Below are 123,661 nucleotides of genomic sequence, written 5' to 3' on the forward strand. Positions count from 1 at the left end.
AGCACCTTGTTGTATCTATGTCACCAAGAATTGGGGCAGTTCTGAGGGCAAAAGGAGGTCCAACCCGTTACTAGCATGGTGTACCTAATAAAGTGGCCGGAGAGTGTATATCGCACTCTGTATATATCACCAGTATATATCGGCACACTGTATGTATCACCAGTATATATATTGCACACTGTATATATCACCAGTGTAAATCCAAAACAAAAGGAGAGATAGAGGCGCTTTCTAGTGTAGTATCCAAGCACAGGTTAGTAGAGGCTACAAAAGGTGAACAGCAATATGCTCACCTGGGCGAGTTGTGCTAAGCATATGCACAACTCTATTGTAGGCTTAGAGAAGCTCACCGCTGCCAGCTATAGGTGTCTCGAGGTAAAACCAGGAGATGCAGGATAATGTAGAGGTTTCCCAGCAGTAGCAGTCTGGGACAGGAAGACCTTGGATGAGTCCGGCGCAGGTGACATGCACAGTGGTAGCAAATGCTGCTTAGTATATAACCATAGGCGGTATATTACAGTGAAGATTTATTACAAGCAACACGTTTTGGCTCTATAATAAGGCAGAGCCTTTCTCAGAGTATATGTAGTGTCCCACCACGGGTGTTACTAGTATGTTAACCCCTCGCAAAAGCCTGTACTTCAAGTAACTGGTAATGAAGTACTATCTAAGTTTTACCACAAGATGTCGATATTGTATGTAACTGTACTTGTATTTTGCATAGCTGCAGGTAACTGAAGGGCTATTGTTTGTTGTAATCTGTACACCAATGAGGACCTTCCCTTCTCTGCCTATCTCTATGCTTCTTTCTTTTTATTCTTTCTTCTCCACCACTCACAGGGGACATTACACCTCCTGTAGGAAGTTGTCAAATGGGGGAAGGAAGTATACACCCACTCTTAGTCAATCTTAGTCTGGTTGTTGAGCAGAGAAGACAAGTTGTTCCCTGCTGAACTAGCCTGCAGTCTTAGTCAGTGTCCGTGGTGCAGTCTAGTCGGTGGTAGTGAACAGATGCACATGGGAGACGCAGACACTAGTTTCTTGAAAACAGCACTTCCACACACTATGCAGTGTTAAGCTACTCCAAGGAGAGGACAAGTCAGAGAAAACCCCAACCCATGGCGGGGACAAGTCCAAAAGTGCAGGGCAGTATCCTGATAACAAGAGGAACTGATCCGGATAGAGCAAAGTTGCTAAAAGCCTACGTACTTTATCTCATAGCGCAGGTGTAATTGCCACTCTGCTCAACCCAGGTAACAAGATCTGGGGCTTGTGTCATCCTCATAGGACGGGTCACTCGACATTGGTGGGCAAAAGGTGGTATAGCGACAAAGGTCGAAACATGAGCACAAGTAAACTCGTATTTTTAAGTCTTCAGTAGTCTTCTTCTTCTAAATTTCCAGCAGAGCACATTACTGCTTGGGTTGGGACTCTCACGACCTACTCCTCTCTACTACTCCGAACCTGCAGTGCAAACTTCTCTTTACAACTCGGGACTCTCAGTACAAACTCCTCTCTGCTACTCTCAGCTCTAATACCCTAAAGGTTCTCAGCATCCTCCTAACAGCATCTAACAGTGTCAGCAGTTTGAAATGTGAATTACAGCTGACAGATTCACTTTAAAGGGGTACTCCAGCAAAAAAAAATAATCAACTGGTGTCAAAACGTTATACAGATTTGTAATTTACTTCTGAATAAAAATGTCCAGTCTCCAAGTACTTATCAGCTGCTGTATGTCCTGCAGGAAGTGGTGCATGTCAGGAGCTGTCCAGAACAGCAGCAAATCCTCATAGAAAACCTCTCCTGCTCTGGACAGTTCCTGACATGGACAGAGGTGGCAGCAGAAAGCACTGTGTCAGACTGAAGAGAATACATTTCCTGCAGGACATACAGCAGCTGATAAGTACTGGAAGACTGGTTGTCGGCCTAGCGGGCTTTCTTCAGCTCCATTGACTTAGACAACAACCTTCATTCACTTCATTGGTTGGGGGGGGTCCCACCTGTCCCCCCCACCTCTCAGCTAGTTATCTCCTATCCTGGGGATCAGGGAATAGCTTATACCGCTGGGATCATCTGCTAAACTATATTTTTGGTTGGAGTTTCCCTTTAAGCACAAAGGAAAAAACACAATAAGGAGGATTATTTCAGAGGTGTAGAGCGGGATGCCTCCATACATATTCATTGCGGGACGTGCGGTTTTCTGTAGGAGAAGCAGAATGTGGCGTTGCGCAGGGTTTGCAGCCGCTCTCATCTGCGGCGTTGCTGCTGTTTGGGAACATTGAATAATGGATTTGTTTTGTGCCGGGATTTGATTGGACGCGGTAAACACCGTCCGGAGGTTTCTGCTGCATCAGACTAAAACACATCACTAATCGCTTCTGTGTTATTTCATTTCTACATTTTTCTACTGCGCATAAAACACCTCCATTCATTTCCTTCTATAGAACGTGGCTGGCTATAAGAGTCGCTGGCTATGAGTCGCTGGCTATAAGAGTCGCTGGCTATGAATGTGGCTGGCTATGAACGTGGCTGGCTATGAACGTGGCTGGCTATGAATGTGGCTGGCTATGAATGTGGCTGGCTATGAATGTGGCTGGCTATGCGGGCAGCTGGCTATAAGAGTCGCTGGCTATGAATGTGGCTGGCTATGAACGTGGCTGGCTATGAATGTGGCTGGCTATGCGGGCAGCTGGCTATAAGAGCTGCTGGCTATGAATGTGGCTGGCTATGCGGGCAGCTGGCTATAAGAGTTGCTGGCTATGAACGTGGCTGGCTATGCGGGCAGCTGGCTATAAGAGTTGCTGGCTATGAGTCGCTGGCTATAAGAGTCGCTGGCTATGAATGTGGCTGGCTATGAATGTGGCTGGCTATGCGGGCAGCTGGCTATAAGAGTCGCTGGCTATGAATGTGGCTGGCTATGAACGTGGCTGGCTATGCGGGCAGCTGGCTATAAGAGTCGCTGGCTATGAATGTGGCTGGCTATGAACGTGGCTGGCTATGCGGGCAGCTGGCTATAAGAGTTGCTGGCTATGAATGTGGCTGGCTATGCGGGCAGCTGGCTATAAGAGTTGCTGGCTATGAACGTGGCTGGCTATGCGGGCAGCTGGCTATAAGAGTTGCTGGCTATGAGTCGCTGGCTATAAGAGTCGCTGGCTATGAATGTGGCTGGCTATGAATGTGGCTGGCTATGCGGGCAGCTGGCTATAAGAGTCGCTGGCTATGAATGTGGCTGGCTATGAATGTGGCTGGCTATAAACGTGGCTGGCTATGCGGGCAGCTGGCTATAAGAGTCGCTGGCTATGAATGTGGCTGGCTATGAACGTGGCTGGCTATGCGGGCAGCTGGCTATAAGAGTCGCTGGCTATGAATGTGGCTGGCTATGAGTGGGGCTGACTATGAGTGTTGCTGGCTATGAACGTGGCTGACTATGAGTGTGGCTGGCTATAGGAGTCACAGGCTATGAAAGTGGCTTGGTATGAGCGTTGTTTGCTATGAACGTGGCTGTCATGATTGATGTGTGGAGTGGAGAACGCTGCCACTCTATCTATAATCCTAGTAGCCCTTCTCCTATAGTCTCAGTCGGGATACCCGGCCATGACCTGCAGGATCTGTGCGATACGTTCCCGGTTTCTGTGCACACCGGAAGTCTCGGTCTGTGGCGGGAGCTGAGCAGCAGATGTCTCTGAGAGGGAAGGGGTGGAGAAGAGACAGACCCTGCCAAGCCAGCCATGTTCCAGGAGAAAACAGTAGGGTGCTCCATATGTCTCCTCCGCTTCACTTCCCACTGGAAGCCTCGATCCCTGCCAGGAGATGAGCAGCGCAGGCCTCGGAGTGCCGAGGAGATAGACAATGGCCATAAAGACTGCCAGGAGAGCCAGAAGAGTCATTGTCAGACTGTGATTCCTCGGGCTAGTCAGAAGAGATCCTAAGACCCCCCCTCCCCCTCCCCTATATACAGAACATATTGCATAGTCACCATAAGGGTCGCGCATTATAGACTGACGAAGGAGCAAAACCGTTTTATCGGCTGGCAGTGTCCTTTCAGCTGGATACCAAGCTGTTACTCATTGGCCGCAAATGTGTAATAAGGGAAGATGCGGCCAACAACGATGGGAGTGAACGGCCGCACAATCCAATGACTATTCATAGGGCCCGGCCCACATGAGAGTCGAGCCATGTCATTGACTCCTTAAATCATGGATGCAAACCTTTGGCCCTCAGGTTGCCTTCAGCTGTCCGGGCATGATGGGAGTTTTGAACAGCAGGAGGGTCGAAGGTTCCCCACTGCTGCCCTACACAATCCCCACCCCCTGGCCTACACAATCCCCACCCCCTTCCCTACACAAACCCCACCCCTGCCCTACACAAACCCCACCCCTGCCCTACACAATCCCCACCCCTGCCCTACACAATCCCCACCCCCTACCCTACACAAATCCCACCACCCTACACAATCCCCACCCCTGCTCTACACAATCCCCACCCCTGCCCTACACAATCCCCACCCCTGCCCTACACAATCCCCACCCCCTGCCCTACACAATCCCCACCCCTGCCCTACACAATCCCCACCCCTGCCCTACACAATCCCCACCCCCTGCCCTACACAAACCCCACCCCTGCCCTACACAATCCCCACCACCACCCTACACAATCCCCACCCCTGCTCTACACAATCCCCACCCCTGCCCTACACAATCCCCACCCCCTGCCCTACACAATCCCCACCCCCTGCCCTACACAAACCCCACCCCTGCCCTACACAATCCCCACCCCTGCCCTACACAATCCCCACCCCCTGCCCTACACAAACCCCACCCCTGCCCTACACAATCCCCACCCTCTGCCCTACACAAACCCCACCCCTGCCCTACACAATCCCCACCACCACCCTACACAATCCCCACCCCTGCCCTACACAATCCCCAATCCCCTGCCCTACACAATCCCCACCCCCTGCCCTACACAAACCCCACCCCTGCCCTACACAATCCCCACCCCTGCCCTACACAATCCCCACCCCCTGCCCTACACAAACCCCACCCCTGCCCTACACAATCCCCACCCCTGCCTTACACAATCCCCACCCCCTGCCCTACACAAACCCCTCCACCACCCTACACAAACCCCACCCCTGCCCTACACAAACCCCCACCCCCTGCCCTACACAAACCCCACCACCACCCTACACAATCCCCACCCCTGCCCTACACAATCCCCAATTCCCTGCTCTACACTATCACCACCCCTGCCCTACACAATCCCCACCACAACCCTACATAATCCCCACTCCTGCCCTACACAATCCCCACCCCTGCTTTACACAAGCCCCACCCCTACCCTACACAAACCCCACTCCTGCCCTACACAATCCCCAATCTACTGCCCTACACAATTCCCAACTTAGCCCTACACAATCCCCACCCCTGTCCTACACAATCCCCACCCCTACCCTACACAAACCCCACTCCTGCCCTACACAATCCCCACCCCTGTCCTACACAATCCCCACCCCTACCCTACACAAACCTCACTCCTGCCCTACACAATCCCCACCCCTGCCCTACACAATCCCCACCACTACCTCACACAAACCCCACTCCTGCCCTACACAATCCCCAATCTACTGCCCTACACAATTCCCAACCTAGCCCTACACAAACCCCACCCCTGCCATACACAATCCCCACCCCTGCCATACACAATCCCCACCCCTGCCCTACACAAACCCTGCCCTACACAGTCCCCACCCCTGCCCTACACAATCTCCACCCCTGTCCTACACAAACCCTACCCCTGACCAACACAATCCCCACCCCTGCCTTCCTCAAACCCCACCCCTGCCCTACACAAACCCTACTCCTGTCCTACACAAACCCCACCCCTGCCCTACACAATCACCACCCCTGCCCTACACAATCACCACCCCTGCCCTACACAAACCACACTCTAGCCCTAGACAATCCCCACTCCTGCCCCACACAATCCCCATCCCTGCCCTACACAATCCCCAATCTACTACCCTGCACAAAACCCACCCCTGCCCTACACAACCCCCACACCTGCCCTACACAATCCCCAATCTACTGCCCTAAAAAATCCCCCCCTGTCCTACACAATCCACACCCCTTCCCTACACAGTCCCCACCACTGCCCTACACAATCCCCACCCCTGCCATACACAAACCCTGCCCTACACAATCCCCACCCCTGTGCTACACAATCCCCACCCCTACCCTACACGAACACCACCCCTGCCCTAAACAAACCCCACCCCTGCCCTACACAATCCCCACCCCTGCCCTACACAATCCCCACCCCTACCCTACACAAACCCCACCCCTGCCCTACACAATCCCCAATCCCCTGCCCTACACAAACCCCACCACCACCCTACACAATCCCCACCCCTGCCCTGCACAAACCCCACCCCTGCCCTACACAATCCCCTGCCCTACACAAAACCCACCCTTGCCCTACACAATTCTTACCCCTGCCCTACACAAACCCCACCACCACCCTACACAATCCCCACCCCTGCCCTACACAATCCCCAATCCCCTGCCCTACACAATCACCACCCCTGCCCTACACAAACCCCACCCCTGCCCTACACAATCCCCACCACAGCCCTACATAATCCCCACTCCTGCCCTACACAATCTTCACCCCTGCCCTACACAAGCCCCACCCCTACCCTACACAAACCCCACTCCTGCCCTACACAATCCCCAATCTACTGCCCTACACAATTCCCAACTTAGCCCTACACAAACCCCACCCCTGCCATACACAATCCCCACCCCTGTCCTACACAATCCCCTACCCTACACAAACCCCACTCCTGCCCTACACAATCCCCACCCCTGTCCTACACAATCCCCACCCCTACCCTACACAAACCCCACTCCTGCCCTACACAATCCCCACCCCTGCCCTACACAATCCCCACCACTACCTCACACAAACCCCACTCCTGCCCTACACAAACCCCAATCTACTGCCCTACACAATTCCCAACCTAGCCCTACACAAACCCCACCCCTGCCATACACAATCCCCACCCCTGTCCTACACAATCCCCACCCCTGCCCTACACAAACCCTGCCCTACACAATCCCCACCCCCTGCCCTACACAATCTCCACCCCTGTCCTACACAAACCCTACCCCTGACCAACACAATCCCCACCCCTGCCCTACTCAATCCCCACCCCTGCCCCACACAAACCCTACTCCTGTCCTACACAAACCCCACCCCTGCCATACACAATCCCCACCCCTGCCCTACTCAATCCCCACCCCTGCCCTACACAAACCCTACTCCTGTCCTACACAAACCCTACTCCTGTCCTACACAATCCCCACCCCTGCCCTACACAAACCACACTCCAGCCCTAGACAATCCCCACTCCTGCCCTACACAATACCCACCCCTGCCCTACACAATCCCCAATCTACTACCCTGCACAAAACCCAACCCTGCCCTACACAATCCCCACCCCTGCCCTACACAACCCCCACACCTGCCCTACACAATCCCCAATCTACTGTCCTACAAAATCCCCCCTGCCCTACACAGTCCCCACCCCTGCCATACACAAACCCCACACCTGCCCTACACAATCCCCAATCTACTGTCCTACAAAATCCCCCCTGCCCTACACAGTCCCCACCCCTGCCATACACAAACCCTGCCCCACACAATCCCCACCCCTACCCTACACAAACACCACTCCTGCCCTACACAATCCCCACCCCTGCCCTACACAATCCCCACCCCTGCCCTACACAATCCCCATCCCAGCCCTACACAATCCCCAATCCACTGCCATACACAAACCCTGCCCTACACAATCCCCACCCCTGTAACTATAAGTATATCTAATAAGATGGTTATAGTTACAGACACTCAGACTGACGGACATATGAGCAGCACCCACTGTACGGACGGCCGTTCTCATGGCAGGATCATGGTACACGTCTCTAATCTCCTCCAGATTCTGTCATTCAATATAAAGATAACGGCTGCTAATGTTCCTGCCCCGGCCGTGTGAACAGATGGTGAAAACGCTTCATATAGATAGGAAGGATCATTTACATTTACAATACTGTAAACATAGCGACACGTCAGGAAACGGTTTCCAGAAAGAAAGAAATCAATGAACGTGGACGGACGGGTGTACATGATCAATGGTCACCGGGAGGTATATAATGTCCCTGCCAGCAAAAAAGGCTCAATATATCCCGAGTAGAGGTAAGAAACCAAAGCCCCCCCCTCCCCATCACTACAACCAGACGGGAGAAGAGCCTGACTAAGTGCTTCTCTCCTCTGCATACCCCAGGAGATAGAACCCATCGAATCCACCATCTGCAGACAGGGATGGAAGCGCTCAGCCGGGGACTTCTCTAAGCTTCTCCTAGAGATCAGAGGGGCCTCAGCAACCAGACCTGAGAACCCAGCCCAAAACCCACAAAGTTTAGACATGTCTCTACATGTTACAAGTCTTTTCAAGTGACAGGGAAACGTTCAGGGGTTAATGTTTCCTTATTATATACAGGCAGAATGTTTTCAGACTTGGCCCCTGGGGGTCTTTATTTTATTCAGTATTTGTCAATATAATATTCCGTGCCGGCTCCCTGTTAGTATAAATATCCAAGTAACGGAAATAAGGGTGCCGTCTCCCACGAATGAGGTCAAGACCAGTGGTCAAAAAGACAATATTGTTCTCACCGGTGTACAGGGACCACTTAGGGGCTGATTAATACTTAACTTTTAATAATTCATTAAAAACATGGTCCACACAAACAAACATAAACACCCAATAGTGTACTCTATGTACAGTGTAGTTTCCTGAAGGGCGCTTAATAATTAGTCTCACCTACACGGAGAATACTGATAAATGGGACTGCAGGCAGGACACTAGGAAAGAGGAGACAAAATAGGAAGAAGGGGAAGGGGGGGGGGGGAAGGGTTATGGTGCACCCTGCTTTTAACCCAGATATCCTCTTACCTTGCCTTTTGGGGAACCCACCTCCATAGCAGGGGGGCCCCAACCACGATGACAGTCCCTCTCCTGTTGTAAGTGCCCAGGAGGAAACCAAGAGGAAGAGACAGAAAACAGAAAAGAGGGCAAAAACGTGACAACTCAAACCACCTATAATGAAAATAAATATAACAGCAAGATATACAATTATATATACACAACCGTTCAAAAGTTTGGGGTCCTTATGTCCTTATTTTTGAAGGAGAATCACTGTACTTTTCAATGAAGATAACTTTAAACTAGTCCTAACTTTAAACCAATCCACTCTATACATTGCTAATGTGGTAACTGACTATTCTAGCTGCAAATGTCTGGTTTTTGGTGCAATATCTACATAGGTGTATAGAGGCCCATTTCCAGCAACTATCACTCCAGTCTTCTAATGGTACAAGGTGTTTGCTCATTGGCTCTGAAGGCTAATTGATGATTAGAAAACCCTTGTGCAATCATGTTCACACATCTGAAAACAGTCTAGCTCGTTACAGAAGCTACAAAACTGACCTTCCTTTGAGCAGATTGTGTTTCTGGAGCATCACATTTGTGGGGTCAATTAAACGCTCAAAATGGCCAGAAAAAGAGAACTTTCATCTGAAACTCCACAGTCTATTCTTGTTCTTAGAAATGAAGGCTATTCCATGCCAGAAATTGCTAAGAAATTGAAGTTTTCCTACAACGGTGTGTACTACTCCCTTCAGAAGACAGCACAAACAGGCTCTAACCAGAGTAGAAAAAGAAGTGGGAGGCCGCGTTGCACAACTAAGCAAGAAGATAAGCACATTAGAGTCTCTAGTTTGAGAAACAGACGCCTCACAGGTCCCCAACTGGCATCTTCATTACATAGTACCCGCAAAACACCAGTGTCACCATCTACAGGGAAGAGGCGCCTGCAGGATTTTGGGCTTCAGGGCAGAGTGGCAAAGAAAAAGCCGTATCTGAGACCGGCCAATAAAAGAAAAAGATTAAGATGGGCAAAAGAACACAGAGATTGGACAGAGGAAGACTGGAAAAAAGTGTTGTGGACGGATGAATCCAAGTTTGAGGTGTTTGGATGACAAAGAAGAAGGTTTGTGAGACGCAGAAGAAATGAGAAGATGCTGGAAGAATGCCTGACGCCATCTGTTATACATGGCGGAGGTCATGTGATGGTCTGGGGTTGGTGCTGGTAAGGTGGGAGATTTGTACAGGGTAAAAGGGATTGTGAATAAGGAAGGCCATCACTCTGCACCGCCATGCCATACCCAGTGGGCAGCGCTTGGTTGGAACCAATTTCATCCTACAACAGGACAATGACCCTAAACACACCTCCAAATTGTGCAAGAACTATTTCCAGCAGAAGTGGCAGCTGGTATTCTATCATAGGTAATGGAGTGGCCAGCGCAGTCACCAGATCACCACCCCATTGTGGGAGCAGCTGGACCGTATGGTACGCCAGAAGTGCCCATCCAACCAATCCAACTTGTGGGAGCTGCTTCTAGAAGCGTGGGGGCAATTTCTCCAGCTTACCCCAACAGATTAATAGCTAGAATGCCAAAGGTGTGCAATGCTGGAATTGCTGCACAAGGAGGATTCTGGGACGGAAGCAAAGTGTGATGGAAGAACAATGTTATTTCACATACAAATCAGTATTTCTAACCTTGTCAATGTCTTGTCTCTATTTTCTATTCATTTCACAACGTATGGGGGTGAAGAAGTGGGACTATTCATGGAAAACACTAAATTGTTTGGGTGACCCCAAACTTTTGAACGGTAGTGTATATACAGTACGTGTTCCATAAACACTACTTGTTCCAACGTGTTTCTACCGTCCCAATAGTGGACGGATTCATCAGGGAACACACATAGCACTCCAAAGGATGTGCTTAAACAGATTCCTGCTGTGAAGATCTCCTCTTATCAAAATAGTGGACCTTTTTAAAAAAAATGTGGTACAAGACTCGATACTGCAACAAATAGCTCGTGATATATACGGTGATGGAGACCAGGTATACTATCCCACAAATATCTTTAGATAGTCATCCGCAACATATGAACCAATATAACAAGATATAGGTATAGCCAACTCAGTAAAGTAAAATATATGCCATTGGTTTTACTTAGCTTAGTAGATGCTGGGTGGAGTAGTAGTGCCGGTTTGTATGTAGGTTTCCACAGGAGTCCATGATCCCCCCACGATAAGAGGGAGATGACTGTATATAGCACATTGCCCCTGGTGACCTGGTGCTAGGTAAGTCTAGGAGTATTATACATACTGTATATAGTACATTGCCCCTGGTGCTAGGTAAGTCTAGGAGTATTATACATACTGTATATAGCACATTGCCCCTGGTGACCTGGTGCTAGGTAAGTCTAGGAGTATCATACATACTGTATAGAGCAGTTATTTTCAACCTTTTTTGAGCCGCGGCACACATTTTATACTTAAAAAATCCCGGGGCACACCACCAACCAAAATGGCACAAAATGACACTAAAACAGTAGATATTATACATATAGTTAATAATATAGATTCTAAATGTATTTATACTCACTCAGTGTGAAACCTGGGCCTGTTTTCTTCTCCCCCCCTGTGCTTCTCTCCACCATACTTCTCCTCCCTACTTCTCTCCTGTGCTTCTATCCCCCCTGCTTCTCTCCCCCCTGCGTCTCTCCCCCATACTTCTCCCCCCTGCTTCTCTCCACCATACTTCTCTCCTGTGCTTCTCTCCCCCATGCTTCTCTCCTGTGCTTCTCTCCACCATACTTCTCTCCCCTGCTTCTCTCCACCATACTTCTCTCCTGTGCTTCTCTCCCCCATGCTTCTCTCCTGTGCTTCTCTCCACCATACTTCTCTCCCCTGCTTCTCTCCGCTGTTTCTCTCCCCCATCCCCATGCTTCTCTCCCCCATGCTTCTCTCCCTGTCTCTCCCCCATCCCCAGGTTTCTCTCCCCCATGCTTCTCTCCTTGTCTCTCCCCCTCTGTTTCTCCCCCATGTTTCTCTCCCCCATCCCCAGGTTTCTCTCCCCCATTGTTTTCTCCTGTTTCCCTCCCCCATCCCCAGGTTTCTCTCCCCCCCCCCCCTTCCTCCTCACCTCCTCCGAGATGGTCGCCGCTGCTGTCCGCCTCACCTATTGGCCGCCCGTAGGGCCCGGACGTGGTCCTCCAATCAGCGGACACCGGGAGCGTGGTGGGCTGCGGCGGGCCGTAGCGCAAACGTTGATTGGATGCGTGCATCACAGCCCACCGCAGCGCACCGCGCTCCACTGATTGGATAGAAGGAGCACGCCCGGGCGCTACAGGCGGCCAGTAGGTGAGGCGGACAGCAGCCCACAGTATAATCCGCCACTGATCGCTGTGCATTGCCGGGGAACAAAACACAGGGGCACCATAGTTTGGGGAACTTTCCCCGCGGCACACCGGACCATATGTCGCGGCACACTGGTTGAAAATCACTGGTATAGAGTACATTGCCCCTGGTGCTAGGTAAGTCTAGGAGTATTATACATACTGTATATAGTACATTTCCCCTGGTTCTAGGTAAGTCTAGGAGTATTATATATACTGTATATAGTACATTTCCCCTGGTGCTAGGTAAGTCTAGGAGCATTATATATACTGTATATAGTACATTTCCCCTGGTGCTAGTGCTAGGTAAGTCTAGGAGCATTATATATACTGTATATAGTACATTTCCCCTGGTGCTAGGTAAGTCTAGGAGCATTATATATACTGTATATAGTACATTTCCCCTGGTGCTAGGTAAGTCTAGGAGCATTATATATACTGTATATAGTACATTTCCCCTGGTGCTAGGTAAGTCTAGGAGTATTATACATACTGTATATAGTACATTTCCCCTGGTGCTAGGTAAGTCTAGGAGTATTATACATACTGTATATAGTACATTGCCCCTGGTGCTAGGTAAGTCTAGGAGTGTTTTACATACTGTATATATATATATATATCATAGCAGTAGGGAGAAGGAAGCTCTAGCACAGCGCACAGTGCATCTATACCTTATACAGTTTGGCAAGAAAAGATTCTTTAGTATTAGGGCGACCTCTAGTGGAAACTGGGAAGAATTACCTGTATAGTGGACAAGATAATAAACATTATATATACAGTGGTACCTTGGTTTAAGAGTAACTTGGTTTAAGAGCATTTTGGTTTAAGAGCTCACAGTTTTTTTAAAATTGTGACTTGGTTTAAGAGCATTGCTTTGGTGTAAGAGCTCCCTGTACTGGGTGGGAGGGGGAATGGGGGAGGGGCATGGTCTGCATAGCGGGGTCTACAGCCCTGTACTCTGACCCAGGAAGTCTCCCTCATCTTCCAAATCATAGCAGATCCACTTCAGGCTGGGGCTTACATCAGGGGACAGGACTGTGGAGGTAATCTCTCCATAGCTGTAACCCCTCTCTCCCCGGACAGAGAGCGCTGCATGTATGTGCCCACATCTGTCCTGCTCATTCCTTCCTGCTCCCTGCAGTCTCTGTCCGCCCTTGTGTTTCCCATCCTCTCCATTACTGTACAGTAACTTATAATATCACAGATTCTGCTGTTTCTGAATGTTTGTTTCATCTGTTTTACATGTTATTCAGAATAATAAATCATTATTTTTGGTGTACGAAACCAATTGTCTGCATTTCTATGATTTCCTATGGGAAAATTTGCTTTGGTTTAAGAGTTGATTTGGATTACAAGCACGGTCCTGGAGCGAATTATGCTCGTAATCCAAGGCACCACTGTGTATATATATATATATATATATACTGTAATAAATGACTTATAATGCACAAGATAACAATATAATGTAGCATAAGAGAGAGCCTAATAAATCAATGTTATATAGACAGGAAATATATATATATATATATATATATATATATATATATATATATATATATAGTGATACATTACTTGTAGTGCACATGATGGGTGTATTATCCCAGGGAATGTACCTGTACTACAGGATGGGAGGGAGCTGTGCGGTCGGTGGGCCGCAGATCTACGTTCGGTTATCCCCAGCGTCATTCATTGTGCAGACATTTTCCTCAGGTTGTGTTCACACTCTGTTTTTCTGTACATTTATCATATATATATATATATATATATATATATTTACCAAGTCCAAATAACAGCAGTTTTTTTTTCTATTTTTATTGCAGCATCCCAAAGCTCAGTGGGTGACATTTGTCCAGACTGGTGTATAGGTGCAGCCGGCCGGCCCTGGCGCAGGCATTGTGCAGCACATCTTCACCTGCCCGGGAGGGGCAAAACTTATAATAAATCAGGCGCTCCTTGCCCTAACAACACCCCCCGTCTATCAGGCAAGCGGGGGACACGGCTGGCAAACGCATCTTGATAACTCTTCCCCAAAGAGTCATAGGCCCCAATACAGAAGCTCAGCTCCCCCTCCAATCTATACATTGTCTTATAGATTTGCTGTCTCCAACATATATTTATGTATATATATATATATATATATATATATATACAAAAAAGGGGTCCGTGGAGCCTCAGTTACGAGTCTCAAAACATGGGAATAGCCAGATATCCCTACCTCCAGAGAAGGAAGCCCATTGCCAAGGGGTGCCTCCTAGTGGGGAGAGCACCAAACCACCCTGATACGTAGTCCCTCAGGTCCTCACTCTGTAGCGAGCTTTGGGACCTAAATAGGGAAACACCAGGGTGGCCCCTGTGAGTCAAAGTCTAACTCTGTGGCGAGTATAACGACATAAGACAAGGGTTACCAAGGCCGGGCATCCATCCACAGACTGCAGTTTCGGGGTATTTGCCCCTCGTCAGTGTGGAGCAGGATTCTGGCTACCGGGGGCAATGATAAATAGACCAACAAAACAAAACAATCATTCCATGGAATTTTTCACTGTTCTCCCTGATTGTTGTGTTTTATATATATATATATATATATATATATATATATATATATAAAAATCCTAATTACACCAGTGGTATCTGGCGAGACTACGGGGGAGGGCTGGCTACTATTTGAGACTATGGAGCAGGGCTGGCTACTATATAAGAAACTATGAGGGAGGGCTGGCTACTATAAAAGAGACTATGGGGGAGGACCGGCTATTATATGAGACTACTGGGGAGGGCTGGCTACTATATAAGAGACTATGGGGGAGGGCTGGCTACTATATAAGAGACTATGGGGATGGCTGGCTACTATATAAGAGACTATGGGGGAGGGCTGGCTTCTATATAAGAGACTATGTGGGGGGGCTGGCTACTATATAAGAGACTATGGGGAGGGCTGGCTACTATATAAGAGACTATGGGGAGGGCTGGCTACTATATAAGAGACTATGGGGGAGGCCTGGCCACTATATAAGAGACTATGGGGGAGGGATGGCTACTATATAAGAGACTATGGGGGAGGCCTGGCCACTATATGAGATTACTGGGGAGGGCTGGCTACTATATAAGAGACTATGGGGAGGGCTGGCTACTATATAAGAGACTATAGGGAGGGCTGGCTACTATATAAGAGACTATGGGGGAGGGCTGGCTACTATATAAGAGACTATGGGGGAGGGATGGCTACTATATAAGAGACTATGGGGAGGGCTGGCTACTATATAAGAGACTATGGGGGAGGGCTGGCTTCTATGTAAGAGACTATAGGGAGGGCTGGCTACTATATAAGGGACTATGGGGGAGGGCTGGCTACTATATAAGAGACTATGGGGATGGCTGGCTACTATATAAGAGACTATGGGGAGGGCTGGCTACTATATGAGCCTATGGGGAGGGTTGGCTACTATATAAGAGACTATGAGGGAGGGCTGGCTACTATATAAGAGACTATGGGGGAGGGCTGGCTACTATGTAAGAGACTATGGGGGAGGACTGGCTACTATAGAAGAGACTACTGGGGAGGGCTGGCTACTTTATAAGAGACTATGGGGGAGGGCTGGCTACTATATAAGAGGCTATGGGGGAGGGCTGGCTACTATATATGAGACTATGGGGAGGGATGACTACTATATAAGGGACTATGGAGGAGGGCTGGCTACTATATAAGAGACTATGGGGGAGAGCTGGCTTCTATATAAGAGACTATGTGGGGGGGCTGGCTACTATATAAGAGACTATGGGGAGGGCTGGCTACTATATATGAGACTATGGGGAGGGATGACTACTATATAAGGGACTATGGAGGAGGGCTGGCTACTATATAAGAGACTACAGGGGAGGGCTGGCTACTTTATAAGAGACTATGGGGGAGGGCTGGCTACTATATAAGAGGCTATGGGGGAGGGCTGGCTACTATATATGAGACTATGGGGAGGCATGACTACTATATAAGGGACTATGGAGGAGGGCTGGCTACTATATAAGAGACTATGGGGAGGGCTGGCTACTATATAAGAGACTATGGGGAGGGCTGGCTACTATATAAGAGGCTATGGGGGAGGGCTGGCTACTATATAAGAGACTACAGGGGAGGGCTGGCTACTTTATAAGAGACTATGGGGGAGGGCTGGCTACTATATAAGAGACTACAGGGGAGGGCTGGCTACTATAAAAGAGACTATGGGGGAGGGCTGGCTACTATATAAGAGACTACAGGGGAGGGCTGGCTACTATAAAAGAGACTATGGGGAAGGGCTGGCTACTATATGAGACTATTAGGGAGGGCTGGCTACTATATGGGACACGTGGGGGGGGGGCTGGCTACTATTTGGACACTATTGGGAGGGCTGGCTAACATGTGGGGCAATTTTGGTTGGGTTGGCTACTACATTGGGCAATATTGGGGGCGGGCTTTTACATTGATTGGCGTTTAATCATATCATAGCAATTTATCACGTCATTTATCTTAGTGCGCAGCGCTGGGAGACTCACACCACTGACAGTGCCAGGAACGCCGCATTCACGCTTCAATAATTATCATGGTTGGCTCACGACTTTGTCCAATTTTTTAATTTTGGCCCATTGTGTATTTGAGTTTGACACCACTGTACTAGATGTATGCCTATAAGGGAAGAACATGTGTATAGTGCAATAGACCTTATAGGCATTGTATACAGCTCTGAGCCTATATAGGAGCGTACGGGTGATGTATGGCACATACATCTATACATCACAGCATTACTTTCACTGCGTGCGGCGGGAGACTTCTCCGTCATTTGCATATATACACCACAATGGGTTATGGTCTGTGACCGAGGGAAATGGAAACAGCTCAGACTTTCTATATGGGGAGCGAGATGTTAGTTGTGGTTAAAGGTGTTGTGTATAGCGACCCATATAGAAGAGCAGGTGCACCATGTAACGTCAGGGCTAGGGATAGGATAACCGTGTAAATTATTACCGCGCTATTAGCAGAAGGTTGGTATTATATTACTGAGTAGCACTGTCGGTGCAACTATAAGCCAACCCCCCCTAAACCATCATGGGGGCGCCAATAGATAGAATGCGAGATGTCTCCCCAGTCAGTTGTCTTGATAGTCGGGATAAGTCACTTTTCTTGGTAAAGACAGCGGTAGCGGTGGTCCCACATAGAAGATGCAGGGACCCTCTATCCCTATCATACCCTAACCAGCATTAAAATGTCAGCCATACTACCCCTACTCGGAACATCAGAGTGCTCGCTCTAATACGGGCGACCCCTGCCCTGGTCCACCCCTCTGTGATAATCCCTACGCGTTCCCTACTTAGTGTGCAGGTCCCCCACCCTCTGATGCGTTTCTACCAGGTTACCGGGGTCCTGAAGGAGGTGAGGCCCACTACCAAGCAGCAAAAAATAGTAGGGGTGCAAATAAAGAGGCAGGGATGTAAAATAATACAAAACATAAGGGCCCCAGTGTGGTGTCCGTGCCCTATGGGGTAATACTGACAATCTGCCCCGCAGTGATGGTGGTGTCCGTGCCCTATGGGGTAATACTGACAATCTGCCCCGCAGCGATGGTGGTGTCCGTGCTCTATGGGGTAATACTGACAATCTGCCCCGCAGCGATGGTGGTGTCCGTGCTCTATGGGGTAATACTGACCACCTGCCCCGCAGCGATGGTGGTGTCCATGCTCTATGGGGTAATACTGACAATCTGCCCCGCAGTGATGGTGGTGTCCGTGCTCTATGGGGTAATACTGACAATCTGCCCCGCAGTGATGGTGGTGTCCGTGCCCTATGGGGTAATACTGACAATCTGCCCCGCAGCGATGGTGGTGTCCGTGCTCTATGGGGTAATACTGACCACCTGCCCCGCAGCGATGGTGGTGTCCATGCTCTATGGGGTAATACTGACAATCTGCCCCGCAGCGATGGTGGTGTCTGTGCCCTATGGGGTAATACTGACAATATGCCCTGCAGCGATGGTGGTGTCCGTGCCCTATGGGGTAATACTGACAATATGCCCTGCAGCGATGGTGGTGTCCGTGCCCTATGGGGTAATACTGACAATATGCCCTGCAGCGATGGTGGTGTCCGTGCTCTATGGGGTAATACTGACCACCCGCCCCGCAGCGATGGTGGTGTCCGTGCCCTATGGGGTAATACTGACAATCTGCCCCGCAGCGATGGTGGTGTCTGTGCCCTATGGGGTAATACTGACAATCTGCCCCGCAGCGATGGTGGTGGCCGTGCTCTATGGGGTAATACTGACAATCTGCCCCGCAGTGATGGTGGTGTCCGTGCCCTATGGGGTAATACTGACAATCTGCCCCGCAGCGATGGTGGTGTCCGTGCTCTATGGGGTAATACTGACCACCTGCCCCGCAGCGATGGTGGTGTCCGTGCTCTATGGGGTAATACTGACAATCTGCCCCGCAGCGATGGTGGTGTCTGTGCCCTATGGGGTAATACTGACAATATGCCCTGCAGCGATGGTGGTGTCCGTGCCCTATGGGGTAATACTGACAATATGCCCTGCAGCGATGGTGGTGTCCGTGCCCTATGGGGTAATACTGACAATATGCCCTGCAGCGATGGTGGTGTCCGTGCTCTATGGGGTAATACTGACCACCCGCCCCGCAGCGATGGTGGTGTCCGTGCCCTATGGGGTAATACTGACAATCTGCCCCGCAGCGATGGTGGTGTCTGTGCCCTATGGGGTAATACTGACAATCTGCCCCGCAGCGATGGTGGTGTCCGTGCTCTATGGGGTAATACTGACCACCCGCCCCGCAGCGATGGTGGTGTCCGTGCCCTATGGGGTAATACTGACAATCTGCCCCGCAGCGATGGTGGTGTCTGTGCCCTATGGGGTAATACTGACAATCTGCCCCGCAGCGATGGTGGTGTCCGTGCCCTATAGGGTAATACTGACCACCCGCCCCGCAGCGATGGCCCAGGGGCCGTAGGACACAGAATCCCCCATAGAGTGGGGCCCCGGGCTGCTCTTCTCCGCGTTGTGGGGTCCCCAGGATCGGAGCCCCAGGATTAGCCCCTCTCCGGTGGATAGATTGCCTCCTGTACACCTGTATACATATTGTTTACTGGGGAGACTGCAGGAATATAGGAGAACGTCTTGTCTTTTCTCTCATAGATCTCTGTAAGCTCTCCCTCCTGTGTGACAGGATCTGCACACTGACTGACTGACTCTCCTGGTAGCAGCTCTCCCTCCTGTGTGACAGGATCTGCACACTGACTGACTGACTCTCCTGGTGGCAGCTCTCCCTCCTGTGACAGGATCTGCACACTGACTGACTGACTCTCCTGGCAGCAGCTCTCCCTCCTGTGTGACAGGATCTGCACATTGACTGACTGACTCTCCTGGTGGCAGCTCTCCCTCCTGTGTGACAGGATCCGCACACTGACTGACTGACTCTCCTGGTAGCAGCTCTCCCTCCTGTGTGACAGGATCTGCACACTGACTGACTCTCCTGGTGGCAGCTCTCCCTTCTGTGTGACAGGATCTGCACACTGACTGACTGACTCTCCTGGTAGCAGCTCTCCCTCCTGTGTGACAGGATCTGCACACTGACTGACTCTCCTGGTAGCAGCTCTCCCTCCTGTGTGACAGGATCCGCACACTGACTGACTGACTCTCCTGGCAGCAGCTCTCCCTCCTGTGACAGGATCCGCACACTGACTGACTGACTCTCCTGGTAGCAGCTCTCCCTCCTGTGACAGGATCTGCACACTGACTGACTGACTCTCCTGGTGGCAGCTCTCCCTCCTGTGTGACAGGATCCGCACACTGACTGACTGACTCTCCTGGCAGCAGCTCTCCCTCCTGTGACAGGATCCGCACACTGACTGACTGACTCTCCTGGTAGCAGCTCTCCCTCCTGTGACAGGATCTGCACACTGACTGACTGACTCTCCTGGTGGCAGCTCTCCCTCCTGTGTGACAGGATCTGCACACTGACTGACTCTCCTGGTAGCAGCTCTCCCTCCTGTGACAGGATCTGCACACTGACTGACTGACTCTCCTGGCGGCAGCTCTCCCTCCTGTGACAGGATCTGCACACTGACTGACTGACTCTCCTGGTGGCAGCTCTCCCTCCTGTGACAGGATCTGCACACTGACTGACTGACTCTCCTGGTGGCAGCTCTCCCTCCTGTGTGACAGGATCTGCACACTGACTGACTGACTCTCCTGGCAGCAGCTCTCCCTCCTGTGTGACAGGATCTGCACACTGACTGACTGACTCTCCTGGCAGCATGAGGCAGGACTATGACTGAAGAGAAGGGATACGAGGGTAGTCACGTGATTGCCGCCCGCCATTACTACCATAACAAGCCTCCCCGGTCACCATGACTACAGCCCGAGCTCCACACGTGCTCTCCCAGTGGCCCCGCCCCTCCGCTGTCCCGCTCGCTCATTGGCTGTGCGCGCGCCGCCCACTTCCGGTCGGTGACGTTTCTCGCCGCTGAAGGCTTTTCCCGCCAGCCGGTGGTCCCGCGTTGCTGAGGCGGTGGGCTGAGCGGCGCCATCACCATGTCCAAGCAGAGCACCCTGTTCAGCTTCTTCACCAAGTCTCCTCCCGCCGTCAGCAGGAAGGCCGCCATCTCCTCGTCCCCCACCGAGGCCGACCTGCCCTCTGCCACCGGCAAGAAGTCCTGCTCCTATCCCAAAGAGTCAGCGGGGGCCCCGAAGCATGGAAACAAGACCCCCAGAGCCTCCACCCCGAGGTAACGCTCCTGAGTGGCGGGCTCTTGGCGCTGTTCACACCATGCGTCATCCATGCGGTTTTCGGAGAACAAGTAGCAGCAGATCCCGTGGGAGGGGGCGCAGTGATGCATTGTATGACGGCCCCGGGGCATGCTGGGACTTGTAGTGATCTGAAGGGGGGAGCTGCATGTGGGCTTAGTAAACTCTCTGATCCTGGGAAAGCTGGGTGGGGGGGGGGGAGAGAGAGAGAGGGGTGGGTGACTGGGGGGGAGAGAGAGAGAGGGGGTGACTGGGGGGGGGAGAGAGAGAGAGAGGGGGGGTGACTGGGGGGGGGGGAGAGAGAGAGAGGGGGGGTGACTGGGGGGGGGGAGAGAGAGGGGGGGTGACTGGGGGGGAGAGAGGGGGGGGGGTGACTGGGGGGGAGAGAGAGGGGGGGGGGGGTGACTGGGGGGGGAGAGAGAGGGGGGGGGGGGTGACGGGGGGGAGAGAGAGGGGGGGGGGGGGTGACTGGGGGGGGAGAGAGAGAGGGGGGGGGGGTGACTGGGGGGGAGAGAGAGGGGGGGGGGGTGACGGGGGGGGAGAGAGAGGGGGGGGGGTGACTGGGGGGGAGAGAGAGGGGGGGGGGTGACGGGGGGGGAGAGAGAGGGGGGGGGGGTGACTGGGGGGGGAGAGAGAGGGGGGGGGGGGTGACTGGGGGGGGAGAGAGAGGGGGGGGGGTGACTGGGGGGAGAGAGAGGGGGGGGGGTGACTGGGGGGGGAGAGAGAGGGGGGGGGGGTGACGGGGGGGGAGAGAGAGGGGGGGGGGTGACTGGGGGGGGAGAGAGAGGGGGGGGGGAGAGAGAGGGGGGGGGGGTGACTGGGGGGGGAGAGAGAGGGGGGGGGTGACTGGGGGGGAGAGAGAGGGGGGGGGGTGACTGGGGGGGGGAGAGAGAGGGGGGGGGTGACGGGGGGGAGAGAGAGGGGGGGGGGTGACTGGGGGGGGAGAGAGAGGGGGGGGGGAGAGAGAGGGGGGGGGGTGACTGGGGGGGGAGAGAGAGGGGGGGGGGTGACTGGGGGGGGAGAGAGAGGGGGGGGGGTGACTGGGGGGGGAGAGAGAGGGGGGGGGTGACTGGGGGGGGAGAGAGGGAGGGGGGGTGACTGGGGGGGGGGAGAGAGGGGGGGTGACTGGGGGGGGGGGAGAGAGGGGGGGTGGACTGGGGGGGGGGGAGAGGGGGGGGGTGACGGGGGGGGGAGAGAGGGGGGGTGACTGGGGGGGGGGGAGAGAGGGGGGGTGACTGGGGGGGGGGTGACTGGGGGGGGGAGAGGGAGGGGGGGTGACTGGGGGGGGGAGAGAGGGGGGGTGACTGGGGGGGGAGGGAGGGGGGGTGACTGGGGGGGGAGAGGGAGGGGGGGTGACTGGGGGGGGGAGAGAGGGGGGGTGACTGGGGGGGGGAGAGAGGGGGGGTGACTGGGGGGGGAGGGAGGGGGGGTGACTGGGGGGGGGAGAGAGGGGGGGTGACTGGGGGGGGAGAGAGGGGGGGTGACTGGGGGGGGGTGACTGGGGGGGGGAGAGAGGGGGGGTGACTGGGGGGGGGAGAGAGGGGGGGGTGACTGGGGGGGGGGAGAGAGAGGTGGGGGGGGTGACTGGGGGGGGGGAGAGAGAGGTGGGTGGGTGACTGTGGGGGGGGGTGACGCGGGGGGAGAGAGACGGGTGATGGGGAGAGAGGCGGGTGACTGCGGGGGGGGGGGAGAGGCGGGTGACTGCGGGGGGGGGGGGGAGAGGTGGGTGACTGCGGGGGGGGGGGGGAGAGGTGGGTGACTGCGGGGGGGGGGGGGAGAGGTGGGTGACTGCGGGGGGGGGGGGGAGAGGTGGGTGACTGCGGGGGAAAGAGCAGGATGAAAAACTCCAGCGCTCTTCTTTCCCTTTTATCATTGTTAGTAGAAGCCAGAAGCTTAGTCCCAGGTCTGAGTGCGGAGAGTCCTACTGATCTGTACATAGAGCAGGGAGAAGAGTGTGTCTGGCGCTTCATGCTGCATTATCCATCACTAAAGAAGCCACTTCCTGCATTGTATCGGATCAGGCAGCGTGTATCGGATCAGGCAGCGTGTATCGGATCAGGCAGCGTGCTGTGAAGCGCTCGGTCCCAGGCTTCTCCCGGCTTGTAGACGATGCAGATGTCCTCGGCTCGCTGATCCCTGCAGCCGCCATAGCAGATCACCGGGGTTACATCTTATGCCTTTCCAGGTGATGTGCTTAGGAAAGTTGGGTAAAATATAAAACTAAGGATTTTTTAGGTGAGACCCTGAGGCCGCCCTGGACCCATGTGACCTAATGGTGGTCGCAATGGGACCTTCTCCATGGAGGGTTATGGGGAGGGGCGGCAGCGGTACGGGTGACTGCTCAGGCCTGTCCATAGTGATCAGCACGGCCGGATGGCTGAGGTTACATGGCCGCCCTATGCAGGGGGATGTGCAGGAAGTTACAGCGGGATCATCAGGGGGATGTGCAGGAAGTTACAGCGGGATCATCAGGGGATGTGCAGGAAGTTACAGCGGGATCATCAGGGGGATGTGCAGGAAGTTACAGCGGGATCATCAGGGGGATGTGCAGGAAGTTACAGCGGGATCATCAGGGGGATGTGCAGGAAGTTACAGCGGGATCATCAGGGGGATGTGCAGGAAGTTACAGCGGGATCATCAGGGGGATGTGCAGGAAGTTACAGCGGATCATCAGGGGGATGTGCAGGAAGTTACAGCGGGATCATCAGGGGGATGTGCAGGAAGTTACAGCGGATCATCAGGGGGATGTGCAGGAAGTTACAGCGGGATCATCAGGGGGATGTGCAGGAAGTTACAGCGGGATCATCAGGGGATGTGCAGGAAGTTACAGCGGGATCATCAGGGGGATGTGCAGGAAGTTACAGCGGGATCATCAGGGGGATGTGCAGGAAGTTACAGCGGGATCATCAGGGGGAAGAGCTGGATCAGGTTGTTTTTATTCAGTTTAAGACTACGTAAAATAACGGCCGTTTTCAACGGCCGTTATTTTGAGGCCAAAGCAACAGCCGTAGAATTACTATCGTACGGGCTAGTCGTGAAACTACGACCGTTGTTTAATTTTGATTCCTAGCATGATTATAAACGGGATGAAACGGGTCATTTACTTTAAATACTGCGCCCAGCCCGAGAAACCACTCAGAAAATTTTTTACATCAAAACCAAGTTCGGCAGATATAAGTTTTACGTTCGCGGCCGCATTGAAATCCACGGCCGTTGTTGCAGTATTACCGGCCGGAAATGAGATGTTCATTTTACACGGGGCCGTATAAACAACGGCAGTTATCTGATACGTAGTGTGAATATAACGGCCGTAGTTACATTGCATTGCAGTCATTATAGGAAACCTTAAAAACGGCCATGGTTTTGCGGCGCGGACAACGGCCGTTATTTTACGTAGTGTAAACATAGCCGAAAAATAATAATCAGTGACAGTCTCAGACTTCTATATTGTATGTACAGACGGGATTGAGACTCCATCGTTCCTGGAAGGATTAGCGGGCTCTTGTGTAGTAGCTTGTGCCCTGCGGCCCCTTGTGGTGATGGTCCCAGAGCCCCCATGATTATGTGGTGGCTCCTTTATTCCTCCAGGATAGACGCCCCCTTAGATGCTGCAGCGTTCCTGCTCTGTACTTACATTGTTTCTCTTCCAGTGTGGACTGTGACTTCACTCCGGGAGATCTTGTCTGGGCCAAGATGCCGGGTCACCCGTGGTGGCCGTCCTTAGTGTACGACCATCCCAGAGAAGAGACGCATCTCAGAGGAAAAGGGAAGTCTCTCCATGTCCATGTGCAGTTTTTTGATGACCCCCCGAGCAGAGGATGGGTGGGAGCAAAGTATATAAAGACTTATTCAGGTATGTGCCGAGCTCTGAGTGTCACACCTGGTGAACGGCCTGATCCTGTCTTATCTGTATATTGGGGCCATCTTATATTGTAATCCCACCTGTGTTGGATGGAGAGCGGCCGAAGCGGAGGCGCACGGGCCGTCCCATTGGAACAGACGTCGATATTACGGCCCTTAGACTTCGATCTTTCCAGTGCTTAGGACTGATGTGTAATTCTCAGTTGTCCCTTCTTGGTGTTCAGGTTCGGGAGGCTCCGAATCCCAGAAGGGCGGCACCTTCTTCAGCACCAGACTGGAGATCGGAAGAGCAATGAAAATGGCAGATGAAGCGATGAAGACCGACAAAGAAAAGAGACTGTCTCTGGCGGTGTGCACCGAGCCTTCTGACTCTGAGGAGGAGATGGAGGTGAGTGTAAGGGGGTCTCATTCTGTATGGGAGACCTTGCTGATAACAATGTGTAGGATCCCTGGTGAATTGGCTCAGATTAGATGCAGGTTCTCTACAGCCATGTGTGTTCTCCCTCAGCGGAGATGTGGAGTGTTTGAGCCCTTCCCATACTGTCACATAGTACAAGGTCACTCATGGTAAGTGACAGCAGCCTGTCAGACATGGACAAGTGCTGCCCTGAGACTTGTGGTCGTGCAGAATAAAGCTGCCCCGCTCCAATCCCAGTCATTGTCAGTGATTGTGGTTGCACAGGAATCCAGCAGGTTTGGGTGTCTGCCTGCTGTCACGGTAAGCCGCGGGACACAACCGCACTCGCTTTCATTAGATACCGTGTAGCCGCCGCGCGCCCTTCAGTTTCATGTTCTCTCCGTAGTTCTGTCCTTACTGACAGGCAGAAAACCAGGCAATACAGCAGTGTTAGCTGATCACACGGTCGTCCTCCCTAGGACATGTCAATTCTAATGCATCTATTGTATAACTAATGTTTTTATGTTGAACAGATTTTTTTCTATTTATATTATACAATAATCCTGGGATCTTGCAGTTCTCAACCTAAAACTAAGCTGAGACTTCCTGTTTGTGGTAATAAGAGGAGGCTGCAGTAAAGTGATCTGTACAGCATTGCAGCGTCATGTGACACCAGTAGATAGAGGAGACAATAGCAGCTCCCTGTGGAATGACCTCTTCACAGGTCACAGAGCGCGCTCAGTAATGTCTCACATTCATCTCCAGGGGGCAGAGTCTTGTCTATTGTTCTCTATGTCCATAAAGCATGTCAGTGAATGCTGTGAGGAACAGCCCAGGCAAGATGGACGCCCCTATAGCAATGTACAGAAAGCGACCTAATACATTTCAGAAAATAGAAACAGATTAGAATAAAGAAGTTTTAGTATCTGAATCAGTAACAGAAAATGTAGGTGTCACATCCCCTTTAACTCCGCTATCAATCAGTAAAATGTTAATTTGTGTTGCAGATTTACACCATTAAAATCAATGATAAAATCTGCAGCAAACTGGCATGGTGACTCGGATTCTGCTGTGATAAATCCCTCTATTGAACTTCTTATTTTTAATTCTAAAAGGTCCTGTTACTCCATGCAGGGATGTCAGCGGGCACTGATCAGTGAGATCAGCAATCGTTCCCAATCCCCTTTAGAAGATGTGATCAGTCTCGCTGCCTGGCTCTATGAACACGCTAACATCTGTGCGACAATTTAAATGATATCAGTCACCCGTCCCGTTTACACAGGAAGACGCGCAGTTGATAGCGATAAATCTTGAAGCAGCGCAGAAGATGCTCACAGCCGAGGATCAAGCGATTTTCTTCTCCTGTTTCTAGTAACATCCCTTACCAATAATCGGATTGTGTAAAAGGGGCTTAACCCCTTAAGGTCAAAGCCAATTTTTGTTTTTGCGCTTTTGCTTATTCCATTTTAAGTTTAAAAAGTCAACAGCGCTTGCATTTTTTCACCTAGAGACGTATATGAGCGCTTATTTTTTGCGAAACCAATTGTACTTTGCAATGACCAGCATTATTTTTCCATAACATATGCTGCGAAACCGGAAAAAAATAATTTGCGCTGTCAAATTGAAAAAAAACGAATTTGTTTTGATTTCGGGGAGTTTTGCATTTACGCCGTCCGTCCTATGGTAAAACTGACTTGTTATGCATGTTCCTCAAGTCGTTACGATTACTATGATATATAACATGTATAACTTATATTGTATCTGATGGCCGGTAAAAAATTCAAACCGTTGTTAACAAATATATGTCACTTAAAATCGCTCCATTCCCGGCTTATAGCACTTTTATCCTTTGGTCTATGGGGCTGTGCGAGGTGTCATTTTTTGCGCCATGATGCGTTCTTTCTATCGGTACCTTGATTGCGCATATACGACTTTTTGATCACTTTTTATTACATTTTTTCTGGATTTGATGCGACCAAAAATGCGCAAATTTGCACTTTGGAATTTTTTTGCGCTGACGCCGTTTACCGTGCGAGATCAGGAATGTGATTAATAGTTCGGGCGATTACGTGTGCGGTGATACTAAATATGTTTATTTATTTATTAATTTATATTTATAAAATGGGAAAAGGGGGGTGATTTGGACTTTTATTAGGGGAGGGGATTTTTTATTAATAAACACTTTTTTACTTTTTTTTTTTAACATGGACTAGAAGCCCCCCTGGGGGGCTTGTATATACACATCAAAGATCCATCAGATCGGTCATAGATTACTATGGCCTGCTGCAGGCCATAGCAATCTATTGCCGAGCCGGGATCAGCGTCATTCCGACGCTGAGGCCCGGCACGTGCAGAAAAACGGATCTCCCCCCCGCGATCGCATCGCGGGGGGGAGATCCGACCCACTAGACACCAGGGATAGTGTGCATAAAGCACTTCAATGCAGCTGTCAGGTTTGACAGCTGCATTGAAGTTCTTAATTAGCCGGCGCAGCAACGGGACCCGCGCCAGCTAACAGAGGCACTGCCCGGCTGCACGTGTCAGCCGGGATCAGCGCCGTTCAGAGCGGGGTCCCGCCGGGACCCCGCTCTGATCACCCCCCGCGGCGCCATGACATATCAGATACGTCATGGGTCGCTAAGGGGTTAAAGGGAATCTGTAAGCTTTAGTTCAAGTTCCAAACTGCTGACACTGTTAGATGCTGTTAGGACAAGGGACACAGGGTACCTGCCATATATCTGTCTGTGCTCCCAGAGTATAAGGCTAATAGCTGCAAGCTGGGATGTCCCCTCTCTCCCCCACCCTGCATGATTGACACCTGGATGCTGAGCTCCAAGCAGGTTTAGGTATGAGAGAGGGACTTAGGCCTTAATCACACATCTGTAGTCTGCAGAACATAGGACTAATACATTTCACTGGCCCTGACTACGTCTGCCCATGGCCATGGTCCATGCCGCAAAAAAGACAGGTGCTAGTGCAGACCAACAATTGTGGCACGGATCACGGATCTTCTATGAACTGCAGATGCACATCCATAGTGAAGTCCACTGTTACGGATGTTTGAATGAGGCTTAAAGGGAATCTGTCAGGTCCCTACCAGGTGGGGTGGAGCTGATTTACAGGTTTGGCACTTGAGCTCCAATGAAAATACTGTAGCACTTTAGCACTTCATAAGCTTAGGATCGCCTCTGACTCTTACTATAGAATAAAAGCATGTTCTGGAAGCACAGATGGATATATGAAAGGGACCATGTGTCTCCTTGTCCTGACCGCATCTAACAAGTGTCAGCAGTTTGGAACGTGACTTGCAGCTGACTGATTCCTTGTAAGGGTAGATGCTCATTAACGATTGGATACATAAAAATCCATAAAAATGTTTGGTATAATAGCAGAAAGATAACACAGTGATAATGTGCGGTTACACTGCTGTACACAATCATTGCACTGATATGTAATGTATGCACCAGTATCTGGCTGCATCTATTATAACTGCACGTCCGAGCTGCTGAGCGCCAGGTCTCCCCACCGAATATGGAGGGACCTTCCCGTCATATCCCAATAGCATCATAGACTTGCATAGCCCTGAGTCTCTCACTGGAGATAGTGGAAAGCTCCATCTCATAGTTTATAATTGTTTACAGCGGAAAGAACAGAAAAGTGATCTGTACAGCATTGCAGCGTCATGTGACGCCAGTAGATTGAGGAGACAATAGCAGCTCCCGGTGGAATGACCTCTTCACAGGTCACAGAGCGTGCTCAGTAATGTCTCACATTCATCTCAAGGGGACTGTCTGTTGTCTATGTCCATGAGTCTTGCTGTAAAGCATGCCAGGCAATATGGCCGCCCCCATAACAATGTACAAAAAGTGAAAAAAAAAAGGCAGAAAATAGTTTTAGTATGGGACTCTAATCAGTAAGAAAATGTAGGTGATACTCTCCCTTTAAGGTATTATGAGCTCAAACTTACAACCTGATGTCTCTTTGTTTCATTACCCAGGTAGAAGAAAGTGTGGGAAGTGATGAACCAACTCCTGAGCGTAGAAATGGGAGGCCGGTACGTCAGGCCAGAAGTAGCGGAAAGGCCAAAAGGAGAAGGATTATGGTGGCGTCAGACAGTGAGGAGGGGTCCGAGGATGAGTTTAAGCCGGACGCTAAGGATTCTGCAAGCAGTGATGAGGACAGCAGCGGCATTGATGAGGCTGAGGTGTCTGCCCCCGACACCGAAGAAGACAGTCCGGTCAAGGTCCCCGTCAAACGCAAGAGAGGAAGCGCACCAAAGGCGCCTGCTAAGAAACTGCAGAATGATCTACCAGAAACTCCAAAGAGAGCAGTCGCTGTGTCCACAGAAGCCAAGCTAAAGCTGTCGTCCTTCTCTGCCCCAGAAGCCTTCGAGTCGCAGTCAAACACTGGAGGTGCCGGCGGCGTCTCTGTCTGGGATCACGATAAGTTAGAATGGCTTCAAGATGGGAGAAGGAAAGACGCAAAACGAAGGAGACAGAATGATGAAGATTATGACCCGGGAACGCTGTACGTTCCGGATGATTTCCTAAATAAATGCACGCCAGGCATGAGAAAATGGTGGCAGCTGAAATCTCAGCATTTTGACACCGTCATATTCTATAAGGTGGGAAAGTTTTATGAACTTTACCACATGGATGCGGTGATTGGGGTAAATGAGTTGGGCCTCATGTTCATGAAAGGCACGTGGGCTCACTCCGGCTTCCCAGAGATTGCATTCGGACGTTTCTCAGATGTTCTGGTTCAGAAGGGATATAAAGTCGCCAGGGTAGAGCAGACCGAAACGCCAGAGATGATGGAAACGCGCTGCAAGTCCATGTCCCACCCTACTAAGTTTGATAAGGTGGTGAGAAGAGAAATTTGCAGGATTATTACCAAAGGAACCCAGACCTACAGCGTGCTAGACGGGAACCCCTCCGAGAGTCACAGTAAATACCTGCTGTGTGTAAAGGAAAAAATGACCGATTCATCCGGTCAGCAGAGAATATACGGCGTCTGCTTTGTGGACACTTCTGTGGGAAAGTTCTTTGTGGGCCAGTTTCATGATGACCGCCATTGTTCTAGATTTAGGACCTTAGTTGCCCACTATCCCCCAGTACAGATTCTGTATGAGAAGAGTAACCCATCACTGGATACAAAGAAGGTTCTTAAAAGCTGTGTCTCCACTTCTATTCAAGAAGGGTTAAATCCTTCCTCCCAATTCTGGGATCCCTCAAAAACACTAAAGGTCTTGTCTGAAGAAGGATATTTTGTGAAAGACACTAAGGACCATGAGACCGGCCCCCTGCCCCCAGTTCTGAAAGCCATGACGTCAGACAGTGACTCCTTAGCGCTTACCCCGGGTGAGAAACATGAGCTCGCTCTCTCTGCGCTCGGAGCCTGTATCTTCTATCTTAAGAAATGTCTCATCGATCAAGAACTGCTCTCTATGGCAAATTTCGAAGAGTACGTTCCTGTTGATCTCAACATTGAGAGAGCCCAAACAGTAACCAGTTTTTTTGCTAAAACAAGCCAACGAATGGTTCTCGATGGCGTTACACTAACTAACCTAGAGATTCTGCAGAATGGAACAAACGGGTCTATGGAGGGGACGCTGCTGGAGAAGATGGACACCTGTTTCACTCCTTTCGGCAAACGTCTCTTGAAGCAATGGCTCTGTGCTCCGCTGTGCAACCCGTTCTCCATCAATGACCGACTTAATGCAGTTGAAGATCTCATGGCTATTCCGGGCAAAGTGGCTGAGGTTGGAGAACTGCTGAAAAAACTTCCAGATCTGGAAAGACTACTGAGCAAAATTCATAGTATTGGCTCACCGCTGAAAAGCCAAAACCACCCAGACAGCAGAGCGGTCATGTACGAGGAGACCACCTACAGCAAGAAGAAGATAGCAGACTTCCTTTCTGCCCTGGAAGGCTTTAAGGTCATGCGGGAAGTCATAATGATCATGGGAGACGCTATCGATGACTTCAAATCCAATATTCTCAAGCAGGTGGTCGGTCTGAAAGACAAAAACTCCAAAGGACGCTTTCCTGACCTGTCCACGGAGTTAAAGCGTTGGGATACATCATTCGACCACGAGAAAGCCAGAAAAACGGGTGTGATCACCCCTAAAGCCGGCTTTGATCCGGACTATGATGAAGCTCTCAGAGACATTAAGACGGCTGAACAGAGTCTGAACGACTACTTGGAGAAGCAACGTAAGAGACTGGGGTGCAAGAGTATTGTTTATTGGGGGACCGCAAAGAACCGCTACCAGATGGAAATCCCAGAGAGCGTCACAGAACGCAACTTACCCGAGGAGTACGAGCTAAAGTCTACAAAGAAGGGCTTCAAGCGTTATTGGACAAAAGCCATAGAGAACATGTTTGGTGACCTGGTAAATGCAGAAGAGCGCAGAGATGCCGCCCTTAAGGACTGTATGAGGAGACTCTTCTATAACTTTGATAAAAACTACAAAGAGTGGCAAACAGCGGTGGAGTGCTTTGCTGTATTGGGTAGGTACCTGGCTATGGTCTGTCTTCTAGCTATGATACGGGGCTGTACGTGCAGGAGGGTTGTAGCTGTATGACTGATACATGCCGTACATCTACATCACAGACGCACATCATGCCGTATCGGTACACCCGCCCTGCTGTTATAACATAAGCAACTTGATTAATTCTGGAGCTGCAAAGACTTTATTCCTGATTTCTTCACAAAGTGCTGATGTGCGGCTGTAGATGGGGGCTCACGAAATATAGAGGACTGAAGTTCAGGTTCGGCCCTCCTTTCTCATAGTGGTTGTGTGGCCGTGGAATGTTAGCCGGACAAAGGTCGCCCTTGGCAATATTCTAATTGGGGAAACCATTTCTAATCTATATCCCTATAGCAGTTGTATGAATGCAGCGTTACCCTGTAATGTCGTGCCCTTTAGCTTTTGTGTAACAGCTGCAATGCCTCCCCTTTCTGCTGATCACTCGTGGTCCCTTGTTCCACAGATGTCCTTATATGCCTGGCGCAGTACAGCCGCGGAGGTGATGGACCAGTTTGCAGGCCTGACATCTTGTTGCCCGATGACAAAGCACCATTTCTGGAGCTCCGCGGATCTCGTCACCCCTGTATCACAAAAACCTTTTTTGGAGATGACTTCATCCCAAATGATATTGTGATCGGCTGCAAGGACGAGGATGATGATGAGGGCAGTACTGCCCACTGTGTGCTGGTCACCGGTCCAAACATGGGTGGCAAGTCAACTCTGCTGAGACAGGTGAGCTGTGTGTTAGGGTACTATTACATAGGCCGATGGGGGCCCAATTATAACTAGATCTGCTAGATCGGCGCTAGTTTACTGGGCCTATTACACGGCCCGATCGTTTAACAAAGGCTGCACTGACATCGTTACCTATGTCCTTGCAGCCCTGGCTTAAACTGTATACATCACCTGTCCGTGCTCCAGGGCTCCTCTTGCGCTCTGCTTCTTCCCGGGTTCCATGCGCTGCAGCTTCACCGCAGCCTGTCTGAGCTGACAGGCCGCTCAGCCAATCACTGTCCACAGCAGTCCTGGCCAGTGATTGGCTGTGCGGCCGGGAAGAAGCAGAGCGCAGGAGGAGCCCTGGAGCATGGACAGGTGATGTATACAGTTTGCAACTCGTCAGCCGCCGGCCACACATCGCTGTTACAGGTAGCGATGCGCGGTCGATGCCCAACTATTATAGGCCCAAACCTAAATCTGCGATGATCGTTGTCATCGGCTGAACGTAGTGTCTATTACACAGAACGATAATCGTCCGCTTCGGGCCGATGCGGCCGTTTATCGTTCTGTGTAATAGGGCCCTTACTTTAATAGCCCATCTAGGTCTCTTGAGACGTCCTTCAATTGTGACAAGTATAACCTATTGTGACAAGTATAACCTATCTGAGAGAGTGCACAATGCAAGAGTTTAAAGGGGACCGGTCACCCAGACAATGCTATGTAATCTGTAGACATCATGTTATAGAGCAGGAGGAGCTGAGCGGATTGATATATCTTTGTGGGAAAAGATTCAGTATAACTTGTAACATGTATTTTGAAATCTCTGCTCATTCTGTGGTAAGGAGTCCAGTGGGCGGAGTCACTCAATGGACTGAACTCCTTAGCGGAAAAAGATCAGAGATTTCTATCAAATTACAAGTTATACTGAGTCTTTTCCCATAATGATACACAGTGGTACCTTGGGTTAGGAGCATAATTCGCTCCAGGACGGCTCTTGTAATCCAAATCCACTCTTAATGCAAAGCAAATTTTCCCATAAGAAATTATTGAAATGCAGTAAAATGGTTCCACCAAAAATGATTTTTTTTTTTTTTTTCTGAATAACATGTTAAAGTGACACTGTCACCCCTTTTTGCATTCTGACTTCTCTACACAGGTGTAAAGGGTAAATTTAGCATTTTTCATACCTTATTTCATATCATACGTCATGGTATAGCAATCAGCATGTGGTATATAATGTATAGTAACTGTATAACCCTGATAACACTGCAGAAGCTGGATATGTGATATATAAGTTACTGTACAGTATAGCAATCAGCATGTGGTATATAATGTATAGTAACTGTATAACCCTGATAACACTGCAGCTGGATATGTGATATATAAGTTACTGTACAGTATAGCAGCATGTGGTGTATAATGTATAGTAACTGTATAACCCTGGTAACACAGCAGCAGCTGGATATGTGATATATAAGTTACTGTACAGTATAGCAGCATGTGGTATATAATGTATAGTAACTGTATAACCCTGATAACACTGCAGCTGGATATGTGATATATAAGTTACTGTACAGTATAGCAATCAGCATGTGGTATATAATGTATAGTAACTGTATAACCCTGATAACACTGCAGCAGCTGGATATGTGATATATAAGTTACTGTACAGTATAGCAATCAGCATGTGGTATATAATGTATAGTAACTGTATAACCCTGATAACACTGCAGCAGCTGGATATGTGATATATGTTACTGTACAGTATAGCAATCAGCATGTGGTATATAATGTATAGTAACTGTATAACCCTGCAGCAGCTGGATATGTGATGTTACTGTACAGTATAGCAATCAGCATGTGTTGTAGATTCAGGATGGAGATGCAGACATCCATAATGCAGTAACGTAGTACAACAGGCTAGAATAGAGAAGCAGGGCTGCTGTCAGAGGTCTGTGTGGTCACATGACAGCAATGGGGAAGGGGGGGGTGTTCAGCATTGACCAATTTTGGAAGTGAGAATCAGAGCTGTGCAGAACAGTGACCGAAACCTTTCTATACAGCAGTGTGTATAGCTGAGTGTAAGTGCAGGGGGGTTGGGGGGTGTGCAGGCAAAACAACGCTGCATTTGCAATGTTCACATGAGGCACCTAACCCCTAAACTCTTGTGCACAATACAACTCTTCAAGCATTGTTTTGTCTTTCATTTGTTTTGTCTTTCATTACATCAGAAGACTTCTGACATGTTGGTGACCGAAGGGGCCGGAGTGCTTTACAGTGCGCGCTCTGCCCCTTCATCTCCATTGTCACTGGTAAAGTATCACTGGACGGAATTATAGTGGCGCCTTTGCTGGAATTTCCATAGACTCCATTATAATTCCGTCCACTGATACTTTACCAGTGAGAGTGAAGATGAAGGGACAGAGCGTACTGTAAATCACCCCGGTCCCTCTGTTCTAGTGATCAGCGAAGGTCTCCGCACCCGCACCCCCACCGATACAAACCTGACATGTTGCTATGACCTGGTAAGAAGTTACTGGTTTTATTAAATGATTTTCTGTACAAATCAGAGGGCGGCGCTTGTTGTTTCAGGCCGGTCTCCTGGTGGTCATGGCTCAGCTGGGATGTTATGTACCTGCAGAGCTGTGCAAGCTGACTCCTGTGGACAGAGTATTCACAAGACTGGGAGCATCAGACAGGATCATGGCAGGTAAGAGCTGTATACTACACGTGGGTGTTCTAGTATATAAGAGGCAGTCGGTGTCATGCACAGGCTCATGCTGTGGTTCATTGCGGAAGATTCTGACTCTAGAGATTGGATTGAAGGCCTGTCTGTCTTATAATCCCCTAGTAGGTTATTTGCTTTACCTGTAACCACCGTAAGATTAAAACCAAGGATTTCTTGCTTAAAATTGAAGTGTTAGATGCATGTAAACGTTTATTGCATTATTTTATATTTAGTTTAACCTCTTCATAGGCGAGAGCACCTTCTTTGTGGAACTGAGTGAAACATCAAGTATATTACAGCACGCGACTGAGCATTCCCTTGTGCTCCTGGATGAACTCGGTATGTTATAGACACAGATTTGTCTATCCAAGATGGTGCTGGCCAGGAAATGACCTTTCCCATCATACATCTGCCTGATTGGTCGGTTTGTGTACTCGCTCCCTTAGCTTTCTTTCCTGCCCACTGCTGTCATTACTATTGCACAGGAAACACAGGACTGTTTTTTTTTTCCACTGATTTTGCATCACATCACCCCAATATGTAATCCACCCCCGCCCTTCCCCCTTGCAGCAAACTGCTAAGAACAGGTAATTATTTTGAGTAATATATGGAGCTAAGGGTGGGCTGGTTAACAATGCAAAATGCAAAGAGACTTTGGGTGGAATAGCCCTTTAAGTTTTATCTGAGAGATGAGCCAGCCTGAGCGTGCAGCATTTGATTCTCATTGGATGCATCTGGAAGGCTGCCAGGAAAGCAGTGATACAGCTATAGGCTACAGCCATGTTTTCCAGGGCTGCGTCAAACTTCAGCCACCGGTCATCAAATGCCGCACGCTCAGGTTCACTCCTCTCTAATCAGATAGTAGAATCCCATAGAGAGTAAATGGACTGACTGCTGTCCATCATCATCATTGCTGGGGATCTCGGGAGTTGGACCTCCATCAATCTTTATGGTAAATGATGAAACATCTGGAGCAGCTTTACTGCTGTGGCTTCTCCTCTTTCTTGTGGAGGGTCTCCGGCCTGACATTTCTGATCTCCCTTTACTTCTAGGCAGGGGCACGGCTACATTTGATGGGACGGCTATAGCCAGTGCGGTGGTGAAAGAGCTCTCCGAAAGGATTCAGTGCCGTACCTTGTTCTCAACACATTACCATTCCCTGGTGGAGGATTACTCTCACACCACTGCTGTACGCCTGGGCCATATGGTAAGTTCTGACTGTCAGCTGGGGCAGATTGTACAACAGGGAACCTTCAGCTGTTCAAAAACGACATCATGCCTGGAGAGCCTAAGCTTTGGGTGTAGAGACATGATTGGAATTGTAGTTTTGCTGCAGTTTTCCCCATCACTTTAGTCTTTGTCCTAACTCTCATTGTTTCTTCTAGGCTTGTATGGTGGAGAATGAATGTGAGGATCCCAGCCAGGAAACGATCACTTTTCTTTACAAGTTTATTAAGGGTGCTTGCCCAAAAAGTTATGGATTCAATGCAGCAAGACTTGCCAACATTCCTGAAGATATTATTCAGATGGGTCACAAGAAAGCTCGGGAGTTTGAAAGAGTTTTACTGTCTGTAAAGATATTCAGGTAGGTGTACTCTGACTTTCATCCAATGTTGGGGACTTGTTGATGGGCTAGTGAGCAAGGCTAAGCATTCAGCTGGGAGAGGGGAGTATAGTCTCTTCCTTTTAACCCACCCCTATCAATGGTTTTAATTATTCTTGGACAATCCCTTTAAGCGGACACTATAGTATTTGATGGGAGGGTTTGCGCTGCCTCTTTACCATTAGTTGATGGTGTGTACGTTCAGCTGACCTGTCGGTACAATATGCTGACAGAACTGGTCTGTTCTATACAGTGCCAACTCTCACCTGAAGACATGGCTGATGGTGTATCTACATACATGATTATTGGAGAAATTTATGAAGCCAAAGCCAGGAATGGGTTTGAAGAGGGGCGGGGGGAATTTGTCTGACCTCTTTGGTTTAGTTTGTTCCTGGCTTTGGCTTCAAAAATCATAACAAGCATCCTCTTAGAAAGCCTGTCTTACTCTGATGCCTTTTACTAGGGAATAACATTGGTTTCAGGCGGCCAGGTGACGGATTCCCTTTAATACCAGTTTTTGGTACATAACAAATGTCTCACAACAGAAAGTAGTGGCGGTTTCCATAGATTTGTTGGAAATGCACAGGAGGAGCGTTGTGAAACCACTGACTGTCATACAGCGATATCACAGGTTTCTTGCGCTCCCGTCTTACAGACACTGTCAGGCCGTGTTCTCATGTGGCATATATCTGGGAGAATGTCGGTGCAGATTTGGCAACATTTTACAGAGACGCTCAAACTAAGTCATATAGCAACTGTATATACAACTACTGAGTTATAGGCACAGCGGGCGCTTATGTAGATGAGATTTTTCATGAAGGAAAACCACTGCCATGGACTTGCAGATTACATGTCAGTCTTCCTCACATACTGGGAGTGGACAGAACATGGCTTTGCCTGGATTGTCTTTTTTTGGGCTGTAAATAGTGCCAAGGAGGTGGAGCCTATCATTCCCACACATCAAGGTGCTGCTATATACCTGCCCCAGTACATAAACCAACAATGGCTCCCGCAGTATGGGGAGGGGGGTATCACTAGTGCACCAAATAGCGTGGATGTGTCAGATTGTAGCTTTTGTTCTATTTTAAAGGACTAAATCAGCAACAAATGGTAATTTTATAGGGTGTGGATGAAGTTTTCAATATCACATCCACTTTTCTGTACTGTACAGCAGTTTCATGTACCTGTTGCCCCCATTATTTTTCCCCTAATTGGTGCAGTTTCTGGATCTGTTAGGCTGTATGTACATGATCGGTGCTGGCTCTGAACCCCTGTACTGGACTGTCTCCCCGCACGGCCTGATGTATCAGTATTGTGCTGGCGGGGAAACCAACTCCACTGCAGTGTAGGGACAGCCGCAGAGATTCATAGTGTTTCCCTGCTCCCGGCATGAGACAGATATATCACGCTGTGCTGGGAAATGGTCTGGCATAAGGTGTTCCTGCTCCACGGAACGTGTGAATTCAGCCTTACAGAAGATGTCACCTTGTGCTTTGGCTGAGAGAAATGGTCAGGTACTTAGTCTAATTGTACTTGCTCCATCTTTAAAACTGGCTAGGTGATGTTTTAGGCCACTGTCCCTTTTTACCAAAGCTTTGCCTACTTGTTCAGCATTATACAATTTTCTTAAACACGCCATTTCATTCAATGGCAAACAGCACTACACTTCTGGTGCTGCACGCCTCCCGCTTTATGTGCGACCTCATTAGGCAGCGTCTCTCCAGCCATGTGCAGTCACTCCTGTCGTTGGAAGATTATGGCTGTGTCCATGCACAAGCTTTACTATAGTCTAACAGCGCTTGTGTGCAGGACTTACCCATAACTATCTGAACTCCCAGGGCAGAAGCAAATGCCCAACAACGGCCACACAAAGAAAATGGTTCTTTAATCAACTGGTCTGGCAAATTCTATTGAAAATAAATTATCTTCAAGTCTGTATCAGCTGCTGTATGTCCTGCAGGAAGTGGTGTATTCTTTCCAGTCTGATACTCTGCTGCCACCACCTCTGTCCATGTCAGAAACTCCCCATAGAAAACCTCTCCTGCTCTGGACAGTTCCTGACATGGACAGAGGTGGCAGCAGAGAGCACTGTGTCAGACTGGAGAGATTACATGACTTCCTGCAGGACATACAGCAGCTGATAAGTACTGGAAGACCCCTTTTAATCCTGCAGTTCTAGAGAGATGAAAATTTAAGCTCAGCATGGAATTAGCTATAGAATAAATCTTACATACACTGAATAGAGAAGATTATAGCTTTAATGTGATCACCATTTCTTGTGTAATGACACTTGTGCCTTATTTTCCCCTCCGCAGAGAACTATACGGGTTACTGGAGACAGAAACCTTGGACCATCAAGCAGTCAGGAAGCTCCTGGCGATGGTGTAATAACATATAAAGTACAACGGTGGATTTTGGTGTTTATTCACAAGGCTGGTTTTCACACATTATGATCTAATAAACTTTATTTTTTAAAAATGACCATATTTCCATTTTTCTTTCCTAGGAAATTAAACCCTTTTTTATTCATACCTACCCTCTACATAATGGTTATTGAATACTCCACAATATATTAAGTCTAGATGTTATGGTACATGCATACACTTTCAGGCTGTTTGATTACCCACTGTCACCAATACATATAAATGGGGAGAGAAACAAAAAATAAAAATAAAACAAAAAGCTATGAAACTTTATATATACTTGTCTCAGCTTCATAAAGCAGGAAATCTTTCAATTTCCAGCAGTGTACAAGTTCCAGGCTGTTCAAACAAAAAATGAACAGTAACATACAGGAGCGCTCGGAGGAGACTACGGTAACTTTATAAACCAAAGTCAACAGCCGCCACTTCCCGGGGAGCTTCAGAGACTCCTCACACAACTGTCCTCTGCTGGGGGAGATATGGAAACGGCTGCAGGGAAGATACGAGAGGAAAGGAAACAACATTCTAACTTTTTCAAAAGGATACCAGAAAAATTGCTGGATTAAGATTAGTGTTTTCCTCTTTCATAGAAAGAACATAGATACTGGGACATGAGTACAGTTTACAGCGATGCTATGGTGTGCTAACAAAACAGGACACTTTCAAGTACAATAAAGTTTGCTTGAAATTTAAAATAAAAAAAACTACATGAGATTAAAGCATTAAAATATCTCAATCTGAATACGTGTTAAAAAAAAATCAAAAAGAAATGCAGAAGTGCTAGCTCACATTTTACCATGTTACAAAAGCAATTGGTACCCATGTCCGTGTGTACGGCGGCAGCAGCGACGACGTCTGCTGCCGGTCTACAGAATAGGACTACTGCACATTAGGCAGCCCGCCTGCCGCGAGTAAAAACACCAGCAGGACATGGTCTCTATACAAAACAGTAGCTTCTCTCTTCACTTCTGTTCTTCTGAAAGTCTTTGAGTAATGCTTAAAAAAAATGCCCAGTTCTTCCTTATATCCTGAGTCAACATATTGCCTCGTCCAGCTCTGCTTCCTTTTTGGCAGGTTGAATATCATCACATCAACTGTTTTCCAGAAATGGGCAAATTTTTTTGTTTAGCTTTTTTTTTTTTATTTTTCCAAAAGAAAAAAAAAAAAAACTTTAAACAGTTATGTTAGAATGGCAGGACTTCCCCTTCTTAAGTTCAGTTGTGTTGCAAAGTATTAGATTCTATAGGAGGAGCAGAGTCATATAATGTATCTGTGTCGTGTGTGGGCTCTCCGGCTAATGTGCAAGGATTAGACAGTGTTCCGGCACCGCAGTCACAGAAGAACCTGACGGGGAAAGAGGAGAGCGGTCAGTGGGCGTCCATTACACCTCATGATATTCCACCAAGTGACAGCAACGTGCACTCACCTATCGTGTCTAATAAACTCTACATCATGGCCTTGATGACACTTCTTAATGCAGTTCACGCAGATGGCGTTGCGGTCTGTGGTGTTACAGGTGTGACATCTAAGAAGCAAGAAAAGTCCACAATAGTTTTATACTAAAGTCTGACAATAACCCAGACCCCATCATCATATTCACAGCGGTCTCCACATCGATTGTACAACCAGAATTATCAATATAAATGTCCCTCTTTGTTTGCAGGATCACCTGATGGCAGAATATCTTACAGCACCACCTCAGGGGATGTAAAGCATTACATGCTGCCTGGACTCTGCTGAGAATCTTCCAGATTGAGACACTTTATAGTGACCCCCCCAGGAGCTCAGAAACTATTAGTATAAAGACAGGTTCTATATTAGGCTCAGGCGGCAGCATGCATGTCTCCTCCCTCCTCTGCATGAGTGGTGTACAGAACTCCGTATAGCAGTCAGTGCTGGGAGAAGCCATGCATGCTGTAGCTCAGCCGCCTCCTTGCCATGATAAGAGTTGATCAAGCACCTTACAGTAAACTCATCTATAGACCATCACGTTTTGGGCTCTTGTATTATTAAAATGGGTTATCCAGGATTAGAAACACTTAACTAATTCTAAGAAAAAACAACAGTGCCACTCCTGGCCTCAGGTTGTTTGCTGTATTACCACTCAGCTCTATTAAAGGGGTTGGCCACCTTTTAGTAAAATAGGTCAGTACAAAGTATTAGTAAGTGTGCTCACTGTATATACTGACAGTAGCTCCCTGTGTACCTCATAGAGCTAAAATCAGACTCCCCTTCACCCGGCGGGGCAGCCCTGCTCTGTTTTGTTTCAGTCCACAAAATGGCTGACATGGAGGAGCATGTGACCAGGCCCTGTCCCCTGTGTCCTCCATAGACATATACAGGCTCAGTGGTGGACACTGGGGGCGGGGCCTGGTCACATGCTCCTCCATGTCAGCCATTTTGTGGACTAAAACACCACAGAGCCAGACAGCACAGCCTGGAGGAGGGGAGTCTGATATTAGCTCTATGAGGTACACAGGGAGCTACTGTCAGTATATACAGTGAGTACACAGGGAGCTACTGTCAGTATATACAGTGAGTACACAGGGAGCTACTGTCAGTATATACAGTGAGAACACTTACTAATACTGTACACTGAGCAATTTTACTATAAAGTGGCCAACCCCTTTAACTTCAACGGAACTAAGCTGCAAAGCCCAAACTGAGGACAGGAGTGGCGCTGTTTTTGGAAGAAAGCAGCTGTTCTTGTTATCCTAGATGAGGCTTTTGTTATTCGTGGCATCCTCAAAACAGATAGCGGAAGATGGAAAACATTTCCCAAATAAACTGCAACTAAAGAATTACAGGCCCCTAGCTGATTCATTACATTATCCATTACTAATCTGAATTTCTAGCAGATAATAGGCCTTAAAATACAAAAAGAAAAAAACACAACATGGCTGCTTCTAAGACAGATGAGGGCGATCTCTGCACAGCGGAAATTGTATTGTTCAATAATGAGAAAAGCGGGACGGTGACAAACATCCATTCTGTATAGAAGACAATAGCAGAATACGGTTCTATAACAGAATAGCCCAGCTCTACAGGAATCTGACCACCACTGATCCCCAAAAACTGAAAGTTACCTGTAAAAGTCATGCATGGGGTAGCTGGTGTAACTGGATATCTTATATAGACACTGGCCTCTATTGACTGCTTTCTCTATGGCATCTTGATTGTTCATTATTTTATTATCTGTAAGAAATACAAAGATAGGACGGGAATACTTCATGTTACTTCTCGCCTAATGCAGACAAGATATCGTGTAAGTGGCCAGAAATGTCGGGGTGAGACTATTTTATGCCAAATCTGGGACTTAAACCTGTCAAAATAAGCACAGGAATATTCTCCAAACTTCTCCTGTAGAATAGGTTTCTCTTTCATGTACAGTGAATGTCACTGCCCCACAAAGTTGCACAACTGACATTTTTACTATTTTATTTTGGCCCATGTATAAAATAAAAAATAAAAAAATTCTGGCCTCGTGACATTATAGGGTAATCTTATATCTGGGCTGAATAGGAATTCACTGGGTATATTATTTGGGAAAACCTGCAACCCCAAAACATATGTCCCTTTAGTGTCTGATGGGGACAGATGAAACTAGAGAAGAAATATCTAATGTCCACAAGATACAATTCTTATTTATATAGAAGGAAATAAAATAAAAACTTACATAAAAGTCCTGGTCACCTATTAGCCCCCCCTGAGGTACAACATAGTATAACCCAATAGTCATCAGTAATGAGTGTAAGGGCCCAAATGCCTCGCAGTAAGCACCGCTGCATCTGAGCTGCATCACCATATCGTTGCCTCCATAGGTTGTCACTGCCCCCCAAAAAAGCCCCCACTTTTGCCATATGTATTGCGTATCAGGGCCTATTAGGTCAGTACTGCAAAGTATCATATAGTATGCAAATCACATAGTATGACCAAAAAAAGGTAATTTCATTTGGCATTTTCCATATTGTGCAAAAATAGTGAAAAGGGAGGAAAACGCGACAGATGGATATAGAATATTGCTGCTTCTAAGTATCCTATAGATAACATGCTGCCATCCGGTTTCATCCCTTTATGATAAACTGAGAAGAGAACATAAAAACGTTGCGTCCGGACCCCCTTATCCATCCATCTGTACTCCAGCCTCCTCCCGCTCTCCGTACCAGACCCCAGGAGCGGCACATACCTTTCATAGTAACATTAACACCAGATGCCAGAAATAGCCCTCCAAATCGGTTGTTGAATATCTGATTGCCTTCTAGGGTGGCAGTCGCGTGGTTTGTAATCTCAATACCTGCAAACAGATAAGACAGGAAGGAAACTTAAATGGTTAATGTACTGACAGAACAATGAACATCTGGGCCAGCAGCTGCCAATAAGCTATTGTACTGTGTAACACACAGACCGTGTACCGTCTTAGCACAGAACATGGGCCACCCTCTACAGCAGCCTGTACTCTGTCTAATGCAGATGCAAGAAGTGGTGAAATAGTCTTGACTAGCTAGGCCGCCATCTTGTGTTCAGCAAATGTGAGCCAATGCTATAACAACGTTTCAATAAAGGGGATGATTTAAAGGGAAAGTGTCACCTAGATTTTGTTTACTGATGGGCTGCCAAATAACCCAGGCTGTTCTTAACAGCATTTAGTGACATGCTTTACAGCAAGACTCAGAAGACAATAGACAGACTCTGTCCCCTTGAGATAAATGTGAGACATTACTGAGCGCGCTCTGTGACCTGTGATGAGGTCATCCCACTGGAAGCTGCTATTGTCTCCTCCATCTACTGGTGTCACATGACGCTGCAATGCTGTACAGATCACTTTACTGCAGCCTCCTCTTATCACCACAGACACAACAGGAAGTCTCAGCTTAGTTTTAGCCCCAGTGGTGAGAATGAGAACTGCAGGATATCAGGATTATTTTATAATATAGATTAAAAAAAATGGGATATTAGAGAAAAGAAGAAAATCACCAAAAATCTGTAACATAAAACCATTATTTGTACAATTAATCATTTTCTGATGACACTGTCCCTTTAAGAATTGTTCTCACCAACATCATGGCTACTATGTACAAGATTCAATGATTATTCCAACCTGCAGCAAATCCATCGAATATCCTGTTTTTCCGCAGGACGGGGTGGCTGTTTGTACTGATGAGCACGCCGGCCTGAGCGTTCCTGAAGATGTCATTTTCTTCAAGTAAACCTGCCACACAAACCAACACAAGGTTATCATCATCTGCAGTTTGTAGGCGCTGACAGTAATAATATCTATTTTCTCTGCTGCACAGAGCGGAGCATAAATCTCCTCCACCACTAGGGGGCACAATAAAGAGAGAACGGCTGAACATAGCTGCTTTCTCTCTGATCAGCCTCTCTAGCACTGGCATGTATATCGCCTATGTGCACTACATGTTACCTCTGCCGCCATTAAATATACAGATGCCACCGTCTCTCCCATCGTGGATTTTGTTTCGTCGTAACGTCGGGTTGCTGTCTGTTTTGATCCAGACTCCGGCCATTGCATTGTCAAAGATCTCATTGTCCTCGATGAAGCCAAGCCCTGTGCAAAATGAGTTATGGTTAAGAACCACACAGAAACACCGCCAGCAACGGGCACAGCGACATCGGTGTAACTCACCAGAATTGTAGACAAGTATTCCACCGTTCTGACCCCCCCAGATCTTGTTGCGTCTAATTTTGGGGTTACTTCCAGTTCTAGACAATGAAGGATAATGAGGGTGAATTTAGCACTGTAATAGCGGTCTATACATTAGGAATAAGTCCACTCACCGCCACGGTCCGCTTACCGTATCTGAACGCCGGAATACATGTGGTTATAGATGTCGTTGTCTTCTAGTACTCCGTGACCATTGTCATAGAAGTAAACCCCGACCTACCAAACAAAGAAGAAACACAATTCAATTATATTTTTACAATACTCTTCTGTAGATATTCTGAACATTATATATAACTGCAGATAAAAGATGGCGCAGATGGCACAGGCTTCCCTCATTATCAATGCTGCAATGGAAAAACCAAAGCTGCCCCAAATGTTTATACATCAGGTCCGCCAGCGTCTGCAGAACATCGCATCAGTCCCGTGTACACAGGATTGTAGATTCCCCTCACTCCCCAGTGTTACACGTTGGCTTCCATGTGAACATGACCCAAGAGCATTGTGTGTGAGTTACCTAATGGAGATCTGACAGATGTCAATGAGCCCGTATACAGCGTACGCTCTTATAATACGGAAAGGATTTAGTGTAATTTCATGATAAATGGAAGAAGATACCAGCACAAAACCATGTAGGTCGGCTGAGTGTGTGGCAGAAAGTTCTCACTCCACATCGCAGCACTGCAGTCAAATCCTAAATACTGTAGAAGTGCTTTGTTATCTCTGCAATCTGCTCATTAGCTATAACTGACTGCCGCTCCTCCCCGGGTGCTGGGTAAAAAGCTGGATCCGATCCTGGAAAACCCCTCCCAGGACTGAATCCAGCTTTTTCCAGCACCTGGAGAGGAGCAGCATGAAGCGGCAGTCAGTTATAAGGCACCCGGGAAGGTGAGGAGCGGCAGTCAGTTATAAGGCGCCCGGGGAGAAGTGGCATGGAGCGCAGTCAATTATAAGGCGCCCGGGGAGGTGAGGAGCGGCAGTCAGTTATAAGGCGCCCGGGGAGAAGTGGCATGGACCGCAGTCAATTATAAGGCGCCCGGGGAGGAGCGGCAGTCCGTTATAAGGCGCCCAGGGAGGAGCGGCACAGAGCGGCAGTCCGTTATAAGGCGACCGGCGAGGAGCGGCACAGAGCGGCAGTCCGTTATAAGGCGACCGGGGAGGAGCGGCACAGAGCGGCAGTCCGTTATAAGGCGCCCGGGGAGGAGCGGCAGTCCGTTATAAGGCGCCCGGGGAGGAGCGGCAGTCCGTTATAAGGCGCCCGGGGAGGAGCGGCAGTCCGTTATAAGGCGCCCGGGGAGGAGCGGCAGTCCGTTATAAGGCGCCCGGGGAGGAGCGGCATGGAGCAGCAGTCAGTTATAAGGTGACCGGGGAGGAGCGGCATGGAGCAGCAGTCAGTTATAAGGCGACCGGGGAGGAGCGGCAGTCAGTTATAAGGCATCCGGGGAGGTGAGGAGCGGCAGTCAGTTATAAGGCGCCCGGGGAGGAGCGGCAGTCCGTTATAAGGCACCCGGGGAGGAGCGCCATGGAGCAGCAGTCAGTTATAAGGCGACCAGAGAGGAGCGGCACGAAGTGGCAGTCAGTTATAAGGCACCGGGGAGGAGCAGCACGGAGCGGCAGTCCGTTATAAGGCGCCCGGGGAGGAGCGGCATGGAGCAGCAGTCAGTAATAAGGCGACCGGGGAGGAGCGGCACGGAGTGGTAGTCAGTTATAAGGCGACCGGGGAGGAGTGGCACAGAGCGGCAGTCAGTTATAAGGCGCCCGGGGAGGAGCGGCAGTCCGTTATAAGGCGCCCGGGGAGGAGCGGCAGTCCGTTATAAGGCGCCCGGGGAGGAGCGGCATGGAGCAGCAGTCAGTTATAAGGCGACCGGGGAGGAGCGGCAGTCAGTTATAAGGCTCCTGGTGAGGAGTGGCACAGAGCGGCAGTCAGTTATAAGGCGCCCGAGGAGGAGCAGCAGTCAGTTATAAAGGTGCCCAGGGAGGAGCAGCAGTCAGTTTTAAGGTGCCCGGGGAGGAGCTGCACGGAGTGGCAGTCAGTTAGGAGGCAGCGGCTGATGAGCGGAGTGCAGAGATAACAAAAAACTTCTATTCCTTATTACTAAATTTGCTCTTTCATTAAGAGTCCAACAAAGCTGCAGTTAGGTCCAATGTACGGAAACTCGCCATCAGCTTTAATATAGATCTCTGTAATTCAAAGGGGAAAATCCACAACATTCCACCAGGTGTGGATTTAGTCACTGAGGTAGAGAGCGGGTTAGTAAGTACCTGTTTCCCGCTGTGTATTCGGTTCCTTCGTAGCACCGGAGTGCTTCCTGTTGTCACCCAAACGCCAGCCAATGTGTTGCTATAAACTTCATTTTCCTCAATTACCCCCTGCCCTTTTTCATGCTGTGGGAAAAAGATAGAATCATAAAACCCCATTCAGCTGTGACGCACTGAGCAGGATTAAACATTAGTACAGATTCAATAGGCCACAAGTTTCTGAACTAATTTTTTTTTTAGGTCGTCTAGTAGAGAAAGTGGCCCAAATATATCAATAGGTTTTTGTAACAGAATTCAGTATCACACACAACCTGAGGACAGGGGTGGCGCTGTGTTCTAACCCTGAGGTGTAGGGGTTGTGCACACTATCACTTCTCCATAGCGTTCCTGGGAATGTCTGTACTCACACTCAGATTACAGATTTATACCACACTCACCACATAAATGCCACCATGCTGACCATCATGGATTTTGTTGTGTCTGACAATAGGGCAGCTGTTTGTGCGGATCTGGATGCCCGCTAGAGCATTGCCTGTGGACGAAGACGGGACAGGTCAACAACAAGATGGTCACAAAATGCCAAACAGGTGAATGAGCAAAAAATAAATCAAAACCGTACCATAAATGTCATTTTCTTCAATAAGGCCTCTTCCATCACCAAATATATACACACCACCTTGGTTTCCATTAAAAATTGCATTTCCCCTGTAAAAAACAGGGATAAAAAAAACTCAGTATGGTATCGACAGCATAAAACGTACATGTGTAAGCACAACAACACAAGTAAATCAATGACGGGTATCAGATCTACAGCGAGGGCTACAGAGGGGGTTATTACAGTCTCCTGACGGCGAGGGAACATGACGGGGATATCTACATCCCGGGCTACAGAGGGGGTTATTACAGTCTCAGCACTGATGGCGAGGGAACATGATGTGTATCGGATCTACAGCGAGGGCTACAGAGGGGGTTATTACAGTCTCAGCACTGATGGCGAGGGAACATGACGGGGTTATCTACATCCCGGGCTACAGAGGGGGTTATTACAGTCTCCTGACTGCGAGGGAACATGACGGGGATATCTACATCCCGGACTACAGAGGGGGTTATTACAGTCTCAGCACTGATGGCGAGTGAACATGACAGGTATCGGACCTACATCCCGGGCTACAGAGGGGGTTATTACAGTCTACTGACGGTGGGTGAACATTGTGCAGCTTCATTTTGGAAAAGCCTTTTGATTTACTGTGTCTTGTGGTTGTTTACATGTAGAGTGTCCAGGGACGAGCGGTGTTCCCTACAGTCCTGAGTCCTGAGCAGCTGCTTACAGCTGTCATAATCGCTATGTATATGATGTGAGCTCTGCATATCTCTGTATCTCTCTATATCTCGGCTTCCATGTATTCTCCCTGATGCACAATCCGTCTCCTTCCCCCTCTGGCCAGCTGAAAGTTTCGTCCCACCTGGAAGGGCCGAAGGTCACGGATGTCTATAGCCAGACCCTCCCATCCTGCACAGGTGTATATTACACAGACCTGGATATACTCCTGCACAGGGAAGGTGTATATAACACAGACCTGGATACACTCCTGCACAGGGAAGGTGTATATAACACAGACCTGGATATACTCCTGCACAGGGAAGGTGTATATAACACAGACCTGGATATACTCCTGCACAGGGAAGGTGTATATAACACAGACCTGGATACACTCCTGCACAGGGAAGGTGTATACAACAGAGACCTGGATATACTCTTGCACAGGTGTATATAACACAGACCTGGATACACTCCTACACAGGTGTATACAACATAGACCTGGATATACTCCTGCACAGGGAAGGTGTATACAACATAGACCTGGATATACTCTTGCACAGGGAAGGTGTATACAACACAGACCTGGATATACTCCTGCATAGGTGTATACAACATAGACCTGGATATACTCCTGCACAGGGAAGGTGTATACAACATAGACCTGGATATACTCCTGCACAGGTAAGGTGTATACAACACAGACCTGGATATACTCCTGCACAGGTAAGGTGTATATAACAGACCTGGATATACTCTTGCACAGGGAAGGTGTATACAACACAGACTTTGATATAGTCCTGCACAGGGAAGGTGTATATAACAGACCTGGATATACTTACCGTATGGTTGGGTCACTATTTGAGGTAATCCAAACACCAGCAAAGTTGTTTGCATAGATTTTATTCTCCAGGAACTGCCCTCTCCCTTTTTCATGGACATAAATGCCTCCTGTTTGGCCGTGGTGGATTTCACATCTGACCACTGTGGGGTTGGCGTAGGCTTTCACCTCAAAGCCGGCTATTCGATTTCTATGTATGTTGCAGCTTTCAAAGTAGCCCTGTAATGATAATGTTATTTTTTCAGCATCAGAATCTTACAGCATTTACTCAACTTCCACCCAGAGAATGGTTTATTTAAGACATGTGCGTATGTCAGCATAGTACACGGGAACCCACTGGTCTGACCACTTATACATGGAATTACATGAAGTAACTGAATACAAAAATTTCCTTCTACAAGATTAAGCAATACCAATATGGCTGTCCTATAGGCGGCATCAGCAGAATACAGACGCCATTAATACTAACCACACTGTATGAATGACATGGTTACTATACTTGGCTGTATATTAGGCTGTCCCATCAAGCTGTTAACCCCCTTAAGCCACCATGACGTACCGGTATGTCATGGCGTCCCTGGGGGGGTACAGAGAGGGCTTATGTCATTACCCCTGTCTGTACCGCATCACTTCTGGTGACTGTGGCTTATAGCCAGCTATTCAGCGCAGTCCAATCGTCTATGATGGCTATTTAACCATTTATAAGCTGCTGTCAGTATTGACATTATGTTAAAATGACTTCATTGTTGGCCCAGGGTGGGAATTGGGTTCAGCAGTCTGTAGCAATCGAGTGCACAGAGGTGATCAATGCAAAACAGTATGTGTTATAATATTTTTAAAAAAAGAAAGAAAAGAAAAAAGCACATTTATTCCTTGAATCCTAAATATCTCTGTAACCAGATCCAAGTTTAGTCCAGCAACGTTGCACTGGGACAGGAGAGTTTCGGGTGTTGCAGCAGTACAATATGGCTGCCTGATACAGTAGAAGTGCTCCACAAGCACATTTTACATCTGTATTATGTATCCCAGCTCAACCACAGGTCTAAATACCCAAACTGACAGCATGGTAGATCATTAGATCTGCAGTCAGGCCAGGACATGAATGTTCCAATGTTACGGAAAACCAGACTAAGTGTGTACAAGCTGTGTGAGGAACAAGTATATTGTGAAAGTATAGTAACTGGTGGAACACAGGAGAAAGTCTAAGCAGCCAACACTAGAGGACGGGCTGATCTGATATATAATAATCTGGTCAAGCAGGGCCTCATTTTCTAGGGACTACTTGTGATTCACTTGCTCTAGTTTCACACCAAAGTGTATTTTTCTTTCATACACACAAACTGGGTTGTAAAACAGCACAGCTTATGCTAATCCATTATAAGGGTGTGCTCCCGGATAAATATTAGCTATATAGGAGTAGTTAATCCCACAATAACAAGGTAATAAAGAGTTTAAGCTGCAGAGACAGACATTTCTGGAACAGTAGCGAATATCCATTATACATAGGTGTGCAAACCAGTAATAACCTATAATGGGACCAAAGCAGAAACAACTTACCATGCCATGGTCAAACGTGAAGACGCCAACATCCCGGCCGTGATGGATATGGTTTCGCCTGATGATGGGATTGCCGTGATTTTTCACCCATATGCCAGCTAGAGCATTATTGGAGATCTCATTGTCCTCATAAATTCCCTTAAAAATTAATTAACAATTTGTAAGAAATCAGTAAAACAAATAGGAATAAGATTCTCTGAACCGTGGTTACCTCTGCATGGTCCGTGATGTACAGGCCGACATTTTCGCAGTCACTGATGTTACAGTGTTTTATGGTGGGACAGGCCCCCTGACCACTTACACAGACCGCTGAGCCAACTGCAACACAAGAGGAGGATAAAAGCAACAAGATCATTACCACTAACAATGACACCGATGCTGTTTCTTGGCATTGCCAGCAAAGATTTCAGCACAGGTTTCATATCAAAACCCTCAACAAGGCGCCATCCAATGTGAATTGGCTTCGCGTAAAATTACACACACACACACCGTATTTTTCGCTTTATAAGACGCGCTTTTTTTCCTCCTAAAGTGGGTGCCCCTCACTCCCGGCACCCGACCCCGTCACCAGAAAAACTGACATGAAGCAAGCGACCAACCTGTGCAAGTGCTGCGAATGATACAGTGATCGATGACCGGACTGCAATTCACCGTGATCTCTAAACAATGATGGGCGTTATGGTGCTGGGCAGATTTGTCATCAGGATTAAACTGTGCAGAGAAAGAAAAAATCATAAATTATAAAACATTCTATAAATAAATTGTATACTCTGACCTTAAAGGGTTATCCAGCAAAAATCTTTCTTTTTTTTTTTCAAAATCAACTGGTGTCAGCAAGTTATATAGATTTGTAATTTACTTCTATTAAAAAATCTCAGGTCTTCTCGTACTTATCAGCTGCTGTATGTTCTGCAGGAAATGTTTTATTTTCAATCTGACACTGTGCTCTCTGCTGCCACCTCTGGCCAAGAGCAGAAGAGGCTTTCATTATACCATGTACACATCTGGATAGAACCCCTCCATGTTCTGTAGCTGCTATATTCAGGAATGAACGTCCTACTCCCCACCCCCACCCCCACCCCCAATGTCTGCAACCAAAACCTATAAAATTTGACTTACAAATCAAAACACGACTTGTCTGAATGCCGCCATCCAGGCTGAGCAGTCACAGCATGGGCGGCCAGCTTTAGATGCAATACAATCTTTGTACAATTCGTGTCGTTTTGGGAAATTATAAAAGTATGATATCCCCATGAAGTTTCATTTAGTTTACCGCAGTTGTACAATCATATATCTATGCTACACTAGTAAGCATCACTGCAGCCACTAACCTCGTAGGCAGCCAAACCCTTGTACCTGACTTTGGGGGAATGTACAGTAGTTCACATGCGGTACTAGGTACCAGCATAGTCCAATACAATAAAAGGCCAAAATACGTTACATACGTAACACAAATGCAATGACTTCATTATGGGACAGCGCCATTCTGCTTTATAGGTTGTCCCCCTGTCAAAATCCGTCACATCACTTCCTGCCTATGACTTTAGAGTTTTGTCTCCTCACAGGGGTCTGAAGGAAAATGTAAAACAGTCTATATAAAAAAAAATATATATATATACACACACATATATCTTACCCTAATTGTCATATACCCAACATAAGCATCTTCTGAACCTTCCATGAAAACAAATGTGGAGTCTCTAGTGTTTTCAATGATCACCTTGTCAGCAACTTTTCCTGGGGCTGGAGACCAAAAAAAAAAAAGAAAGAAAAAAAAAAAAAAAGAGGGACTTTCATTAAAGAACAACTCCGGCAATTTTTTTTTTCTGGTAACACATTACAAAAGTTACATAGAACTCTTTATTGTGTTTTAATCACCTTTCTGGCCACGTTCCTTATAAACCCCCATACTTATCCGATCACTGTCGACCACAGGTTCTTCAGCCGGCGCCATCTTTTGTCAATGTCCCCCTAGTTAGGCCAGCCCCCCTCTACTACATCAACAGATGACTCACAGTTTGCTTAGCTCTGATTGGTCAAACAAGCCTTCAGCCATCTGACCCTCTCCAGCCAATAAAGTAACAGAGATTAAGACTTAGCCTGGAGCTCTGGGGGTCAGCGAACAGCGGGAATTTCAAACAGAGAATGAAGTAGGAAAACTATGATTGTGATGTTTTTTCGTTTTTAAATGAGCAACTGAGTTGTACTTTAACTCCTTCACTGGAAACAAAAGGGACAAAAGCGCTGAGTCTGTTATTCTCTGCTTGGCTCCACTTGGAAAGGTGAACGTGTGATGTAAAGATCTATAGAAAGACTCTCACGCCCGGCTCACGAGGAAGCTGCACAGAAAACAGGCACATTGCTACCACCCCTTCATTATGTGCCTGGTTCACATTACGATTGTGCCCTCCACGGCATGTAAATACTGGCAACCTGTCAAAAAGGGATGCCAATGCATACATGCACAGACAGGCCCCACTGACTTTAATGGCCCTACCATAGTCCACTAATGACTACATACAGATCAATTTCCAAACACATAGATAGATAGGAGATAGATAGATAGGAGATAGATAGATAGGAGATAGATAGATAGGAGATAGATAGATAGGAGATAGATAGATAGGAGATAGATAGATAGGAGATAGATAGGAGATAGATAGGAGATAGATAGGAGATAGATAGATAGGAGATAGATAGATAGGAGATAGATAGATAGATAGATAGATAGATAGATAGATAGGAGATAGATAGATAGATAGATGATAGATAGATAGAGGATAGATAGATACTGAGAAAAACACCTGAACACAGTCACTCGTTGACTACATATGAGACATTTAAGTCAAAAGGAGCCAACATGTAATTTCCCCGGAGAGAACCAACATGATGGGAAAGAGCGCTAATGGATCAATGGAGAGATTAGAAGTTTGTTAAAATAAGTATCTGATAATAAGAACTGACATGTTCCTCTGCACGGCCTGTTACGGAGACTTCCTCAGGAAAAATTGCATTTAAAAAATTAAAATGGATTTTTGGGCAAAACTGACCAATAAGCAATCTCCAGGCTACCTGATCAGTCACCGATAGACGTGGTGCCGGGACCTAGCAATGCAGTCAGTCTCAGGTCTCGGTGTAGTGGTGGCTGCAGCTCGGCTATACACTTGAACAGGATCTGAGCTACAGTTACAAGTCACCACCACTTCACAGTGACCAGAGACAAACTGTGCACAATGTAATGCAGGTGCTAGACTGATGGGAGCGCGGTGTCTGCACCGCCGCCAACCAGTGACTGGTGAGCTCGCCTATGGGCAGCTTGTCAGCTTTGCCCAGAGATATCCTTTGAACCTTGTAGAGGCACCATACAGTGGCACACGGTCCTTCCAGGCCACATATATCGGGGACTGTGTAAACAGATATGTAGTGGAATATAGAAAGAATATGTATACGTAGTATTGTCCCAAAAAAATAAATAATAAATCACCTGCACCGATCATGGTAATTGGAGACTCTATGTAGATCCATTCATCTGTGTAGATGCCAGAATGGACAAAAATGAGTCCATCAAAGTGAGCCTCCTGTACCCCACCTAACGCATCTTCAATCGTGTCGTAATACTAGGTAAAAAGAAACACAAAAACAAAACATATAATTACTTAACCACCATCCAAACACAACAGGTGTACATGCTCAGACAAATACTCACCAACATATTTTCCCTGCCTTTATATCTGGTTGGGTTGCTGTAAAAATGTTCTGCAAAACCTGGTTTAACATGTGCTCCTTTATACTGTAACAGAAATCCACACTTTAGTCATCCTAAAAAACCCAATACACATTTAGCAACATGTCCCTAATCCAAACTAATGTGATCTATAGGAGAGACCATCGATATCGGATGAGAGGTCAGGATCCCAGCGAGCGTCACCTCCTCTTTATACTTCACCAGGCACATATACTGCCATATATCTGGTAGTGGATGCCACTGGTACTGCAGTTTAATTCCACTGAATCTCAGAATATATACTGAGAATTAGATCTTTCTAATTCTGAATAAGTTCACACCTTTCAGACAGAGGAACCTGTTTTTCCCAAGATCAGCCCCTCCAGTACTCCAATACAATGTATAACATAGCCGTCCATCCATCCATCATATGAGACAGATGCAAACTGGGCAGTTTTATAAACTACTGGTGCAAGAAGGATTTTAGTAGTAAACAATGAACCCAGTCTACAAGTTTCTGTGTGTTAGGAAAGAGGTGAGGACTAATCCCAGCCTGTATACATACTGATTCCTATTGCTACGCAGGGAGAATGACGGCCACTAGGGGTCTTCCTCAATGAGGTAGATATAGATATGACACAGCTACAAAAGAATTAAAGGTGCAAACACTGCCACAGTCACACGGGATGGCGGCGTAGTCCTACCAGCTGCTGGAAGCTCTCCTTCCATGGGTTTGGATGCTCATATTCCTCAGGGTTAATCTGATAGAATTTTCCCGGTTCAGGGTGCATCATGGGGCGTGTATATTCAAACACTTCCATATATAAACGTTTCCTGCAAATAACACCGCTACATTAGTACAGGCCCAGACATCAGAGAAGATAAATCATGTCTGGTATAAAGGATTATGAGGTATAAAAAAAAAAATAGATTAATAATTCTACATCTTGGGAAACCAAGCCAACACAGCCAATGTCAGTGGGAGTACTTCATTAAAGAGGTCTCACAGGCTTAGAAAAACATGGCCGCTTTCTTCCAGAAACAGCGCCTCTCCTGTCCTCAGGCTGGGTGTGGTGTTGCAGCACAGTTGCTCTAAAGTGAATGGAGCCGAATTGTAATACCACACACAACCTGAGGACAGGGTTGGCGCTGTTTTAAAGGCCCTATTTCACCAACAGATCTGACGACAGATTATCTGCCAAAGATTTGAAGCCAAACCCAGGAGTGGATTTGAAAAGAGGAGAAATCCAGTCTTTCCTTTATGACCTGTTCTCTGTTTATAGTCCGTTCCTGGGTTTGGCTTCAAATCTTTGGCAGATAATCTGTCGTCAGATCTGTTGGTGGAATAGGGCCTTAAAAGAACGTAGTTGTGTTTTTCATAATCCTGGATAACCCCTTTAAAGGGGTAGTGCAGCGGTAGAGAATTATTCACAGAATAACACACATATACAACTTTGTAATGTATGTTATGTCTGTGAATGGCCCCCTTCTTCGTGTCCCACCACCCCCACCCGTGTACCCGGAAATGTGGAGCGCTATACATACCTGTCACGTGCCGACACCCGTCTCCGATCTTCAGTCAGTGACATCTTCTTCGGACGGACAGCGAACAGCGCCAACTGTCCCGAATGCCGGCCGCCCTCTGCAGCGTCACACGATGCTCAGCCGCGATTGGCTGAGCACAGTTATGGGGGCCATTCACAGACATAACATACATTATAAAGTTGTATGACTTTGTAATGTGTGTTATTCTGTGAATAATTCTTTACCGCCGCACTACCCCTTTAAGGCTTATTTCAGATTTTTGGGCCCTTTTTTTGTCTTCTAAAACACAATGAATTTCATGTTTTTTTTTCTGTTTTTACGGTACAGTTTAATTTAGACAGAGCAGGTTTTCTGGCACTTTTTCCCCAATAAGTCGATACAACAATCTCTAGTGCATGCTGCTTTATGAAAAAAATATTTTCCCCTTTTTTTAAGCAGTTTTGTTTGAAGCCATTAAAATCCGAGCCAAATCCACACTGTAGGATTCTGAATCCCACGCTTTACCGTAAAAGCAGCCGACGTTTACCCACCTCATCCAACACTAACCTGTTAGGGTTTACCGTGCTGAAGCAGAGGTCCTTAGCCAAACATACAGATCACTTACCCATGTATCATATAGGTGCAAAAGAAAGCATAGGCACAGTAAACACACATCCTGGTGGCAGCAAACAAACAAGACTAACACCTTACAAGCGACGGAAACACAGATGCACCATATACGCTGAATATTCAGCAATAAGCTCTAATGGTTACGCTCAGATTTTTCATTGTACTGTTTATTCTGGGTTCGGTTACCATTGAAAATTAAGGGTTTGAGGGATTTAGAAAAAAAACTTGTGACAGACAGTCACGTCAGACATTTTTAATTGCTCAGTCTTTAACCCTTTCACGACCTGGGGTCATTGATGCCTCAATGCCCATGTCGTTGTAGGATATCAGCTTATGGGATCATCAGAGTTTACATGGCTACCATCGGGGCTCTGCGATCACTTTGCAGAGCCCTGATGGACACCGGCAGAGAATTCTCCCTCTGTAGAAGGAGAATTCGCTCTCAGAAGCCCTATAGATGCTGTGGTCGTGCTGACCGCAGTATCTATAGGGTTAACTCTCAGCACCGGAGCAAGGCTCCTGCGTCTGTCATCCTGGATCTTAAATTAACGTCGCTGCAGAATCAGGCAAAGGCTGCAGCGACGTTAATTTACTGTGGGGCAGCGGGAGGGGGTTAGCTGATCCTCAAATATCACCAGAAGTGAACGGTAGGACGGATCTGGCGCTAACTGCGTTCTGCATCTGACTCCATAAATTCATAATGGAGCCTGCCCAGTGCAGCTGGTTGGAGATTGTGGCTGGACAGGAAGTGAAGTGCGTTCTGCGCGCTTGTCCTGGTCATATCTAGAAGTCAGTTTGGGCAGGAATACTCAGACCACAAGCAATGAAAACTTTTGGCATGTGAAATGTCTGCACTTTGCTCCCCTGTCTCATCCAAGAATGGAGGTGGAGATACATGTGACACACAATGGGTGGCACCGTTCCTGAAAAAACACAAAGGACTGTGGAACATTGTATGGGGGCCTCGGTATCTTTATACCATCATGAGATAAGGTGTGAGAATGGAAGATATTTCAGTTACGCTATCCTCCTCTATCAGACGGCTCGCTAGATATTGTTAGATCAATGTCACCACAGAGGCCGGACTTTACACAATCCAATGTACTAAGAATGGTGCGGCTGCAGATAGTAAGGAATTATAATAAATGCTTTGCGCCAGTTTTATCAGTTTCGCCCACTGGCTATAGAGAAACAGACAGACAGACACAGACAGACAGACACAGACACAGAGAGACAGACAGACAAATTCTCCATGTCTAGTTGCCAAGCTCTGCAGCTCTGAAGAGGAGCACAATCTCCCCAAATCTAACATCCTCCTACAGTAGTCTTCTGAGAGACGTTCCTGTTTGCACACCGCTCCTATCCATATAAGCAGCCATCATTCTGTTTCTTTACTTACCATAAAATAGGATCATTAGCAAGTTCACTAAAGCGCTTGCAGACACAGGCGGCTCTGCAGAGGTCCTGCTCCAGGAGGTAAGAGAAGATCTTCAATACCACCTCATCTGGCAGCTTTTCTTGAAGATACTGTTCTGCTGGCGCTGCTGCAGGGGAATAAACAAAAACCATGTCAGTACTTTACTCCACGTACAAGATACTAAGAAAGCCCAAAAGACACAAGTAGAAGAATATTACAGTTGCTGTGAACCAATCACATTGTTCTGTGTTTCAAAAACAAAAAGCTCTTTTTGAATGAATTGGTCTCAGTTCCCTTTTTTTTGGTAATATTTTTGTCCTCCCTCCCACACTGTGATCTTCAGACAAGCCTCCAATATACTGATCTCTGCCGCTTATCCCTACTGTCACAAAAGAGAGGGGGGAAGAGGGAGAGAAAGAGGGGGGGGGAGAGGGAGAGAGAGAGAGAGGGGGGAAAGGGAGAAGGGATAAGCAGCAGAGATCAGTGTATTGGAGGCTTGTCTGGAGATCGCACTGTGGAAGAGAGGACAATAATAGAAGGATGGCCAAAAGGCACAAACCACCACCACAGCACTCTTGGAAAATAAATTCAAGTGAACGTGTTTATTTTGCCCAGATACTGCGACGTTTCACTCTCTCACTGAGTCACTGCTTGAGAAAACTCAACTCTCAAAGCCAGAGAGTGAAACATCGAATATCTGGGCAAAATAAACACGTTCACTTGAATTAATTTTCCAAGTTGTGACCGGTCGCTGGGGCAGGTCATACTGGGTTCCGTCACAGTTCTGCACAGTCTGAGAGTCACATCTACCGATATTTACTTTCATACTAATTCACAGGTGTCTGGGATTTGTTGCACACACTTTTTTTTTTTTTTTTACTTGCAATACGAGCAAAAGATCTTTGCTATAAAAGCTTTATATAAACATATGAATGTACAGCTCCATGGGTATACAAAGCCACATTAGTGAACTCCTAGACTTAAAGGAGAAGTCCAGCAACATTTTTTATTAAAGTATTGTATTGCCCCCCAAAAGTTATACAAATCACCAATTTAGACTTATTACGGGAAATGCTTATAAATGGCTTTTCCCTGCACTTACTACAGCATCAAGGCTTCACTTCCTGGATAACACGGTGACGTCACTTCCTGGATAACATGGCGATGTCACTTCCTGGATAACATGGTGATGTCACTTCCTGGATAACATGGTGATGTCACTTCCTGGATAACATGGTGATGTCACTTCCTGGATAACATGGTGATGTCACTTCCTGGATAACATGGTGATGTCACTTCCTGGATAACATGGTGATGTCACTTCCTGGATAACACGGCGACGTCACGACTCCCAGAGCTGTGTGGGCTGTGGCTGCTGGAGAGGATGATGGCAGGGGGATGCTCAGTGTCCCTCCAGTGTCCTGTGTCCCTCAGCCATCATTCTCTCCAGCAGCCGCAGCCCGCACAGCTCTGGGAATCGTGACATCACCGTGTTATCCAGGAAGGGACATCACCGTGTTATCCAGGAAGGGATGTCCCCACATTATCCAGGAAGGGACATCCCCACGTTATCCAGGAAGTGACATTACCATGTTATCCAGGAAGTGACATCACCATGTTATCCAGGAAGTGACGTCCCCACGTTATCCAGGAAGTGACATCACCATGTTATCCAGGAAGTGAAGCTTTAATGCAGTAGTAAGTGCAGGGAAAAAGCCCTTTATAAGCATTACCCGTAATAAGTGTATATTGGTAGTTTGTATAACTTTTGGGGGCAATATTTTAATAAAAAATTTCGCTGGACTTTAAAGTGACACTTTCCCCCGCTTTTTTCTGACTTCTCTACACAGGTGTAAATTTTGCAGTTTTCATACCTTATATTATACGTCATGGTGTTTCTTCCAGTAAAAAGTGATCTTTTATCATCTGGGATTGGGATACCTGGGCGGGGCTTCACAGCCGAAGCCCCACTTAGCTCGCCCCCAGCGCCACTTAGCCACGACCCATGAAGTCATCGCAGTATTGGCCCCGCCCCCTCAGTGGCCATTGGATGGGCGGCCTAAAGGTCTATGTTGTGATGACGTCATGGTGGTGGCGCTTCGGCCGTGAAGCCCTGCCCAGGTATCCCAATCCCAGATGATAAAAGATCACTATTAACTGGAACAAGCACCATGATGTAGGATATAAAATAAGGTACGAAAACGGCTAAATTTACCCATTACACCTGTGTAGAGATGTTAAAATGCAAAAAGGGGGACAGTGTCACTTTCAAGGGGCCTTACGAGCCTCTGACCTGATACAAGGGATTTTCTGTCAGAAAGTACTGAGTGGATGTGTTCACATACTTCAACTGGTGCCAATTTAACCTATATAAATAAATAGCTACATGTGAAGATTTCCTAATGTCCTATCCGATTCTATATAACATAGTCCTAGAAGGAATAAACCTTAAGGAGAAGCACTATCACTGCGCCATAGAGGGAGCCGGACCTGACCAGCATCAATGTTCAGGTCATTTCCTGGGGTTTTATGTATTTCAGATAAGACACAAAATGCAGCAAGTGTTTAATCATTATATGAGGACACTGTCCTTTTAAATGGCTCAATTTCCCATATTTCTATCTATATCATAAAATAATCCTGATATCTTGCAGTTCTAATTCTCACCACTGGGGATAAAACTAAGCTGAGACTTCATGTTGTGTCTGTGGTGATAAGAGGAGGCTGCAGTAAAGTGATCTGTACAGCATTGCAGCATCATGTGACACCAGTAGATAGAGGAGACAATAGCAGCTCCCTGTGGAATTACCTCTTCACAGGTCACAGGGCACGCTCAGTAATGTCTCACATTCATCTAAAGGGGGCAGAGTGTGTCTATTGTAGTCTATGTCCATGAAGCTTGCTGTAAAGCATTTCACTAAATGCTGTTAACAGCAGCCTAGGCAATATGGCCACCCTCAATGTAAAAAAAGGGAAATAAAAAAAATTAGTCAGAAAATATAAACAAATTAAAATAAAAGAAGTTTTAGTATCTGACTCTAAACAGTAAAAGAAAAACTAAGTGACACATTCCCTTTAACCCCTTCCCGCATCAGTCAGTACATTTATGTCCTCATGCGGGAGACGGGGGTCGCATGGCGCTACAGTTTTGACAGCTGCATTTAAAAAGTATAATTAGAGGGTGATCGAAACACGCCGGCAAATTATACATTAAAATGCAGCTGTCAAAACTGACAGCTGCATTTAAATGTATTATATACCCCTTTCTGGTGTCTAGTGGAAGGATTGTATATATGCAAGTAAGGTACCAATAGAAAGTACGGATCATGGTGCAAAAAATGACACCTCACACAGCTCCATAGACCAACCAAAGGATAAAAGCGTTATTAGGCTGGGAATAGAGACATTTGAAACACACTTTTTTTTTTTTTAAGTTTTAATTTTTTAAAAGCGGTCAGATAAAATAAAAGTCACATCAATTACATATTGTCGTAATCGTACCGACTTGAGGAACATATATAACATGTAACTTTTACTATAGAATGAATGGCGTAAACACGAAAATCCCCAAAATGAAAACAAATTTCTTTTTTTTTTTTTTTTCCAATTTCACTGCACAATTTCTTTTTTCTGGTTTGGCAGCATAATTTTTGGAAAAATTACTATTACAAAGTACAATTAGTGGCACAAAAAATAAGGGCTCATGTGGGTCTCTAGGTGAAATAGATGCAAGCACTATGGCCTTTTAAACACGAGGGGAAAAACACGAAAAAATTTGCCTGGTCCTGAAGGGGGTTCCCAGCGCTACAAAAACATGGCCACTTTCTTCCAGAGACAGCACCTCTCTGGAAGTTTTGTTGCATTGAAGTGAATGGAGCTTAATTGCAAACCACACCTGACCTAGAGCAATAAGCGCTGCTGTCTCTGGAAGAAAGTGGCCGTGTTTCTGTAGCGCTGGAGTCCATTTTGACAGAATTCCAAAGTATATGTGCAACATCTTCATCATCAGCACCTACTCTAAAGAAATACAGAATCTAAACAAGTTAAAGAAAAAAAATCTATATATATCTATATCCTTGTGCAAAACCACACGCAGTTTACATACAGTGAATCGATGTGGTTTTACAATGATTTTTCATAGGGAAAGACTGGCACACTGCTGCAAGGTGTGCATGGAGTCTATTGTTTACAGCCAAATATTCATTACAGAGTCACAAAAAAAAAAAAAAAAATTTAGGCCGGCTGCAGAGTGAAGATGTGCAGCAAGATGGTAACCCGCACTGCACAAAACGTGCTCAGATCGATAGGTGCTTATATCCTACCATACAACAGCAATAGCGAAAAAGGATCTCACCATGGCGGAAGAGCTGCCCAGGATAGAAGGAAATAGATGCAATCTGTAACCATAAAGCAGCCTGACCTCAAGCGACCACGACAAGACATTTAAAGGGGCATCAAACCGAAGATTTATAACGCGTGTATAGTATATAGTATAAAGTATAGCGAGCTTAGATGCATCTTTATATCAGCTGTGTGAGTGATATAAAGACTGATACTCAGAGGTTGTACAGTCCTATCTGGTCACATACAGCACAGTACATGTATAACAGCACAAAGCTGGAAAACAAACCGGCAGCCATGGCTCCATGCTCAAACAGATGGGAATGAGAATATAAAGCCTCCTTACCAGGCAAGTCTTGGGATTTCCCAGATACTCTTGCACGTTTTGCTCTGTGGCCAAAGTTTTCAGTTGTCGACGTTGAAGCACCCTGGGAAAGAAATGGGAAAAGAGTATTAATATGATCCAATAAGTGACAATACCTGCAGCGAGGACGCGAGGCTACACAGCAAGACAACAGCCTCGGCCTATGGCAGCAAAGTCACATATCCCAGAAACTACCTAATAACTACATCAAGTCTTTCGCTTAAACAATTAAACATTTTTGATGTTTTGATCAAACTAAACTTTCTACATGATAAAATAAGGCCAGAATCCCAAAACCTCGAAATTACAGCCGTATTGTGGTATTTTACTGTCTGCGAAGAGTATTAAGGTGCCCACATCTGGTCATCAATTATCTACCCCTGTCCTCCCCATACACAGGCCACGGCAGAGCGTTCCTGTGTTCTCTATGGGAAGGGTTAAGACAGTCAGAAAGCTCTGGCTTTTCTCTCCAAGAAGAAAGTGGTTTGGTGATGATTTTTCATCACGTACACCTCCTATTTCCACTGACCTCATCTATCGGTGGTCAGTCAAGAGACCTCCCTACACCTTATACTGAAGGCCATAGCTGCGGCAAGGGCGGCCAACAAGATGGTGGCCTCTCTGCCTGTCAATCTTTCCCACGCTGACAAGCAGAGAGCAGTGACTAGTCACAGGTGACTCTCAGCCCAGATGACTAGTTGCCTTGCCTCTTCCAGCCTCATGCGATCCAATAAAAGTCGGCACACACAGCTGGTAGCCTCAGGGAGCCGAACAGTAGATCTATACTAGGAGTCATATCAGCACAATCGTATTGATGATTATGGTTACAGCCAAGGAACATAAATAGTAATAATGCCAGCAGTCCTGGATTCCATCCAAAAGCTTTATTTGACGATAAGGCAGCTGACACGTTCGGCCGGATGGTCTTACTCAAGGAAAACTCAAGATTCATCATCTCCGAAAATTAGGCTATTATATGAGAATTCTATTAGATTATTATAATTTTGTATAAAACCAAATGTAAAAAAAAAAAAAAAAAAAGCGTGCGGCAATGTGGCATGGAGGCAATCAGACTGGGGCACTGCCGGGGGGGTTATAGGAGCCCAGGTTGCTGTGATAGCCGCCTTCAGCCCGCCTGTATTGTTGGTTCTGGTATCTCATCTTTCACTATAGATTCTTTATGGGGTTATGCTCAGGTAAGTTTGCTGGCCAAGCGAGCCCAGCAATACTGTGGCTATTACAGGTGCAAGTCCTGCTCACAATTCCATCGCCATAAAGCGTGTGCGCAGAGGGAAGTATGAACAGCTGTAATATTTCCTGCTAGACAGCTGCACTGATAGAACCCAGTGGAGCTACCCCAGCATATGCCATGGCTCCCCGAACCATCATGGATTGTGGAAACTTCACACTAGACCTCAAACAGCTGGGGCCGGGGCCTCCCCGCTCTTCCTCCGGCGGCTGGGGCCTCCCCGCTCTTCCTCCGGCGGCTGGGGCCTCCCCGCTCTTCCTCCGGCGGCTGGGGCCTCCCCGCTCTTCCTCCGGCGGCTGGGGCCTCCCCGCTCTTCCTCCGGCGGCTGGGGCCGGGGCCTCCCCGCTCCGTCTGTGTGTGCGGCTCTTAAAGCAATGACTCCAGCTCAGCCCACTCTTGCCAGTCTCCCCTAAATTTTGAATGTCCTTTTCTTAACAATCCAATCAAGGCTGCAGTTCTCCGGGTTGTTTTTTCACCTTTTTGGCCACACTTTTTCCTTCCACTCACCTTTCCATTAACCTGCTGTGATGCATCACTCTGTGAGCAGTCGCTTCTATAGCCATGACCTTTTGGGGTCTGTCAGGTCAGTGGACACAATGAGTTTTGGTATTTTCGGTTAATTATTCAAATTTTCTGGGATAATGAATTTGGGGGTTTTCTTGTCTGTAACCATAATTATCAACATTACCAGAATGAAACACCAGAAAAAGGTCACTCTGTTTGTAATCTGTGTATAATTACTTATACACACACACACATATATATTTATAGATGACTTTTAAACGGAATTACAGGGAAAAAAAAACCTGATTATATTCAAATTTTTTTGAGATGCTCTTGTACATATACACAGTATATATTCTCCCACTGACTTAGGCTATATCCACACGTCTGTAAAATCTGTCCACCACTGCAAAGAGACTACTGACCCAACCACACGAACATGTTGTGGGGCTGTGATCTAAGCTGCATAAATAACTATCAGGTCCTAGTACAGACCCACAATTGCAGCACGGATCACCATTCACCAGAGAACGGGTCAGTGTATTGTGCACGGCTACAGAGGCACATCCACTGTGCTGACCGTAGTTACAGAGAACTCCACACATAGGCCCTGAGGTTTGGAGCATACTACACACTTCTGTAGGTTTAACATATATTTGTAACATGGGCTTAGTGTTTAGTCCTAATCAATATAGGACCCTACACTACATGAGAGAAGCCAACTACTGAAAATTATTTTATTAATTTAAGGCATGAGTCTCCGAATTGCGGCCCTCCAGCTGTTGCAAAACTACATTTCCCATCATGCCTGGACAGCGAAATCCAAAGCTTTAGCTGTCCAGGCATCATGGGAGTTGTAGTTTTGCAACAGCTGGAGGGCCGCAGTTTGGAGACCCATGATTTAAGGTTATTACTCAACAAGGTCAATGTCACAATAATCAAGGATAATCTAACCCACTCCGAGCCCAGCCCAGCATCACTGACTGACAAGCATCATCATCACCACCTCCACCCAGGCATTCCAGAGCGGCCATCATCCTCCTACCACAGGTGCTCAATCTCCTCAATGGAAAGTGGCCATTCTGGAACACTAACGCACAATGCTGATATTTTGCATATTCTATGGAAAAATTTGTCAAGGAAGGGAAACAAATAAAATATAATGGCTACAAGTAAAGTGTTCGATCCCAGGAGGGCTCAACAAAATCTAAAGCAAAAAACTGTCAAGTATCTGCAAACTTTATAAACTTTTTACTTGCAATTCAACTGGGAGAGTGAGTGAAGAAGCAGAATTCTGTTTTAAAGGAAAGTCATCACCGGGGCTTTCCCCAGCACCTTCCGTCTGCCCCCCCCCCCCCCCCCCCCCCCCAGGGTTAGGCTGCTGACTATTGTGGGGGCACATAGTTCTGTAGTCCTGTCTACGACTGCTGATCCACAGCGGTGGGACTTTTTTTGGATGGATATAACACACTCCCCTCCATGTGGATGGGTATAACACACTCCCCTCCATGTGGATGGGTATAACACACTCCCCTCCATGTGGATGGGTATAACACACTCCCCTCCATGTGGATGGGTATAACACACTCCCCTCCATGTGGATGGGTATAACACACTCCCCTCCATGTGGATGGGTATAACACACTCCCCTCCATGTGGATGGGTATAACACTCCCCTCCATGTGGATGGGTATAACACACTCCACGTCATGTGGATGGGTATAACACACTCCCCGTCATGTGGATGGGTATAACACACTCCCCGTCATGTGGATGGGTATAACACACTCCCCGTCATGTGGATGGGTATAACACTCCCCTCCATGTGGATGGGTATAACACACTCCCCTTCATGTGGATGGGTCTAACGATTCTCCAATCACCACAAAAATCTCCTAACATGTAAAGTGAGAATTTAACATACATAACTTACCCTATTCCTGCTGTGCTGATCCCTGGTCACGGCCCTATTACACGGCCCCATCATAAAGTGTAACCGAGTGAAGATCTGCTAGATTGGCGCTCATTTACTGAGCAATTACACGGGCCGACTATTGGGCAGCAAGGAGCTTCTGGTCCAGTCTCTGCACTTACTGTCTTGGCCAGTGATTGGCTGAGCGGGCTGTAAGTGCAATGACTGGACCAGAAGGGAACAGGGAAATACAAAAGTATCAGTTTATAAGTTTATGCTACAAACATCAGCTGTCAGACTTGCACAGCTATTACACGTAGCAATGCGTGCCCATCGGCCAATGATTTTAGGTCCTGGCCTTTAGGTCATTGGCTGATCGTTGTATTAATTACAGTGAGCGATAATTGGCCCGATTCAGCTGATTATCGCTCCGTATAATGAGGCCCTTAAATTGTCTAAAGCACAGCTTTCCATTTTTGGTCCAGAGTCACATCTCGTGGTTCACCAAGTTGCATGCAGCCATTCCTCGGTGGCTCCACAATTACATAAGGAAAGTCAGACCCTTGTAGGATGGAGTCACACACAGATTTTGGTTGCAGTTTATGAGGGACATCGTCATAATGTTTTGTGTGTGTGTAAAAGACAGACGTGGATTTAAAGGAATGGGAAAGGAATGACATCTAGTGAAGATTCCAGTATATTGCTCCCCTCCCAGAACTGTCTCATGACATGAATGTTGAACATCTAGAGTTATACCCGAAAAACTATTAAGAAGTGAGGAACAACATACGGCTGCACTTTCACTGTAACTCACAAGTACACATAAATGTCTGGCTCATTTCCATACCTCCATACTGTTTTTAGTTGGACAAGCTGTTCTTTTAGGGACGAGAGTTTTTCTGCGAAGTTGATATGGACTATTCTGTGCACCAGGACCTGATTCTTCTGCAACCATGTCTGCAGGCACTTCATCTGAAACAAAGACAAACCGTGTGTTATTACATGCAAAAAGGATATACATATACACTGTACAACATCCACGGAGCCAGATAAACACAGCACAACTATGCCGGCTATGTCTGTCAGTGATGGGCAGAAGGTGTCCTACCAAGGTCTAATGAAAAATCCCAGCCCAATGGCTCACTTTACAAGCAGGATCCGCTCCGACTACAGAACAGGGAACTGAGGGGAGAACAAAGGTCCTGCTGCTTCCCTGTCTGTCAGCAATGCTTCTGACAGCCCATAGTCCCTGAATGCTGCAGGCGCCTGTATAGTACTCGGCTATAACAGAGCAGGTGAAAGCATAGGAAGAAGCCTTTAACCTAAAGCTTGTAAGGACGCTTTCACACCAGCAGATTTTGTGGCCATGTTACATCTGTTTGCAGATTGAGGGTACGTGCACACAATGGAATAGGGATGGAATGTCGCAACCCGCCAAGCATTCCACAGCTCACACCCGCTCGCGGACTGTGGCGGGCTTGCATGTCTCTGCCCATGTCAGACTCCATTCTATGCACGGGCGGATTCCGTCGTCCGTCCAAAGAATGACCACTTTTTTTGTCACCATTCCATAGTGTGCACGTACCCTAATACAGTGCCAATCTATACTGCGTGATGTACATAAGCAGCATAGGCTACTTCTATTTGGTGGATGTCTATGGAGCTGGATTAGAATATGGAAGCACACATACAATACTGATGGATATACAATACTATATCCCCTTTTTGTTGATCAGGTGAGGGTGTGTCCACTGAAATGAGCAAACATGCCAGAAGTTCAGCTTCACATGAACCCGAACAATGGGCATTAGCCTCCTGCTGCCTGGGGACGGTGGATGGAGCCCGAGGACGGCCAACATAGACCTGTCCGCTCAGCTCTGATGATTTCCCCGCCACCCTCACAGCGACAGGGAAGATCCTTCATTTTAAGAACTTATAGACGCTGCTGGACGCCTCTGCTCATGTCGAAAACCATAACTGATTGGGTCAAGTCTGCTCTTTTAATTATTAAATCTGAAAGACTGTGCGCTCATGAATACACAATTTAGTGCCGCTTCACTTCTGAGTAGATAATAATCCGGGGAGTTACTGAGCTCTTGTCTCCGCCTCATAGCAAAGAGCAGCGTTACATGATGAAGTTCTGCCTCACTGCCAGCGCCACTAGGGGGAGCTCACAGGGCACCTATCTATGACGCTCACGTTACTGTATTCTATGTGGATTTGCATAGGTAAAATCCACAGCGAGTTACAGAACCATCCAGCCCGAGTCATCCACACGATGAAGATTCAATCTGTGTTGATTGCTGCGAGAATTATCCAAGGATTTGTTGAGGATCACCCTCACTATGTGGGGATGTAAGGGCTCGTTTACACAGATTTATCTGACAGATTTTTGAAGCCAAAGTCAGAAAAACTAAACAGGAAACAGGTCATTAAGAAAAGAATGAGATTTCTCCTCTTTTCAAGTCCATTAATGGCTTTGGCTTCAAAAATCTGTCAGATAACTCTAAACACACCATTAGAGAACATGCACACATGGTGTATTGTCTGCAGATTTAATAGGGAGGGAACCAATCAGCACAGTGCACTCCAAGAACGGCTGCACAGACCTCACAGCCGGGTCTCCAATGGTGTCAGGGGTTCCAGGCTCCATGGGCTTCATGTCCGGTTAACCCGCAAAGCACTGTGACAGGACAGAGAGCTGTGACTAGTCACGGCTCTCCCAGTCCTGCGCCCTGGATCAACATGCATGCCTGGAACCCCCAACACCACAAGGAGCCCCTGCTGTGAGGTCTGTGACAAACGTGCTGATTGGTTTGCATTAAACATATGAATTTATGCTACAGATAACGCTGCACATTTATTGAGCATTTTCCCCACCGAAAAGAAAGTCGAAACTGGTGGTGTGGATTTTGCTGCAGATCTGTGTTAAAATCTACATCTGGTTTATAAATACACAGACACCACAATGTCCAGCATGGTTAGTGCGGATTAGAATTGGATAAAGCTGCAGTATTTACTGCTGGCTGAATGTGAGGACAGGTGATACATTGTGTGAGGCTGGATGACGGGGTGTTCTATGGAGTACGGGTACAGACAAATGCATCCAACACCATACCCCCATGATGGGACACATCCGGATGGGTTTGGACACACACACTCGTCTTTTAAGTTTGTCACAAATCCTGAGGTTCCAGGTGATTCTGAGGGACGCAGTCTGTAATCTAACATAGAAATACTGACAGAGGAAGGAGCGGAGGAATAACACTGAGCAGTCAGGTCTCCACATTTACATATATCTAATAAAAACCTTCTACAAAATGGGATACAAGCAGGCGCACACCCTCGTGAACTCACATCACACCCAGGTGCAACACAACCTCCCACACTTTCCTAGAGCTTTTACGTCACTGACGGCTTCCATACATTGTCCTACCCTGAACTGCGTTACCTCACATCATCTTTACTGCAGCCGCAATCCACCAAAAACGCTGATGAAAAAAGAAATAAGATGTTCCCACCCGTACAACGCGGCAAATAAGCGGCTGTAGAGGTTGTGAATAAAGCAGAGCGCTCAGGAAGACGTCGGTACATAGAAAACAGGACAACAAAGGCGTCATAAGAGACGCAGAGCCTGAGAGACGGCCGCAGAATAGAGCCCATCACCATGCCAGCCAACTTATACACATCCCAAGATTCTCCAGTCTTCCCGTAATTATCAGCCGCTGTATGTCCTGCAGGAAGTGGTGTATTCTCTTTAGACTGACAGTGAGTTATTTTTTCCACAGGAGTACCCCTTTAAGTTAGGCAACACAGCAATTCTTCTGAACACATGCCAAACATCTACAATGATTGTTGGTATAATACGCCTTTAGGGTACGTTCACACGTAACAGATCTGCAGCGGATTTCTCGCTGCGGATCCCTGCCCTGTACACTCTATGGGTTACCTCTAAAAGGTATCAATCCTAAAATACTTTAATTACAAGTATTTACCACGATATACAAAATAAAACTATTATACTAATAAAAAAGGCTGCGTGCTGAATAGATCGGTGTATTACTGACATCATTCAGCTCAGCCGTTTTCCTAATATGCAGAAGAATAGGATTCTTGCCACACCCCTCCCCCGCCCTCCAGCTGCAGATAATGGAGAGGACAAATGCTACGTTTACACAGAGCGATAATTCGCCCGATCATACGATTAACAATTTCGAAGTAACAATTTTTTTTTTTTTATAACGATCAGCGTTTAGATGGAACGATATATCGTACAGAAAATTCGTTTTGCGATCGCTTAAGCCTATCTCGCACATAGGTAAAATCAGTGGACGACTGTTTACACGGAACGATCGGCAAATTTTTTGCGAACAATCAACGACGATTTATTAACATGTTCAAAGATCAAAATGAACGATTTTTAGCTAATCGCTTGATCGTTCACTGCGTTTACACGGAACTATTATCGTTAAATGCGATCGTTATCGTGAAAATTCGCCCGATAATCGTTCCGTGTAAACGTAGCATTATGGTGCGTTTACACAGACAGATTTATCTGAAAGATCTTTGAAGCCAAAACCAGGAACAGACTATAAACAGGGATTAGGTTATAAAGCAAAGACTGGGATCTATCCTCTTTTCAAATCCATTCCTGGCTTTGGCTTCCAATATCTGTCAGATATATCTCTGTAAATGCACCCTTATTGTCCATGTTATTCAGGATCAGCTGCACAGAACAGTGTAAGTGATATATCATCCTGCTCAGCTTCTCCGTCACTAGTTTATGCTACCCTGAGATAGGACACCATAACCCTGCTGAGAGTCTCTGTAACTGATCATAATTATCTAGATTAAAGTGTCACTGTCGTGAAATTATTTTTGTTGCAGAAATCAATGGTCGAGGCGATTTAAGAAACTTGGTAATTGGGTTTATTAGCCGAAAAATGCATTTTTATCATGAAAAAGCAGTTTGAAGCTCTCCCCCGTCTTCATTGTTCTCCTATGGAGAGAGCTAAATAAAAAACAAACAGGACAACAAAGAGTTAATCTACAAATACCTCACCCCTTATCTCCTCTGACAGTCAGCACTGACCTCTCTGAACTCTGATTACAGCTGTCACCCAGCTCTGTGCCTGTAATCCTCTGTTATCTGCTTTCAGCTGTGGGCTAAAACCATCTCCCCCCTCCCCTCTCCCTAGAACAGACCGGGGACGTCTGATGCAACAAGTCACAATTTCCAGATTTTTGGCAGTGGATGGAAAAGAGGAGGGATGGGGGGGACCTGGGAAATGGCTTTTTAAATGCAGATAATGGCATATTCGGCTAATAAACCCAATTACAAAGTTTCTCAAAATCGCCTGGACTATTGATTTCTGCAAAAAAAACAAAAAAACACGACAATGACTCTTTAACCTCTTAAGGACATATGACGTACCCCTACGTCATATGTCCTCACTTGCACTTCAAAGAAGTGCCGCAATCCCGGGTGCCGCGAGTAGCCCGGGACCGCTGCTATTAGCGGGCACGGTCTGATCGCCGTGCCCGCTAATTAGCTAATCGGAGGCAACGTTTCCCTGGGGTCTAGTGGGGGAGATCGCTCCTCCGGGACCTTGTCCCGGAGGAGCGATCTCCGTTACTGATGCCGGCCGGGGACGCGTCCAAGATGGCGCCGTCCTCGGCTCGGCACTCGTTCGTTTTCGGCTGCAGCAGCCGAAAGCAAACGAGTGCCGATCTCATGGATCTCTGCAGCATATCTATGCTGCAGAGATCTCAATGAGAGATCACAGTGTATATACTAGAAGTCCCCCAGGGGGGCTTCTAGTATATGTGTAAAAAAAATAAATAAAGTGTTGTTAATAGTAAAAAGCCCCCTCCCCTAATAAAAGTCTGAATCACCCCCCTTTTCCCAGGTTTTAAATAAAAGTAAACAAATAAATAAATAAACATGTTTGCTATCGCCGCGTGCGTAATCGCCCGAACTATTAATTAATCACATTCCTGATCTCGTACAGTAAACGGCGTCAGCGCAAAAAAATCCCAAAGTGCAAAATTGTGCATTTTTGGTCGCATCAAATCCAGAAAAAATGTAATAAAAAGCGATCAAAAAGACGTATATGGGCAATCAAGGTACCGATAGAAAGATCACATCATGGCGCAAAAAATGACACCTCGCACAGCCCCATAGACCAAAGGATAAAAGCGCTATAAGCCTGGGAATGGAGCGATTTCAAGGAACCTATATTGGTTAACAACGGTTTGAATTTTTTACAGGCCATCAGATACAATATAAGTTATACATGTTACATATCGTTTTAATCGTAACAACTTGAGGAACATGCATAACAAGTCAGTTTTACCCCAGGGCGAATGGCGTAAAAACACATTTCCCCCAAATAAAAGAAATGCGTTTTTTTTTTTCAATTTCACCACACTTTGAATTTTTTTCTGGTTTCGCAGTGTACTTTATGCAAAAATTCAGCCTGTAATTGCAAAGTACAATTAGTGACGCAAAAAATAAGGGGTCATGTGGGTTTCTAGGTGGAAAAATGCAAGTGCTATGACCTTTTAAACACAAGGAGGAAAAACCGAAAACGTAAAAACGAAAATGGGCCCCGTCCTTAAAGGGTTAAAGGTCTACCCAATAAATAATAGATCAATCGCTGTTGATGACGTTTCAAAGGTTATTACAGAGTCTTCTCCCATCATCTAATTATACCAACAAGTAAATCTATGTCTAGAGGAAAGGTGATTTGTACATCAATGTAGGTAGGGATTCTTTGCTGTAAGAGCAGTGGTCATGGAGAAGCCTTATAAGCCATGTTACTATGTTAGTAATATCTGTTAGGACAAGACTGGTGAGGCACATGCAGAAAAACTGGTGCATAAAATGTCAGTAAAATCCGTTCCATTCATAGGAAAGGGGATAATCCAGGTAAACGGGGCATAGGCAGAAATCTGTACAAACCTGCGGTGTATATATGTAACCATGCAAGAAAGGCCAGCAGGTATTTAGCAGGTACGCAATGACCTTGCCGAAGGAAACGTCCACTGGATACTCGGTTGTTAGAGAAGTGTAAACATATTGCAATGTTATGGGATATTACTAGGATATGATCGGTGCAGGCTGACCCCCTGAGACAGACGAGGTCCCTTCAGCCTCTGATGCAGTCATCCACCTGCTGTGCACACAACCAAACACAGTCCCATTCACTCAGATGTCTGGATGCTATGGCGGACTGCAGAGGAGGGGAAGCAAACCAAAGAGTAGTATAACATGTCCTGAATATGGAACCATCATGGACACATTCCTCTACATCTGCACCCCCACTGCTCAGCTTTTTAACTATTTTGGCAATATATATTGGAGAGGGGAGTCTGATTTTAGCTCTATGAGGTACACAGGGATCTGCTGTCAGTAAGTGCAGTGAGTACACCAACTAATACTGTAAATTGGGCAATTTTACTATAAAGTGGCCAACCCCTTTAAGTTTGACCATTAGTATGTCATTTCACTGCCCGACCCCCTTTGTTCTTGAAGAGGTAAGCTGCCACCAGACCAGTCTGGCGGCTGCTTACCCCTTCCCATAGAGAAAACAGGAATGTTAAGCCAAGGCTAGCATCGGTGTGTATGGGGAGGATCGGCTGAAAGTTATTGAAGGGGTACAGCCAAGTGTTGATGCCAGAGTGATGGAGGACTCAACAATTGCGTCGTCTGACAAAGGAATTTGCAGTTAATTTTGTAATCCAGAATAAAGATGGCCGCACACACTGGACTGAAAGAGATGGCTAACGGACCAAGCAGTGACAACTCTATGACTTATTCAGCCATTGATATATTGGTCAGTCATGGTCCCATACATGATCAGTAACATCACATGAAGAACCAATTGCCCCTCTGGGTACCAGAACCTTCTCTCATGGAGATCAGCCGTGGACTGCTGCGCTCAGACAATGTTCTATAATTGGTCGGCTAGCGCTTTTAGGGTGCAAACACACACACACACCGTATCGCAGCGTATTTTCTGCTGCGATACGCAACAGATACGCAGCAGATTAGATCTAAATAACTGAACACAGCATCACATCTGCACCATCAAATCTGCTGGGTATCTGCTGGGTATACGGTATGTGTGTTTGTACACCTTCTCATTGTTTATTTTTTTTCCCCAACTAATGACCCTTTAGTTGCTGTCGGCCATTCTTATCCACTGCAACATGCTTGGGAACCTTTAGGAGAGAACAAGAATATATATATACAGGCCCAAACGAATATATACATATATACAAGCCCAAACGTCACAACACAACAGACCTGACAGATCAGGAAAGATCCTCTAGGGGAAGCAGCAAGAATCGGCAGTGCTATGGAAACTTGTACGGTTTATATGACATATGACATGTCTGCCTGACGGGGAAGTGCGGATACTGATACCAGGGGAAGCGTCCCAGCATTGGACACTATAGCCAACAAATAGGAGGGCATGGGAAGAATCACGGCTGGGAGGAGGAGAGTCTGGGATCTATCGCAAGCCATCAAGTGTATGTCAAGGGGTCTGCATAATGCCCCTATTCCACAGGTCGTTTAGAGGAGCAAACGAGCGCTCTCAGGCTTCTAATGGACGTGTGAACAAAGCCAAAGCAGAGACAAAACTATCTCCATGCCTATAACCTCCTTATAAACATAAGCCGTCCGACAATCTGCTAAAACAGAGCAAAAATCCCCAGCAGGTCCAGCAAACTATACTGAGTGACAACCTGCACCCCGGACACAGCAGCTGAGAGGAGCTCTCCCCGCTCTGTCTACATTTAGGTTGTGTTCACACAGGGTATGTACAATGGCCGTTGTTTGGCGCTCAAAAACAGCCTTTGTAATGAGTGTCAGACAACGGCCGCAATCAATGCACAACCGGAAATAATTGACATGTCAATTATATCCACGGCCGTTGTTCAATACACTGTTTAATTGAAAGCAACGTCTGCTTTCATCATAAAGTATATGTTGTGTAAACATAGCCTTAATCAGAACATATAATGTAATAGAATGGAGTGAATAGAGTAGTGTAATAAACTTATAATGTAATAGTGAGTAGTATATAGTGTACTCACTATTACATTATAAGCTTATTACACTATATACTACTCACTATTACATTATAAGCTTATTACACTATACACTACTCACTATTACACTAGGCTTATTACGCTGTACATTACTCACTATTACATTATAGGCTTATTACACTATACACTACTCACTATTACATTATAAGCTTATTAGTGTATAGTGTAATAAGCCTATAATGTAATAGTGAGTAGTGTATAGTGTAATAAGCTTATAATGTAATAGTGAGTAGTGTACAGCGTAATAAGCTTATAATGTAATAGTGAGTAGTATATAGTGTACTCACTATTACATTATAAGCTTATTACACTATATACTACTCACTATTACATTATAAGCTTATTACACTATACACTACTCACTATTACATTATAGGCTTATTACGCTTTACACTACTCACTATTACATTATAGGCTTATTACACTATACACTACTCACTATTACATTATAAGCTTATTACACTATACACTACTCACTATTACACTAGGCTTATTACGCTGTACACTACTCACTATTACATTATAAGCTTATTACGCTATACACTACTCACTATTACACTAGGCTTATTACGCTGTACATTACTCACTATTACATTATAGGCTTATTACGCTGTACATTACTCACTTACACTATACACTACTCACTATTACATTATAAGCTTATTACACTATACATTACTCACTATTACATTATAAGCTTATTACACTATACATTACTCACTATTACATTATAAGCTTATTACACTATACACTACTCACTATTACATTATAAGCTTATTACACTATACACTACTCACTATTACATTATAAGCTTATTACACTATACATTACTCACTATTACACTAGGCTTATTACACTATACATTACTCACTATTACATTATAAGCTTATTACGCTGTAAACTACTCACTATTACATAAGCTTATTACACTATACATTACTCACTATTACATTATAAGCTTATTAGTGTACAGCGTAATAAGCCTATAATGTAATAGTGAGTAGTGTATAGTGTAATAAGCTTATAATGTAATAGTGAGTAATGTATAGTGTAATAAGCTTATAATGTAATAGTGAGTAATGTATAGTGTAATAAGCTTATAATGTAATAGTGAGTAATGTATAGTGTAATAAGCTTATAATGTAATAGTGAGTAGTATATAGTGTAAGTGAGTAATGTAAAGTGTAATAAGCCTATAATGTAATAGTGAGTAATGTACAGCGTAATAAGCCTAGTGTAATAGTGAGTAGTGTATAGTGTAATAAGCTTATAATGTAATAGTGAGTAGTGTATAGTGTAATAAGCCTAGTGTAATAGTGAGTAGTGTATAGTGTAATAAGCTTATAATGTAATAGTGAGTAGTGTACAGCGTAATAAGCCTATAATGTAATAGTGAGTAATGTACAGCGTAATAAGCCTAGTGTAATAGTGAGTAGTGTATAGCGTAATAAGCTTATAATGTAATAGTGAGTAGTGTACAGCGTAATAAGCCTAGTGTAATAGTGAGTAGTGTATAGTGCAATAAGCTTATAATGTAATAGTGAGTAGTGTATAGCGTAATAAGCTTATAATGTAATAAAGCTAAAATGAGTGGAATGTAAAGCATAGTGTGAAGATGATGTAATATAGTATGGGAAGTGCATGGCAGGGTATTTATATGATGTAATACAGAGTACAATGAGTATATATCATTAGAGAGCCCCGGAGCAATGGCGAGGACGGACAGGATGTGGTGCCCTCCTATAGCTCCAGGCCACCTGGCCATCCAGGACACTGCATCTGTCCCGTTCTCTGGCCACCCCTCATGATGTAACAGCAGTGCGGCCAAACGGGACCAGGCAAGGATTACATTGTATTCACATGAACAACAACAAGGTGGGGGGGCCCAGCGTCTATGGCCGGTGGTGATGGGAGACAGGGGCCCAGCGTCTATGGCCGGTGGTGATGGGAGACAGGGGCCCAGCGTCTATGGCCGGTGGTGATGGGAGACAGGGGCCCAGCGTCTATGGCCGGTGGTGATGGGAGACAGGGGCCCAGCGTCTATGGCCGGTGGTGATGGGAGACAGGGGCCCAGCGTCTATGGCCGGTGGTGATGGGAGACAGGGGCCCAGTGTCTATGGCCGGTGGTGATGGGAGACAGGGGCCCCCATGTCTGCGGGTGCAGGTGACTGCGGTGAGAGAAGTTACTGTATTTGCCTGCTCTGTAACATGAGCACAGTCCTCCTGGTCACTGAGATCATTCTGGCCGGCTGCAGCTGTCAGCCACTGTCATCTCATACAGGGATGGGCGGCCACAATGGGAAATGGGAGATTTTACCTGTAGGAAAACAACCAGGGGGCAGCTGTGCATGCAGTTTCCTCATGGAAAGGAACAGGCCTCCAATAGGAGCTGCATTCCCATTCCCAGCTATATACTCCAATAGGAGCTGCATTCCCATTCCCAGCTATATACTCCAATGGGAGCTGCATTCCCAGCTATATACTCCAATGGGAGCTGCATTCCCAGCTATATACTCCAATGGGAGCTGCATTCCCAGCTATATACTCCAATGGGAGCTGCATTCCCAGCTATATACTCCAATGGGAGCTGCATTCCCAGCTATATACTCCAATGGGAGCTGCATTCCCAGCTATATACTCCAATGGGAGCTGCATTCCCAGCTATATACTCCAATGGGAGCTGCATTCCCAGCTATATACTCCAATGGGAGCTGCATTCCCAGCTATATACTCCAATGGGAGCTGCATTCCCAGCTATATACTCCAATGGGAGCTGCATTCCCAGCTATATACTCCAATGGGAGCTGCATTCCCAGCTATATACTCCAATGGGAGCTGCATTCCCAGCTATATACTCCAATGGGAGCTGCATTCCCAGCTATATACTCCAATGGGAGCTGCATTCCCAGCTATATACTCCAATGGGAGCTGCATTCCCAGCTATATACTCCAATGGGAGCTGGATTCCCAGCTATATACTCCAATGGGAGCTGCATTCCCAGCTATATACTCCAATGGGAGCTGCATTCCCAGCTATATACTCCAATGGGAGCTGCATTCCCAGCTATATACTGCATATATTCTATAAACTCCCCAAGTGATGGTGATCACAAAGAACCTAAGGAACAACACCAATGGACACAGTATATTTAGCCTGGTCCTGACATCAGTGGAGCAGGAGATCGCGGAGGTCGGTGGCGGTCGGGGAGCAGTAAAGCAGCACTGTGGGGACAGGTACGTTGAGGTTATTGCGTACCCCCCACCTGCAGCAGATTCCTTATGTTGGCAGGACTTCTCCTTTAAAGGGAATCTACCAGCTCTATATCAAGCACACAGCTGCAGATACTGGCTGAGAAAATAAATGATAACGGTCTCTTAACTGATGGCTATTTGCAGAGGCATATAATCATATTTTCCTTCCAAGCTCAAAAGTCAGAGGCCGAGCTAAGCAGTTGCATGCACACCTCCTCCCTACCCCACCCCTATCCTGCCCTACATCATTGCGGTACAAGACTTCATATGAACCATGCAGGGCAATGGTATATATGCAACTGCATGGCATGGCCTCTGACACTTAAAGGGAACCTGTCACCCCCCGTGCCGGGGTGACAGGCTCCCGACCCCCCGCTACAGCCCCCTATACTCACCTGATCCTGCCGGGTCCCGCTTCTGGAGGTGGTTGGGTGACTGAGATCTCAGCCGCTGCAGCCCGGAGCGTGCGCTGAGAGATGAGTCCAACACTCATAGAGAATGACAGAGCGCTGGACTCTCCTGTCATTCTCTACGAGCGTTGGACTCATCTCTCAGCGCACGCTCCGGGCTGCAGCGGCTGAGATCTCCGTCACCCAACCACCTCCAGAAGCGGGACCCGGCAGGATCAGGTGAGTATAGGGGGCTGTAGCGGGGGGTCGGGAGCCTGTCACCCCGGCACGGGGGGTGACAGGTTCCCTTTAAGCTTGGAAGGAAAACAAGATTTTATTACTTTGCAGATAGCAATCAGCTAAGAGATGTATTTCATCTCCCTACAAGCTGCACCTTTGTGCATAGTATACAGCAGACAGATTTCCTTTACGCTTTTGCAGGCCCAGTGCTGCAATGACCCACAAGGCATGGACCCCACAGAAGCACCAAAAGAATACAGTAGGACCTGACCTTAAAGGCTAGCCTTGGCTCCTTGGTAAATCAGTATTGGTTGACCACCACCATTGCACCAGTTATTAATCCTTTAAGTGTAACTAGCTTTCCTTGCTGGCGGCGGGATACGCAGGTAAAATCCTGACACCATGTCGTCTGTTTGGGCGCGCGCCAAGGACAGAACCCATCCGGCAGCACCACTGACTGAATTGTGAGAGTGTATACAGTCAATGGTGCAGGGGGATGAGGTTTCAACATGGTATCCTGCCACCAGCAAGGAACAAGAGTTACACTTTTAACCACTACATACCAGGAACACCCTACTAGACCTGTCATATGAGGGAATCCCCTAAAGCTCAGACACTCACCCTGAGAAGCGGCAACAGCGTCAAAACAAACACATCTGTCCGGCACCGTCTATAGAGCAGCAATGGAGGCAACAACTTGTGCAGATTACAACATGAAATGCCTAACGTGACAGGTCATCGGCTGTTTATTCCATGTACATAATGTAATTCACCAGCAGGAGGGCCGAGCAGCACTGCACAGTCATGTAGCCGCAGCCAGTGCCAAAAAAATTTATTTCAAATCAACTGGTTTTAGACAGTTATAAAGACAGTTATCAGCTGCTGTATGTCCTGGATAAAGTGGTGTAGTCTCTCCAGTCTGACAGTGCTCTCTGCTGCCACCTCTGTCCATGTCAGGAACTGTCCAGAGCAGGAGAGGTTTTCTATGGGGATTTGCTGCTGCTCTGGACAGTTCCTGACATGGGCAGAGGTGGCAGCAGAGAGCACTCTTGTCAGAGTGGAGAGAATACACCACTTTCTGCAGGACATACAGCAGCTGATAAGTACTGAAAGACTGGAGATTTTTTAATAAAATTACAAATACTGTATATATCTTTCTGAAACTAGTTGATTAGAAAGAAAAATATTTTCGCCAGAGTACCCCTTTAAGCAACACTGCACTACCACTGGAGAACACATGGGGGCATGGTATCACATTCATCAGCTTTAGGGCCTTTATATATAGGTAGATAGCTGCAGGTTTACGAACAAAGAACGACCATGTACAAGCCAACCAATACTCATGTACCAGGCCCAGTTATAATAGGAATAATCATTAGATGGCTCCTGCAGCACAAGGAAGGACATACGGCTGGTAAACTATCCCATCAGCCACGCAGCCAGTGTTCCCGCATTCACCAGCTGATCACTGCCCTTTTATACGGGTCAATAATCGGGAACAAACATTCCTAAGAACACTCAGTCAATAATTGGCCGTGTAAAATGCTCCTTAGGTCACTTTCTCACATGCACGTCTGAAACCAGGCTTCCAAATGTTCTTCAATGGGAGCGCCATGTCACCAGGATTATCAGTGCAGCCAATGGGTGATGCTACCGGCCGTGCTATGGATACATGCATTGGCCAAACCTGGGACCTACCACCCATATAATGCAGGTGACACCCTCCAACTCTCCTCCACACCATGTGGCAGCAGGTTACTACCCTCTCTCCAGTCAACCTAGGCCAAGCTGTGCATGCACTTGTATGAAAGTATCAGGAGAGATAGTCTGGCCAACGGACACCTTAGGCGTAGGGCCAGCATAAGGGGGTAGTTTACCAAAGGAAAAAAAATAAAAAAAATGTCAAATTAACTGGTGCCAGAGATTTGTAATTTACTTTTATTAAGGAATTTCCAGTCTCCCAGTACTTATCAGCTGCTGTATGTCCTGCAGGAAGTGGTGTATTCTCTCTAGTCTGACACAGTGCTCTCTGCTGCCACCTCTGTCTATGTCAGGAACTGTCCAGAGCATGAGAGGTTTTCTATGGGTATTTGCTGCTGCTCTGGACAGTTCCTGACATGGACAGAGATGGCAGCAGAGAGCACTGTGTCAGACTAGAGAGAATACACCACTTCCTGCAGGACATACAGCAGCTGATAAGTACTGGGAGACTGGAAATTCCTTAATAAAAGTAAATTACAAATCTCTGGCACCAGTTAATTTGACATTTGACAAGTACTGTAAGACAATTTGTTTTTTAATAGACATAAATTACAATTCTCTAGCATTAGATGATTTGAATAAAAAAAAGTTTTTGGCCAACAACTTCTTTAACAGCTCACTGGCAGAGAACTAAAGACATAGGTGGGAACCCTCCTAATAGAGTTGTGTCAACCAAAAAGCCCCCTCCCCCATTAGCTTTCAACCATCACCAGCTGGCAGGCAGATCACAATGTGAGGAGGAATCGGACATACCCTGCACACTCCAATCAAAGGATCTGAGGAGTTTTCCACTAGCAATTCTCTATAGGGATATGTGCTCAGTTCACACAGGGCATCTTGCATTTTGACCCAGAGCAAAAAAAAAATTGCATAAGGCCTTATGTACACGTTCAGTATTTTTTTCACGTCCGTTGATTCCTCCTGCTATCCCACCTGTACAATCCGCTAAAAATTAAGGATTGGGGATATGTAGTGCATCCGTATTTCTGGAAATCCCCTTATTTCAACGTCATACCCATACTCTGCATGACGAGCTCCAGCATTTACGTACACCACCGCTCCGTACAAGTGACCGCAGCTGCGCTGTAGTACAGGGAACCACATGAAAGTGCTACATCAGCTGTGTATCTCCATTATTCTCATGATCAGTGGGGGGTCCTAGAGGTCAGACCCCCCCATCATAAAACGACAGCACATATTAGTAATATCAGACGGGAATACCCAAGAGACGAAAAAACAGGAATTCTCAATGCTGCGCCAATATATTTCAATATCTGTGAATCATCACAAACTAACAGCATCCCATCAAAGCAATGGATTACATGCAATAAAAAAAAAAAAAAAACAACTATGTAATACAATAAAAGAAAGACAAAAAGGCAAACCGCATAGCAACACACAGACATTTAAGAGGCCAAATGGCTGGTGCTGGCAGCGGGCACCACTGTAAGGACCAGGATTACCAACTCACCAATGTAATGCTTCACCAGATATTATCCTCTCTCCCTCAGAGACGCCAAGGCCACATAAGGTTTCTGGGTTAGCTGCGCAGGAGGGCTCGGAAGCAAGAAAACGGAGTGAAAAGGTGAAGCCAACCCCAGTATAATCCAAAATCCCTACTAGACAATGGGGCATTGGACAAGAAGCACACAGGGTCTGAAAAGACAACACAGCAAGGGCCAAGACTCTGTGGGGGATGGGATCGCAGAGGAACAGACAACGGAGGCTGGAAAGACATTTGTCTCTGCAGGTCACTGACAAAGGCCTATGTATCTCCAGAAAGAAGAAATAGATTCAGATTTTGCTGCCCGTTAAAATGAGGACTTCCCACCGGTTCATTTGCGAGGAGGAGATACATGTAGACGGATCCTCGCAGCAGCGTACAGACTGGAGACAGAACAGACGTTGTCTTCCTGAACTACAACCACCATTATTTCCAGACAGTGACTGGCCGAGGAGGATGGGGGGGATGAAGCAGTGACAGCTGGAGTGCAGATGGTGGCCCAGTCCTCATATAGGTGCTGTGACACCAACGTTACTCATCTGCACTTCCATCACATTTATAGACATGAACCTATTGTTGCATTTCTGTAACTGGTCTAAACTATACGATACAGACATCATTTCTTCCTTATTTCTTTCTCTCTTTTTTTTTTTTTTGCCGGCGCTTCCTAAATTGCCCAGATCTGCGAGATTAAGGCAGAAACATTTCTGGCCACGAGCACAATCTATGAATCTCCACCCATAAGGCCACATTCATACGTCCGTCCACTGTTATGCAATGGCCCAGGTCACACATCCGTACATGTGTATGGGGCCGCAATAGGCCAAAATAGGACCTGTTGTAATGCAGACGGTAATTTGCAGTACGGATTACTATACTAATGACGTTCCAATGTGGTGTCCATGAAGCACGGAGCACTAGAGATGCACATTCATAGGGTAGTCCGCAGTCGTGGGCTGCACTACGGGCGTGTGAATGAAGCAACAGACATGCAAGGGGCTCCGGGTATGGCTGCCGCACAGGCCGTCTATGATGTGATCTCAGGGCCTCTCAGGAGATTATACTGGAACCCATGGAAGTTGGTATTGCAGATCAGAGCTGCCATCTGTGTGTATGAAGCCTTTTAAAGGGCTTGTCCAAGTATTCTCATCTATCCTCTTATCTACAGGATAGGGGATTTGTCTGCTGGGACCCCCTGCAATCCATTCACTGCCTAAGCTGCCAGAGATAGCCAAGCTCCGCTGTCTCCATTAGAAGGAAGCTGCAGTGCCTGCCGTCCATGCCTAAGTCCCTGGAATGCTAAGTAGTGGAACACATCCTCGCTCCCCCTCCCATCCGTGCTTGAAGGGGGAAGGCAATCATACATACAGAGAGAAATAAACATTGCCTCGCTCTACTATAGGTGTATCTAGAAACAAAGATCTGAAATAGAGCCACCATGTCATCATACAGCTTTTGGCAGCATTTTTCACTATGTCCTGGGTTATGGTTCACTTCACTTCCATAGACATCAATAGGGGAATGGCTCCCCACACACCAACTCTCAGCACAGTCCAATATTCATGTTTTCTCTATGGTGAGAGGAAGGGTCGGCAGCAGTTAGACAGCTCCGTCAGTGGCTTATCACTCCCAGAACAGGGGATTAAAACCCAACATGGCCAGACCTTCTTCCCTGTTGGCATCACTTGTCGGTGGAGGCCACCATTCACAGTTGGGACTTCGAACCCTATTACATGGAAAGATTATCGGGAAATAGTTATAGCGTTTAAATGTAAGTGATAATCTTTCCGTGTGTAAGTGGCAACGATCATACAGATAACGAAAATTCATTCATATGTCGTTCATCACATCTTTTGAGCGGACCATAATCATCATTAAATGTTTGCAAATCTTTCGGTGTACGTACACGTCATTAGTTATTAAAATCGTTCGTATATTAGAGTACTGCGATAACTAACGACTATTGTTCTGTGTATTATGGTGAATGATTTCAGAATGTTTGCAAAAACTTATTTGCAGTTTATTGTTAATCAGTCAATAGGTATATTCTGCCTCAAATGAGGGCAGCATAAACTACTGAGACACGCTGAACAGATCAGTGTATTACGGACAATATTCTGTTCAGCCGTTCTCCTAATATGCAGGAGAATATGATTCTTGCCACACCCCTCCAGCTGCTGATTGACAGGTGACTGCCTATACACAGCATGGATAGATAACTGCTAATCAGCAGCTGGTGGAGTTTTCTGCTTCTGATGAATATTGAGGACTACCAAGCTCATGCACATAATGGTGAGGACTACTTATTGTCCATGTTATTCAGGATTAGCTGCACAGAACAAAGTAAGTGATACATCATTCTGTTCAGCTTCTCTGTCACTAGTTTATGCCACCCTGAGATAGGACAGCCTAAGCCTACTGAGAGTCTCAAATCTAAGAAAATGAAAAATGGCTTCTTCTGTTAGGACCCTTAGAGACCTGCCCCCATCCTTAGTAACTGGCTATCTATATTTTTGACCAAAATGACCAATAAATTGCTTTACAAAGTAATTGTCATGAGAACCGAACTCTGACCATTAGGAAAATGTTGAAATGCATTTGAAGGTTTTTTTTTATTGAATGTAATAGTGTAAATCTGTAGTCTTATCCCACTATCCCCACAACCAGTCTTTTCTTCTGATCCAACTTATGTCGGAAGGTTCTGCTGACTTATCTAATGTGCGTGGACAGCTTTAGACATACCCCAACTATAAGTGTTAGGCTAGGTTCACATCTATCAGGTATCTGTCATTTTACCAGAGAAGATGCACTGCATGATACCACCAATTTTCATAGAATCTACAATAGAGATTCCTAACTCCAACATGAAAAAGGCCAAAGTTATAGTTTCACATTCTACGACGTTTCAAACAGTGTAACCCTGCCCGGCCAAATCATCCTGTAAGTGACAAACACTGAGGCACAGTTCACACACTCTATTGTGTTCAATATGTATATTTATTTTTAACCAAAACAAATGGGTGCAGATCACAGATGGTGCACACCGCCCAAACTTCTGTCCACAACTGCGGAGGGTATAGGACAACCTGTATTCTGCAGTCATACATTCAGCCAAAACCAATTACATTGTATAGATTTGTGTTCTGTGCTCCTACACTACTGTAGCACGCTCCATAATAGCAGGCAGCATTTAGCAGTCCATGAACTACACTCTGTCAGGAACATTCATAGAAATTCCCAAGAAATGGAGGACAAAACAGGGCAGCAGCGACAGACGCCGTAACAAAAACCTGACATACTCCCCAAATGGTGAAAGCAATACGTGAAGCATTGTTGGTATTCATCATGTGACAGATCAGCACAATGTAATCTCCTTTATTCTGCTCCTATAAAAGGAGCACAATAAAAATAAATGCAGGTGTGAACAGAGTCTAACACTGTCAGATGATTTCTTTGAATTCTGAAAGGCCCCAGGATACGTCTAAATGCCCATTTTCAGCTTTACTGATAATTTACACCCTGAAATGAGACGTTTCCTATGAGACGAGCCGCGATACAAAGGACAGACATCAGCACCAAAGAATCTGCATTAAACTCCCTCAGACTGATCAATAACAGATTAAGTATTCCAAGCCTGTAGCCGAGCCGCTACTCAGCACCAAAACGCCAACCATCGCCCATTATATTTCATTAGGAAAAAGACCTCTCCCACAGACAGCCATAACCCATAAGCTTCTATAGAATCTGGGCCCTTACATTTAATATATAAATCATTCAAGACTTGCAGTATCCAATACAAGGTAAAAGTACATGGTGAAAATACCTGGCATAAGGGAAGCAAACGCAGCAGGTCCACCGGCAAGCCCACCTGTGGTCACTTGTAGCTGTGTAGACTATTGCAGTCACTGGCTTTGCAGCTCTCTCTCTCGGTCTGAATACTATATTGTTTAGTAAGTGTTTGTTTCCAGTTGCCTTTGGATAGTTGGTTGTACAACACAAATCATAAGCTGTGCCTGGCTCCCTGTGGCTACTACTCCCATAGCAATGTGTGGATATAAACAGTACTAATAAAGTGCGATGCTAGCAGCTAATTGTTGTTAGTCTGTGTGTAATTAAACAGGGAATTTCTAATTAAAATAAAAAGGTTAAGCTGAAGTGTTCTTATAACTATTGTATCCGTCATCCGGTGAGCGCTGTCACAGTAATGCTACGGGACACAATGCTGCCACAAGTCGGCTATGCAAAGCAGACCTAGGTTCCACAGGGACAGTCATGGGTTGGGTTAGGACCACCTACCGCTTTCAGTGTCCACATTATTTGATATACAGCATTGGGTTCACGTCTGCCAGCTTTTAGTTACAATAGAATTGTGTTATATTAACCTCAGTGGCTGTTAGGTACACGTAACACAATCTACAGTAAACTTAGGAGATGACCTTTCACCTATCCTCTCAAGGGTTAGAAAAACATGGCAGCTTTACTCTAGAAACAAGACCAGTCCTGTGCTCAGGTTGGGTGTGGGTCTTGTAAGTGAACGGAGCTGGATTGTAATACCACACGCAGCCTGGGGACAGGGGTGGTGCTGGTTTTGCAATAAAGCTGTTGTGTTTTTTTCCTAATCCCAAATATCCACTTTAAGAATAGGTGGCAATTAACACCAGGATTTTATTTTAAGGTAATAAGACAGCCCCCGGACCCTACCACCAGTGCGTAGGCTCCTAGTCAGCATGGTGGTGTCTGGTAACATGTCCGTGCAGTGGATTACGCACAATCTCTGGTCTCCTACTGTAATGAAGAGTCAATGAGGAGTTGTGGTTCATTGTTTGTGCCGCACTATGGCCGCCTCACCACTGCTTCCTCCTCCACCTTCCTCAGGAATAACGCATGCTGCCCGGCCTCCTGCTCACGCCCGCTGCCCGGCCTCCTGCTCACGCCCGCTGCCCGGCCTCCTGCTCACGCCCGCTGCCCGGCCTCCTGCTCACGCCCGCTGCCCGGCCTCCTGCTCACGCCCGCTGCCCGGCCTCCTGCTCACGCCCGCTGCCCGGCCTCCTGCTCACGCCCGCTGGGTGTGATTCCCCTGACGGAAATTAAATACTGTATTTATTTTTAAAATTTTTTCTCACTATTGTATAATTTTTGGGGTATGTTCACAGGCACAATCCCGTGCGGGCTCCCGCTCAAAATCCCACCCGCCTCAGTGTGTCAATGCGACGCCTCGCGCCTCCGCTCAAAGTATTGACATGTCAATTCGCCTGTTTTAGTGTGAACAGACCCTTACAAGTGCAAAGAATTCCCAATTGGGTCCAATTTTTTTTATCTTAAATTCAGTTTGTTAAACAATGATAAGAAAACAGAAAAAAAACTAAACTATATTTCATATCCATCAGGTGAATCAAACCTAGGGGGAAAAAAAGTGTTGGACAGTAGACAGTGATTTACCACTAGACCACAGCTCCAACACAGTTAAAGGCCTTTTACACAAGCCAATAATTGTCCCGGGCGTTGTTAGAAACACTCCTGCAACCGATAATTGGCCCATGTAAAAGTGATACTGATCAGCCGGGAGCGGGAAAGCGGCTAATCGGGTCTTTTGAGAAGGGTTTAAAAATGTGTCGGCCGCACATCTTCCTGTGTATCTTCAGGACCTGCATTACTCCATAACAAATTTAAAGCCAGAGGAGGTGGGACCAGAAGATACAGCCGGTGGCGGGCAGACTGGAGACCTGGGTGCTGGGCAGCCCTGTCACCCAATATGCCGTGCAAAGTTACTGCAAACGAGCAACGATTCCCTTTAATGTGGGCCACTAGGAGTATAAAGGACAACAATCATCTCATCTATGTACAGCAGTGAAGAGAGCGATAGCCTGAGCACGCATGCTGCTTCTCCACTGACTCAGGAGATTATGCCTCTGTTCTTCTGATTGGAGTTTGTCAGACGCTATTACTCTTGGGATAGGTAATAACTTTTAATCTTTGGATAATTATTCTGCTACTTTCTTGCAGCGCCATACTCAACCACTGATTGTGTGTGGTACTGCAGCACATAGCAATTCAACAGACAGAGCAGAGCTGCAATGCCAGACACTAACTATGGATCTGGCCATTACAATACAACTCATCAACACACATTACCAGCAACTTTGTGAGCAAAGCTCAAGTTACTGGATTTAACTAAAGTTAAATGAGCCTAAATAATAAAAATAACCAAGGAATAAAGGCTACGCTAATGGTGTTATTACATGGGCCGATAACTGTAAACTGCTAGATCGGCGCTCGCTTACTGGGCCTATTACACAGCCCACTAACCGTTTAACCGTTATTGTTACCAATATCCTTGCAGCCCTTGCTTAAACTGTATACATTACCTGTCCAGGCTGCAGGGCTCCTCTTGCGCTCCGCTTCTCCCCGGCTCCCATGAGCTCCAGCTTCAGAGCGGCCTGTCTCCGCTCAGCCAATCACTGGCCGCAGCAAAGCCGGCCTGTGATTGGCTGAGCGGCCTGTCAGCTGAGACAGGATTCTCTGAAGCTGGAGCGCGCGGGACCCAGGGAGAAGCGGAGCGCAAGAGGAGCCCTGGAGCATGAATAGGTAATGTATGCACTTTGCATATAGTCAGCCGCCGGCCGCGCACAGCTATTACACGAAGCCCAACATTTATAGGTCCAAACCAATATCAACGATCAGCCGATGATCGTTGTGTTTATTGCATCCATATAGGGCCGATTATTGTTCCGTGTAATAGTACCCTTAGAAAGGAGACGAATGAGATGAGCATGCTCACATCCAAGACTATGAAGGGTGACAAGTATACCGGTGTCTCGTATCACAGCGCCATGTTATGTAAAACGGTTATTGGGTTGCTGACGTCCTCAGCTGCCCTGAATATAAAACACAGTATTGGTGCAATTCACAAGCTACACAAGTACACATCTAGCGACCTTAGAAGAGGATGCACCAGGATTCCCCAAAGTATCACTTCCCATATTGAGGAAAGGAGAGAAAAAATATGAATTAAAAAAAATCATTCAACTGGTTGTAACCCTGGTAGGATCTATAATAGAATACAATGTGGCACCTTGGAGCTGAAGCCTTTTAGGGTATTTCCACCTTTGCTACAACCTCACTTTTCATTGCTCTGACATATTCAATGTAAACTAACTTCTAATTTCTAATAATTTTCACTAAAAGGGGATCGTTTCGTAGAGAGATTAAAAAAAAAAAAAAAAACACTCTGGTTCCATACTGAAAGCCAGTAAGGCTCCCAATGTAGTGGACACAACCAGCCATAAAGAAGATGATGGGAGAACCCATTACAATGCTTGACTCTCTTACAGTCACTAAGCAGTCCTATGGTCACAGGCTACAATCATACCCATGGGAGTAAGACAGTGCTATAGACTGAGACTGGCTTATCCCAACCAGAACAAAGGGATTGGTCAGCTGACAACTAACATGACATTTCTCTCCCCCAACATCAGTCAAGACGCCCCCAAACACATTAGATGGTCATCAGATTGCGCGGATATGTCTAATATATAGGGGGGCACTACAGAAGTCGTGTTCACAGGGCTTGTAGGGATATGTAAGGCCCAGAGCAGAGTGTACATAGTCTCTTCCCATTGTATGCAGAGTAGCCTGAGTCACTGCCATTTGCTGTCCCATTAACATAGTGTCTTTATGAGTTCATTATATTTGCATCTACAAGCTCTATTTACTAGTGAACTATTTTGATAGGAAGCGCTGCAGGATGACGCAAGGATTCACTGGGTCACATGGAGCTAGCTGTCATCTGAAGCAATAAGTAAATGCCAGGACACCAGTCATCTGGCTGAGGAGACAGGACAGGAATCTTATTAGACATAGATTAAACACTCGAGACGGACATCACAACATCTCCCATAGTATAGTATTGTATTTCCCCCCAAAAGTTATACAAATCACCAACTCACACTTATTACGGGAAATGCTTATAAAGGGCTTTTTTCCCTGCACTTACTACTGCATCAAGGATTCACTTCCTGGATAGCATGGTGACGTCACTTCCTGGATAACATGGCGACGTCACTTCCTGGATAACATGGCGACGTCACTTCCTGGATAACATGGCGACGTCACTTCCTGGATAACATGGCGACGTCACTTCCTGGATAACATGGCGACGTCACTTCCTGGATAACATGGCGACGTCACTTCCTGGATAACATGGCGACGTCACTTCCTGGATAACATGGCGACGTCACTTCCTGGATAACATGGCGACGTCACTTCCTGGATAACATGGCGACGTCACGACCTGACTCCGAAAGATGTGTCGGCTGTGGCTGCTGGATAGGATGATGGCAAAGGGACACAGGGCACTGGAGGGACACTGAGCATCCCCCTGCCATCATCCTCTCCAGCAGCTACAGCCTGCACAGCTCTGGCAGTCGGGTCGTGACATCACCGTGTTATCCAGGAAGTGACATCACCATGTTACCCAGGAAGTGAAGCCTTGATGCAGTAATAAGTGCAGGGAAAAAAGCACTTTATAAGCATTTCCTGTAATAAGTGTACATTGGTGATTTGTATAACTTTTGGGGGGCAATACAATACATTAACATTTTCGCCGGACTTCTCCTTTAACTTTCCCATTTTTCTTTTAATCTTCAAATAGACAACTAAAGTATTTTTATATTGGATTTTTGAGATGCTGTTCACAATTGGTTGACAATTTACACTTTTTTGTTTGATTGGTGGGGCGGGGATGCATTGAAGGCAATGCTATGACAAGTATTGCCTCACACTCTGAAGTACTGGGCCCTTTAAAGTGAAGACCCCAGAGTTGACCATGATTTGGTAATAAATTGTAGTATTACCATGACATGTGGATAGCTTCCTACAGAATAGAAAAATGCAAGTCATGGTTAAGAAAAAGTTCATGAAATTAGACACTTCTGCATAAGGAAAGAGTGACTACAAGTATAAGACTAAACGCAGACTCGCTGTCACCATGCAGCCCTCAGGTGCAGTAAGCTATAGAAGGAATCATGGGAAATACACTTAAAAGGGAAACAAACAGGTTAGAAGACGCAAACAATGAGAATGAAGACGTTTTCTTACCTTCATCCTCAGTATTATTGTCACTTCACTCAATATGTAAATGAGGTGGTTTGGTACACGGGGGGGGGGGAGGCGGCTTGGTGCACAGGGGGGAGGTGGCTTGGTGCACAGGGGGTGGGAGTGTAGCACAATTCTGCCCTTTACAAAACTACTGAAGTGTGTGGGTGTAATATTTTTCCTCAATATACTCTGCACCACAGCGTCACACCAGCATTTATTTCAGTATAAATTTACACTAGCTCGCTGGGGGATGTGAACAAAGATTTTTTACCTTACAATGTCTTTAGAGCCGAGTCTACACAGCACAGGCCTTTTCTGCAGTGGAACACAACAACAACCTGAAGGGAAAAATTGTGATCCATCAGCACCCCCCCCCCCCCCCATCCCATACAGCCCTGTGTACATTGCAGGGGATCTATGGTAGAGAACGCCATCAGGTGTGAATGTGGCCATTTATGTATTAGTTACACCTGCAAGCTTATCAGAGTAGCCTTTGCAGCATTTATGGTGGTTTTACACGGAGCGATAATTCGCCCGATCACACGATTAACGATTTTGAATGAACAATGTTTTTTTTATAACGATCAGCGTTTATACGGAACGATACATCGTACGGAAAAATCATTAAACGATCGTTTTGCGATCTTACACATAGGTGAAATCGTTTAAAGACTGTTTGCATGGAACGATCTGCGAATTTTTTGTGAACGATCGACGATTTGAGAACTTGTTGAAAGATCAAAATGAACGATTTCTCGTTCGTCGTTTGATCGTTTGCTGCGTTTACACGTACGATTATCGTTCGAATTCGATCGTTATCGTGCAAATTCTAACGACAAATCGTTCCGTGTAAAACCACCATTAGGCTACTACTAAGCTCTCAAACTTCTGTGATTCACAAGCCTTGAAGACTAGTATAGCAGGGGCACATCTGGTGTTACTTCACTGGCTTCCACATGAATATTCCAAAAACAGATCAAAAATGGGTAAAAGTTTAACAATTCAACTGGGTAAAGGCCCTACTACACAAAGCGATTATTAGCCCTATTCTGCCAATAATCACTTCGTATAATGCTGGGTTTACACGGAACGATTATCGTCCGAATTTGCACAATAACGATCGAATTCGAACGATAATCGTACATGGAAACGCAGTGAACGATCGAACGACGAGCGAGAAATCGTTCATTTTGATCTTTTATCTTGTTCTTAATTCGTTGTTCGTAAAAAAAATTTGCCGTGTAAACAGTCGTCGCGCGGAAGTCCGGCCGCCCGCAGCCCGGCCCCCTGCGTTGCTCCGATCGCCACCCCCGCCGCCGCTCCGGCCACGAGCATACGTTACCTGCTCCGCGTAGCAGGTCTTCGAAATCCCCGGCTCCCCTCTTCAGCGCATTCAAACGGCTCCTCTTCAGCCAATCAGTGCTGCCGTGCATTGATTGGCTGAAGAGGGGAGCCAGGAATATCAAACGGCTCCTCTTCAGCCAATCAGTGCTGAAGAGGAGCACTGATTGGCTGACTGGAACAGGTAACGTATGCTCGTGGCCGGGGCAGCGGGGGCGATCGGAGAAGCGGGGTGGGGGGGGGGTGTTATGCAATCGGAACGGCGGCAGGGGTGGCAATCGGAGCGGCAGCAGGGGTGGCACTCCCTTGCTCCTTAATATCAGGTTGTTTAAAAGGACCCTAAGGGTGGTATTACACGGGCCGATGGGGGCCCAATAATACCTGTAAACGAGCATTTACTGGGCCTATTACACGGCCCGATAATCGTTTAACAAGGGCTGCAAGGACATAGTTATCGATGTCCTTGCAGCCCTTGTTTAAACTACATGCATTACCTATCCACGTTCCAGGGCTGCAGCTGCGCTCTGCTTCTCCACAGGTCCCGCACGCTCTAGCTTCAGAGTGGCCTGTCAGCTGACAGGCCTCTCAGCCAATCACAGGCCGGTGCCGCCACGGCCTGTGATTGGCCGGGCGGCCTGTCAGCTGACAGGCCACTCTGAAGCTAGAGTGAGCGGGACCCGGGGAGACCGCAGGAGCAGCCCTGGAACATGGATAGGTATTACACGTAGCGGTGCGCGGTCGGCGCCCGACGAAAATAGGTCAGAAGCTATATCAACGATCAGCCAATGATCGTTGTCATCGGCTGATCGTTGTATTTATTACATGGAGCGATAATCGGCTGAATCGTTCCGTGTAATAGTACCCTAACACTCAAAACGTGTGAGATTTGAGCCTGATAGTGTTCCACATGGTAGAGAACCAGGCAGAAAACCTAAACTTTTTACAGTAGATTTTGTTGGTAGCACAGGTGATACTCACTGGTTTCATATGCTTCACCTGTACGTGCGGGGAAACCACAACAACCTGCTATAAACTAAGGACAGTTCTGCCTCAAAGTATTCGGAATGGGATTAAAAGAAATAGGAAATATAAAGCAAAAACTAAAGCTTCCTCCACATGATCGTAAGTGCTAGAAATCAATAGGTTCTATACCATGTGTCATATGAAGATCTTATACTTTCCTTACCAGCTCGGTCCACCTCTGGCTTTGGGTCAAAAAAAAAAAAAAAAAACTGCAACAAAAACTATAAAAAGGTCTTTCAGCCGTGACTTCTAAACAGCACTGTCCCTCTACATTTACTAAAGTGTCCTGGAGGGAAGAATATTACTTTACTTACCTGAAGCTCCCTTTACAGTCATTACCATTTCAAAACATACGCACTCCTGGGCCGCTACAATACGTGACGGACTGAGGATGTTTGTTTTGTAAAGCGTGTACAAATAGGTAGACAAGTCACACTTGCTGTTTAAGTTACTGGGGGGAGAGGGTAAATTATAATGTGACAACTCTGGCTCAGCGTGCGCCAAAATACAGAGGTACTGGGGGATATACCATTTGCCTCACCCATCACACTTCCTCAAAGTTTGTAAGCTCCTGGGAGCAGGCCCTTACTCCTTGTGATCCCCACCACCCATTTTCTTAGACTGTAAGCTCTTGTAAGCAAGACCCTCAAAATTCATGCCCCCTAATTCCCCTTAAGATTGTGGGTATGCTGGGAAGTTTAAGCGTTGCGGAATCTGTTGGCGTTATACAAATAAATATTTTTATTATTATTATTAAGTTTAGTTTTGCAACAGCTGGAGAGCCACCGGATGGGAATATTGGGGGAGATTTATCAAACATGGTGTAAAGTGAAACTGGCTCAGTTGCCCAAAGAAACCATCAGATTCCACCTTTCATTTTCTAAAGAGTCTGTGAGGAATGAAAGATGGAATCTGATTGGTTGCCGGGGGCAACTGAGCCACTTTCCCTTTACACCATGTTTCTATGACAGAACCCACAATGCACCAGCACCAGGTTCTGTCAGCAGTGGATCCATACTCCATAGTATATGCCTGTTCTAAGTTTTATTACACCACAGTAGTAATATTGAGGTGTTACACAGATGGTCAGTGATCTCTCACCATCAGAGGTACCTTGTCAAAGTTTTGCACAAGACCCATAAAATGACAAATTTAAGGACCATTGATTTCTATTGGGCTATTTACACTACCCAGAGTTTTATGGATTCAGCAAAAAAAAAAAAAAAAAAAAGTCCTAGTACAGACCAGCTGACCAATAGAAGTCTATAGGATACATCCACAAAAAAATCTGGATCTCCGTAATTTACCCCATCTCAATGCATGCAGAGCCACAAAAAATACGAATTACAGATATACTACAGACAATTTTTTTGCGGCCTGCAGACATAATGTACAACCCTGAAAAATGACTGAACGCGTGAATGAGGCCTAAGGGTTTGTTCACACAGACCTGAGATGCTGTAGATTTAAATGGGGAAATTCCTCCCTGCAGCATTTAAGTCCTAAGGGTATGTTCACACAGGATAAAGAAATGAGCAAATTTCATGCAGATTTGACAAGGAAATTCCTATCAAAATCTGCATCAAAGAGGATTTGGAGGGGGATTTTAAAAAGTACAATGTGATGAATCTACATGGATCAGCATCAAAAACTGAAGAGAAATTCAAAAAATGATGCGTGAAAACTAGCAGGTGTGCACATGGCTACAAGTTTCCTATTGACATCAATGGGACTGGAATCTTGAGGGGATTTTCACACAATTTAAATTGAACTTTATCTCAGAAGACTGAAAATACTAAGACTGATCGCCAAACCTACCACAACTCCCATCATGCACTGAGAGCTAAAGGTGGTCAGGAAACGTTAAAGAGTTGTAGTTTTGCAAGAGCAGGCTAACCACAAATTGTGATACTACAAATGTCGGCTAGCTTCCCACAAAGACAAGAGCCCAATAGGAGCCCACCAGAGCAGTTTTTACAATTGTAAAAAATGCTTAAAAAGAAAAACATACAGATTGTAAGATGCAATATTCCACCTTAGGTATTCTATTTCCTATCCCTTCTTACCTGACAGCATCTTCATCTAAACAAATCAGGACAACACAGGTCACACACACAAAAGCCAACGCATTTTAGCTGTCAGGGCATGATGAGAGATCAGCTTCACAACTGGAAAGCAGCAATGACATAGAATATCTACAGATCACATTGCGTTTTTGCAGTCTGTTTACTCAATACTTTTTATATGGTTTCTTACAGGAAAATGTGGTCAAAGTTTTTGTGTGCTTATAAAAAAAAAATAAAAAAAAAATGCGGATTTGGTTCAATCCTATTTTTCATAATAGAACTCAATGAAAAAACGGATCCAATCCAATGCCCACAATGGCATGTTTTTTTCTATAACACAAATGCCTTGTGTGAACCCTGTCTTACTCTAATAAAAAGGAATCTGCCCCATAAAGCATTCCAAACTATATAGTAGAGGGAGGACCCTCATGTCTGATTATATGCCAAAGGCTGCTGGGACATGATGGGCGTTGTAGTTAGGCAACGGCCGGAGAGAAACAGTTTGGAAGACATTGCCTGTAAGGGACACAAATGTCTGCTAAATAATCCTATGGACACAAAGACTGCGCCAATACACACAATGTCCCGATATGACCTCATCACAACATTCACCTGGACACATCGTATCGCTGCCAATATAAATCCCATAAAAAGTCTGTTCTGAACCTGCATTAAAAATCTGCAAACATTTCCAGCCAACCGAACCAAGGATGACATCCAATGGATGGTTGGATCTGTAACCAATGTGTCAGGACAATACATTTTCCATAGACAATGATACAAAATGTCTCGTAAACCAGCAACAATCTGAAAAGTTCTGCATGAAAAATACTATTTGTGGCGCGGACTAAGATTTCCCAATGACATCAACAGGATTTGGTTGTAAAGGTAGAATGCATATTAGATCTGCTCTAAGGGACCCCAATATACATTTCCGCTAAAGCCTCCTATAAATACAGTACAGTGATGAAAAAAAAGTCCTGATACATGAATGCTTAAAAGAGAGATCTTTCAGGGGGCGAAAAAAATGCACCATGCATGACTGTACCACCAGGCCCAGGCTGAAGCACTGGAGGCGGCCGATCCACCCTTAGTGGGAGGAAACCCTAGCCCCTCTATGATAGGGTTCCATTGATTCTAATGGGGTCATGTCATGGAGGGGCTGTGGTTTCTACCCACTGGGGGTAGGTCGGCCGCCTCCAGTGCTTCAGCCTGGGCCTGGTGGTACAGTCACTTTAAAGTGTCACTGTCGTGAAAATATTTTTTTGCAGAAATCAATGGTCGAGGCGATTTTAAGAAACTTTGTAATTGGTTTATTAGCCGAAAGCTCTCCGTTTGAAGCTCTCCCCCCTGTCTTCATTGTTCTCCTATGGAGAGAGCTAAATACAAGACCAAAATAGGACATCAAAGAGTTAATCTACAAATACCTCACCCTTTATCTTCTCTGACAGTCAGCACTGACCTCTCTGAGCTCGGATTACAGCTGTCACCCAGCTCCATGCCTGTAATCCTCTGTTATCTGCTTTCTGCTGTCGGCTAACTCCCTCCTCCCCTCCCTAGAACAGACTGGGTACATCTGATGCAACAAGTCACAATTTCCTGATTTTTTGCAGTGGATGGAAAAGAGGAGGGGGGGGGGACCTGGGAAAAGGAATGCAGATAATGGAAGATTTAACTAATAAACTCAATTACAAAGTTTCTTAAAATCGCCTGGACTATTGATTTCTGAAAAAAAAAAAAAAAACACGACAGTGACTCTAAGGCTGAACTGTCCCCCTAGGCTGTCCCGAGTTGGAGACCTTTAATGGGGCTTGTTGTTTTGCACGCCAACATATATGCTTTGTAACATAGTTCAGATCCTGGAATATAAAAACTCATGTTGAAATAAGCAGCCATCATGAAGGACATCTAATGGTCCGTCGGATAGGACATCCCCGAGTGCTTCTTGCCCATCTGGCTCAGACCACTGTGTAAGGACAATGCATTCTGTGGGAAAAATACAACGTGTGCATGTGATTGCAAGTTTCTCATTTCTTCTCGGATGTACCTCACGTTACTCGGTGTGAACGTATTCTACAAAAACATCAGTGATCCCCAACCTGCGAGTCTCCAGCGGTCGCAAAACTACATCTTCCATCGTGCACTGACAGTCTTCAGCAAAAGGACTTGAAATTCAATGCAGAATCTGTGTTAGGATGTGACGAGTTACTTAGTGTGAACATACTCTAAGAATACTGAGAGTAACAGTGAAGAGAAACTAGTAGGAAAACACTGGGCCTAAAAGAAACAAAATCTGACCAATGGCTTCTGAAGACTTGGTGCCAACGACCCAATGTCCCAATATGACATCACTGGAGCGTGCATGCCAATGTATATCCAACTATATCGTAAGATCCAATTGGAGATTCACAGACGACATGGGATAACACTAGGGCACCACTGGGATTGTAGTTTTGCAACAGCTGGAAAGCCACAAGATGGGGGAACACATGGGTTAGAATATAGACAGCCAATTGATGGCAGGGCATGATGGGTGTTGTAACCATTGGAGAGTCACAAGCTTGAATACGCTGCCCTTACACAATCTTAATAAAGACTTTGCTATAGGCTTCCCACAGACACAAAGACTTGGCGCAGGTAAGGGAGACACAGGTCTAACGTAGAGGTTGAAATATAGACAGCTGAAGGCCGTCAGGGTATTATGGGAATTGTCGTTTTGTGGCCAACACTAAACTTGGCACAAAGTCAGACATCATCATGTGACCTTACCAGAGTTCACCTGTACGTACGCCATACATGCCATCTAACGGTAAAACTGGTAGGAAACTGTATTGGCCGCAGTCTGTGACGTACGGTCGGATTCCAGGTCAATATATGGTTATCGTTTTTAGAGGTATTGTCATGAATGAGACGAGATGAGGATCTTTTTATTGCGTGGCCAGAATTGTTCTCAGTTCTGACCACGCAATAAAAAATCCTCTCGCATCTCGTTCAAGACAATACCGCTATAGACGATGACAATATATTGACCAGGAATCTGGCCGTGACTGCGCCCAATACAATTTCACTGTTACGTCCACGACACTACAAGAGTCGGGACAATACACGGCCTACACCACTACAATGCCAATCAGATCACAGGTCAGACGGCGGCCCTGATCGTTCGCTATTGATATTATCAGCGACTATCACGGGTCAGAACACGGTAAATCACACGCATCACCGAGACGAATTTCTATTGGTTTAACGTAGGACAAAGCGAATTTTACGTCACGAGCCGCCACGACAACAGAACACGCTACAACCTACAACCGTGTCAGAGAATAAAGGACGGGACACGACGCCATTCAGGTCACATGTTATACAGACCGCGGCCGATACGATATCCTAACGATTATTACGTCACACGAGCCCCATATTACGCCATCGGTCACCATGACAACAGGAAACTGTAAGCACCCAGTGTTGTATTCGGGTCGATGGGCCGATCACGGGCCGCATTGTGTGTTACCCGGAGAGCAGCCGCTGCCGTGGGCCGCTCACAGGCCGCTGTATAGACGCTGCGGTTACTGGGCCGCCGTGTGGAGCGGAGACAAAGCGCGGCCTGAGGCCCAGCACAAGCCGCGCACTTTCCTGGCAGCGCCCCCCGAGGCTGCTGAGGGAGTAGGCCCCGGGATCCCCGTGCGGCCTGTAATCCAGCTGCCCCCGCCTCCCCCTCCCCCCTCCGCCGCCCCCGCTCTTACCCCGCTCCCCGGCGTTGTTTCTCTCCGGCTGCACCGGGCGCGGCCTCGACACTCGCCTGGGTCTCCTGTTCGCTGCTCTGACCGAGTTCATTTGCTGACTGTCGGGGGGAGGAGGGCCGGGCTCCTGGCTGCTCCCTCAGAGCTGGGCTCGCCCCTGCTTCGGTTACGGAGTGAGAGAGCGCGACCTGCCGTTGCCTCACAGTCCAACCGCCGCTTCTCGTTCTCCTGGTCGGCTCCTCCTCGCTCCCCGTCACTCTGCCGGTGTGTGGAGCTCTCACAGGAGCCCCGAAAAGATCCCCTCCCGTAAGCCCCGTCTGTCCGCGGCAGGAGGAGCCATTGACACCGCCAGAGACACAGTCACACAGCTGAGGAGGGGAGGGGAAGACGCGCAGTCACAAGCCTGCCCCCACCTCAGCCAATCACAGCCCGCGACACAAAGCGCTGCCTACCCCGCAGCCAATCACAGCCTGCCTTACACAGAGCGACCTTCCGCACAGCCAATCAGCTGCCGTGTCTCTCTTACACACACACAGAGCACCACAGCCGCTGAAGGAAGATGGTGGCTGGGGTGGAGTTGTACTGAGCAGTCCCTCACACAGAACAGGGACGGCTGTATGTATTTATAGCCGCTTCCTGATCGCTCCAGCTCCGTGCTGTCGTACAGACAGAGGCTGCGGCATGGAGCTGCTGGACAGGCTGCCCTCCCCTATAACCAGTAATGGCTGGCAGGGTGAAGGTCTTGTGGTGACGCAGTGCCCTAGGACGTGACTGTCCTCAGTGCTGGGCACTGCCTGTGATCAGCGGCCGGGATGGTCACATGCCCTAGTGCGGCCTGTGTTATCAGAGTACACGGCTATTGTCGGGCTGGATGAGGTGATTATACGCCCGCATCCTCCTCACACTCAAAATCAACAAAAACAAAGAAAATCGGACAAAAAACTATTCACAATGTCTGAGGTCACATGATCTGCCAGGGTGGATGTCTCCGGCCATGATGATCTGTGACTACATATGTATGACAGGATCAGCGGCCACTACACATGTATGACAGGATCAGCAGAGACTACACATGTATGACAGGATCAGCAGAGACTACACATGTATGACAGGATCAGCAGAGACTACACATGTATGACAGGATCAGCAGGGACCACACATGTATGACAGGATCAGCGGCCACTACACATGTATGACAGGATCAGCAGAGACTACACATGTATGACGGGATCAGCAGGGACCACACATGTATGACAGGATCAGCAGGGACCACACATGTATGACAGGATCAGCAGAGACTACATATGTATGACAGGATCAGCGGCCACTACACATGTATGACAGGATCAGCAGAGATTACATATGTATGACGGGATCAGCAGAGACTACATATGTATGACAGGATCAGCAGAGACTACACATGTATGACAGGATCAGCAGAGACTACACATGTATGACAGGATCAGCGGCCACTACACATGTATGACAGGATCAGCAGAGACTACACATGTATGACAGGATCAGCAGAGACTACACATGTATGACAGGATCAGCAGGAACTACACATGTATGACAGGATCAGCAGAGACTACACATGTATGACAGGATCAGCAGAGACCACACATGTATGACAGGATCAGCAGAGACTACACATGTATGACAGGATCAGCAGAGACTACACATGTATGACAGGATCAGCAGAGACTACACATGTATGACAGGATCAGCAGAGACTACACATGTATGACAGGATCAGCAGGAACTACACATGTATGACAGGATCAGCAGAGACTACACATGTATGACAGGATCAGCAGGAACTACACATGTATGACAGGATCAGCGGCCACTACACATGTATGACAGGATCAGCAGAGACTACACATGTATGACAGGATCAGCAGAGACTACACATGTATGACAGGATCAGCAGGGACTACATATGTATGACAGGATCAGCAGGGACTACACATGTATGACGGGATCAGCAGAGACTACACATGTATGACAGGATCAGCAGGGACTACACATGTATGACAGGATCAGCGGCCACTACACATGTATGACAGGATCAGCAGAGACTACACATGTATGACAGGATCAGCAGAGACTACACATGTATGACAGGATCAGCAGGGACTACATATGTATGACAGGATCAGCAGGGACTACACATGTATGACGGGATCAGCAGAGACTACACATGTATGACAGGATCAGCAGGGACTACACATGTATGACAGGATCAGCAGGGACTACACATGTATGACGGGATCAGCAGGAACTACACATGTATGACGGGATCAGCACAGATTACATATGTATGACAGGATGAGGAGGAATTACACATGTATGACAGGATCAGCGGCCACTACACATGTATGACAGGATCAGCGGCCACTACATATGTATGACAGGATCAGCGGCCACTACATATGTATGACAGGATCAGCACAGATTACATATGTATGACAGGATCAGCAGAGACTACATATGTATGACAGGATCAGCTGATCATTTGTCACTTCTGGCGGGACGACCCTCTTTTTGTTTTTATTTTCGCAGCCCTCCTGATCTGCTGATCTATCCTGGTATGTTGATGGACAGATGACCTGACGGGTGACTCCACTAGTGGATTATAATAGGTGCGGTTTGGGTGGTAGCCCGGGGCCCTGAGCTCCTGGGGGCCCATGACCACCAAAAAAGACTTATACTTTCAGTGCAGTATTGTCTCCGGCTACAGTTCTGCTGTGATTTGCAAAAAACTGCTGCTTTTTACCGCAATTTTGGACAAATCAGGGCATCATGACATTATTTATCCTGTACTATGAACACCCCGCTAGTGCTGCCATAGTTACAGTGGGGGGGGGGGGGGGCAGGCTTGGTGAACAGCCCGGGGCCTATGGTGAAGTTAATCTGCCCCTGGGTAACTCCGCCACGTTCTGGCTGATCTTCGGTTTAGCGGCAGCTATAAGTGACTCTATCACCTTGATTTATTGATTTACCGATTAGATGGGTTTTTTTAACATCTTTATTTTTATATTTTCTTCCAAACAAAGAAGTAAAGATAAGTTGAAAATACAGAAACATATCATCAATTCCCAACAGTCTAGTTTTACCGATTAGATGTTTTAATGCTCAGTGTTTCTTTTTATGATTGTACATTTTTTTTGTACATTATTATGGGGGAGCCAGTTTTAACAACAGTTAAACATATGCTTTACAGCAAGCCCAGTGGTACAGACACAATGGTCTGTAGCAGACCCTATTCGCTTGAAGCGGAGAGGTTTCTAGGCATGCTCTGTGACCTGTAAGGAGGTCATTCTACAGGGAGGGGGAGGGGAACTCTGAGCTTCAGCTATTGTGAATACATGTGTTATCTGTACACTGATGTCACCTGTCAGTGTACTCCTGTCTGTGTTATCTATATACTGGTGTCACTGTACTCCTGTCTGTGTTATCTATATACTGGTGTCTCTTGTTATTGTACTCCTGTCTGTGTTATCTATATACTGGTGTCACCTGTCGCTTTACTCCTCTCTGTGTTATCTATATACTGGTGTCACTTGTCACTGTGCTCCTATCTGTGTTATCTATATACTGATGTCACCTGTCACTGTACTCCTGTCTGTGTTATCTATATACTGGTGTCACTGTACTCCATAAAAAAAATGTTTAACATAAAACCTTGATTTAAACTGCTGTTTATGATCTGAGGACACATTTACTCCAAATTGCGTTAAAGGGATAGTGCGGTCTTTAGCATTAAACAACATTGTAATATGTGTTATTTAAGTGAATGGCCCTCTTCCCCATGTCCTCTCCCCCCCAAACCCGGAAGTGTGGTGCATTATACTTACAGTATTAATGTCGACCCTTGCCGCCATCTTGGGACAATCACGTCATCTTCAGGAGACCGGCCTGACCGCTCCAGCCCTCCCTCATGCCGGCCCCCCTCCAGCACGTCATCAGCGATTGGCCTCCTGAAGAGGACGTGATTGTCCCAAGATGGTGGCGACAGTAATACCGTAAGTAAAATGCACCACACTTCCGGGTTTAGCGGGAGGGGGAACATGGGGAAGGGGGCCATTCACTTAAATAATGTAATGTGGACAGCCGGGTCCTCACAGTCAGTGACAGGCCACTGCGATCGGCCGCCCACATGGCGTATAAGTGTGACTGGTGCAGGTACACAGATCCTTGCAGCCTGATCTTCTGAGAGGGTCCACCAGAAGACAGCGGATACCACTCATCTGTGCTGTGGCATTAACCAGTGCGTGTAATCCAGTGTTTGCAGCTAATAGTTCCCTAGAGAGACTTAAAAAGTGTAAGAATTAAAAAAATATATATTGACCTAGCCCCTCCCCTAATAAAAGTCTAAATCACCCCATTTCCCATTTTATAAATAAACATGTAAAAATAAATTAGCATATTATATATCATAGCGTAATTGTCCAATCTATTAAAATAAGTGTCATGAATGTGCCTGGGATGAACTCCGTGCGCCCCTCGGCTCGTGCTGCGCGGCTGAGATGGCGCTGATTTCAGTGTTTTGTGTGTCTTGAGCAGTAACCTGAACCTTGTCTGAACACTGCTCTATTTCCTTCTGTGTGTTCAGCCACACCCGCTTTGCCTGAGATACTCCTGGCCACTCCGGAGTTAACTCTGATGCTGGTTAGCTAGTCTGATTGACTGTTCTCCCTGCCAGTCAGGTTGCTCTTGCCCCAGGTGTTCTGAGGAGATCAGGGGTCTGGTCCAATCAGCTTCTGCACTGGACCTCTGGTCTCCTATATAGTGTCTGCCAGCCTGCCTCTCACTGCCGGATATTGAGCTTGTCTCTGCCTGGTTCTGTGTTTGCTATTCTTGCTCTGTTTATTCTGACTCTGCTTTGTATTTCTGACCATTCCTGCTTGCCGCCTGCCCTGACCATATTGCCTGTTTATTGACCTCGCCTTTGGATTGTGATTTTGTACTTTTGCTGCCCGTTTGTTGTGACCCGGACTGTCGACCATTCTTTATTGTGTTTTGTCTGTCTGTCTTGTCTTTGTGTCCCACCTAGCCAGTGCAGGGACTGACGCCCAGTTGCTCGCCGCCATCTTAGGGCGGATTGTGGCAAATAGGTAGAGGACAGTGGGCGGGGCTGAGCTTAGGAATCACTGTCTTGTATTGTCCAGCTATCCGGTTCCTGACAATAAGATGATATTCCCGCACGGTGAGCGGCATAAAGAAAAAGCCGTTAAAAACGCCAGGATTGACGACTTTTTAAATTACATTATATATATAAAAAATGTAAAAAAAAGAAATGATCAATACATCCTATCTACACAAATATGGTACTAATAAAAACTAGAGATTATGCTCAAAAAATGACGCCCCATACAGCCCCGTGGATGAGAAATAAACAATGGAGCGATTGTAATCACACCTATGTGCAGAAAAGAAAGCTTTACTGTTAAAAAATAGTAAAACATTAGAAAAGCTCTATAACCATACATTCCCTGACGTCCCATCAGCGGCACAATAATGGGGTATTTTGCCTCTGTGTACTGGGCAGGACAAAAGGAATATTTAATAGAACTAACCAGTTAAAAGAAAGACTCCTCCCCTCCAGGAGTATAAAGGTAGCCTACACCCAGTGAGTAGTTTTATTTTGGCCTGGTGTAGGGCAGGACTGGTGTTCTCCTCCTCCCACCCAGTCTTCACTTTTAGCGGTCATACCATTTTGGCCAAAGAGGTCTTGGTTTGCCCAACTCATATCCATGAGCAAGGGAGACTATTGGAAATTACCGACGATACACAACCTAGTGTCTGAGGGCACTCACTTGTGTCAGGATCTGGAGTCTCTCCACCTAACAGCTTGGAGATTGAACGGACCTTATTGAAGAATAAAGGTTTTTTCCAATAGAGTACTGGATACACTTTCTCATACGAGAAGTGAAGCCACCAACAGGTCTTATGCTAGAGTCAGAAGAGTTTTCCAAACTTGGTGCTCTTCTAGACAAAAAGACCCTACTGATCCCTCTATTCCAGACATACTGGAATTTTTGCAAGATGGATTCGATAAAGGCCAACTTGGTACTTTCACCAAGTACCCTCAAGGTTCAGTTAGGCTCCATGTCGGTCTTCTTACAGAAGAGACTTCTCCAGATTCCAGAGGTAAAGAATTTTACTAAAGCCATATCTCGTCTCCGTCCAAGAATATCTAGACCAGTATGTCCCTGGGATCTATCTTTAGTTCTCAAAAGTCCTGGCGGCCCAGCCTTTCGAACCCATATTTGAAATTTCCCTCAAATTACTTAATTTGAAAACTGTTTTTCTTTTAGCCATAACTTCAGCTAAAAGAATAGGAGAACTTTAGGCTCTGTCTTCTTCTGAGCCCTATACTACTTTTTTGTCAGATAAAGTTCTTCTACAACACTTACCTACTTTCGCTCCAAAGGTGCCATGTTTTTCTAACCTGAATCAGCTGATTTCCATACCTACTTTATCTCAGGAAGCGATTGCCAAAGACCAGACTTTGGAAAAGTTGGATATTGTAGGATGTCTAAGAATGTACTTACAGTGTACTAAAGAGTTCAGAAAATCCGAAAATGTATTCATTTCCTTTATGGGGAAGAATAAAGGAATGAAGGCTTCCAAGCCAACAATTTCTAGATGGATTATATGTCGTGGTAAATACTTGTAATGAAAGAATTTTAGGAGTGATACCTTTATTGGCCAACAAAAAATTGTTAGAGCTGTGAGCTTTCGGGATTCACAAGATCCCTTCGTCAGACAAGTTCACAAACGAATAAATAACTTACAGAAACAGCACAAAATTTCAGGGATGTTACAAGCAAGAAAGGAGAGACATCTGTGAATAAGGGGGGGGATTCATTTGTGAACTTGTCTGACGAAGGGATCTTGTGAATCCCGAAAGCTCACAGCGATAACAATTTTTTGTTGGCCAATAAAGGTATCACTCCTAAAATACTTTGATTACAAGTATTTACCACGATATGGATTTTTCTGGCTAACACGGTACCATACTATACATTTTATTATAATAGATGGATTACAGAATGTATCAGTATGTGTTACTTACACAGTAATATGGATCCTCCAGAGTTCACTAAGGCACATTCCACTCGCTCGGTGGCTTCTTCTTCTGGGGCCGAAAAAGCATTGATTCCTCTGGATCAGATTTGCCTGTCGGCATCATGGTCTTCTCCCAAGACTTTTTTCAAATATTACAGGATCAGTTCCGTATCTGCTCCAGTGCTTTTTTCATTGGTTGCAGGTGGCCTTCCCTTAGGGGGTTTTGTATGTGCTAATACCCATTATTGTGCCGCTGTGGGACGTCAGGGAAGTTAACATTCTGTATGTTAATGTGTTTTCTTTAAGTCCCATCAGTGGCACAAGCTTCCCGCCCTATTGTATTGTATTATTATTAGGCTACCTTTATACTCCTGGAGGGGAGGAGTCTTTCTTTTAATTGGTCGGTTCTATTAAATATTCCTTTTGTCCTGCCCAGTACACAGAGGCAAAATACCCGATTATTGTGCCGCTGATGGGACGTCAGGGAAAACACATATACATCGCTGTACTCAGACTGACCTGAAGGATAAAGATATTGGGTCTGTTTTACTGTACAGTGCGTTACGGAAACGCCCTAAAACCAGCAGAATAGCTTTTTTTACCCAATTTCACCCCATAATTAATATTTTTGGGGTTTCTTCATACATTTTATGGTAGATTGAAAGGTGCCAATATAAAGTACACTTATTTCTGAGAAAAGTAACAATCCCTCACATGGCCCTGTGGATGGAGAAATAAGGAAAAAAAACTAAATGTGAGAATGAAAATTGGCACCAGGTCATTGTGAGCTCTGTCCTTCAGGGGTGAAATCCACAGGCAATAGCTGTCAGGCAAACGTTTGTTCAGCTGACCACATAAAGGTTCATTCAGTCAACAGCTATCTCCTCTGATCCATAGATACATGTTAGTATTCAGCCGACAGGTTTCTCCTCTGATCCCTACATACATGTTAATATTCAGCCGACAGGTTTCTCTTCTGATCCCTACATACATGTTAATATTCAGCTGACAGGTTTCTCCTCTGATCCCTACATACATGTTAATATTCAGCCGACAGGTTTCTCTTCTGATCCCTACATACATGTGAACACTGAAACAGCCGACAGCTATCTCCTCTGATCCCTACATACACATGAATGTTCAAACAGCCAACAGGTTTCTCCTCTGATCCCTACATACACGTTAACATTCCAACAGCCAACAGGTTTCTCTTCTGATCCCTACATACATGTGAACATTCAAACAGCTGACAGGTTTCTCTTTTTTTCCATGGAAAACAAATGGAAAATGCATTGATATTCTTGATACATATGATACCAGGAGGTCTCCCCACACACATAAGATAGGTGACTGCTCCTCCGAAAATCAGCAGGTTCATCTGACTTTCCTCTACACTGTGTTCTGTATGCGACTATACCCATAGCCATACTCCAACCAATAGCCGCTGCACAACTGCGGGGGAAGAAATAGGGGAGCGGGTGCAACCGCATTCAGAATGCAAATGTGGAAAGAAAGCCTCATGTTTACACAGTTTTATCTGACAGATCATTGAAGCCAAAGCCAGGAACAGACTATAAACAGGGAACAGGTCAGAAAGAAAAGACTGAGAGTTCTACTCTTCTCAAATCCATTCCTGGCTTTGGCTTCAATAATCTGTCTGTGTAAACGTCCCATGATATCACACTATAAGGGGTGTCTGGATTAGAGATCCCATGTTTACAACATCAGACCATTTTCCAGCACCTAATGATGTTTTTGTGTCCATATTTCGTCTCTAAGTCCCATCCCAGCCGTCGAATAACCTAATAAGTGATCATAGGGATCGATGATGCTTCCTCCTCAGCTCTCTGTTCCAGAATCTGCCCCCATAATACAAATGCAAAAATGAATCACAAGCATCGTATTATCTATAAGCAGCCTTACAGCTTTACTAGAGGCTCCTGTAATATGTAACAAATGTGGGACAATGTATGTGGGTTACATGGTAGAGGCTCTGCTATTCCTTGTAGCAGTGGACAGGGTTTCCCTCCCCTGGCCGATCAGCATAAGGTGTAGTGTGTTTGCTGATTATTGATTGACAGCTGACGCACCAGTTAGCTATCGGTATCTGGGCAGGACCTGGAGTCTCAGCCCCAATCACGCCTGGGGCTGGGACTCCAGGCTCCATAAGTACCTTCCCCTGTTTTCATCCTTTGCCTGCAATACAGCCGAGTTATCGAGCGTTTCTTCATCTAGCGATTACTCTGACTTGTACTCCTGATTACCCAACTTTTGGCCTGTACTCTATCTATTCTTTGGGTCTTTACTTTGTACTTATATTGACCGTCTGTTACCGACTAGGACCTCAGACTATCCCCTTTTTGTGTTAGTCTTGTCTCTGTTTTGTGTTTCCACTTTGATGAGGTTAGGGAACGCCGCCCAGTTGTCTGCTGCCATTTAGGGCTGTCGAGGCAAGTAGACAGGGACAGCTGGGGCGGGTGACAGTCCTAGGGCTGCACCTGTCTGTTGTCATACCAGACGCCCCTACCTGACATTATCACAGGCCATTACCGAAGTCTCTCCCGGCGGTTCGGCATGAGTACCGACACGTCAGTCTCCAACCGCCTTGATAAGTTGGCTACTCAACTTAAGGGTGTTGCAGGGTTGGTAGCGCAACTGTCTAACCAGGTGGACAATTTGTCCCAGACTACCTCCCCATCATCCCTGATACAGAACTCGGTGACAGGTAGTACAACATAAGTCAAAAAGGCTACTGCCTGGTTTGATGGAAACTCAGACAAGTTTCGGACCTTAAGGGAATCATGTTACCTGTGTTTCCGTTTTAATCCGTTTGTTTCAGACTCTGCGGGGGTTGCTATGGTTGTCTCCCTTCTCCAAGGACCCCCTCAGGATTAGGCCTTGGCCCTTCTTCCTGAGGCTCCTGAGTGTTCAGTAGAGACATTTGTCTTCTTCTTCGGTCACATATACGATGACCCCAACCGTGTCACTGTAGCGGAATCCCATCTTTTGTCCATCCAGCAGGGTCATCGCTAGAGATAAGCAAACCGAACCCGAACCTCGGACGGTTCGCTCATCTCTAGTCATCGCACCGTGGAAGAATACTGCTTTGAGTTCCGCCAATGGTGCACCCTATAAAGGATGTTACGGTTAGTCACCCCACTCCTGACCCCCTTAGTGCTTACATGACACTTGCTGTTACCATTCACAGGAGACTGAGGGAGAGGAAACAGGTAAAAATGGGGGTGACGACAGCTCAGACAAGATCCAGCCAGCTTCCTAAGTCCTTTTCCAAGGTTACGGAGCCATCTCCACCTCCAGTGACCCCTGACGAATCCACGGTCTGTAGGTAAAATCGCCTGGAGCTCTCCCTTGGCCTGTATTTTGGGAAGCTTGGTCACTATCTGAAGGACTGTCCTTCTAAGCCTCCTCAGAAGTTGGGAAACTCCAGTGCCTGAGTGATGGTCTGGAGGGTCACTCAGGCACACCGGTGTGATGTTTCTTTTACCTGTTACCCTGGTTTCTAAGAATATTGTTTTTGCGTGTTCTGCTATGGTCGACTCAGGTGCCTCCCTGAGTTTTATCCGTACCCCAGTGGCAATGTCATTGGGTCTTGAATTGGTACCCCTTTGTTGTCCTTTTACAGTGACTGGCACAGATTCTATCCCTCTGAGTGGTGGAGCAGTGAAATACCGTACTCCCCAAGTGGCCATGCAGGTTGGGTGGCTCCATCATAAGGAGATATCGTTTTTTGTAATGGATAAGCTAGCCACAGATATCATTCTGGGCTTACCATGGCTATGTCTGCATAACCCGGGTTTTGACTGGAGAACCACAGAGCTGATTAAGTGGGGTAGTTCCTGTGGTTCCCATCTGACTAAGGTAAATCCCCTAGTATGTACTGTTAATGATGTCTCTGATCTCCCTAGTTATATTACTGACTTTGCAGACGTATTTAATGAGGCCATTGCTGACACCTTGCCCCCTCACTGTCCGTATGACTGCGCCATCAATCTCATGTCTGGAGCCAGGTTTCCTATAGGCCGTATTTTTAACTTGTCCCCCCCAGAGCGGGAGTCATGTCAAGACAGTCTGAAGAAGGGTCACATCTGGCATTCGGTGTCACCACTGTGTGCTGGTTTCTTTTTTTGTATATAAAAAAAAAGATGGCTGCTTCCGCCCTTGTATTGATTACATGGAGCTTAATAGAATAACTATAAAGGACCAGCACCTACTTCCCCTGATCCCGGATCTTCTGAACCAGGTAGTAGGTGCTCATTGGTTCTTTAAAATTGACCTTCGGAGCACCTACAATCTGATCCGGATCAGGGAAGGTGACGAATGTAACACGGCATTTAACACTCCCGAGGGGCATTTCGAGTATCTGGTAATGCCCTTCGGGTTGAGTAATGCTCCTGCCGTTTTTCAGAGATTCGTCAACAATATACAGTATTTCGTGACTTGTTTAGTCAATACCTGGTTATTTACGTGGATGGTATTCTTATGTACTCCACGGACTGGGAATCTCATGTTAAGCACGTCCGTGAGGTATTATCCAGGTTAGGAAAGAATTCTTTGTGTGCCAAGCTATCTAAGTGCTTGTTCGATGTGAAAGAGGTTGGGTTCCTTGGATACATAATAACTCCTAACTCGGTAGAAATGGACCCTAAGAAGGTGTCAGCAGTGCTTGAATGAGCAAGACCCACTACCTTGAAAAAGGGTTCAGAGGTTCTTGGGGTTTGCCAACCTCTATAGGAAATTTATTCATAACTTTTCATTGACTGTCAAACCTCTCACAGAGTTAACCAAAAAAGGTGTGGACCCAACCTCTTGGCCACCTGAGGCCGAACAGGCCTTTACCCAGTTAAAAGGAAGTTTCTCTTCTGCCCCTGTATTGGTGCATCCAGACTCTGAGCTGCCATTCGTGTTGGAAGTGGATGCATCCAAAGCTGGTGTTGGGGCAGGGAAAAGAACCACACACTGTTGCATTCTTTTCCAGGAAGTTCTCCACTTCTGAAATCAATTACAATATTGGCAGCCAAGAACTTTTGGCCATTAAATGGACCTTTGAGGTGTGGAGACAGTTCCTGGAGGGAGCCAGACACCAAGTAACAGTATTAACTGATCATAAAAACTTGTTATATTCGGACAAGGCCAATAAGTTAAATCCCAGACAAGGTAGCTGGGTGTTGTTCTTCAACCATTTTAATTTTATTGTTACATATCGCCCAGGTTCTAAAACTGTTAAGGCAGACGCCTTGTCCAGGAGTTTTGGTTTCTGTGAAATGGCGAGGTGGAACCAGAGACAATTCCCAGTGCTAAGTCCTTAGAAAGTCTGTTTGTTCGCCATGTCCTCTGTTTAGGCTGGGTTCACACTGCGTTTTTGTAATCCATTCAATGTATTCGTTTTTAATTGGTCACTTTTAACGGACAGTAAACCGTAGTAAACACTACTTTTTTGTCCGTTAAAAAAACGCATCCGTTTCGATTTGTATTTTTTATTTTTAGAATGGAAGTCAATGGAAAAACGGATCCAAACGGATGACACACAACTGCATCCGTTTTTTTATACATCCATTTTTGCCATAAAACTTATACGTTAAATAGATTGCAAAAATACAGTGTGAGCCCTGCCTTACATGGCTTACCAGTAAATATTGTGTCAGATAGAGGCGTTCAGTTTGTCTCTAAGTTCTGGAGAGCATTTTGTGGTTTGCTGGGGGCAACGTTGTCGTTCTAAAAACCAATGGGCAGACAGAACGCATGAATCAATCCCTAGAGCAATACCAGAGATGCTACATTTCCGATAACCAAGACAGATGGTCAGAATATCTACCCATGGCTGAATTTCAGGTTTGTCTTGTTCTTTATATATATCTTTTATATATTTTAATTGTTTTTAATTTAGGTTATATGTGAACATTGTATGTTGGTTTGTTGCTTTTTCTTTCCCCCAGCAGGATATACTGGTTTATTTGATTTTTTACTTATTTATTTGTTCTTCTCTCTCTCTTTTTTCTTTCTTTTTCTCCAGGTGTAATCATGTTTGATCATCTAGCCCAGATGTGGGGGGCATTCTCTGGCCTCCCCCATATTGGACATATATATTATCTGGTCCCTATGCAATATTTATCTTGTTACTTGTGGATGGTACTCTATATTATGTGTATTTTTTATGGTATTCTTTGTATTGGTGATATATACTCTGACTCACAGAGGTGGATATGAATCGAGTTACACCTAGTTGGGGATATGTGCAATTGCAATTTAGGTGTTTATGAATTTCTTATCAACATTGTATATATATTTGTATTTTTACACTTATTATGGATTATATACTTTCTTATTTATTTATTAACTATAAATGATGCACTTTATATTTATATTTGAATTAGTATTTACTATTATATTTATATAGCTACCTCTAAATGGGACTATTCATCTGTGCATGTACACAGCTTACTATTTGGGTGTTTTTTATGTTTATGTTTGTGTCTATACACTATTATGTACATATATATTTGTCTAATTATCATATATCCAGATATTGAATTTTCAGATTATATAGTGGGTAAGTGTCACGGTGGGTATTTGTTTTTTATGTTTTCACTGTTCACCTATTTATTTCACCTTTTAAGCACTGTGTGGCACTCTGCACTGTACCTTGCACTTTATACTTATTATTTATTATTTATTATTCATCACTCACTTATTACATGTTATACTTCACCATCCTTTCTTTATGTTGTTGGCTGTGTGTATGTCCGATGTCTAAGTCCTGTTTCAGCACCATTGCGCATGCGCGGGATCCAGAGCTCTAGGACACGTGATGCGGCCGCGGTCATGTGACCGGGAACGCATTCACGTTACTATGATACGTCACGCGGTGCGGTCGCGGTCACGTGACCGGGAACGCACCCATGTTACTGTGATACGTTATCACATGACATTATCAGGTGACCGGCAGGTGATCATGTGACCTGAGGCACTTCCGGTTCGGCACCTGACACCTGGGGAGACAGTAATGGCGCCGATTTGAGTGGTGAGTGTGTTACACCTGATGCGGGGTGGGAGGTTGGACTGGGGGAAGTTGTGTGATTGGTTCAGGGATGATTGCGAAGATGACGACCAGCCGTTTAGCCAAGATATGATAGGTCTTTAGACATATAAAGGAGACAAGCGACCTGATTGCCACTACCCTTGATAAAGCCTGTACGGCGAAACGCAGCGTTGGGTGAGTGGTAGTACTGGGCAGGACATTTCCTGAGACCTGAGGTATCTCTGTATGACACATATGCACTTTTTCTTAAATTAAGTTTTTGGGTATTGCATTATTGAGATTGCACTTAGTTTGCACTGTAGCCTGCACTTGCAGCATTGTATATCCAGTATCATCATTATTTTCTTTAGTACATATTTTTTCGTCATTTTTTGGTGTGTACTCTCCGTACCTCTGTGGGTCAAGTGATATACCATCATCTACTTAAGTTATAGGACTTGTAATATTTATACATTTTTTCCTGCCTTGTATACCATTTGATGTATGTGCTGTATGGATTTCTGCTCCCTTTTTTAATATGGTTTTAAATATGCTTTCTGTATGTAACAATAAAGTATTCTTTGATAAATGTAGTATTGTGTCCAGCATCTTTTAGTTGTCGGTTATAAGTATTGCTCTGATGCGCATGGATATTGGTTAAAAGAGGTCCTTCTTTGATTAACTAACCATGGCTGAATTTAGTCTTAACAACCACACAAACACTTCCACTCAACGTACCCCTTTTTCTGCAACTATGGATTCCACCCGTGATTGTCTGTCATTCCAAGTAACAAAACTCTATTTAAATCTGTAACAGAGTTAACTCAAAAACTGTGCACAGTTTGGGCAGAGAGTCTAGCGACTCTCCAAAATGCCCAGCAAAAACAAGTTAAATAGCGTTGTCTCGGCCCTGACTACACAATAGGTGATAAAGTTTGGTTATCAACGAAAAACTTGCATCTTCTCGTACCCTCTCATAAATTCGCTCCCCGTTCGCATCATCAAAGTCATTAACCCGGTATCTTTTAAACTGCAGCTACCTTGTTCTCTTCGCATTCACCCGGTGTTTCACAAAAGCCTACTCAAACAGTATATTCCTCTTGTGGTTTCTTGTCCTCCACCTTCTCCAGTGGTAGTACAGGGGGAGTTAGAATTTGTGGTGGAATCCTACAGTATCTAGTACATTGGAAGGACTATGGTCCTGAAGAGCGAACATGGGTCTCTGCCTAAGATCTCCATGCTCCTGACTTGGTGGAAAAATGTTATTCTTTATACCCCACCAAGCCCAGAGGTCCTTGTGAGGGTCTGAAGGCCCCTCCTCAGGCGGTGGGTGGGGGTTCTGTTAGGACTTGGGCCGTGCGTTCGGCTTGGCGTCCATAACAGCCGGACTGCTTTTCATGTTTTTCTCTATTCCTTGTTGTAGCAGTGGACAGGGTTTCACTCCCCTGGCCGATCAGCATAGGTGTTTTGTGTTTTACTGATTATTGATTGACTGCTTACACACCAGTTAGCTGTCGGTATCTGGGCAGGACCTGAAGCCTCAACCCCAATCACGCCTGGGTCTGGAACTAGAGGTTCCAAAAGTACCTTCCCCTGTTTCCCATCTCTTGGCTGCAAAAGAGCCTAGTTACCTAGTGTTTCTTAACCCCTTAGCGACCCATGACGTATCTAATACGTCATGGCGCCGCGGGGGGTGTTCAGAGCGGGGTCCCGCCGGGACCCCGCTCTGAACGGCGCTGATCCTGGCTGACACGTGCAGCCGGGCAGTGCCTCTGTTAGCCGGCGCGGGTCCCGTTGCCGCGCCGGCTAATTAAGCACTTCAATGCAGCTGTCAAACCTGACAGCTGCATTGAAGGGCTTGAGACATCACATCCCTGGTGTCTAGTGGGTCGGATCTCCCCCCCGCGATGCGATCACGGGGGGGGAGATCCGTTCTTCTGCCCGTGCCGGGCCTCAGCGTCGGAATGACGCTGATCCCGGCTCGGCAGTAGATTGCTAAATGGATCAGGTTAGGGAGCTCCGCCCAGTTGTCCGCTGCCATTTAGGGCTTTCGAGGGAAGTAGCCAGGGACAGCTGGGGCGGGTGACAGTTCTAAGGCTGCACATGTGTGTTGTCATCTCAGACCCCCCTACCTGGCGAGGAGGAAGATGTGTCTCTTACAGTTTGTCTCTTACCTTCCTCCTTCCTGTGCTGTCCTCATTCCAGAGCACTGTGCCATTAATCATAATCAATGGAGCAGGTGGGCCAGATCAGCACTCGGTGGGATTACACTGATAACAGCACAGGAACAGTCCCAAGGATGAAGGTAAGAGACATACCGTCCTCCTCACCGCCCTGTGCACAATGGGAGATTCGCCTAACCTACTGATAGTTCCCCTTTAAAGGAAACAGTAATGTCTGAGAAACATTTTCGCGGAACTTTGCATTGTTGCATAATGAGACTTATTAAAGGGATAGTTCATTCATTTTTTACACACTATGGCTATGTTGCCACTCTGTACTGATAAATGCAGACAACGGCCCTTGTAGTGTGAACATTGCCTAAATATGACTCCTGGCTGGCCTAAATCACCCCAGCAATTCCCATTAGTTCAGATATACAGACGGTTCATACCTCCATTGTATTTACATTAAAGAGGTTCTCCAGCGTTATAAAAACATGGCCGCTTACAGACACAGCACCGCTCTTGTCTCCAGGTCAGGTGGGGTTTGCATTTAAGCTCCATTCATTTTAATAGAACTAAGCTGCAAAACCTGCATCAACCTGAAGAGGAGAGCGGCACTGTGTCCGGAAGATGTTTTTCTAACGCTGGATTGAAATAATTTTGCTAGTTGGAAAACCTGTTGAAAGGGCCTGACAGGATCTGATCTAAAGATTAGCGAGAGCCTGTAAGAGATGGGGATGTCATAAGGGGGGGGGGGGGGCACATAGCTGGGTACTGGGGTATCTGCACCTTTATTGTAGTCGTCTGCAATCTGCAACAAAATGCTTTGTAATGAAGTGTCATAGAGGAGTGGCCATACCTCTGGTGCCCTAGCCACACCCCTATGACACTTATGAGAATCAATAAAAAGCATTTCTGTATAAGAATGTACAGTCTCCCTGCTCTGCAGCCATGTCCGCAGCTGGTGACACCTTCTGGCTCATGGTTTCCCTGTAAGGGAGATAGATACAGGCCTGACCATAGATTACAAGATCCAAACAGTCAGAATTACTCACTGTGCTCTCCGACAGCGTCTAACCCTCTATGTTAGCAGAATCTATGACAGGGAGAGGAATGGCAGCCGCGTATGGTGTCAGTCTCATGGTGCCTGCCAGGCAATGTGTCAAAACTTTTATAAATGTCAAGTACTTGACTTTTATAAACTTTACTTTCTCTTACTCTGTAATTGATTGCAGACGTGTCCGACGGTTCCAGCCAATATTTTGTAACTGCAGTGTAATTCTCACCTCTTCATGCAGTTTGTATTACTGGTCTCCTGGAATCGGCATTAGTGCCCAGGTGAGGCTGCGTTCCCTGTAAATCATACACCTACACCCCTCTAAGTACCCTGTGATGTCACTGCTCAGGAATAATACAGTGATGTCATAGTACAGGGGTGATACAGCCGGTACTCACTGGCACAGTATAGCACCATGTAGCATTAGGCTATGTTCACACACAGTATTTTTGCTCACTATTTTGCAACCAAAACCAGGAGTGGATTGAAAACACAGAAAGGCTATGCTCACACACTGTTGAAATTTAGTGGATGGCCGTCATTTAATGGCAAATAATTGGCGTTATTATAAAACACCGTTATATATAAAATAACAGCTATTATGTGTCATAAAATGACCGCCACCCACCAAATTTTAACAGTGTGTGAGCATAGCCTTACTTTGTTTTTAATCCACTTCTGGTTTTGGTTGCAAAATAGTGAGCAAAAATACTGTTTGTGAACCCAGCCTTAGGCTATGTTCACACAGCGTTAATTCAGCATTAATCATGGCCGTTGTTGCCGATTTGCAACACGGTCGTGGTTAATACTGAACTTACACTGTGCTGCAGCTAGAGGGAATCCCGTCTGGAGTGTATACACATAATACATATATACATACACATGGCAGGTGTTTTTCCTGTCAGAATCTACTGAAGCCTGAATATGCTGATCACATGGTAAATCCACGACTATCAATTTAATCAAAACTACAGAGATCTCATAATCAATTTGTCTTTAATTATGTAAACAAAGAAAACAGCGAATGTGGGAACCTAGCCTCAGATCATGCCCCCCCCATTTATATGTGAGAACACATAATGCATGCGACATTTACATCAGTGTTTGTCAGCCTTTTCCACCTCGGGCCCCCCCCCCCACCAAATATGTTCTACAAAATACAGAAAAATGGCATTGAGTGACTCACAGGTGACGTCATTTCCTCTTTTCTTCCCCACCAGGCCCGGACCACCAGGACGATTTCTTCCAGCTACAATCCATCTGTGCAGAACCTGCCAAACAAACATCTTAGGCTCCACACTTTCCCAGCAGCTTCTGTAGTGACCTCTGGTGTGGAGGTGCGGCAAGTCACTTGCCAGATGGTTAGATTTGACGTCACTCCTGTGGTGGTTGGCCGAGATATAGCCCTGCCTGTTGGTGTTATGTTGTGACGCCAGTGCCGGTTGGGCACACAGGTATGGTTTTATTTTAATGGGCTTACTTTACCTTTTTCCCCTGTGGACAGTAACCTACCAGGCTGTTTCGAGGTCCCTTGGGATATTATCACGGTGGTCCAGAGTGGAGTAGTGACTCACCCGGACTATTGGCACTGCCACCCACAGAAAAAGGAAATGTCCCAAGGAAAATGCATTTACTGTGCAGGTGTTTAGTAAAAAAACAGAGTCTCGTTGAAAAAAATATAATCTTGTCTACTGTGAAGAGTCTTGATACAGGAAGCAGGTAATACAGCTTTGCCTTGATATGGTACGTTATACTTGATAGGCTAGATCTGATCTGAGAGTGAAGCAGAAGATACAGCTGTGCTGGCTGGGTTGTGTGCTGAGAGTTAGAAAGTTTAGAAGAGTAGAGAGGAGGATGTTGAGGGAGTCCCAGCCCAAGTAGTACTGTGCTCTGCCGGAACTTCAGATGTAGAATGAGTAGAATACTTGAGAGTAGAGAGAGAATACTTGTGCCTGTGTTTTGACTCTTTGGTCTTTGCACTACCTATTGCCCACCAGTGTCGGGTGACCCGTCCTAGAGGGTGACACAAGCCCCAGACCTTGTTACCTGGAATGAGTTAAGTGGTCAGAGTTCTCCGATGACACCCGTGCTGCGAGATAAAGTGCATAGGCTTCTAGCAATTTTGCTTTATCTGGATCAGTTCCTTTACTCTGTGTGGATACTGCCCTGCACTGTGTTCCTCTGGTCCGGGGCGTGGGTTAAGATGATCCCTGACTTGTCCTCTCTAGTAGCAACTTAACACTGCATAGTGTCTAGTAAGGTTGCTTGAAGAGAACCTGTATCTAGGTGCATGTGCTCTACGTCTAGACCACAACTTAGACTGGGGACCTGGCAGGAGCCAGGGCCCAACTTGACTGCTGTAGGGAGTGTCCTAGCTTGCGTCCTTCCTCTACAGAATCTAAGGCAAAAGACCTCACACTTCCTCTACCCATGTGACTTCCTTCCTACAGCAGGTGTAAACTGTGCTGTGAGTGGGTGAGGAGTGCGTGTGTAAGAAGCAAAGAGAAAGATGATAGGTTAGAAAAGTAAAGAACTCTTATTGGTGTACAGATCCATGTGGTGCATAAACAAAACAATAACCCTTTCCTTCCTACAGCTGTGCAATATCTGGATATACATACTAGCAACAACGACATCTAGTGCCGAAACTCTAGTACTGCTACATCACCACTTACACTTACAAGTATGCGAAGGGTGTAACCAATAGCAACGCCCGTGGTGGGACACCATACTTCCACCATAATGTCCCTGCTGTGCCCCCATGTAGTTATAATATCCCCCTGCTGTGCCCCCCACATAGTAATAATGTCTCCTGCTGTGCCCCCTTATAGTAATAATGTCTCCTGCTGTGCCCCCTTATAGTAATAATGTCCCCTGCTGTGCCCCCATATAGTAATAATGTCTACTGCTGTGCCAATAATGTCTACTGCTGTGCCTCCATATAGTAATAATGCCCCCTGCCCTGATGTCACAGTATACGGATACTCAGCGCTGTGATGTCACAGTATACGGATACTCAGCACTGTGATGTCAAAGTATACAGATACTCAGGGCTGTGATGTTAAACAGTGCACACAGTGATGACAGTATTCTATCCAGTCTTCCAGTACTTTTCAGCTGCTGTATGTCCTGAGGGAAGTGGTGTATTGTCTGCAGTCTGACACACAGCTCTCTGCTGCCACCTCTGTCCATGTCAGGAACTGTCCAGAGGTGGCAGCACAGAGCACTGTGTCAGATTGGAGAGAATACACCACTTCCTGCAGGACATACAGCAGCTGAAAAGTACTGGAAGACTGGATAGAACACTGTCATCACTGTGTGCACTGTTTGACATCACAGTGCTGAGTATCTGTATACTGTGACATCACAGCGCTGATAACCCTAACCCTGGGGGGAATAACCCTAACCCTGGGGGGAATAACCCTAACCCCAGGGGGAGTTACCCTAACCCCAGGGGGAGTAACCCTAACCCCAGGGGGAATAACCCTAACCCCAGGGGGAATAATCCTAACCCCAGGGGGGGAATAACCCTAACCCCAGGGGGAATAACCCTAACCCCAGGGGGAATAATCCTAACCCCAGGGGGGGAATAACCCTAACCCCAGGGGGAATAACCCTAACCCCAGGGGGGGAATAACCCTAACCCCAGGGGGGGAATAACCCTAACCCCAGGGGGAATAACCCTAACCCCAGGGGGGGAATAACCCTAACCCCAGGGGGAATAACCCTAACCCCAGGGGGGCTTCTAGTATAAGTGTAAAAAAAAAAAAAAAGTGTTGTTAATAAAAAGCCCCCTCCCCTAATAAAAGTTTGAATCACCCCCCTTTTCCCATGTAATAAATAAAAATAAATAAATAAACATGTGTGGTATCGCCGCGTGCGTAATCGCCCAAACTATTAATTTATCACATTCCGGTTCTCGCACGGTAAATGGTGCAAGCAAGGTGCAAAATTGTGCATTTTTGGTCGCATCAAATCCAGAAAAATTGTAATAAAAAGCGACCAAAAAGTCGCATATACGCAATCAAGGTACCTCTAAGGGGTTAATGCTATGGCTGAGTGGTATACTTACTGTAATAATACTGCGCCGTTCCCTCACCACCTCCTCTTACTTATCCTTCCCGTTTACCATGTTCATAGTTCAATCAAATAAAACTTCCATCTTGTAAGCACCATGCGAGAGATTGATCAGAGTCGCACTGTAAAATTGGGATTTTATATAATATCAAAGCTGAGCGGGGGGATTTATATGGGGACTAAGATCTAAGTAACACGCAGAAGTAAGTGCTGTAAGTGTCCCGGTCTGAACTCCGGGGGGTGTCAGGTGTCATGTGACCCGGCACATCATGGCTCCCCTCCAGGTCTGCACCAGGCCGAGCTCTCATAGATACAGAAGGCTTCCGCTCACCTTCCTCCCTGCAGACGCCGCTCTCAGCACTTAAGACGACGATTTCTATTCCCTAAAACTTTTCACTCAGATTAATGCACTGAAGAAAACGTGCAGCTTCTCCGCTCATCGCAACGCTTCGCTTCCCACTTTACAGCAAATCCATTAACAGTCATTTCTATCAGAAGAAAATCTCAGAAGTGACCAAGATGAAAACCTGTCCCCAGTTTCCTGCTTAGTAACCGTATAAAAGGAAGATACAGAAATAATCCACCAATAGGATGTAGCCCGCACTGACACTGCGGCCCGGTGGTTGTTGTCGCCCGTCAGCACCGTCTTTTATTCACTTCAGTCCATTAACAAATATGTCAGTCTGAGAATTTGTAATAAGTCTATAATAAAATATTCTGATCTGTGAGAGGATGGGGCTTATAAAGGGGGAAAAGTCCATCTGAGGGTTTTAACAAATTAGATTGTGTGTTTTTTGTGTTTTTTAAGACAAAAACATCCGTGGTTGGCGATTAAAACTTTGTCCGTTCTTGCCTTAAAATAATGCACTGCATTGCACTCTATGGGCCCACCGGCTGTTTTTCACACACTGTATGGCCGTTGTTCCCTACAGCTGCACAAGTATTTGACTGATTCTTTGAAATTCTGTTTACACATTATTGTATCACCAGTTTCATTTATCTAATCTTTTTGGTATCATTGCACATTTGCACTTTACATACAATCAGATATTTTTCAGGTCCCTAGTTTTTGGACCAAGTTCACATTAGTATGCGTTTTTTTGTACACTGATTTATTGTTGCATACTGATCTATTTTTGCACAGTGATGCGTTTTTGCTCATTGCACTTTAATTACATGTCACATCTCAATCACAATTCCACACTAGTATGCCTTTTTGCGTTTTTTTTGCACATTGATGTGTTTTTTTTGCACATTGATGTGTTTTTTTGCACTTTACATTTGCACATAGTTATTTGCACTATATGGAGTTTCTGTCATATTTTCGGTTTCATCATTGTTTGTTTGTTTGTTTTTGGTTGCCGTAATAAATTTGTCACTATGATTTTGTAGTTTTAGCACTTTTTCACTTATAATCTACATATATATGTAATCTATTATGTGACACATAGTCTGTGATACTTTATGTATGTATTTAATGTGTTATATTTATTTGCTCTCCATCATATCATGAATTTATTATATTTTTGTATCCTCCTTTGCTATTACATTATACCCATCTCAGTATTATATGCCATTATTCATCCTTCTTATCCGGCCGGTAGTAGAGCGCATGCAGTGTGTAGCGAGGGGCTGTCCTCGCCTGGTGGGCGTCTCTACTGGGTGCGCTGTCGCGGGGAGGACGGATCACGGTGACGTGCCGTGGCCGGCCTTCCCCCCGGCGCGCGCATCTGGTGACGTCACATCCGGCGGGGCGGACCTGGACCACATGCTGCATGCCACCGATTATGGACTACAGGTGCGTTTTCCATCACATTGTTATGGGGATCAGGTGTATAAGACCAGTCCTGCTGTGATGACGTCACTCCCTGATGAAGGAGACGAAACGTACGTCGGGGTTTGGCGGCATCCAGGACGGGCAGTGAACTGTGGATGGGTATGTTCTGCACTTTGCTTCATGCACTTCAGCACTTAGTCACTTTACCATAG

The 123,661-nt window shown here is 46.3% G+C and overlaps 2 protein-coding genes across 2 annotated transcripts; one reads left to right on the forward strand and one right to left on the reverse strand.

Moving 5' to 3' along the window:
* Positions 1 to 20,835: 20,835 nt before the first annotated feature.
* Positions 20,836 to 39,466, forward strand: MSH6 (mutS homolog 6). The gene is made up of 10 exons (XM_069954920.1): positions 20,836 to 21,128; positions 24,798 to 25,000; positions 25,233 to 25,396; positions 29,403 to 31,917; positions 32,401 to 32,669; positions 35,247 to 35,364; positions 35,632 to 35,721; positions 36,435 to 36,589; positions 36,768 to 36,967; positions 39,301 to 39,466. The coding sequence occupies exons 1-10, from the start codon at positions 20,935 to 20,937 to the stop codon at positions 39,371 to 39,373; spliced, it is 3,981 nt and encodes a 1,326-aa protein (XP_069811021.1). The 5' UTR covers positions 20,836 to 20,934; the 3' UTR covers positions 39,374 to 39,466.
* Positions 39,389 to 100,657, reverse strand: FBXO11 (F-box protein 11). The gene is made up of 23 exons (XM_069954921.1): positions 100,264 to 100,657; positions 67,576 to 67,700; positions 63,046 to 63,127; positions 58,341 to 58,485; positions 55,492 to 55,621; positions 54,770 to 54,853; positions 54,548 to 54,680; positions 52,700 to 52,806; positions 51,663 to 51,774; positions 51,275 to 51,381; positions 51,064 to 51,201; positions 49,508 to 49,725; positions 47,967 to 48,052; positions 47,785 to 47,879; positions 47,351 to 47,473; positions 45,222 to 45,307; positions 45,053 to 45,129; positions 44,831 to 44,974; positions 44,507 to 44,617; positions 43,595 to 43,702; positions 42,495 to 42,603; positions 40,835 to 40,933; positions 39,389 to 40,752 (listed from the first exon to the last, which is right to left on the reverse strand). Exons 1-23 carry the CDS (start codon positions 100,352 to 100,354, stop codon positions 40,623 to 40,625), a joined length of 2,640 nt encoding a protein of 879 aa, XP_069811022.1. The 5' UTR covers positions 100,355 to 100,657; the 3' UTR covers positions 39,389 to 40,622.
* Positions 100,658 to 123,661: the final 23,004 nt, after the last annotated feature.

The sequence above is a fragment of the Dendropsophus ebraccatus genome, chromosome 15 (genome assembly GCF_027789765.1).
Source record: "Dendropsophus ebraccatus isolate aDenEbr1 chromosome 15, aDenEbr1.pat, whole genome shotgun sequence".
Lineage (NCBI taxonomy): Eukaryota > Metazoa > Chordata > Amphibia > Anura > Hylidae > Dendropsophus > Dendropsophus ebraccatus.

What these genes read in the sequence shown, in the direction of transcription:
- MSH6 (XM_069954920.1), top strand. Translation starts at nt 20,935, where the DNA reads ATGTCCAAGCAGAGCACCCTGTTCAGCTTCTTCACCAAGTCTCCTCCC. An exon ending in CCCAGAGCCTCCACCCCGAG is followed by an intron (nt 21,129 to 24,797) that starts GTAACGCTCCTG and finishes TTTCTCTTCCAG; the next exon opens with TGTGGACTGTGACTTCACTC. An exon ending in ACTCTGAGGAGGAGATGGAG is followed by an intron (nt 25,397 to 29,402) that starts GTGAGTGTAAGG and finishes TTCATTACCCAG; the next exon opens with GTAGAAGAAAGTGTGGGAAG.
- FBXO11 (XM_069954921.1), bottom strand. Translation starts at nt 100,354, where the DNA reads ATGAACTCGGTCAGAGCAGCGAACAGGAGACCCAGGCGAGTGTCGAGG. An exon ending in TTGGGTATATGACAATTAGG is followed by an intron (nt 51,775 to 52,699) that starts GTAAGATATATG and finishes TTCTCTGCACAG; the next exon opens with TTTAATCCTGATGACAAATC. An exon ending in TATATTTAATGGCGGCAGAG is followed by an intron (nt 44,618 to 44,830) that starts GTAACATGTAGT and finishes TTTGTGTGGCAG; the next exon opens with GTTTACTTGAAGAAAATGAC.